This window comes from Ictalurus punctatus, chromosome 6, assembly GCF_001660625.3.
Source record: "Ictalurus punctatus breed USDA103 chromosome 6, Coco_2.0, whole genome shotgun sequence".
In the NCBI taxonomy this organism is placed as follows: Eukaryota; Metazoa; Chordata; class Actinopteri; order Siluriformes; family Ictaluridae; genus Ictalurus; species Ictalurus punctatus.
The window spans coordinates 22,746,252-22,871,386 of NC_030421.2; the positions used below are offsets into that span (position 1 = coordinate 22,746,252).

General features: G+C 38.4%; 4 protein-coding genes across 8 annotated transcripts in view; 1 reads left to right on the forward strand and 3 right to left on the reverse strand.

Annotated features, from left to right (window-relative positions):
- Window positions 1-4,485, reverse strand: part of arl5a (ADP-ribosylation factor-like 5A) — a 15,088-nt gene extending 10,603 nt beyond the window's left edge. Inside the window, exons 1-2 of one of the 4 annotated variants that reach the window (XM_053680584.1) lie at window positions 4,269-4,485; window positions 3,956-4,028 (exon numbers count right to left, since the gene is read on the reverse strand). Coding sequence is in view for 2 of the 4 variants with exons in the window: in XM_053680582.1 (XP_053536557.1) it covers window positions 1,433-1,478 (46 nt within the window). In the remaining 2 variants the exon portion in view is untranslated. 4 annotated transcript variants of the gene reach the window in all.
- A 119-nt stretch (window positions 4,486-4,604) lies between these two features.
- On the forward strand, window positions 4,605-7,646 carry tsn (translin). Its single transcript, XM_017470455.3, has 6 exons — window positions 4,605-4,854; window positions 5,116-5,209; window positions 5,293-5,389; window positions 5,490-5,605; window positions 5,686-5,765; window positions 5,845-7,646. The coding sequence occupies exons 1-6, from the start codon at window positions 4,789-4,791 to the stop codon at window positions 6,073-6,075; spliced, it is 684 nt and encodes a 227-aa protein (XP_017325944.1). The 5' UTR covers window positions 4,605-4,788; the 3' UTR covers window positions 6,076-7,646.
- Window positions 7,647-10,199: 2,553 nt separating this feature from the next.
- On the reverse strand, window positions 10,200-44,020 carry si:dkey-91i10.2 (uncharacterized protein LOC555224 homolog). 2 transcript variants are annotated; one of them, XM_017469162.3, is made up of 7 exons: window positions 43,771-44,020; window positions 21,941-23,517; window positions 19,618-19,795; window positions 18,113-18,314; window positions 15,154-15,731; window positions 14,798-14,943; window positions 10,200-11,292 (listed from the first exon to the last, which is right to left on the reverse strand). In XM_017469162.3, exons 2-7 carry the CDS (start codon window positions 23,485-23,487, stop codon window positions 10,494-10,496), a joined length of 3,450 nt encoding a protein of 1,149 aa, XP_017324651.1. In that variant the 5' UTR covers window positions 23,488-23,517; window positions 43,771-44,020; the 3' UTR covers window positions 10,200-10,493. The 2 variants fall into 2 exon arrangements, with proteins under 2 accessions (XP_017324651.1, XP_017324652.1); XM_017469163.3 differs by lacking the exon at window positions 43,771-44,020 and adding an exon at window positions 33,437-33,723.
- Window positions 44,021-68,290: 24,270 nt separating this feature from the next.
- On the reverse strand, window positions 68,291-112,423 carry kcnj3a (potassium inwardly rectifying channel subfamily J member 3a). Its single transcript, XM_017469219.3, has 4 exons — window positions 111,613-112,423; window positions 110,599-111,279; window positions 106,758-106,974; window positions 68,291-70,974 (listed from the first exon to the last, which is right to left on the reverse strand). Exons 2-4 carry the CDS (start codon window positions 111,271-111,273, stop codon window positions 70,376-70,378), a joined length of 1,491 nt encoding a protein of 496 aa, XP_017324708.1. The 5' UTR covers window positions 111,274-111,279; window positions 111,613-112,423; the 3' UTR covers window positions 68,291-70,375.
- Window positions 112,424-125,135: the final 12,712 nt, after the last annotated feature.

The following is a 125,135-nucleotide window of genomic DNA, read 5'->3' on the forward strand; positions in this document are numbered from 1 at the left end:
ACGATTGTTTTGTGAATAGGTCTGTCCGTTGAACATGCTCCAAGCCGTCGTTTCCCAATTCTGAATATTTCAAACGGATGCACAAATGGTTTAATTTTTTTTTTTCGCAGAACACTTAATGTTATTCAAACACTAAAATATTTGAAGGCTGTGTCATCTGTAATGGAACAGCTTGTCCAGTCACTCAGCTTCATGTGTTTAATAATGTTTGAAAGGGCCATGGTGTGTGTCTCCTTGTTGTGTTGTAAACATAGAAACACTGATGTATTTTCTGGACACATTGGCTTTCTAGTGAAACCTGAGCAATCGGTGCAGCCAGTTAAGCAACACCATGATTTCAGCCAATACTAGGTCACATCATCTATAATGAATGAGAAGCCATGGAAACAGCAGGCCATCACACAGAGGTCCTTCGCTGGCTCAGATCTTGTGTCTGTCATTATGTGGACACTGATGGGTTTCTTTAGTCTGTCACTGCACCACATATTTTACATATGAGCCTGTATAAAATAAATCAAGATAGCAGTAATGAGTGGTGATGCATCTTCATTTGGAGAGCTTGTTTAGTTCTTACTCTGGTTACTTCCAAAGCAGATAACTGTACGACAGTGTAACCTACATTATATTATACGATAACCTACACTATATTATAACCTACATTATATTTTAGCTATTAAATAAATAGCTTCATCATTAAGGTTTCAACTCTATCAAAACAGTGCAACACTTCAGCTTCAGACCAGAAGCTTGACCAAAGCAAAAATATGTATGTACAGTTCTCTAGATAGCACACTGCATTACTCATAAAAATGACGTATTGTAAAAAGAAACATTTATGCTTATATGTCTTTGCAGGACCGTTAATTATAAATGTAATGTAAATGTAATAAATAAACAGAGATGTGTTACGTCGCACTGATGTTGCAGTTATACAGGCCTACGCTAACCATAATAAATGAACAGCTAACGATAGCTAGGACTTGAGTTAAGAGATGGACAGCATTAAGTTACTAATGGAACTAAGGAAAACAAACAGTTTCATGCTTTAAATCTTTGAGAGCCTTTCATATTTCACACAAGCAGTTCCTCTGATGCTGACACAGAAAGCAGCTCCGCCAGGCCCACTGACTTCTAGCACAGTCCGCTGTTAGCTATGAACTGCTAGCATATGACATATAGCGTCGGGAAACACATTAGCAAGTGTCAAACAGGTAGCTAATAAAACACAACCAGTTACAGATCAACGAAGCCGTTTTGCTATAGCTGACAGAGATTTATAAGACACTAGAAAACCTCAGGGAGTTTTTATGTTATACGTTACATCATAACCTTAATACAACGTTATCTAAACTTCACAAGCTAACGTCAACTAGCCGACTAGCTAACTTTGCTAAATATCCATTGTCTTCTTAAATGTAGAGAAATGACTCACCTTGGTGGTTAAAAAGCCTCCATAACTTTGTAAAAATGATTCCCATGTCTACTGGATGAGTTTCTTCGTACCGATAACACAAATAATCTAAAATATAGCTGCTTCGTATAAACGAATCGAAAGCAGAACCAAGCTAGCTGTCGGGTACAACCAGCGATTTAGCTAAATGCAGGGGATGTTTTCAAAGCGAAATTGAGATGAGAAGTAAACATAGCGATTGACAAAGCCACTGCTTTTGAAATGCGGCATAATTTGCCTAATGTCATAGCCTGGTTCAGGGAGGAAAGCGTTAGAAAATCGTCATTCAGTCCGCGCAGCTTGGTGTAAGTGAGGTGCTGCGGCTGCTGACTTCCGCCGCAACAGCTGAATGAACACACGGGCATGGAGCAGCGCAGCTAAGAACCGCCCGAGGATCTCTAGAGCTGTCCAGAGCTGCCTTGCTCTACCCTGCTCTATCCGGCTCTGCTCTACCCTGTCTTGCTCTGCTATGTCCTGTCCTACTCTGCTCTACCCTGTCTTGCTCTGCTATGTCCTGTCCTACTCTGCTCTACCCTGTCCTGCTCAGCTCTGTCCTCGTGTTCAAACTCTGCTATCCCACAGGCTAAAGGTTTTTACCAACGTTTGCAAGCACTCTCTTTTAATTGCTTACTAATGAGCATTTTTAGACTTGCACTGGTAACTATTTTAGAATTGCAAGTTACAAGGTGATTCCATCATTTTTTCAACACTGAGTGACCCCATAATTTTTTCCTCTACTTGATCTGGAATAAAACGGATGCCATTAATTTAAACAAATTATTTTAATTTGTTTGAGGTATGTTTCACGAAGCCAGAATGTTCAGCTTTTAAAAAATATTGTTTTGTGTCGTATCTGTGATTTGTGGGCGCACAGTAGTTTAGTGGTTAGCACGTTCGCCTCACACCACCAGGGTTGGGGTTTCGATTGCTGCCGCTGCCCTGTGTGTGCGGAGTTTGCATGTTCTCCACATGTTGCCGGGGTTTCCTTTGGGTACTCCGGTTTCCTCCCCCAGTCCAAAAGACATGCATGGTCGGCTGATTGGCATATCCAACGTTTCCATAGTGTATGAATGGGTGTGTGAATGTGTATGTGATTGTGCCCTGCAATGGATTGACACACCGTCCAGGGTGTACCCCGCCTTGTGCCCGATGCTCCCTGGACGTACAAGTGGTATAGCAGATGAATGGAAGGATGTGTGATTTGATCATTTGCTACAAAGTAAAAAAGCTGGATGAGCATCCTCTAAGTGTGGTGATTCCATCATTTTTGCCAGGGGTTGTACTACAACTATTACTAGCGTTCAAAACAATGTTATTATGAATGCAAACTTTAATGCACTGAAAAAGACACACTATTAGCCAAAAGACACACTATTAACCAATTATATTGGTTTTACTCTGCCCACATTTAAAATTTTTCCCCTACATGCTTTTGAATGTCCATGGAATAACAAAATATTAGATGCCATGAGTGTACCTTCTACCATCATTTACATATTTGAATGGCCATGTAATACGAAGCAATGTGATAACATGAAATAAAAAATTACTTTATATGACCATGGGGATTGTTTCGACTCAAGACAGCTGTCATTTGCTGCTATTGTGAAGCAATTGTTTGATGCCGAGTTCAGGATTACCTGAGAATCGTGCAACACCGTGCCTCCAGAAGAAACAGAAAAACATTTAGTAGTAGTAGTGTAGAATCAGTAGTATTATTATTAGTAGTTGCACTGGCAATAGTAGTAGTGGTTGTAGTAGTAGTTTTGTTTTTTTAGCTTTCTTCTCAGTTTTTTCATTTTCTGGTTGAAATTATTGCATGACTGTGATGCCTAAATAATGACTGTTGCAGGCATGATTACTAATGTAAATTTCTAAATCCTAACATAAATCTGTTTTTGTTTTTGTTTATTTTATATCAGGCTGGGCATCATGTGGTTGCAGCAGGTAGTGCTGCGGCCTCAGAGCTCCAGAGCTCATAGTTTGATCCTGTATGGAGTTTCTGTGTTCTTCCAGTGTTAGCATGGGTTTCCTCTGGGTTCTCCAGTTTCTTCCCACAATACTGCTCCAACAGTGTTGTCTTATAATTTAGCCACTGTTAAATAAAGTGTTATCATATTGCAGAGGTTAATGAATGTTTTGGTTTTAAAGAGAGGGGTCCAGAAGCTTTGGCAACTTAGGAAAAATAAATGCTATCATGGATCTGAATATGCTGTAATCCTAGAATTGTCATTTTACACATCTTATAGGGTTAGTTACTGGTAAATAAAAATGTATGTTTCATATTTATATTGGAAGTACATTTGCCTCAAACCTCCGGGGCTGAGGGTTCAAATCCCGCCTTTGCCCTGTGTGCCCGGAGTTTGCATGTTCCCCCTCTGCTTCAGAGGTTTCCTCTGATACTCTGGTTTCCTCCCCCAGTCAAAAAACATGCATTGTAGACTGACTGGCATCTTTAAAATGTCCATAGCATGAGAATGGGAGTCTGAATGTGTGTGATTGTACCCTACGATGGGCTGGCCCCCATCCAGGGTGTCTCCCACCTCATGCTCCGATTCCTCCGGAAAAGGCTCTGACCCTGTGAAGGATAAGCGGTACAGAAAATGGATGGATTCATACTGGAAAGTTATCTAATATTGAAGCTATAGTTAAGCTTGGTAATGTTGGTGGTGTATTTATCATTAATATCAGTTAAAAGGAAACTTGAAAATGTATTTACTTACTTAAATTACTAAACAATGTACAACATAATTAGGCTATGTGACTATAACATACAGTGTCATTCCTAAGCTGAGACCTTGTCAAGCTTCAGACTTACCTCACTGAGCTCTGATTTGAAAAATGGGATGTTCTTCACATTCATTTTTGATTAACTTGGACTGTTCACGAATCTCTCTAATTAAATGAACACTTAGTAAAATACATATTATTTACTGTATGTAATTCAAGCTAAGTTTAATAAATGATTTAATTAGAACACGTGCCAGTAAATCCTAGTATTATTTACTCGTCGTTATTTAAACCTTTTATTGAAGTTTCAGAAGGATTTCGAAAATCCGCACAATCGTCTCACGTGGTAGAGGAAGAGGCCGCATTGACGTGACGTCATCACCATGCGACCAGCAGGGGACGGGCCAATCAAGAAGAGCACGTTGATGACTCAGAACGGTGCTGCGCTTGGATTACAGGAGGGAAAGAAAGGCCGGAGAGCAATATTGTAGACTGTGTTGATTTAATTTAGTTTCTTGCCCTGTCTCACGTTTTATTTCCTCCTTGTTTCAGCGAGTTACATTTGAGTTGTTGGTGAAGTCGCGCTGAAGAACTTCTGCGAGGTAGCCATGTCAGTTACGGAGATGTTTAGCTACATCCAGGGCTTTTTAACTGCAGATCAAGATATTCGCGAGGTAAGGTACAGGTACATGTACAGTTCATGTTCATTAACCGATGAATATATAGAGTGATCGTCGAAAAGGTAAATAAGTATGCAATCTTAGCTGAATAAAAAGGTCACGTATAACATTTTATGGAGTCGTGATGGGACTGGAGCAGGTTTAACAAGATTGCCATTAGTTACGTTTCTGCAAAACACTTGTTCCCTTGGGTGGGTTTTTAGCCTTTCTCAATCTTAAACCTTTTAGAAAACGTGCCTCCTTTTTAACTTGTAGGACATAAGAAAAGTTGTCCAAACACTCGAGCAGACCGCCAGGGAGATTCTCACCATCCTTCAAAGTGTCCATCAACCAAGTGGGTTCAAAGATAGTAAGTGGACAATCATTAGAAATCTCTTTGATATTTCACCATAGTACTGTAGGAATATATAATAGCGTATGTTTTATCACCAGTTCCCAGCAAGTGTCTGAAGGCCAGGGAGCTGTTTTGCACGGTTCAAACCCAAATTGGTGAGCTGAAAACAAAGTTCCCCGTGGAACAGTATTACAGGTCAGTGCAGAAACTGTATGGCATATATACTGTAATGTGAAGAGCTTTACCTTAGTTGTATTCATTTATATTTTTTTAAATGTTTCGTTAACTTTCGCAGGTTTCATGAGCACTGGAGGTTTGTTCTGCAGCGCCTTACGTTTCTTGCCGCTTTTGTGGTCTATTTGGAGAGCGAGTCCTTGGTGACACGAGAGGAGGTGGCAAAAATACTCGGAAGTATGCGTGATTTCTTTAAGGTTTTGAACTTGGCTCTTCATTGAACGTATTCATATAAAGTAACGTTTTTGTTTGTACAGTTGAAGTGGACAGAGAAAAAGGATTCCATCTGGACCTTGAAGATTATTTAGCGGGGATTCTTATTATGGCCAGTGAACTGGTAAGATATTAACTGTCAGGCCTTTTTGAAGGATTTCTGTAAAGTGTCATCAAATTAAAATGTATTGTTGACTCCACAGTCAAGGTTGGCAGTCAACAGTGTAACAGCTGGAGACTACGGGCGCCCTCTTCGTATCTCAGATTTCATCAACAAACTTGATTCTGGTTTTCGCCTGCTAAATCTGAAAAACGACCCGCTCCGTAAACGCTACGATGGTCTCAAGTATGACGTGAAGAAGATTGAGGAGGTAGTGTATGATCTGTCAATCCGGGGCCTTGCCAAGGAGCAGGAAGCCGGGGGAGATAAGTAGAGGTAGGAGAGGAACTAAAGAGGCCGTGGGGCAAATACCCTGGCTGGGATTCTCCATGAGTGCAAGAGTGGAGACTTAACCTGCCAGTGGGCAGGCATGTGGAGGAAGAGAAGATCAGATGGAAGTGTTGAAGCCCCTGTAGCCTTTGACAGTGGTGTGGAGTTTGTAGCCAGCTGTCTCCCCTAGTGGATCGCTGTTTGGGCCTGATTTAAAAAAATGGGAGAAGCGGTGTTTCTCACTGCTGTTGAGATGTTTACTCATGTACAGTTCATCTGTATGCTTGGTTGGATGTGCCATTTTGCTGTTCTTTATTGTTCTGTGCTGGTCATCGCACTTGTAAAGCATTGTATAAACATTGGACTTGGTTGACACTAGGATGAGGTGATTTTAAAAATACTTAGTTTTCTTCTCAATATCACAGAGGTCTGTAATATAATTGTACTACAAGTGAATGTGGCCTACAGTTTTTATTTTTCTTTTCTTCTTCTTCTTTTTTGGACAGTTTTTAAATATGTACTAAGGTGTGTGTGGGCTTAAGCCATACTTCAGAATTGACTAGAGGGGAGGAAAATTAAGGATGAACCTAAACTACACAAAACTGCTGCTTTTGAAAAAATAAACCTTGCTTTATATATATATATATATATATATATATATATATATATATATATATATATATATATATATATATATATATATATATATATAATCTATATCGACAGCTTGTTTTTCTTTCAGTACCTACAGACATATTCACAGGAATAGAGGTGCACATCTGTCAGAGCCCCAAATCTTAGACTTTGATATGAAGAATATTTCTCCTAAAATTGTTTTGCAAGTTTATGCTGTATGGTGATTGACAAGAGGATTCTTGGAAGAGCAAAAATATTCTTTAATGAAGGCGACAGTACTGCCTTATTTTTACAATCCCATCAGTGTGCTTCTGCTGTCATGACCTCAATTAGTTAAATTTTTCAAAACTTCTTAATAATGTTAGACTATTGCATGTTCTATATGGTCTGAAGACAGCAGTTTTGCAAAAATCCACTTCTCATAGTCATCAAATGCAAAGTCTTTTATTTATTTTTTTTTAAATCAATTATTGTTTGCCTACGTTTCATTGGTATGTAATGTTGAGCTATACATGTGAGCATGTGATTAGCCTGCTTTATAAATGTATGCCTAAGTACTGTTTGACACAACACACAAAAGTACCTATTTTGACTTCAACATTAGTCCAAAGTTGTCAGTAGTAATAATATGCACCTTTTTCCTCATGGAATGTCTGGTATATTACCACTGAATTGACTTATGAGTATCTCTCTCTCTCTCTCTCTCTCTCTTTCTCTCTCTCTCTCTCTTTCTCTCTCTCTCTCTTTCTCTCTCTCTCTCTCTGATGTTTCAAAACATTGTGTAATAAAGTGCATCACAAACAAACCATTTTGAGTAAACAAGTAGCCAATGAAAAGATCAGTTTGCTTGTTTTTGTTCATTTATATTTAATATAATTCACCAATTTGTACACATGGAAAATATTAAATTAGGTTTTGTAAATAAAGAAAAGAACAGCATGTCTGGTCTCAGTTAAAAGAATGACTTTATGTAGTGAGTTAAAACCCCCTTTCTATTGAGTAATATACTGTAGAAGCTTCAATGTTTGCTGTGCCAATGCTGATTCATTTTTGTATTGAAAAACAAAATTCTACCTCCATAGGCATATATTAACAATTCATGTCTATCAGTGCTAATACTAACCTAAATTACAGAAGAAATTTCTGAAGTTTATTGAAATGCTGATTAGAAAATTATAATTTAAACAATGTTTGCAGCAGCATTGAGTGTGCATAATAAGATTCTCATTTAAATTGCAAAACGTATATTCACATTTGTGTTTCTCTGCACAACAATGTGCAATTCCTGCCAAAATTAAACTAAAGTCTATTAAACATTTCATTTTTAATGTCTAAACTGTTATGACTGTGCGATATGGGAAAAGTAATAGTAATTTGGACATTTGCGATTGCTCTTTCTCATCCACTGCTACACCTGGGACAAAATAAAACACCTTTGCAATCCTGTATTTCATATTCAATGAACAAGACCTGTCAGTCAAGTGCTGTGGGCGGAACTGTGAACAGACATCATGTGTTTTAGAGGAAGGTGTTTGACAGGAGTGGAACCTGAAATGGTCTTCTGTTGTTGTAGCTCATCCACCTCAAGGTTTAATGTGTTGTGCATTCTGAGATGCTTTTCTGCTCACCACGGTTGTAAAGAGTGTTGATTTGATTAACTATAGACTTCCTGTCAACCCAGACCACTCTGTTCATTCTTCGCAGATCTCTCTCATCAACAAGACATTTCAGCTTGCAGACCCTCCACACAAGATACTTTTTTTTTCATCATTCAGTGTAAACTCTAAAGACTTGTGTGTGAAAATCCCAGATTAGCAGTATCTGATATACTCAATATTTGTCCTTAGCAATTGTTACATTTTTATTTATATATATATATATATATATATATATATATATATATATATATATATATATATATATATAAAACAGTCCAAGAGAGTCTGCAACCACCTCCACAAGTTTACACTTCTCTGAAATACATGCCTTTTTAAAAATTCCCTCCCAAAATCCCATTTGTAGCATGGGGATGAGAAAGTGCCATTGGAAATGTAAGAATTGTTGTAACCTTTTAAATATGGCAGAATCTGACAAGTTTAGACACTGAAATTGAAATTACACTGCTTTACACAAAAATGCAAATGTTTTACAATTTAATTTGAATTATGTCACATATTATGCATCCTCATAAGGGAAATGCAACGGCAAATACGTCTTTAAAATATTAATTATATTTAGCATTAGGACAACTTTGGAAAATGCCATACTAGATTGGGTGCAAGGTTAGCACGTTCGCCTCATACCTTGAGGGTTGGGGGTTCAATTCCCGCCGCTGCCCTGTGTGTGTGGAGTTTGCATGTTCTCCCCGTGCTGCGGGGGTTTCCTCTGGGTACTCCGGTTTCCTCCCCCAGTCCAAAAACATGTATGGTAGGCTGATTGGCATGTCCAAAGTGTCCGTAGTGTATGAATGGGTGTGTGAACGTGTATGTGATTGTGCCCTGTGGTGGACTGGCACCACTTCCAAAGTGTACCCCACATTGTGCCCCATGCTCCCTGGGAAAGGCTCCAGGTTCCCTGTGACCCTGTAGGATAAGCAGTATAGAAAATGGATGGATGGATGGATGCCATACTAGATGATTTGGTTGATGGATATTGCTCAAGTCAACCATCAGCTTTCTTGGTTTGAAAATAAAGAGTAAAGCTTTTAATAATTAAAACAAATATTTCCACATCATAGACTAAAGTGCATTAAACAGAAAATAAGACTTTCTCTTAGCTTGATGGAGATTGTGGGAGAAGTTTAGAGAACAACACATTTTCTCATAAGATTTAATGAGAGCGGGGGAAACAGGCTCTGAAGCGTCAGTAGGCAATCAAATGAAAGGCACGCAGTTTTCTTTCCTATCATTTATCAAATGGTTAACGTTTCTTGGTTTTGGAAGATCTCTTTCTTACACTCCAAAATTTAAAGTTACTGCTACTATATCGTGACCAGATGCAGTTTCACCACTAACTTTAGTGTGGCAACAGCAATTAGTGAAATCAACATTACTGATTGATAAAAGACTTGCTACTGTATATGTATATAAAACAAATGTTATAAGTTTATCTTACTGCAGTTTGTCAGTAAGGAGTATGGTGAATTAAAACCAGCATTAGTGTACTGTAGCTACAATGTGCTTGTTAGTTATTGCTGCTTTGTTCCCCCAGCACAGTGATGATGCAGGTATATGAGTCTTTTAGGATTCAGATGGCGTGAGTAGCTCATTATAGCTTCAAATTAAATTACAGTGACACAAACGCAAATTGCCTTGAACGCTTCACTGGTAGTGGGAATGGAACATTTAGTCATTTTGCAGACTAAAGAAAAGAGAGGAAGAGAGCTGTGACATATCTTAATGGAAAAAAAACCCCCACATGAAATCTGGCTCAGTCTTCACACATTACACTATGTCACTTTTGTGTGTCTTTGTTAAAAAGGATTTCTAATGATAATTTTCTTTCTCTGTATAATTTTTAAACAAATATTTTCACTCATGCTGTTACAAATAATTATTGAAAACATTTATGTCAATAGCAAATTGCACAATCTGTGGCCAGTGATGTTCCCAACCACATTCTCATTTGGGTCCACCAACAGCTGATTTTCCCCCATTTTGTTGTGTCAGTGTTTACCTAAAGAAAGTGCACTTTTCTGGCCAAATCATCAAACATTTGTTTTCCCATAACATAATACTGTCAATTAAATATTTTTTAAATGATTTCCACCAGTTGCTTAAATAAGTCTCAAGAGCGGCTCTGGGACGTGTTGATCATTATATTAGGGAGTGCGTTGCGTCTTTTTTTCCACAGGCCCAGATCACACGCGTACCTCTTAATTAGACGAAACCATTGCTGTGTACGTGACTTGTCAGAGGCACGTAAAACAAAGGCTTCGCGTCGGATGTCTAGCACCTCGAACGTGTCATCACAGTCCGGGTCGGTCGAAACCACACAGTTAGCCAGATGGATGGGCTCACGCAGTACAGCAAACTTGCCACTGCTTTTATCTTTAATCAGTACAAGCACACCATCCTGCACGGTCTCAAAGGTCTCTGTCTGGTCTCCACGTAGCCCTCCATCTGCCGTGTGCACCATTAGCAGGCTTTGAACATTCTGGAACTTTAGGGACTTGCTGCCTTTTTTCACCCACTGGCCATCAGCAGGCTGCGAGATCTGCAGCGGACCCTCCATAATAAAGCGCGTGCTCTCACGAGCCCAGCCTACAAGCTTCATGGATGTCTCTCTCATCTCAATGTTTATCACTTCACGGTTCTTGCGGCTCTCGCGCCTGAAGGAGCGCAGAGACCACGTGGCTGTGCCCTCCTGCTTGCTCTTCATGTTGATGTGCTCCAGGTGAGACTCCACACGACTTTTGGCCTCCTTCAGACGCTCGTAATCAGGGTGGTATTCGTTGGTGGCCTTGATGATACGGCTCAACAGCAGCGGATACTTGGTCACACGCTGCAATGGAGCCATGAGGAAGGAGCGCAGATTCATGCGACGCAGGGCCGTATTGTCATTCTGGGATACGTCAAGGAAAATCCTGGAGGACAGCAAGAAAACCAGTCATATATGAATTAATATTGATTTCCAATGTGTCTCAATGCCTGCACAAGCTTAGTGAGACATACTGGTCATGTGACCAGTATTCTAAAGTAAAATATAGAGTTGGGGTGCTCGAACCCGGACTCAGACTCGAGTCCAATCATGAACGAACTTGCACTCAGGTAAATTTGTACTCGAACTTGACACGGACTTGGACATTTTGGACTCAGATTTTTCAGAATACACTAGAGTCTGCGTCATGTGTAACATGAAAAGAAAAATAAAAAATAAATAACAACAAAAATTAAGATAACAAGAAATTAATGAATGTCTCCCTGCCTGACCAGGAGACTTTATGTGCAGCACATCGTGTGAGTACTGAATTCTCTTTAGCGGCTTATTACGCTTGGATGGTCAAATAGTTTCAACTAAAATTTTTGTTGTTGAAACTAGTTTTACCACCGATTGTCAGAGAGAAGCTGTAACTGCGCTTCCTTATTGCTACGAGCTGTATACACGTTGCTAGATTAAAGCTAATTCCGGTATTCATATTCGGTTTCGGTGAGGAGTCGCTCGTTCACGTGACTACTCTTTGTTTTGCTAATTAAAGAGGCATGCTCAGCTGTGAAACACAGCAGTATTTAATAATTAAGAAACGCTGAGGCGGAAGCGTCAGCCCTTGTCGTGTGAAGACCGAGCTCGTGTAAAGACCTGCGAGTCTACCTGCGCGAGTCCACCAAGCAAGGACACAGACAAGACCACACGTGCTGCTAAGTATACTTTTTTTCTCCCTTTATTCCTCTTGTTGTTTACCTGTTTACACAGGTACTAACATGTGTCATCAGTTTATCCCTGCTATTTGCCACAGGCACTGACCGTGGCATACTCCCAGAAAAGTACGCAACTTGGACAACCTATGCTCTCTGAATGTGGCCTATGCATGATTCCCTCTCATTCTCTATAGGACTTTGGAACTGCCAATCTGCTGTCAACAAGGCAGATTTTATTCCTGCCTTTGCAACCCACTCCAACCTCAGTGTGCTGGCTCTGACTGAGACCTGGATCCATGCTGAGAACACTGCCACACCCGCTGCCCTAGCCTCCAACTTCAACTTCTCCCAACTTCTCCCATCCCAGAGTAGATGGAACTCCTCTTCTGGTCCTTGGTTATTTCAACATTCATCTAGACAAGCAACATGCAGCTGACTTTCTTGCTCTCCTTCCCACATTTGACTCAAGCAGTTCACCACACCAGCAACCCACAAAGCCGGCAAACAGCTCAACCTCATCCTCACATGTAATTGCACCACACACAATCTTCTCATTACTCCTTTCCACACCTCTGACCATTTATTTATCCAGTTCTCCATTTCTCTACCCTCACCCCCTTCACTGTCTCCATCCTCTATCTCTTTTTTCTTCGCAATCTTCGCTCTCTTTCCCCCTCACATTTCTCCTCCGTTGTCACAACCTTACTTCCCTCTGATAGCCACCTCTCCTCACTTGACTTAAACACAGCAACTGACATGCTATGTTCCACCCTAACATCTTCTCTTGACAGCATCTGCCCCATAACCTCCAGACCTGCTCGCACATCACCCCCTAGCCCTTGGCTCTCAGAAGCTCTGCATAACAACCAGGCCAAACTAAGAGCATCTGAAAGGAAATGGCATAAATCTAACAACCCAACTGACCTAACCAATTACCAGACACTTCTCTCCTCTTTTTCCAATAGCATCTCTATTGCTAAAGCCACATATTACCAAGAGAAGATTGGTAGTTCTTCCAACACCCGCACTCTCTTCAAAACCTTTTCCTCTCTTCTCTGCCCCCCTCCTCCCCCTTCCCCCCTTCCCCCCTCCTCCCTCCTCCCCCTTCCCCCCTCCTCCCTCCTCCCCCTTCCCCTACCTCTCTCACTGCAGATGACTTTGCCACTTTCTTTTCCAACAAGGTTACATCAATCAGGAACCAGTTCTCAACCCCAGACATGCATAGCCTGGCTCCATCTCCATGTAACTCCCAATTGACTTCCTTCTCTCCCCTCTCAGAGACTGATGTCTCTAAACTCCTCCTCTCTAGCCATCCCACGACCTGTCCTCTTCACCCAATCCCTTCTCACCTTCTTCAGTCCATCTCTCCCACACTATTACCTGCACTCACACACATCTTTAACACCTCCCTCTCCACTGGCACATACCCTACCTCATTTAAGCAGGCCCAGGTTACCCCACTGCTTAAATGGTAACACTGGTTACCTCACTTAACCCTGCTGTAGTTGACCACTACAGACCCGTTTCCCTCCTCCCTTTTCTTTCCAAAACTCTTGAAAGAGCCGTTTTTAATCAACTCTCCAATTTTCTCACACAGAACAACCTCCTGGACACCAAGCAGTCTGACTTCAAGAGCAATCAGTCCACGGAGACTGCTCCGATTTCCGTCACTGAAGCCTTACGACTAGCAAGAGCAACCTATAGATCATCTGTCATCATCCTACTTGACCTCTCTGCTGCTTTCGACACTATGAACCATCAGATCCTCCTGTCAACTCTCTCCAGCCTGGGCATCATTGGAACGGTTCTGCACTGGGTGGAATCCTATCTCTATGACAGATCCTTCAAGGTATCATGGAGGGGAGGTATTTCTGAAACTCAGCAACTCACAACTGGTGCTCCACAGGGGTCAGTTCCCGGTCCACTCCTCTTTTCTATCTACACTACATCTCTAGGGCAGGTGATTGAGTCTCTTGGCTTCTCATATCATTGCTATGCTGACGACACCCAGCTCTATTTGTCCTTCCAGCCTGACGATCCATCCGTCTCAGCACGCATCTCTGCTTGCCTGTCGGACATCTCGGTCTGGATGAGGGAACACCATCTTAAGCTCAACCTGGCAAAATCTGAGCTTCTCGTCATCCCAGCCTGCCCCTCAATCAACCACAACCTTACTGTACAGCTCGGCTCAACCACACTCAAGCCAACCAGGATGGCCAGGAACCTGTGCATTAGGTCATAAAGTGACAGCAGTCTAATAAACCTGCTGCTATCTGTGTCATTAATGTTAAACAACAAAAGACAAAGAGAAAATCACTTATTCAGTCATTGGATTGAATAACTTCAGTAAATTTAATAAGAATCACTGTATATGTCATATAGTGAAGTCTATTTTATTTTACATTTAATTGCTTTATTCAATTTCCGTTGTATTTCTTACTTGAAAACTACTGACGGACCTACCTGAGAAAACGTATCATTATCGTGATATAAGATTGCAGTCATATCGCCCACCCCTAAACATTAGCATTTGGTGATTCCAGTCTTGAATTTCAAGTAAAATGTGAAATGTACTTCTTAATGTAGTAAATAGCATAAACCCTGCTGATAGGGATCTTTTTCCATTTTAGGAATTAAAATGAAACAAAAAAGTTACAAGAACTAAATTAGAAAATTTAGGAAAATGGTCTAAGCAGTTTCTTGTACTGGAAGGTTTTTTTTTTTTTTTTTTACCTAAGCAACTCTTTTTCCTTCTCCAGTGTGTTAAGCATGTTGACAGATGTTGATTGCTGCAAGCAGTAGGTTTGAAAGGCTGGTAGCATGTTGACAAACTCCAAGAAGATTTCTCCAATGCATACTGTGAGCAGATCTTCATCTCCCTGCATGTTGAAAACAAAGAACACTCAATTTATCAAGTCACTCTTGGCCTTCATAATGGTGGTTAGGCACAAATGTTTCTAGAGCAACAACAAAATGTTATTCTATAAAGTATATTATGGTTTAAACAAAACTTTATAACAGGTGTTTGTGGCAGATCATCTGTTCAACATGGAAACAGATCCTGTCTGTAGTAATTGCTGTGTCCTTACCTGATCGAGTGCTTGGTCAATGTTGTCCTGCAGATGCTCGGTGAACCTGTCATTCACATCAATAAGCTCTTGCACATTGCTGAAGACCACAGTTAACTGTTCGGCTGTGAGCAGCCCTGCACTCTGCATGGGGAAGTAGAACTCTTCCTTGATGATGCGCAGATCCTCACCATAACTTGACTCTGTGTTGAGGAACTCCAGAATGGCCTCCTTGCGCTCGGTTCGTAACTTTGAGCATCGCTCACACATGCCCTCCTCTCGAGTGGTGTCTCGGTGGCCACAGTCTGGACATGGCCGCTGAGCCTCCCATGTTTTAAATGATTCTGAGGGTCTTTTCCAGATCGGTGCTAGTCCAGACCCGATACCACTGTCCACTCGCTCCACGTCAGACCCGGCACTGCAGCGATTCTGGCGTGGCTCCTCCTCATCCTCACGCTCATCGCTCAGCCCTACCACGCCACTGTCTGCACTCACACTACTTACTGTGCTCCAGCGGTGCTGACACACACGATTCACACCCAGGCGTCCATTCCGACCTTCTCCTCGAGGCTCAGAGTGGCCCCTAACTGTGCGCATACCTGACATGGAAAACACACAGGGAATGTTATGCTGTCTTTGAACATATGATTTGTGGAGTCTGTGCCCCAGTTTCAACATCTACAGGACACAGGGAACTGCTTGGACTTTTAGGAGAAGACACAAACAAAAGAAAAATGCCCCCAGAATGGATGTGGTTTATGGAATGGAAAGTGGTTTATCCTAAAGGCACTGACTGTAGAGGCAGCAGCACTATGGTGTTAAAATCAAAGGTAACAGTTGCTAAAGGCAAGTCTTTGCTGTAAAGGAGTGGCTATACTGAGAATGGCTAAAGTGATAGCCTTAAGTTGTGGGAAAGACTCACTCATGTTAAAATTACAGTGGTGCTTGAAAGTTTGTGCGAATTTTCTATATATCTGTATAAATACAACCTAAAACATCATCACATTTTCATACAAGTCCTAAAAGTAGACAAAGAGAACCCAGTTAAACAAATGAGACAAAATATTATTCTTGGTCATAATTAAAAATTAGAGTTAGGTATTTTCAATTAATGGATTGACAATCAGGTGAGAGTGACTACCCTGTTTTATTTAAAGAACAGGGATCTATCAAAGTCTAATCTTCACTACACATGTTTGTGGAAGTGTATCATGGCATGAACAAAGGAGATTTATAAGGACCTCAGAAAAAAAGAGTTCTTGATGCTCATCAAGCTGGAAAAGGTTACAAAACCATGTCTAAAGAGTTTGAACTCCAACAATCCACAGTCAGACAGACTGTGTACAAATGGAGGGAATTCAAGATCGCTGTTACACTCCCAGGAGTGGTCAAGTGACAAAGATCACTTCATCATACTTGACCAACAAAGATCAAAGACCATACTTGTAAGCATGGTCACAAAGGAACCCAGGGTAAATTCTAAGCAACTAAAGGACTGTCTCACTTTGGCTAATGTTAATGTTCATGAGTCCACCATCAGGAGAACACAGAACAACAAAAGGTGTGCATGGCAGGGTTGCAATGAGAAAGCCACTGCTCTCCAAAAAGAAAACTGCTGCCCATCTGCAGTTTGCTAAAGATCATGTGGACAAGCAAGAAGGCTAATAGAAAAATGTTTTGTGGACGGACGAGACCGAAATAAAACTTTTGGTTTAAATGTGAAGCATTATATTTGCAGAATGGAAAACACTGCATTCCAGCATAAGAACCTTATCCCATCTGTGAAACATGGTGGTGTTGGTAGTATCATGGTTTGGGCCCGTTTTTCTGCATCTGGTCCAGGACGGCTTGCCATCACTGAAAGAACACTGAATTATGAATTATACCAACGAATTCTAAAGGAAAATGTCAGGACATCTGTACATGAAGTGAATCTCAAGAGAAAGTGGGTCATGCACCAAGACAACGACCCTAAGCACACACAAGTCGTTCTATCAAAGAATGGTTAAAGAAGAATAAAGTTAATGTTTTGGAAAGGCCAAGTCAAAGTCCTGACCTTAATCCAATAGTAATGTTGTGGAAGGACCTGAAGCAAGCAGTTCATGTGAGGAAACTCACCAACATCAAAGTGTTAAAGCTGTTCTGTACTGCGGAACGGGCTAAAATTCCTGCAAGCCGATGTGCAGGACTGGTCAACAGTTACCAGAAACATTTAGTTACAGTTATTGCTGCATAAGGGAGTCACACCAGATAGTGAATGCAAAGGTTTACATACTTTTGCCACTTACAGATATGTAATATTGGATTATTTTCCTCAGTAAATAGATGACCAAGTATAATATTCTTTGTCTCATTTGTTTCAATGGGTTCCCTTTATTTTGTTTTAGGACTTGTGTGAAAATCTGATGATGTTTTAGGTCTGCAGAAAGGTAGAAAATTAAAGGTAGAAAAAAGCTTTCAAACACCACTGTAAATGATTTGTGATACAATTCAGCAGTTTCAGTAAAATAAATAATACAATTATTTAAAAAAAATAGATTCATGCAGCAATGGCATTCATGATGCTACCTCATTAAAGAAAATATGAGTTAATCTATGCATGTGAAAACATGCACTTATATCTCGATTGGTTCTAATGAGTCTTTATTGATCACATATACATATGCACAGTGAAATTCTTTTCTTCGCATACCGTAGCATGTCAGGAAGCTGGGGTCAGAGCACAGGGTAAGCCATGATACAGCACCCCTGGAGCAGAGAGGGTTAAGGGCCTTGCTCAGGGCTCCAACAGTGGCAGCTTGGCAGTGCTGGGGCTTGAACCACTGACCTTCCGACCAGTAACCCAGAGCCTTAACCGCCAAGCCACCACTGTCCCCCCGATATGAAATACTGTATATGAGAAATTGCAGTCCATTTAAAGCGCTAATTGAATTGAAGGGCTAAAGTGAGTAACTGGAAGAGGAACTGCTATGGGTCTCACCACTATCTCGGTCCCTGCGTTGACTGTGGAGGCGTGCAGCTGCAGCAATCTTCATCTCCAGCTGCTTGCGCTTGGCAGCGTCAGTGGGCATTGGGTCACTGTAGTGAGGGCGCAGGCGACACTCCCGCTGCGCCCTCACCGATCCAGCCGGCTCATAAGTTGCGTCTGAGCTGGAGCGCCTGCATCCCAACTCAAAGAGCTTCTGATTGGACAAAGAGCCATCAGTCAGCTAGCCATTCATCACACCGTGCAGTGAATTAGTTAGTACTGATTGGTTAAAGGATGAACATAAAGACAGTTACAGGTGGAGTGCTTGAAGTATTAATCAGAGAAAATCCCTGAACCTGAAGTTGTGTCCCATCACTGAGGTTAGTAATATGTATTTACAGCTTTTGTATGAACAATACTTTAACATTCCTTTTAAAGTGGTGTCTATATAGGATAAAAGTTTGTACTTCTGTATGTTTAAAAAAAAAAAATTATTCTACAGTTTATCTACAAAAATAGAATTCCTTAATATAAAGATAAAATAAAATTGCTTGAAAATATGTTTTGACCCTCTCTGTCTCCAGATTTAATAGTAATAAATAAATAAATAAGTCAAGATTTATAAAACTTGTAATCTGTGGATAGACTTGGTTTAAATTATTGATAACTTCTCAGAAATACTACATGGTAATTCCTTAACACTGACCTCCAGAAGACCTGGCTCAATACTTGACATGGTACACCAACAATACATCTAGTAGACCAGCTACTGAATAAGCTAGAATGACAGAGATACGTTTCAACGGCTATCAGGGCCTGAGTAACAAGACACCTTAGGTGCAGGTATCGCCCAGAATAAATAACAACGTTGCTGCTATCGTAATTAATAACAAAACAGCAATACACATGAGACTTGAGGTGTGGGTACTGGAGCTGGGATATACATGATGCCAGTTGAATACAGTGAATCTCAATTGCACCAGCCTAATACAAAATACATGAACTAATACAGCCATAGGAGACGATCAATATTACCATCAACCTTACAGCCAACAGTTACCAGAGACCGAATACATGTGGCGCAATGAAGAACCAGCTGGCATTTAAATAGGAAGATCAAACACAAACGCACATCCACACAGATGGAGTTATGCATGCATACACTCTCAGTCTTGCATGCAAATGGAAGGAAACCAGTTACCAGATTGAAAACTGCCTCTAATCCTGTAAGAGAGTCATTTTGAGCTGCACGTTTGTGTGCACCGCTACATGTCTGCAGTTGTCTGTGCTGTGCAGCTGCATGTGTAGCATAATCTAGTCCCTGTGCATGTGTGACACAGCACTCCACAATCCGTGGCTACAGCCGGAGAAAGAGAGGGTCATGATGAAGAGAAATAAAGAGCTCTCTTTGTGGGTGCGTGTGTGTGTGTGTATATATATATATATATATATATATATATAATGTATGTGTGTGTGTGTGTGTGTGTGTGTGTGTGCAGGAAGGGGAATTGCCTTACGCATTCTCTTGGCTCTTCTCGTCCAGTAGCTTCACTGCAAGCCTCCTGTCTGCAGGCTGGCATTGTCATGGCAACGCAGGAAGATTGACACCTGGGCTGTGGAGTGGTGATGTCAGTACCGTCGTGCTGGTCATGTGACAGCCTGACGGGGGCTTTGGCGCTGATTTCTGCACTGCAGCTTAGGGAGGAGGACAAGGTGTAGAAAGCGCGGGGGGGGGGGGGGGGGGGGGGGGGGTGATGAAGGATGAGAGAAGGGGGGAGAGGGATCTATTAAAATGAATTTATGATTCCTGCTTCCTCCTCTCTTTCTCTTCATGAGGCATGTGGCTGAGCATCCCCCATTTTCTCCAGGGATAGTGGGCACTGTGCTTCAGAGGGGCTGAAGAGCAATTAGATGCTTCAGTTCATATTAGCACCTGAACTCGCAGCTCTTTGACTGATCTCTCAGATTTCTTTATGTGTGTGTGTGTGTGTGTGTGTGTGTGTGTGTGTGTGTGTGTGTGTGTATAGGGTATATGTGATGTCCATGTGCCCATTTCATCAGTAGCTATTTTTTCAGTTTTATATTTACTACACCCTCTCTTACCATTGACATTTGTGTTATCTCACCCCACTGATCCCTGTTTTAAGAGATATGACCCTTGACAAATAGATTTCCCTTTCTTCTTGTCTGCCACAACAGGATCTGCATTGCTAATGCAGAACACATCACAAAGGCCTGTGCACATAGATATGATCCTGCAATACTGCTGAAAGCACAAGCGTAAGCACGGCTGAATCATAATTCAGCGTGCATACACATATGCATGCTCCACACATATGAACATGAACAAAGAAAAATATATGTATAAAAATATATGCTCGGATTACATAAGGACACTTTAGCCTACATGTAATTTGTGTCATTGTTCTGGTGGGAGTGCATTAAATGTAAAACACAAAACCAGCCCCAGCACTGAAAAGAGCTCTTTGTCTTTACAACTTGGTCTTTAATCACTTCCTTCCATAATTAAAGAAGGAAAGATGCCAGGCTATATTGCTAAAATATACATGTAAGCCCAGTTTTAATTGCATAATGTTTCAGCAGCAAGTCAAATAAAAAAAATTTTATTACAATTTTTTTTTTTTTTTTTAACAAATCACCTTATGTACTTGGCGTATAATTCACACACTCACTCACATTTAGCAGGAGGTAAATTCTCCACAAGGGAAGATGTAACTCAAGTAGTTTTCATATGCAGCATTATCACAAGTGGAAAATAACTGGTATGAACCCATACCAGCAGGATAAACACAAACACATGCTCATTGCATTGCACTTGGAAGACAGCTCCCTAGAAATGTAGTATCTTTGACTACCATTTTTCACTCTTGATGTAAGTTCTCTAGCATTTGGAACACAGCTGCCGTTTGAGCTCCCTTATTTTGTCTGAAGACACTATAGCATGTTAGACCAAACTGTCTATCTGAACATTTATAAACGTGAGCCTCGTAACTAACAATCTTATCTTTGTTCATGCTTTGTCAATAATATTACTTGCACTCGAAAAAAAAGTTCCATCTATCACCCTAAAGGATTCTCAAGTTTGTTCCGCTGGAGAAACCTTTAAAGGTTCCTTGAAGAACTTTTCATATAGATTCCCTTTGGAAACATAAAATCGTTAACTATCCATATAACCTCTGCAGAACCCTTTTTTTCTAAAACAGTCCTACCATTTTTGCTAGCTTTTGCTTTAGTTACCAAGCTAGCTATTTATTCAGTGAACAGTAATCTAGTTGTGTTCAGTACCAAAAAAGGCTACTGCTAATTTGGGGATCCATCCTCAGGTAAGCTGATAAACTATCAAGCAATAGTGGATAAACATTATATATCCAGCATGCTAAAACTGATGCCATTTGATGATACTGAAAGGTGTCCTGAATGTAATGTTTGCCAAAGTTATTTTTGATTAAAATGCTGCTCAACAAAACAGCTGACTCTGAAGGCTGCTCTGTAATGTAGCATTATAGACAGAGCTGAAAAACAGTCTTTTGTCCTATTAATGCTTAAATTTTAATTACCCAATGAGTTTGACTGCTAGCCAGTAACTGCTACTTGTTAAAAAAAAATTGTAAAAAATAAAAAAAAAGCCATCACACTGTGCCATGTAATCAGCTCATGTAAATTCATGATACAAGTACAGTAGGAGGCGCTCCTCATATTCGCACATGCTAAATTTCTGCACATTTCGTGACTATAGCCAAGCACATGACAATGTCCCATGACCCCTATCAAAGTATATTTCAGATCTGTGGGAAACAGAGATTAATTTCACTCTCTTACCTCTTCTTTATGAGGTCCAGCGCTGATCCAAGGAGGTCTGCCTTCATCTTGTAGATCTTGGCTCCATAATTAGAGAGATCTTTCCCATCCAGTAGTATGGCAGGACAGCAGGTTGATGCCCCCTCAGCACTCTCCCTGTTGGGAGGGAAAGGGACCAGAGCTGGATCCATACTTCCAGAGTCTCCTGCTTTCTCAGTGTGATCTTCTCCTGCAGTGGTACTCTGGGGTTGCAGAGGAGAGCGAGGTACGGGTCCTGTGCAGATTGGGGCATGTGAATCTTCTTCAGTGGACCTGCCGTTACTTGACTCTTCTCCACTGGAACCACATGGATGGGCTGAATCAGTTGTGCTGCAGTTTTGCCAGACTTCTGTGACCATTTTAGCCTCAGTATGTAATCTGTCTTTAAGTTTCTCTTCACAGTTTCCCTCTCTGCATTTTCTATCCTGTCTGGCTACTCCACAAGGTGGCTTTGTTGAAGAACACAGGCAATCAGTACCCTCTTTTTGCCTCATCCTCTTGAACTCTTCAAATGTCGGGATGTGCAAGCGACTCATGGGAGGTCTTTTCCTCTCAGGTGCAGATTGGGCAGTACTGTTGAGATGTTCAGAGGTGTGTGACTTACTGAAGTTGGTTTCCTGGCTGGAGCTGAGTGCCAGGTTAGGAGTGCTTCTCTGCCTGTGAAGCTGTAGCCGCCGCATCACCTCCTGCTTGATTTCCTCTTGGCTGGTGATACGGCGAGCATACAGCTCTTTCTTGCCATTCACCTGTCCTGGGGATGAGAGATGACCAAAATGTGATGCTATTTCATGATTGCTAAAAGGATGCAGGGTGTTACTTAGCAAAGGCTGAGGGCGAAGGGGCTTGTTAGGCTCAGCCACACGAGTGCTCTGAAGACGAAGTTTGTCTCTCAGGCCTTTCCGGGCATTTCCATTCAAGGCCCAGTCCTCCACAGCAGGAAAAAGCCACTGTGGAAAGAGAGGCAAGTCCTTCCTCATTAGTCCCTGACGAGGACAGAAAGCCATGTTCTCAGGGGAGTGCATCATAGCGTAGACCTGTGATCCCTGAGAAGATCCATCATACCACTGACTGCTGGAGGTACAGTGGAGAACAAACTCACTCTCCATGCTTCTGTAAGTATACATACTAGGGTCTGCATTCCAGTGCAGATTTTCCAGGCTACGGTATAGTCGATTATTGCCCAAGTTGATACAGCTCTGTGAGAGTTGCCCTGCCTGGTTGCTGGACTGAGACTCTGGTTGTTTCAGTGGATGCACATTGCTGGTGGAACAGTACTTAAGCCCCATGTTGCTAAGGAGGTTGTTGTTGGGTCCTGCTGGATAACGATTCACTGGTGCATCTAGGTTGATGTATGAGGGGTTTCTGTGTTGAGGGAAACTGGATAGTGGGGGGCCAAGTACCGAAAGAGGATCTGGCAACTCGCTGAAGCAAGGATCCAGGTCCATGCTGCAGCCAGCAGAGGAGGCTGCTGGGGAATACTCACATGGCAAAGGTTCTACATCTGGCATGACCACAGCAAGAGCTGCCATCCATTACAGAGAGGTGCTGGGACCACAGCCCTTCAGAGATCAAAACACAAAAGCAGAATATTGGCACAGTAACTACACATTAAGGACACTGTGCTCACATACTGACATCCATGGCTGACATAAAGATCAATTAGCCACGTCTATTAAACCTCAAGAAGTGACATAATGACGTACCCAAAGAAAATCTTAAGAGCCAATGAAAAAATTATGTATCAAGTATTAGCTTCCTTTGTTAAATATTCTTTACCTTTGAATCATGACAATTTATAATAAAGCCTGATGTCATGAATGAGTCAAGGACTTACAATGTTAAAGAACAGCTGCAGTGGATGCAATAATCCTTTTACCTGGTTCAATGTAATATCACGTTTTTTACTTTAAAAATGGCTTGCTCTGCTCTGCAAGAGCAAATGAATTATCGCCGCACATCTGTTATAAGATAAGTCAGGACACTGTTGGGTTTCTGTGTGTAGAGTATCGTAACTCCTTGTTTAGTGCTGGTGAGAAAGGTGATTGGAAAGCGGACGGGTGTGAGCCCTCTGCAGGGCAATCAATTCATAGCACAACTAAAGTTTTTTTGATAGTAAAACACTGTATATGGCTGCCACAATCAAAAAATAAATACTTAAGAAAAACTGCGAATTCTTAAAGCCGTGTCTACTTTCATATGAGCCATTAACCACTACTGTGGAGTCTGATATCACAAATAAATTCAATGCTGAACACGGGCACCTCCAACAGGCGGAAATCAAATTTTTTTGGCCTCTGGTAAAAAGTTAAATATTTAACTCTCATTTTTCAAGATTCAAGATTTAAGCACTGCACACCAATACTACTACACTACTCAATAAAAGAACAGACACGTACCAAAATAGATCATGGTACAAACATGTCACACTACAATATAACCCTTGTTTCTATCCATCAGCTGCCTTTTATTACTGCCTTATTGGGACACAATCGTTTGTTGGTAAAAGTATTTGGCTTGTGATGTCCCAAATACTTGGCCATGTTAGTACATCGGGAGGTCCAGTAGCTTGTAAACAAGTCCCGACGTGACATTAACGTCGGTTCAGTTACTGAGTGCTCCAAAACAAATTGACAGAGAAAGCACAAATTTCATATGCAGACAGACAATTTATTACTTTGAAAGATGACATGCTGCTTTTGTTGATATTGACATTATTTTATTTATGCAATATTTTATTTGCACAATAGTTAGACTGCACATGCCAGCATTTACACCACTATTTTCTCTGTTCTGATTGAAAAATGAGGGAATGAAAAGCTGACTTGCATGAAGAGAAACACTTTTCAGTCGCCCTTAGCAATCATTTCACTAATGGACGCAAAGGCATGGATTAGCTAGAAGAGCACTGCTTACTAATTATTTCTGAAATTAGTACAATTTGCTTAGGTCCAAGCCAGGATAGTATTCACTGATAACATTAAGTACATGTCAGGCATTTCAAAGCATGAAACACAACGGTACAATGGAGCATACAGAAACCGGATAAAATTTACTTATAAATTTACCAATAATATAACTTGTAAGGCTTGTCAAAGACAAACATTAATGCAGAGTAGAAAAAAAAAGCATTAAAGGCATGAAGACATTTCTAACTGATGAAGGCAGGGAAGCCAAACATGTTCAGATGTTCAGTTAAAATCTGGAGCCAGATTAATTAAATCACTTAAGGTTTTTTGGCTTATCAAGGCTCTTTTAGTTTATACAGAATGATCAGAAGTGGAAACTTACATTTATATTTTAATATCTTTTAAAGATGATATCTTTTAATAAGAAAACTACATTCACATTAGTGTAAGTGTAGGTTCATATAGCCTCAGTGCAATACATCATCTCTTATGGTACATATCATATGTTGTTTCTGGCTCTGTTCAAAATCTGCTGATGTGTGAATGAGCATGCTTGATTAGCATAAGGATATTGGTTGGTGAACATGGAGAGCACAGCTCACTTCGCACAGAAGACACCCTGCTGTCTCTGCTTATGGCAGGCAGATGCTCATTTTCCATTTTTAGCTAAATTGCTGTAGACACACAGTAGTACCTAGAAGAAGCCACTCACGGTGCTATAATGGGCTTTTACGAAAAGTTCTGAATGATTTTTACTGAAATCTATCGTTCCCCTTCAGGCTCACGTCAACTATATTGCCTCTGTGAGCACCATCTCCGCTTATTGTTCACACGAGAACACATCACATCTTTACAAGGTATTCTAGCTCACAAGCTAGTCCTTTAGACATTTTCTAATTTGTTCTAAGCGCTGAACTGGTTAGAATGACAACATCCTCACTTTGGTGAATCAGCCTTCTGCGGAGCACAGTTTTAGAAACTTTTTGGTATCCCCCCCGTACCCCATTGTAAGCAAGTTTCTGTGTGCAGTTTGCTCCAGGCTCAGCTCTGGATCCACCTCTCTTAATGCTGCCTCCTCTGCAGGCTTGTTCTTTATGATAAATACATCTTACCCAATTCAAGACAGCTGAGCAGAAATCTCTAAAAAAAAAAAAAGCCAAAGCCCATCAATACAGGCCTCTACAAAATTATCCAACAATTGTACGTTGTAACAGCAATTCAATTAATCTGAACAAAATGTACCTAAATACAGTCTACCAAACAAACCATTGCAACTCATAATGATCACTCAAATACAAACTACTGTAAGTAAAGGTTGAAGTATTACAAGCTGGTAGCAGTACAAACATTGGTAAAACAAGACACCACACTTCACTAGGGGAATAAAAATTGTACACAGCAACAAGAATTCAAAAAGACTGTCATTCAAAGTGCCAGTATGCATTCCATGTCTTATCTCACATTTTCCATTTAGCATTTGTATTTGAAAGATGCACAAATTATGTAGAGATCAGTTTCTAAAAATGTGACATTGAATACATGGTAGGAATTTTCTCATTCCTGTAGGATGGCAGTTGCTGATCTCAGTCATAGAACAACAGGGGCTTTCAACTTCTTACATTATTTTCCATTTTCTCATTACAGACATATTAATTAGTAATATGTTATAGCCTTGTGATTTTTCTTGTGTCTTCTTGCAATAAATGGTCATGTCTCTTGGTGAGACAGGTTTGGGTGACAGGACTCTTAAAGACCTTCACTACTAGCTATTATAGACCACTGCTTCTTAACATCCTGGTGTACACGACACAAGATCAGGCAACACATTATATTTCTTTTAGAAGCTTTCCACATGTGTATACTGAGAGTCTACTGATGTTATTGGATCATTTACTATTAGGCTGCTAATATCACGTACAAGGCTGTAAATCATGAATGTAAATTTAATGTCCCTAAACTCCTTATGTACAATATGTCTGCTGTCAAAAGAAAGGCTAACTGTTAGAATATATATGTAAATGTAGATTTGGTCATTAACAGCCTTTGTGTGCTCATGCCTTGTTGTAGTAAGGACAGGTAGTAAGACAGAAACTGGGAAAGATGGGTAATAAAATCACACATACTGAGCACTTCCCACATTAGGCAATAATGATGTGATAATGATATGGCATTGCATAACACCTCTATCAGTTTCTTTAAGAAAATCCCATGTGTGATCATTATAAAAGCATTCTTTTGACTTTTCCAGGAAACCACACAGCATGCAATCAAATTTTCCAGAACACCTGCGAGACAAGAATAGTTGAGATTGATGCTTCGTCAATTCTCTTGAATAAGTTCAGCACATTTTCTCAGTACAAATTATTTGTTGAAATATGGTTCTGTATATGTATGTACATTCTACATTCACTGATTACTTTATTAAGAACCCCTATACACCTGCTCATTCATGCAATTTTCCCATCAGACAATCATGCTGATCAAGAACTTCTGGTATTTATGCCACATGTGAGACAACGTAAACAGGCTCTAAACAGATTCCACAGTTTTTCCATATGTATGAAAATTATTTACTATAATATCATTGGGCAATTTTGCTTTGTCACCTTTGCTTATCAGCTAGAGAAACAATTTGCTTTGGCAAGCAAGGTGTTGCTTCTTGAAGCAAAACAAGTCCTTGAGAGTTTTGTCCATCAACTGAGCACCTGAAAGCTGCCCAGCAAGATTTTGTTTGGTGGCAACAAAAGATCTGTAAGTTTGGTGTACGCTCTATATTTTGACAGTGCATATGATCGAGAGAACGCTTAGTGTGTTCAGGCGGTCCCTATATTGCAGTAACCTACAGCTGGATCTATCTGAAAAGCCCCTGTCTACTGCCAGAATATCCTCTATTAATCTGCATGAGAAGTACTGTTGTTTTCATCAACCCAGTAAAATCATTTTGTCCTGCAGCCACATGTCAGAAGAGTATGCCACATACAAAAAACATCCACTTAGTTTCCTGTTAGTGTAGCAGAGGAGCCTACCGACAATTCTGACCCTGCAGTAAAAGCTTGCAGAGACCCTCAATATTTACAAATAGGAAATTCACAGAAGGAGCAAAATCCATTTTCTTTGGCCCAAACCTGGGTTCATCAACATTTATCTTGGCACATAATACACAGTACAAATGCAGACTGCATTATTCAGGTGGTTTATGGCAAGTACATAAAAGCAACCGAGACATCAACCTGGCAAAAGTACTGACAGCTTAGATCTTACAGTGCTGTGGGTACCTCAGAGTTGGCTGTTCATTAAGTCTTCATAACAGTTCGTGTAACTAGTAAATGAACAAAAAAAAGAAAGAAAAAAAAGATAAAGCCTTTATTTGTCACATATACATTACAGCACACTGAAATCCTTTTCTTTGCAATTTGTAATTTTGGGTCAGCTGTGATACAGGGCCCTTGGAGCAGGCAGGGTTAAGGGCCTTGCTCAAGTATCCATCAGTGGCAGCTTGGTGGTTCTGGGACTGGAACCCCTGACCTTCTGATCAGTAACCCAGAGCCTTAACAATTGAGCAAACACTAATACAAATATTTTTACAACTCGAATGTGTATGGTCAATGTTTCATTTCACGTTGGTTTTACTACTAATTACAGTTACATAGAAGCATGAGGTGAGAAAACATTAATTATCTTACAGGGGTTTCAATAGAAATTATGCACGGTGAGTAAAGCATGTGCATTCAATCCTATTAAAAGTTTATATAAAGTGTGTATATAGTGTATTTTGGCATAATAACTCTATAGAAACACAATGTAGTATAGCAGGCAATGTAAAGAGGGAAACATTTGTAAATATGGCAGTGGGTTATATTGGGCCCTTAATTAATGACTGTACTGCCAAAATCTGACACTTATCACATTACTTCATCAAGAAAAGTGTAGTGTGAGATAAACAGACAAATGGTTAGGCTCCAGCTTTAACTGTGAAATGAACCTGAGCCCCATGACCATCTCAGCTTCATCTACTGACTGCAATGGGAGTTATAGATCTGTCTCTTTTAGACACAAGATATTGAACGTGGGAATGAAAATAGCATGCAATCCAGCATACGAGCAAATCTTTTATAAAAATGTGACGGAACATTATTTAACTCAACACACCATTTTAATGAATGAATAGCATCAGAGCCATTTTTGAGATGTATGCATTTAGTGAGCTGGTTTCTGCACTGAGATACAGAAGGAAATGAACTGGCAAGATAATTGACTTTTAGGCTAATGAGTCACTGGACTGCTGCTATCAAGAAGGCTTTTCCTGCTGAACTCGATACTCATACTGTGAAAGATAAGGAGGGTCAATGCAAACAAGATACACTCTCAGTGCTGATCAGTGTTCTACAGATGGGTGACAAATTAAAGACAAAAAAAATCTTAGTAAAGTGTTGGGACACAGCAAACAGCTTCTAAATGACTGTATCACTGTACTGGAGGGCAAAGCACAGTCATAACTTCATTTCCATCACTATCAAACTATTCCATGAGCCCCCATGTTCTACGGATGGGAGTATTGATATCCTGTAATAGATCACTCCCATCAGGAGAGAAATATTTCATTATAGGATAAAAACGATCAGCCAGAAGATTGTTCTATTGATTTGCAGTGACGCTTCCCTCTAAGGGGACAAGTACCAAAATGTCCCCACAGCATAACAGAGCCACCAGTTTGTTTTTTTTCCCTTTAATATCTCACCCGTCTGCATCCATATCAGAAAGCAAAAGAGAGAGAAACGGAAGGTGAAATAGTGTGTATTATAGAAATGAGCAAAGGACTAAGAAAGACAGTACAATAGGGATGGGCGATATCTTATCGTTTGCGTTATACAGGTAGAAATTCTTCCCACAATAAGAATTAGTCTTCCAGTGATAACGATAAAGCCTAGTTGATGACGTATTTCTGTGCGACGGTCTGCGACCCATTCACAGCTCACGTGCAGAGAGAAAACAAGTATGGCAGAAGGTGGACGTGAAGCTGAGTAGGAGTTTCTCGCTAAACCAGGAGCTACTGTACCTCTACAATCTGGAACTGGTTTGGTTACAGAAAATCTGTTTTACTTCAATGTTTGTGTTTCTGAGGCTCTCAAGATCATAGCTATCACTTGTAGCCAAAAACAGTGGTGCATGGTACTATATTTATATCATCATTGATATCCTTATCGCAATAAATACCAGAAAATATCATAATATAGTTTTAAGTCCATATCGCCCATCCCTACAGTGCAGGAAGGAGGAAAATGAATGACAGGTGAGAGAAAGTGGGGAATGATTAAGAGTGGGAGTGGACTGAGGCGGTACAAAGAGGAGCAAAAATATGAGCGCAATAGACGGAGTAAAAAAAAAAAAAAAAGGAAATGAGAATAGGTAATCTCAGAAGAGGAGCTCTGTTGATAAACAAAGGGCTGGTAATAAGGCTGGATTACACTAAGGAGCAGATGGCTAGATGACTCATTCATCACTGGTAAATGAGACTTGCATGAGAGGGCAAGAGAAAGGGAGCGAGAGAGAACCAACGTGACTATACAGTACACTACCCTTACCTTGATGTAAGATTCATAAATATAGCCTCATAAAATACAGTATTCACCCTGATACAAATTCTGATCAATTCACACCCTAAGAGCACTTCTGAACTGCTCAATTCCACTTATCAACATCTGTCAATTACAATCCTGACAACAAGAATAGCTGTTACTCTACACACCAGTCAAAATATATACATCATCAGCCACATGCAGAAATTCAAACAGCTTCAGGAACAAGGACACTTTGAAATCTCTGAATTTGAGATATGCAGTTTCATCCTGTGTACTTGAAATTCTTCAGCAGATAGTTGTGAATTCCTTTCTCTCTCATCCTTGCTTGAGCAAGATTTTAGGATGCTCAAGGTCATTCCTACAGCAGGCACATTTGAACTGTGCCATGTCAACGCTAATAAATGTCTGTAGAGAGACAGTCACAAGTCAGCCCTATCCTGCCCTATAGCCTTGTGTACCACTCACCATCCATCCATCCAAACACACACACACACACACACACACACACACACACACACACACACACACACACACACACACAGAGCCCACTAGTCCTTTGTTGTTATTAGTGACTGGAGATGGGATCACGTGAATCTGCCCTCATCTTTCTGGGATCCAGCTGCCCGGTAATGGGCTTTCATATGAAGGTGTGGAGGGGACAGCAGGAGATGAGAGAGGGAGGGAAAGGAATGAACAGAGGGAGGGATGGCAACTGATCAGTTGTCATCTCAATGTATTTCAGACTACTGTTCTTTTCACCAAAGGAAACAAAGCCTAACTGGGACAGAATCATCTGTCAAAGTTCTTTATTCCAGTGTTACAACATTTGCATACACTGCAATTATTGTCCTAACCTGACTTCACACAGTACAAATATGTACACAACTGCAATTACAACTGATTAGGAAATTGTTACAAGTATTTAGTTTATCTAGGTTAATCAGTAGTTTTGTTTTTTAAAGTAGATTCCTGGCTGTATTTAAAATTCGCTTGAGCCATAAATGCTCATTATGATTGCAATAGCGATAGTGGTGGCTCAGTGGTTAAGGCTCTGGGCTGATCAGGAGGTTGGTGGTTCAAGAGGCAGGTTCACTGCTCAAGTTTCTATTTTTTTCTTTTCTTTTTTTTTCAAACATTTGACCCTTTGTAAGCACTTGTAGGGCAATTTCTAGACACCGCAGGCAGTTTTTATATCAACTGCTTAAATAATCTGTTAAAACTAATTAAAATAAAACCACAACCCCAAATCCCAGCCTATGCATGCTTGAGTCATATGAATGTTTTTATCCGCTGTGTCAGGGGCACTTCCTGGACGCATGTTCCTGCCTTTGTTGCCAAGTTGCCAAGTGACCGATATTCACACAAATATGGCTGCCAAAGAGTATGAATGGGAGGAAGCTTCTTATATGGGATCCTGTAAACATGGTGGTGTTGTGCCATATCACTGATTAGTGCTCTCAATTGAACATTTCCACAGCCTACAACAAAGCAACTGACATTGCTATTACTGGGTGAGATAACCAACTGCTATAACCAGAACAATTAAAAGTATAATAATAACAATGTTTTCCACTGAAGTAATTTACTTGTTTGAAAAGAATCCAAAACCGGACCACTCCAGCACTCCAAAACTACAAACCACAAAGAAGAGAATAGACTGAATCATGACAGGTATATGCCGACCATGGCAAAGAAAAGCAAGTCTCTGTTGTTGTTTTTGTTTGTTTGTTTTATGAAATTGTATCTTCATAAATTCATCTGATTATAATATATTATGCCAAACAATCATTATTGGAGAAAAAAAATGAAAACAGTTTAAAAAACGGCATGCATCTGAGGTGACTAGAAATTGCAGAATAAATATTTAGAACTGCTCAAATGTGAAAAAAGGTAAACTCCCCCTTGAAAAGGGATTAAAAGTTAAAACACTCAAAAGGCAGCAGAAAACCACTTCTAATCAATGCTGTAAATGAGCAGCATCCCACATGATGTGACAAATGATTAATGGAAATTCCTTATTACGAGCTGCCTCTATACCTGTGAAATACTCCTCAGCATGCTAAATTTCTTATGCTAAATGCCATCCTGACACTATGCAGTGTGACAATATGCAGTGTGCTTGTTTCATTTTTCAATATCCTCTACGTAGACAAATGATCTATTTCCAGCCCTTTTGCTCGCTTTCTTTGCCTCACAGCATTAAATACTCAGATCTTTCCAGGTCTTTCGTTTCTTTTTTGCCAATGTTTGCCTAACACTCCCCTGACTGCACTGGATGAGAGCAGTCCAGCTATCATCTAGAGTTCCATGACTGGATTATCAAGTCATCACACATATAAATCAATGACATGTTTCATTAAAGCAAATGGATGCTGCCCATTCACACATTATACTCTATCCGGTGGAACGTGTGAATGGGCTGCAGTAGAGCTTTTTAGCTTGTTAACTAGAGCACTAGTCTAAATGTGGTGACTACACTGACCCCTCACCACCCATCGTCAGGACAACAGAGTGGCGGGTCAGTGAAGAACGACTGCACAACTTCTCATAGCAGTGGCATCCTGTGACAAGGCTGAATGAACACACTCATATCAGCTCCATACTGCCTCACTTTGTGTTTCTTTTCCACTCCTAGCTACCTCTTGGTCCAGCTGTATAATATTCCTCTCTTCTGAGGGTAAAAAAAATAAAAATAAAAATCACCACATCTTTCTTTTTTGAAACATGCCATCCTAGTCTACTTAACAAAAGGCAAATCATTTACAGATCAGGTGATCATGGAACTCATTACATGAACATTACACAATAAACAAAAACACTACAAGCAATATTTGTACCAATAACAATATTATTAGTAGTAATAATAATAATAATAATAATAATAATAATAATAATGATAATGATAATTAAATTAGCCAATATCTTTATTCCTCAAGACTATCAACAATCACAAGATCTAAACAAAATAAAAATGTGAATAAAGATCCAAATACCTGTTACTGAAGTTCATATAATTCATCAAATAATATCCAGAATTGCTATCCTCACCCCATGTTCTATGCAGCATGCAGAGAAAAGGCTATTAGGACACTAAAAACGAAACTATGAAGGAAGAAAGCCCCCTACATGCACTGTTTGGGAGAGTGAGAGCACAGTGAGGTGTGTTCCACTCTGATGTGAGATCAGCATGTGAACGCTCTCAGGTCCCTCTGCTATTGTTACAGCGGAGAGCTCTTCACTGAGCATGCTCCAATACAGCACGTTGGCATGGGAACAACAGAAACACAAGGCTGTCCAAAAGGACCTCTGAGCAACATCTACCCTCTTTATCTCCCCCACCTGCTATCCCAAGAGGGCATTCCATGTTTTTGTCTCTGTATTTTTTTTTTCCTTTTTTCTTCCGTGAGTCAAACCTTTGAAAGTATGCACATGAGAACAGGTCCATCACATACTGCATATACAGTCATATAATAAGCTAATGTGAAAATCCTGGCTTGTGCTTTATACTGGTGGAAGCTTGTCAGTCTGCATGTCTATACTAGTGACCAGTTATGCTAATCTTTTTTTTCTTTCAGAAGAGCTGTCGTTTTTGGCAATATTTCAGTCTTTTTAATATTTAATGTCTTTTCATTTCACCACATTTAATCCAACAGATTGATGATGATGATGATGATGATGATGTGCTCTGAAATTAATGAATAAATTATGTTAATCTGAAACATCCTATTGACTCCCATATTGCATAATGGAGCAGACAAGAAGGTCTGAAAGGGAAACCTCTGTGCAACAAAGAGAGACGTTTTTTTATTTTTATTTTATGGAATGCACCAAAAACAAACACGTTCACTATAGGAACTTACTGCAGGATGCTGCATCATTCCTCTGGACTCCTATGGGACAGCTTTCAAAGTGTATTGGCTGTGCAGTGTAACTGCAGTATTCTGAGCCATATGGGGGTGGTTAATCCTCTCTGCTACCACATACGTTACCAGCAAACAAAAAACAAATAGCCTGAGCGTGTGAACTAGATATCAAACTGAGCCTGTCAATGTGCCATAATATCAGGTTCCGTATGTCGGAACTGAAAGCTAGCTGAGGGATTTCCTCATTATTTGTACAAGTGGCCAGTAATCCACTATTGTAACAAATAAGCAGGGCATTCAGCAGCTCCATTGCACCTCCCCAGGGAGACTATATATATTTACTATGTGTTGTTTCAAGGCTGCTGACTGTTCTAGTCAGCATTAATGTACAGCAGCTTAATGTCTTTGTTTTCACTAAAACAACTGCTATAAGAGACAATTAGTGGCAATACAGGGGAAATAATCTGATCTTAAAGGGTAAACAAATAATATAGAAATGTGTTCTTTTTAAGAGTTTTAACAATGGAAAGAAATAATGTTGGGAAGTGGGAGGAAACCAGAGAACCTGAACGAAACCCAAACAAACATGGGGAGAACATATGAAACTCTATACAAAAAATAACCTGAGCTCAAGCTCAAACCAGGGATCCTGGAGCTATGAGGTGGTGCGCCACCGTGCCACCCACTTGTAATATTTAATGTACTGTATTTTAGGTCTGGGCAAAAAATATCGATTCTCCGATTTTAATCGATCTTCAATTTGAAGAATGATAGCCTATCGATTTGGGAAATCCCCGAATCGTTTCTTAATGCGTGCTTTACTTGAGAGGTTGTGAATATTATCTGTAGTTCGCCTCTCGTCCTGAAGATGTCGCCATCTTTCATATTTTGAATTTTGAAAACTGTTTTATTTCTTAAACGTTTCAAATTGTTAATGAATTAATTTTACTGTTGCACATTTACAATGTTTTTTTTTTAACAGTAATGAGCAGTGTGCAGTTTGTGCTTACTTTGTGTGCATTGTATGCACATATTTATGATTTCTTGTTACAATGTTACTCAAAGTAAAAGTAAAAAGTAAGTCAACATAATTGTGCGGGCCCTATTGTTAATGTATATGTGTATTTCAATAATATCGTTAAGTAGAACGGTTTCATTTACCAGAATTTATATTAAAATATGGATTCCATGTCTGCAAAACTAACATTTTAAATTCAATTCTGACTAATACATAACTAATCAATTTTGGATTGAATCGAAATCTAGATGAATCGAAACGATATAAATAAGAATCGAATCGCCAATTTGGTCACAATACCTAGCCCTACTGTTTCTTTAAAAATTGTACACTTTGAAATCTCTTTGTTAATCATTATCACAATACTGGTCTCTGAAGCCTGAAATATTCAAATGAGCACTCTAACAAACCCCATTTACTTATTTTTCCATGAGCATTCAACAATATCAGACACAAGATATTTTCTGCAGATGAGTTGATAATTAATTGATATATTTAAAAATTCAACAACAAATAAATTTTTTATTATTATTATTTTGGTCAAATGAACATACTGCAAGGTATACTGTTATTGTAATATGTTTTTGTATTTATCATGCAGCCATAATTGCAAAATAGTTTATATGCTGACACTGTACAACTTTGTGCCTCTGGACATGGTTAAATGATTCTAAATGTATGTTATGTTTTATAGCTCCCTCAGTTCTTTACAGAGCTTCCAGCTAAACACAATTGAGTAACCATTCACAAGCCAATAAATGCATCAGCCATCAGTGTAATTGCACAAAGGGGTCCTATTAATTTTCTACAAGGTCAGTTTTATGAAGGCTGCAGAAGTACAAAATATAAAGTATATTTTGATTTGACAATCCCCACTGAATTCAAATGAATTAAGGAGAAGCTCTTACACTAGTGGTGGTCCTAGTACATACACAGACAAATCATCCATTGCGATGTAAATCAAGTCACAAGTCAAATAATGAACATTCAGCACATCCGGGAAGTCACTCACTGATTCTTTATACTGCGGTCTATCATATTAGGGTCCTGAGGCTAGGTGATAAAACATGATTGGTTGATGGCCTTGGGGCTGAGTCGACCCATTACAGAGCACTGGCACATGTGGCCATGACGCCGAGGAAGGACCACAGCCATATAGTCACTGCCAGCACAACACCAAAAGAACATTCCTAATTTATGAAGGCTCTACCACAATGTTAATAATTTATACACAGCTCCACACAGCGGCCATACAGACACTGCGTCTACGAGTCTAAAAGGACAAGAAAATTCTTTCAGTGAAAGGCTGAACTACTGGGTTTTTTTTTTTTTAAATCTATATTTAAAATTGCATATGATCAGCATATAAAGAGGAGATGCAAAAGGCAACTGTGATATTAATTCAAATAATATTCTGAAAAATAATGAAAACTCTCATAACACTTGGATGAATTCTATTTCAAATAATAATGAAAGCATACAAGCAGTATCTAAGCAAAAACCCCTCTATGCCATACACACAAAATGAGCTGGACCTGGTGTGTTCATCAAACACTGTCCATCTCAGCCACACTATAGCTATATTAAACAATACATTGCCTCCAAAAGCTTTGCCCCAGAAAAAACAATACATTGTTCTTTACCAGATTGAAAAAGTCAAAAGAAACAATATTTTTGGCTGATACAAGATATTACAGGACCTATCTGAACCACATTTCTGGTCATAATATCCAGCCAGAAATGATACACAATGCCACACTTCGATGTAATGCCGTGGGCACAATGTGGAAAAAAATACACACTGGCACAATTATAGGAAAGGCAAAAATAAACAAGGGGGTTCTGGGTATTATTCAATATTAATCACAACTTTGGTGAGGAAGTGTTTGGTTGCCTGCAGTTTGTGAATTTTGCTCTTTGTTCGCTGTGTTGTTTTTATGGTGGATTAACTGCAGGTCTGAAAGCTATTCAACCAGCAGTATACATTTCACATGCAGTGTTTCAATGCTGCAAAAAAAAAAGAGAGAGAAATCTTTCCCCAGTGCCTGTACAACTGAGCTTCTTTCCACATCTCATATGGTGTTTGAACTTTCAAAGGTAAGTGTTGAATGCAAACAGTGTTGAATGCAAGATCAATCAAACTTTAATTATAGCTGATATGGTTAAACTCCAAAGCAGGATTGCACTTTCTCTACATGAAAATTATGGTTTAGTTTTTGTACTGATTTTGTTTTCCCTCACAGAAAAGTCACGTAATCACTTGTGAGATTTAAACATGTTTTTACACAGGGGTACCAACAGGGGAGGGTGAAGTCTAACACACAATCTCTAACCCAATATATGATAATGTTTTAAATACTTTTTTTTTTTTTTTTTTTTACCTTAAATGGGTTTTTAAATCTTTACTTATATACTTTTTGTTACTTTAATAATATCTTGATTAAAGTAAAATATACTTTATAGATAAACACTAAACAATTGCTAACATAGAGTAATCAATCCATTGCAGATGCATGTAATCATAATATAACATGCCTCTTCAGTAATCATTTATACATGTCCTGCTTGTTCACAATGTGAGGCAGGACAAGACGGTATAAAAATATATAGTTATGTAGTGTACAATGTTGAGCTTGGTAAACGGTATGGTAAATGGTATCATACCATTTACCAAGCTCAGCATTGTATGGTATGTTAAATGGTACCACAAATTCAACGGAACATTGTTTCACACCGCAAAAACACAATCTGATTACACAAAATTGCTCTGAGCAAACATTCCTATTGTACACCAGTGTTACCAAATGAACATAATGACCCAATTATGTGCTTCCCCAGCAGCATGGAAAGTTTGATTAGTTTATTGATGAAAGAACCAGATGCAAGTCGATATTTCTATAATGGTAACAGCCCACATCCCCCACATGGTGATGTCTCTCACTGGCTTTGTGTAGTTGTATAGGGCCTGGCAAAATACAGGTCACAAAATTATCATTCTATACTTTTAAGTAGATCATTCATTGTATAGATAATTAGCTACACAATTATCCTTAACAATTAATGAGCTACACAAGTGTCTTGATAGTACTATGAATTTGTCATCCCCCCCACATCTACATCCTACAATACGTTAAAACTTCACCTAAACACACAGTTCTCGATTTCTCCATACCAAAATTGCAATTACACAACAGTGTATATGTGCTTGAGGGTACATAAATGGTTTCTAAAAGACAAGGTTCCAGTGATGGAATATGCACATAAAACATCACACAAAAATATGGTCAGAAGAAATATCCTATCCCAGCAAGATATCACCCCAATTTATTCACTGGAAAAGTTTTTTTTTTTTTTTTTGGGGGGGGGGGTAGAGATTGAGGCTTCAAACTATTAAAACTCTATAATAAAAGACTATAATAGTCTTTATTAACATTTTCACCACATCTAAGATAAACACACAATAATTTTCTCTACACCCACTCAACAGAACAATCCTTATTGGCAGTGTTTCACAACTTTCAACATACAGAAAAAAATCTTTAGGTTAAATAAGAGGAAGAGAGAGCTGCTTCTGATGCACCAGCATTTACACAACAAAAGAGAGGTTTAACATGGCCTTTCAGAGCAAAATAATGCAGAATATAAAGTGCATTAGGGCACCATGGGATGTGAAGATGAACCAAGAAGATAGACAGGGATGACTTTATTACTGGCACCGTGGAAATTTCATTTTCCTTTTTGTAGAATACATACATAATACTGCATTTTTATGGAAACACACTAAAGCCCCGAAGGAACAGTTGACACTAGACTGCACACAGTCATCAAAATCATATACAGAAAATCTAATTTTTCCATAAGTCAATGTGCACAAAAGAGCATATACTATAAGATAGTGGATAAAAATCTGTGAGGAGTATTGAGAAACTTTAATATCCATGTATTTTAGCTTTGTCAAATAAAACAAAGCACCAAAGCGTAGAGCCCCTGCTGTGAATAAATGAGAATATTCAGTTATTCAGTCAGGCTCCCTGGCCACTGTATTTGATAAAATGCTCAGCAGGGAAGGTAAGATGCTCTGTATGGCTATTTCCTCTTTTGAAGAATCTACACCAGGCAGTGAGAGAGCTGAGACAGAGACCTGGATTCAGGCAGCTCATTTAATAAGTACCAAGCAGTTTCATAAAACTGTAATATAATTACATACACTACATACCAGGACCAGGTTAAAATGCAGCACGTTTGACTTAAATGATAACATACAAGCATCTGGATTTAGCTAGAGGTGTTATTAGAGACTTGTTTTTCATCTAATAATAACTCATCTCCTATTGGCCATAGTGTTTTACCTTGTCAAGCAGAATTTGATTAATGCTGTCAGATAAGTAAGGAATAAAGCACGACTGGGCATGATGATAGGAAAGTATCAGTGACAGGGTGGTGTTGAGTGTCTGTGCCACTTTGAAGTTGACTTTCTTTTTCTTTCTTTTTAAAAAAAATCTCAAAAAGAGTATTGAAGTGTTTTATACCTCTTGATTCAACAATTTTCCAACTATTGCACTTTTTAATTTATTAATCAGAGACACGTTATACTATTGACGTCATACTGTTTCTAGTTAAATTTAATGTTGTGGAACAGCCACAAGACAAGATAGTTCCTGATATCAATTCTCTAACAGCTATAAACAGTTATTCCCTTACCAGACGTTGTCATCTCAGTCAGATCAAAACTCAATTTCCCAAGATGCAACACTCACTTCTCATGCACGCATGCGCTCACCATCCCCGGCGTTCTGATCAGACACACCTGGCACTAATCACACAGACTCTCACCGCTAGTACTTAGGGATGTCATTCACCTAGAGTCAATGCGAAGTATATGTTCAGTCAACTCGTTTCTCTGCGTTACCAAGCCGATCTAGTTAGTTAGTCTTCTAGTTATCCTCGACCCCTGTTTCCGGTTTCGACCACGCTCTCTGCCTGACCCCGTTTGTGTTGTTCGTCCGATCGCTTGACCATTGCCTGTCTTACGACTACGTTTCTTGAACTTCTCGATACCACGCTCTACACCTGCCGCCTGCTTCTGCTTCCATGCCGATTCGAGGCTCGTGACAGACGTGCTTATTTTTGTCTCACTCTCTTGAAGTTAATTAGAAAGACGGAAAACTTAATCGGATCAAAAAACATAAATAATAATAATAATACGTTGTAAATCTGTTTATTATTAGCTTAGATTATGTGGAGCATTCCCCATACAAGTCCCTGTGAAATTAGTTGTCACTGAAGAAATTATATTAGAACAAGAGCATTAATATAAACCTATGATCTGAATTATACCCCATATTACTTCCAGGGAAAATTAATCAACATCTTCTGACCAGTCAGAATTGAGAATTCAGCAGTGCTGTAGTATAACTGTGAGCAATTAATATGGTTTCTTTTATACAAAAATCTTAGTTTGCCATTTTAATGACTTTCTTACAAAAGCTCAGATAATGTGCTTTATAAGCAAGTGGCTTTATTTGGTGAGACAGTTCCTGAACCACGAGTCAACCTCATGACAGTTGGCAACCTTGCACAGAGTCCATAGGAGCTATAAGGAGATTTCAGGCATGTCATGTCTAATAAAACTAATTGCTGGTATAAAATGTTGTGTGCAGAAATTGAATAAATAAGCATGGCAGGTTTCAATAGTTCTAAATACTAAAACCCAATTATGGTCCCATTAAACAGGTTTCATCCATTTTGTACTTCCAGGCCAAAAACATTCAGCCATGAGAGTTACCCTTGTTGAAATAAAGGACATAAGCTAATTATGCCAGGCAGCCGCTGGGAGTTCATGGTCAGTGGTCTCTGTGAAATGAGATAGCTGACTGATATAGCTCTGCCTGCAGGGCCTCGTACTCCAACAGACACTCTGTAGAAGAAAAAAAACAACCACTATTTCTACCATTCTCTCTCGCAGTCATAGTTCAGAATTCCCACAAAAGATAACAGGGAAAGACAGTGGCTGCTTCACTGCTGATCTCACATTCAGCAAATCTTTATATCTTCACTCACTGTAAGCACAACACAACTTCCTCCTGTGGCCTTATAGGATAGAAACAGCTGCACTATACACAATGAAAAACAGCTGTACTAATGAAATCACACAGTTACTGCTTTTATTTTTCATGCATCCTAAAGAAGCATTGTTTAAAACAAGCTCTGTAACTCATGTCTTCATTAAGAAAGCTTTGGTTGAATTTCATTAGCATAGGGTCCAATCTCCATACTGACGGCATGACAGCCAAGTCCAGAGAAACAAATAGTGGATAATGCTTACTAGGCAAACACAGTAACTCCTCGTATGCTGCAGCACCATGTCTTCTTCCCAGATGTTAGGAAAACCCCCAACTGAAACCCCCCAATACACATAAATGTTATGTAAATATCTTCCAGCCATATATGCACAATATATCAATCAGTATATTTGGTGTATGGCCATGAAACAGAGCAGAACCTGACCCTAAAACTGTAGACCCATCTACAGTAAAGCATCAGAGAAGAGAATAACAGCAATCACTTAATTATTCCTCCAATGACAACTGCTTATACAATGGAAACTCAACAGACTAAAGTTCACATTCTGTCCAATCATTTATGGATAACTACTACAGTCTGTCTGGCTTTAAATGAAAAAAGTCCATTAAGATGGCCATAAGTCTACATCAGCTGAGCACTGCGTAAGGAGTCTAAACATTCACTTCTTCAATGCTGCAGACTTTTAAATTAAGTATAGTGCTATTGACTCAATTTAGTGGCAATTTGTAACAGAAAATCACAAAGTCATTAAATGACCTTACTTCAGAAGACAGATATAAATCTTGTTTAATGTCGTATGCTCTCTATTTTTTTTTTTTTAGATTTCTCCACTTCAATTATCTACAGTAATAGTTTGCTTTGAGATAAGCAAACTTACTTTAATTTAAAAACAACTGACTCCTCCATGACTCTCTGACAATAGATTTCTAATGAGAGTGTTTTTTTTATTACCTTTACAACCTTTGTTTATTTCTGATTTAAACAAATATAGAATTAACAACTAAATGGCTAAACTATTTGTATTAAATTAGAATTAGTTTATGATTTAATTTTCTTACACATCCTCAAAAAGTAATATAGTTGACATTTTTACAGCATTTGGAAGACACCCTTATCCAGAGCAACTTACATTTATCTCATTTATACACCTAAGCAGTTGATGTTTAAGGGCTTTGCTCAAGAGCCCAGCAGTGGCAGCTTGGCAATGCTGGGATATGAACTCACAACCTTCCGATCAGTTGCTCAACATCTTAACCACTGAGTTCCCGCTGCCCTAAATCTGGGCATTTAAAAGCAGAAACTGCTGCGTAGGAAGACAGTGACTACATGCTTTGTCATCTACAACTTGTCATACATCTACACACTTACAAAAATGTTGACTTTAGAACCCTTGAGAGTTCTTTGGTTTGTTCCTCTATGGACCCTTAAAGGTTCTGTGTAGAACCCTGCAAAAGCAGAAGTTATGAAGCAGAAGTTCCAAGCACTTCCAGGTTAGGAAGTTAAAATCCCTTAACTACCATATGCCAAAAACCCTTTAAGCAACCTGTGACTTTAAGGAAGTCAAAGAAATATTAATGCCATAGAATACTGCAGCAAAGTTGACAACAGGTGCGTATGTAAGGATCGTCTTATCTGCACCACAAAACATATGTTAAAAAACAATCAAACAAAAAAAAAGCCTCGTCTATAAATGTAAAAATTAAGAATTTTTACATGAGGCATGCTTTAGCAGATACGTTATAAAATACAGGCAGATTAAAGCATGTAGTATTGGTGAAGCAGCCTGTTTACTGATGGTTTCGAAGAGTTGTCAGTGAATAACAGACTGAACATTCAGAAAAAAAAAGACATTAGTATGACTATACCTGAGGAATTTGACATTCGCATTGGATTCCTTCTCCTTACAAGCAAAAGTCAGGTACCCATGAGAAATTAAATTATGAACACAAGAAAAACACTCTACCTCTGAAGTCTTTATGTCTGTATTTACATTTCTGCACAGTCCTTTTTAGCCAGTTGGACAGACATTAACTTCACACTGCAGTATTTATACCCTGAAAAGGGACTGTTTAAGACATATCCACAACGTAATGTATATTTTAAAAGATTTGGAAACATGTGAATACTCTGTAAACATCAGGTCAGGCCATCTTCAGTGTTTCTGCAAAGATATTTAATTTGTTGATGTCACTGATAAACTGACACACTGTATCTGTAATGTATATAATCAAATATATTGAATCATTCAACACTGTGCTAAGTTTGTGCTGACAATGAGATAAATTTCTAAAAGCAACTTCCTGCATTCAGCTGTCCACATCCGTAATGCCGGAAATGCCCTTGTTTACGTTTATGAACTCACATGGACTCAGTCCCGCGCTGTCTCCCACAAGCCGGCACTGCTTATATCCACCTTAAGACACTTGCCCACGATCACGTCCTCCAGCTACATACTTATTGTTTTTCTAAACTACATTTTGTACCGAACTAGAGCGCGAGTAGACTCGGCTAAGCAACCCAGAGTGAAAGCAGAGGATCCGCCTTAAGCAGTTACGTTACCCTGGAAACGGATACAGACATTTCTTATTGGTCAGTGTGTGTGTGTGTGTGTGTGTGTGTGTGTGTGTGTGTGTGTGTGTGTGTGTGTGTGAATGTGAGCGAGAGAGATAGAGAGAGTCGAAAAAGTAGTTTAGCCTTTAAAGCGCACGTATTATGGTTTTGAAACGTACCTAATTTTGTTTTAAAGGTCTCATACAGTAGATTTACATGCATCCAAGATCAAAAAACAGTTTAACGTGCTAATAATTTAAACTGCAGCATTACCTATCCCCCCCGTCAAAAACAACTCGTTCAATGATCCGTTCTAAAAGATTCATTCTAAACTCCTCCTTTCAGAGAGCATACTCTACTCTGATTGGTCAGATGTCCCAATCTGTTGTGATTGGTCTACCCCTGTCAGCGAGCAGCCAGTGAAGACTAGAGGCGGGGCTTTTTGTTACAAACCTTCATAAGTTTGTACAGGAAGAAAGTCTGGAATTACTAATGACTCCTTTCAGCTGTTCAGAATTGGTTCCTTCTTTTGGGAGTCAATAACTCAGTTTGTCGAGCGCTTTGATTTTTGAAACTTTGCAGACGTTTTTACATTCACAAACAGCTCTATAATATACTACATGAAAGGTAATATTTGAAAAAACATAATAGTTGTGCTTTAACATAGCTAGAAATAAGGAAACTATTTTCATTATTCTTTTATTACTTCCACAGAGTCATGCTATTGCAGTAGCCTATCACTTAAACAAAGCTGTTTACTCTTCCTATAAAAAATTCATACTCTTAAATGATATTTTATAACACTTTCCCAAAAAGTATTATTGTAAAGTATTTTTTATTATTTCTTATTTATTATTATTACTGACATTAGTTTTAAAAATACAACTTGTCAATCCCGTATTTTTTTCTATTGCTCTCCTTTTCTTAAACCAATATTGTTGTCAGTTTCAACTCAAAAGAGAGACAGATCTAGCAGAAGCTAGTGACCATTGATTTTCCTGTAACAGGATGACATTAACAACAGCATAAGTGGAGAGGCTATCACACTTGACTTATGCTATAGGCCAGTGGTTCTCAAAGTGGGGGCCGCCAGGCGGCACCCGGGGGGCCTCAACAATTTGGTGTGAAAAATAAATTCTCACTCTCAGACAACCACACACACACAATCAATTCCTAATGTAATGTAATGTAAAGACGTAAGATGTAATTATTAATTTAAAAAGGGGGGAGGGGGGAATATATTCAGATATCTGTATTTTTAATGTTTTTTTAAAGGCATCTTGCAAAAGGGGGGCCTCGGTCATATGTTAATGCCATTTGGGGGGCCTTGCCCTGGAAAAGTTTGGGAACCCCTGCTGTAGGCTACTTTGTTGTTGACCTGCACACATCTGGTAGCTGATAGTTAAAAAATACTTAAGCAAAATCAGGAATACAATACAAGGTTTTAAAAGCCTGGATGATGAAAAGAGGATATATTAGAAAATTTCATTTTAGAAGAATTCATTAGTCTACTGATTGCACCCTCTGGAGCTGAGCTGTTTTTGCCTTATATATAAGAGTTATTTTGACTCCTCAGTTAAGCTTTTTTCTTTATCTGCAAAAGACACTGAAGCTATTTAAATACATTGTAAAAAATGTATGATAAAACTGATAGTTTTGGTTGGAAAGTCTAATTGGCTAAACCGTTTGAAGCCCTAAAATCCCCTATATCAAATTAATTCTGCATTAATGTTACAGGTTTTAAGCAAGTAAAACATAATTAAGCCAATTAAACAATTAAGCCAATATTCTGTCCATGGAAAGTGCTAATCTTTACCCTTTATTTTGCTTAGCAACCAAAATTTATTGTTAATACCCTATATGTCCAAAAGTATGTACACACCTGACCATCACACCCATATGTGCCCATTAAAAAAACAATTCAATTCAATTCAATTCAATTTTATTTGTATAGTGCTTTTTACAATATTCATTGTCTCAAAGCAGCCTTATAGAAATATATAAACATGGGATACAGATTTTAAATGTGTGAATTTACCCCAACTGAGCAAGCCGGTGGTGACAGTGGCAAGAAAAAACTCCCTAGGATGTTAAGATGAAGAAACCTTGAGAGGAACCAGACTCAGAAGGGAACCCATCCTCATCTGGGAAACAATGGATAGTATAAAAGTAAAGGAAAGTATATTATGGTATTATATGAAGTCTAAAATTAATATGTGAATTAACATGGAGTTGGTCTCCCCTTTGCTGTTATAACAGCCTCCCCTTTCTGGGAAGGCTGATTTTGGACTGGGAAGACTGGGAAGACTGGATCTGGGAAGACTAGATTTTGGAGCATGGCTCTGGGGATTTGTGTTCATCCAACCACAAGCGCTTTAGTGAGATCAGGCACTGATGTCAGGTGATGAGGCCTGGGCACAGCTTGCATTCTCATTTATCCTAAAGTTAATCAGTGGGGTTGAGGTTAGGGCTCGGGTCACCTGACTTCGTCCACATCAACCATGGCAAACCATGTCTTCATGGAGCTCCCTTTGTGCACAGGGGCATTGTTATGCTGGAACAGGTTTGGGCCTCTTAGTTCCAGTAAAGGGAAATCTTAATGCCAACTGTGTGCTTCCATGTTTGTGGCATCTGTTCGGGGAAGAACCACACATGGGTGTGATGGTCAGGTGTGCACATACAGTGTGGCTTACACTGTATAGGAGAAGAACTGTTTATAGCAAATAAAGCAATAAGTCACTCGAGTGTGTTTGTTACAGGGATTTTTAGCTTAAATCTCACTACAGATGGTAATGGATTCACTCTGCATCTAGCATTTTAAGCACACTTCAGACGTCTAACAGTAGTGTGTGTGTGTCTGTGTGTGTGTGTGTGTGTGTGTGTGTGTGAGTGTGTGTGTGTGTGTGTGTGTGTGTGTGTATGTGTGTGTGTGTGTGTGTGTGGACATGATGGTTTCACAGGCAGCTAAAATTAGATCCTATGCAGGGGGACATATGTCCCCATATGTGTAGATACACTGCTCTCCACTAATATTGGCACTCTTGGTAAATATGAGCAAAGAAGACTGTGAAAATGTGTCTTTATTATTTAACCTTTTGATCTTTTGTTCAAATAATTCATAAAAATACTCTGTTCTCATGGATATCAAACAATTGCAAACCAAACACAGGTTTATCAAAAAAATATATCTTTGTTAAATATAGGTGTGTGACAATTTTTGGCACCCTTTTACTCAGTACTTTGTGCTACCGCCTTTTGCCAAGATTACAGCTCTGAGTCTTCTCCTATAATGCCTGATGAGGTTGGAGAATACATGGCAAGGGATCTGAGATCATTCCTCCATACAGAATATCTCCAGATCCTTCAAATTTCAAGGTCCAAGCTGGTGCACTCTCCTCTTCAGTTCACCCCATAGGTTTTCTATGGGTTTCAAATCAGGGGACTGGGGTGGCCATGACAGGACCTTAATTTTGTGGTCAGTAAACCATTTTTGTGTCGATTTTGATGTATGTTTTGGATCATTTTCCTGCTGGAAGATCCAACCACGGCCCATTTTAATCTTTCTGGCAGAAGCAGTCAGGTTTTCATTTAATATCTGTTGACATTTGATAGTCCATGATGCCATATACAGTATCCTAACCACCATATTTAACCGTGGGCATGAGGTACTTTTCCATATGGCTACCTCTTTGTGTGTGCTAAAACGATCTCTGGTGTTTATCGCCAAAAAGTTCTATTTTGGTTTCATCTGACCATAGAACCCGATCCCATTTGAAGTTCCAGTAGTGTCTGGCAAACTGAAGATGCTTGAGATTGTTTTTGGATGAGAGTAGAGGCTTTCTTCTTGAAACCCTTCCAAACAAATTGTGTTGATGTAGGTGACTTTGGATTGTAGTTTTGTAGACTTTCTGACCCCAAGACACAACTAACTTCTGCAATTTTGTGAAGCTCAACAACCTTTTGCCGCACATCACAGCTATATTTCTTGGTCTTAAACATTGTTATGAATGACTAAAGGAAATTTGGCATATGTGTTACCTCATATTTATACCCCTGTGAAACAGGAAGTCATGGTTGAACAATTTCTTGTTCCTAGTCACCCAGGTGTACTAAAAAAAAGTAAATATTAATGGGAATATACTTCAAACATATATATCTCATATGAATTCATAGGGGTGCCAATAATTGTTGCACACCTATATTTGACAAATATATATTTTTTGATAAACCTGTGTTGTGTTTGCAATTGATTGATTTTTTTAACAAAAGATCAAAAGGTTAAACAAAAAGACAATTTTTCCACAGCCTTCTTTGCTCATATTTACCAAGGGTGCCAATATTAGTGGAGGGTACTGTATGTGACCCATTGACAAAATGAACCAAACCATCTATCCATCCATCCATTTTCCATACTGCTTATCCTACTGGGTCACATGGAACCTGGAGCCTATCCCAGGGAGCATCGGGCAAAAGGTAGGGTACCCTCTGGACAGGTGCCAATCCATCGTAGGGCACAATCACATACACATTCACACACTCATTCATACACTACGGACACTTTGGACATGCCAATCAGCCTACCATGTCTTTGGATTGGTGGAGAAAACCAGAGTACCCTAAGGAAACCCTGCAGCACGGGGAGAACATGCAAATTCCGCACACACAGGGCTGTGGCGGGAATCGAACCCCCAACCCTGGAGGTGGGAGGTGAACTTACAACCCCAATTCCAAAAAAATTGGGATGGTGTGTAAAATGTAAATAAAAACAGAATGCAATGATTTGCAAATCTCATAAACCCATATGTTATTCACAGTAGAACATAGAAAAAATATCAAATGTTTAAACTGAGGAAATGTATGATTTCTAGGGGAAAAAATTAGGTAATTTTGAATTTGATGGCCGCAACACATCAAAAAAAGTTGGGACATTGGTAATAAAAGGCTGGAAAAGTAAGTGTTAATAGAAATAAACATCTGGAGGTTAATTGGCAACAGGTCAGTAACATTATTGGGTATAAAGAGTATCTTAAAGAGGCAGAGTCTTTCAGCGGTTAAGATGGGCAGAGGTTTACCAATCTGCAAAAAACTGCGTCTACAATTTGTGGAACAATTTCAGAATATTGTTCCTCAACATGTCTGGAGAAATCTGGAGAAATCTCTGTGCGCAAGGGACAAGAGTGAAACTCAATATTGCATGCCTGTGATCTTCGGGCCCTCAGGCAGCACTGCATTGAAAACAGACATGATTCTGTAATGGAAATCACTGCATGGGCTCAGAAACATCTCCAGAACTCATTGTCTGTGAACACAGTTTGCCATGCTATCCACAAATGGTGGTTAAAGCTCTATCATGCTCTATCAAGAAGAAGCCATATGTGAACATGATCCAGAAATGCCACCATCTCTCTGGGACAAAGCTCATTTAAAATGGACTGAGGCAAAGTGGAAAACTGTTCTGTGGTCAGACGGATCTAAATTTTAAATTCTTTTAGGAAAGTATGGACGCCACATCCTCTAAACTAAAGGGGACTAAAGAGGAGAGGGACCATCAGGCTTTTTATCAGCGCTCAGTTCAAAAGCCTGCATCTCTGATGGTATAGGGGTGCATTAGTGCCTATGGAAGGGCAGCTTGCACATCTGGAAAGGCACCATCAATGCTGAAAGGTATATACAATGTTTTAGAGCAACATTTGCTTCCATCCAGATTCCATCCCATCTTTACTTCTGAGAGACTCTGCCTCTCTAAGATACTATTTTTTATACCAATCATGTTACTTACCTGTTACCAATTAACCTAATTAGTTGCAAAATGTTCCTCCAGCGGTTTCTGTTTGGTAACACTTTCTTTTCCAGCCTTTTGTTGCCCCGTCCCAATTATTTTTGAGACATCGAATTCAAAATCACTTTATTTTTTCCATAAATGGATCATTAACATTTGAAATGTTTTCTATGTTCTACTGTGAATAACATATGGGTTTATGAGATTCGCAAACCGTTGCATTCTGGTTTTATTTACATTTTACACACTGTCACAACATTTTTGGAATTGTATTTGCTTGATTTTAAAAGTAAAGAAAACAGTTGGTGTTCTAATGCATATGTGAAGCATGTATCTAAAAACAGGTGCATGTTGTGAAGTTCTTTTTAATATAATAAGAATTGTTATGAGCTCATTTATATACAAAATTAGCTATACTTATGTGAATAAAACTGCATTTTATACAAAAATAAGTTTCCATCCAAACTGTATTATGCACAGTCACACCTTGTTATGTTGTGGATTTAATTCCTATATATTACAGAAAAATAAAATAAAGTAGTTAATGAAATTTAATGGGAAAAACAAACAGGCAAACAAAACAAAACAAACAAACAAACAAAAAAAAACGACAACAAAAAAACCCCACCAGAGTGTTTTCTGAGAGCATTGCCTCCACCTTGTGGAATACATTGAAATTTCTCCTAAAATGTGATTTTGTCCTGAATAATAATGCAGGCTTTTGTTGTTACTTTTATCACACATTTATATTATATATGACCCTATATGTTTACTAACTTGCCTTCAGTTTCTGATTAAGCATCATCTAAAATAACTTAAGTGTTTAATCATATTTGCTGTAATTGAAATGAAAATCTAACAACTTCAATAGAAAGATCTGTAGAGGGCTTGTGTGAAGATGGGAGAATAATTTAGATGCATTGTTCTCAAAGTGGGGTCCAGGGGGTTCATGGTTGTCAAATTTTGTTACGACAATCAACCATCATTAAAGTTATTATAATTATTTTTATGCTTTTATAGTTATTAACGTAATTGATCTATTCAGATCAGTTGAATTGACAGTGTTCAATCCAATTTCACTAACTCAAGTAATTAGGCCAATAAATAATGTCAGCTATGACGTAATGTCAATAAATAAACTATAAATAAACTATTCCATCAGAGGAAAGTTCAGAAATGAAAACTCTATGGCTCCAATAAATTCCCAAAATATTACTGGTGACATTTAAATAATGTACCTAATATTTGAATAGTTGGATTATGCCTGTAAAATAAAACAAATCTGTACTGATGGGGTCCATACAGTTAAAGATACAGATACAGATACAGTTAAAGGTGTCCCTGTCTGTAAAATGTTTGAGAACCCCTGTCTTTTTTTTTTTTTTAAGGACAGCCATCTCTGCAGCACTCCACCAATCAAGCCATAGAGGTGGAGTGCTGCAGAGAATGCACTTAAAAGACTCTCAAGCCATGAGAAGCTAGATGCTACACTGTGATTAGCATAAACACCAAGCATTAAATCTAAGAAAAACAGGAATTACTAATCACATGGCTAATTCCAACTCTTCGGTGGCAGCACCATGGTGTGTGGATGATTTCCAGCGGCAGCAGAATCTGGAAGATTTGTCAGGATTGAGTGAAAGATGAATGAATCAAAGAAACAAAACATTCTTGAGGAAAATCTGCTCGAGTGCTCACTTCGGATAAGTCTATTGAACTGAATGTGATTGAACATTACTAGCATGACCTGAAAGTAGTAGTGTGAAGCTTTTTCGAGAGCTCTGACTTCTCCAAGTTGTGATTCAGTGATGTCGCTTCAACATGGCAGCACTCATAGTGAAAAATAATAACAAGAAATAACAGCGTGATTTAAAGTTTTTAAACAGTCTTTTGAGTTTCAGTTTATATTTGACATCACAAAATACTGGGTGATACTTTGATTACTAAAATGCTAATTTGCTTTCTGTAAGATTTCATTTTTTTAAATCAAAGTGCTCTTTCATGTAATTTTCGGCACTATTAGAATTGTCACATCCACTTTAAAAACAACTTAATCACTAAACAAACAACTCTAATAGCAGTTTTTGTAGAGCGCGACAGAAGAATTTAAATGAGGAGAGGCCACAGTTCCCTTAAGTGCTAATAATTAATTAATGCACCTCAATTTTTTATATCGCTTATCCTTCTGGGTCACAGAGAACCTGGAGCCTATCACAGAGAACATGGGGCACAAGGCAGGGTACAACTCAATTGCAGGGCACACTCACATTCTACGGACACTTTGGACATGCTAGTCAGCCTAGCATGCATGTCTTTGGACTGGGGGGAGGAAATCAGAGCAGGGGTGACCATGCAAGCTACACACACACAGGGTTGCGCTGGGAATTGAACCCCCAACCCTGGTGGTGTGAGGCGAATGTGCTAACCACTAAGCCACCATGCATCCTAATGAATGAACTTCCGATTAGTTCCCAATTGTCATGAACGCAGCATTAATCAATCCCAATCACCCAATCAGCAGATAGTCAAATGGCATTATGGGCACAAGCAGCTAACCCTATAACGAATTAAAGAGCTAGATTTGGATTTTCACACCAAACCGTATTCCTGTTGTCTGAACCTCTGTTCCATGTAAGTGACAGATGAATATACCTCCCCTCTCCCGCTCTTCTTTCAGGAATCCTGATGTGCTTTCGGCTGAATATTTAGTAGTTAGTAGTATGTAGATCTATCTAGATTGATTATTCAGAAAAATCTAGAATGTATCTATATACCAAAATACAGAATAGATTGAGTTGTGATTCAACACGCTAGTTCGCTCATTTTAGCTCTGACCTAGCTTTGACTGGGTTTCTTTTCTGACCTGTAGATGGCACTGTCTCCATTACTAGTGTGTGACCTATATTTCTACCAATTACTCTCCTGGATGTTAGTAAACTGGTCTACTGAAAGACAATATTCAGTACCTGTTTCCTAAAATGATTGATTTAGACATAATATAGCATCCGCTTTCATCTTCTATGGCACCAAACTGATCATCTACTTTTAAATGAAAAAGGTATGATGAAGCAGTGAGTGGTATTGTCAGTACTGTTATTCCTGACAATTGTTACTTTTGGAGAGCAAACCAACATTGTGGTGTTATACAACTTTAGCTAATGTAGTATTAGTTAACACTGTAAAACATTATCCTCAGAATAAATCTCATTGTTCAGTCAATGCTGATTCAGGGTTTCAGTCTATTGTTGTTGCCGCAGCACATTGAGACCCAAAATTAGACCTGATGTCCAAACAAGAGAAAGGAGAAATAAATCTGTTTCTCAAACAATGACTCACTGACTGTTGAAGCTTTATATAGGACTTGAGATTTATTGGAAACCTTTTCCATTTCTTTTTAATGCGTGTGTCACAATACTGTTGTTTGAATGACATATTTACATTGACAATTACAGCACTTGGCAGATGTGCTTATCCAGAGTGACTCAGGGCAAACTGACCAGATTCTGAGAATACCGTACTATCAAGTTAAAACCTTGTGAGAGAGGAGTTAGTACCATAAGAAAAGCACACAACACAAGGGTTTTAGTGTACATATCATATACATTTAGATAGTATACCAATATTAGACTATTGATTTGAGGAATGTTTATTGTATACAGGACAGTTTTACTGTCTGAGAAGTCGTCTGGTAAAGCAGTAAACCAATGCAGACCAAAGTGCCTGATAAAACCAACTCCAAAAGTGACCTACATTCTAATCCCTCTCTCTTGACAGCAAATAAGGTGCTTTGTTGATCTCAGCTCTTCTTTTGAATGGCAGCATGTACAGTTATATGATATTATTCACTATAATTGCAGTGAGTGTAAAGACTGAAATCGTGTGTTTGTAAGCAAGTGTGAGAGTCAGTGGAACTCTCACTGACTCCGCTGGCAGCAGCGTCTCCTAGCAACACATCTAGAATGTACAGTATCTCTGGATCTCATGGGCTCTGGGAATATTCGGCTCCTGTATGTTCCACAAGGCCTTTGGTAAAAAGATTCATTAGACATAAATATGTACTTTAATGCCATTTTCTTTTTCGTTTTACACTTAAAATATGACAACCTTTTCCTTTTTATGTTTCTTATCTTTAAATTGCATTGTCATTATAAGTAGTCATTTGGCATGGCAGATTAAATCAAACGAGACATTATTGGGATGGGTTATATTCACCTTAATGTTATTGAGACACAGAGACAATGATAAATAACAAAGGTGAAAAACCCACTACAGTGAAGTGATACAAAACACAATTGTCCCTTGGAAGCTTTGCTGTTCCCATGTGTCCAAAATTACAATGGAAAAAAATAGGATGGTCTCTAACATTCTTCCTTTTTTTTTCCTAATTGGTTCTCAGTCGAAACGTAAATGCTGAATCCCGCTCTGACAAAAAGTGAAGTCGACAGCAGGAGGATTAGATGGGCCTGTTGAAAGGTTAACAGAAAGGAGAGATAGAGTGACATAGAATGAGAAAGGAACAGAGAGAGAGAGAAAGAGAGAGAGAGAGAGAGAGAGAGAGAGAGAGAGAGCGCACAAGAGAGAGATAGAGAGAGAGAGAGAGAGAGAGAGAGAGAGAGAGAGGTGGAGAGATAGATGGGGGGATGAGTGACATATTGTTGCCTCTCTAGTAGGAGATGGAAATTTAGGACAGATAAAGACAAACCTAATCATCAGACTGACAGAAAGTGTTGTTGCTCTGACAGCTTTATGACTTCCTGTGTCCAGCAGCATTGCCACTGGGAACTGTGTTTCCTTCACAGAGAAGAAATGCACTCACCGTCCACTTTATTAGGAACATCTGTACACCTGCACATTCATGCAGTTATCTAATCAGCCATTCATGTGGCAGCAGCACAATGCAAAAAATCAGGCAGATACAGGTGAAGATTGTCAGTTAATGTTCACATCAAACACCAGAATGGTGGAAAAAAGTGTGATCTCGGTGACTTTGACTGTTGCATGGATGTTGATACCAAATGGACTGGTTTGATTATTTCTGAAACTGCTGATGTCCTGGGATTTTCACACACAACAGTCTCTAGAGTTAACACAGAATAATGCGAAAAACAAAAAACATTGAGTGAGTGAAAGTACTGTGGGTGGAAATGCCTTGTTGATGAGAGAGGTCAGAGGAAAATGGCCAGATTTGCTTGAGCTGCCAGGAAAGATATAGTAACTCAGAGAATCACTCTTTACAACTGTGGTGAACAGAGAAGCATCTCAGCATGCAAAAAAACATCTAACATTGAGGTAGAAGGGCTACAACAGCAGAAAAACAGGTTGGGTTCCACTACTGCCAGCCAAGAACAAGAATCTGAGACTATTATCGGCACAGGCAGTGGAACTGTACATTTGGAGATTAGAAAAAATTCACCCTACTAAAGATATTGATTCTGTGTGATTTATTGAGTGTGTGTGACTGAGAGAAAGTGATGAAGATTCCATTCTGATGTCAGAAATATATCAATATAGTGTAATATATCAACTAAGTGTTCCTGTCTCTATGACACTAATTAAAAACCAGTTTCTTATCTTAAATGTCTATTTGTACTTTATACTGTTTGTCGTAAACATATGGTCAATCACATTTCCAGGCTCTACCAAATTACACTGTAACATCCAGGTCTGAATTCAATTAGTCAGAGAAAACAAGCTCACTCATCTAAGTGGTGATGGCAGTAGGTCATCATAAGCCTTTCTTGTTCCTGGGTTATCATTTTGTCTTGTTGTTCTCCTTTGGGCTGTAGCTATAGGTCTACAGTGACTCCCAACTTCTCCATGAACTTCTCCATCTTCTGAGGTGAACTGGGTCTGATGTCCTCTATCTGAGACAATATTGTATTTGCAAAATGCTGCAATGGCACAATACTTAATTAAAGCTGTAGTCCATATGACTTTTTTAGGATTAAAATGTCATTTAAATTATTGACCCAGGAGACAAAAATACTATATAATAACATGTACATAAAACTGCATACTATCATATTAAATAATATACAGTATCAAAACCAGGGCTGTAGGACCTGAGTCCAGTCTTGAGACATTTTTTGTACTAACTTGACACTTGTTATTGGACTTGTCTCTGTCTTGAACATTGGTCTCACTAAATATGTTATTGGTCTTGACTGAGAGTTTGCACATTCACAAATTTAGACAAGAAGTAATTAATTTAATAAAAATATACAAGAATTGCTCTAGTTGTTTACCAGTGATATTGATCTAACAATTATGAGTTAGTGCTCATCAATTAGTGCACTGTAAATATCCTCACCAGTTTCCCAGATGATGGATGCAGCAATATATGCTTGATAGTGATTTGAGGAAAAAGTGTTCCAGATCCTCTGCAGTGAAACTCCATGCTGCTTCCAAATCTAGGCAGGTGAAAAAAATTAATAGACTTGTCACAGCAACAAGCTGTTACTGACAGAAGAAATTGTTTAGTAGCCAAGGATGTTGTAAGAGTAGCACTTACCCTGAATGATTGAGTTGAAGACTGCTGGGTTGTACTTGAATCCTATTAACATCCCTGGTCCCCATAATAATAGTAATGTCCAAGTTTTGTAGAATGCTTTGCAGATGGGAGAGTGATGGTTTACAGTAAATAACACAGAGGGTAGAATAACAAGAGTGTGTAACTTGATGGGCAGAATCTGTGGCAGTCTGTTGTCTTGACAAATGCTAAATACCCTCTCACCACTTTCACAAAAGAGCATCAGAATGCACTCGCATGATGCAGCTCCTCACCAAGCTGTTCCCAGATTGTAGATGCCCATTCTAATCAACTTTCTTGTGTGCCAAATTAGGATGGCTATTCTGGACAAATCTGTGCTCAAAGAACTGGCATGATGGAGAAATGAACAAATTCATCAAATTTGGACCTGTTAGACCTGTTAGTTACATTGAGGTGAAATTGTAATCCTCCTGCAGCATACAATGGCATCCTATACACTTCTGTGCTTCCTTCTTTGTGGCAACATTTTGGGTGGAAAAGGTTCAGATTTTCTACCTTGGCCTTTCACAGAAATGGCTTTCTTCTGGTCACTTTCTGATGGAGGCTCTATCTGTGAAGAGCTGATGGTATTAATGATGTATCCACAATTTCTCCTATTACAAACAGTTAGCTCTGTAACTCCTTCAGTGGACTCTGACAATTACCCTTCTTGCCAGAGCACGCAGTTTGGCCTGGTCCTGGGAGACTCTGGGTTGTGCCATATATTTTTTTCCCCAGTTTGTTATAGTCTTTCACAATGCTCCTGAGAAGATTTACAGCTTTGCTGATGTTTTAATAACCTTCTCCATCTTTTTTCCTCTTAACAATTTCATCTCAAAGTGATCATCTTGGGAATCAGTGGCAGTTCCTTGGTCTTCATGACAACAGGACTGATCCGATCTGCCATTTTAGATGTGAGACCTCCCAAAGTCAGAGATATTTATTGTACAAACATACAATTGGAAACAAGTGGATTAAAAATGAACACAGGTGTAACCTGTTTGAGCGCTTGAAAATTAAATAATAGTCCTAGCTGGCTTAGATTGCTAGAGGAACGGGAGGTGAATACTTATGCAGTTTTTAGACTTAAAAAAAATTATGAAAGCATTTAAATACTTTATTACATTTTATTTTTGTAGAGAGTCACATCAAAATAAGCACGAAATGGAAGGGGTTTGAATACTTTCTGGAGGCTCTGTACATGAACATTCATAAATGCATTTTTATGTATCCTATGTGACATTCTATGTAATTCATTCTCTCTCTCTCTCTCTATCTCTCTCTCTCTCTCTCTCTCTGGAGTGTAATATTGAAATAGCATATTAATATTGTAATTACACTACAGAGAGTGAATGAATTACATTGCTTCATTCCATGGCCAGTTCTATTCCTTACGGAGACTAGAGTTGAAGTAGGAGCTGCAATGCTTTACTGTAATCATCATGGCCAGTGGGAAGATGGATGAGTCAGATCTCACTGCCCTACTTCAATATGGCAGCTCTCAATCACACACAGCAGCACATGATCCAGACATGCTGCACAAGTTCTCAGTCAAAATACAGAGGCCAGATGTGTCTCTGACTAGCACAATTAACACACTTTATGAATACAGACATTGAATGAAAAACAATTAAATAATTCTATTTTTTACACCAGGCAGTGTGTCAATGTGGTTGGCCTTTTTTCGCGATTTTTTTTTTCCTGTTTTGATTAAACTGAGAACTTTCAATGACAATCATATTTTAATTTCTTAAAAAGATTGCATTTTACTCTACAAATATAATCTGAAAAGATCTAACATCGTATGTACCTGACCAGACCTGGTGCATTTTTCACTGTGACCCATTGTTATGCTGCTTGATATGGTGATAATCACCACAGTTAACACAAGATTGAGAAGATTGAGGAGAAAAGATGAGTAAAATACTGAGCCAAGTAGCTCTGAGTTCATGGCTAAAATTATATAGCCAAATAAGTCATTCCTGTCCTGCCAACTAACTATATTATTATTATTATTATTATTATTATTATTATTATTATTATATAATTGGCTTGAGAGTACAACTTAAGTATTAATTATAATACGGACACCCATAACTAATGGTGCAGTAATTGACAAAAGAAAGAAAGAATGGCATCCTTTCCACCCTATCCTCCCTTAGCCCATGTGTCACAGATGGCTGCAGCATCATCAGGATTCAAACTTGACAGATTGAGTATTTATTTGCTAAGGAATTTGAATTAAATTCCTTCACACATCCCATTTAAAAAATACTAAAATAGAAGCTAATAAAGATCAATGCACAAATATGGTATCTTGGCCAACAGTGAGTATTGGAAACACCATTTTATTCTTTTTGATGCACTCACAGCTCCAAGTTTAATTCCAAGCTCAGGTTACTGTCTGTAAAGAGGTTTGCATGGTCTCCCTGTGTCTGCATTGGTTTCCTTCCAAAAATGCTGGGTGTATTCCCACCTCATGTGCAGTGTTCCTGGAATAGGCTCTGGATTCACAATGACCTTGAACAGGATAAAGCCTTAACTGAAGATGAACAAATTGATTTCAGTCATAACAGGAATAAAATTTGGCTTGGCAATTTAAGGGTGCTTAATCAGAATAGCCGCTAAAGTTATTTAAGATAAAATAAGATGTAATTTAATAAACTAAAAAACAAAATGAGTTATTACTCTGTTAATCACACACACATATACTATAAGACACTCTGTATTCACGAACTTGAAAATGACTTTTCACACACACCATACTCTGCGACAGAGCCACACCTACACTTATTGCTCCTCGTGTTCTCTCTCACACACAGGCATAATTGCACTTGCATGCTCTAATTTAACTATCTCCAGTCGTGAGGGCTGCAGGTGCAAGACAAGGCATTGACAAAAACCCAGAGATCAATTAGCTCCTTTCCTCCAGCTGATATGAATGATTACCTGTGGGAAGCAACCTGCGGGTGCTTTAATTTGCTACCGCACAGCACTGCCTGAGTAAGATTATCACTTGTGTTGTACCTGTCTAATGAAACACCATTAAAACTCAGCTCATTTTCCTGCAACCTGAAGTGAACCACATACAGTACTCAGGAACAGAGGAACCTGGATTTAGAGCATAGCAAAGGGTGGTGATGGGATGGAAAATACCCATGAAACTGAGGTAATCTGTTAGCACCACATTCTGTAAGTATCAAATTTCTGAGTTTATGAAATAGAAGAGTGCATAAAAATGATAAATATAGAATTTGTTATTTTGGCTGGCGCACACTGTTCTCCAATAACTGATTTGAATGGGTTTGTGCATATTTGCAGTTTTGATGATATCAGGCAATATATACAGAATGAAAGAAACACTACATTTAAGAACATCTTAGAATATCTCGTAAAATTAAAGCCTAGACCCCTTAATTAAGAAAAAAAAAAAGCATAACCCTAGCAATTATTAATTTGACCAATGCTAGGTATTTAAAGCCTACCATGATTTAATCAAAACTAAATACATTTTTTGATATAGGTTAATATCAGGGTGAATAATCAGTTCCAATTTCATAATATAAAAATGAATCTGACTGCTCTGCTAGCCTGCCCAGCAATTCTCCCAGTTAAATTGACAATGTCCTGCTATTGCAACAGTCTAGTAGTAGTAAACATATCCCTCTAAATATAAAAACAGGACAGACTGAAATATGGGATGCCTCATAGCTGTCACACTTACAGGGCCACGCTATTTCAGATAGCCATGTCCAAAACAAATGAGACCTGAACTCACAGTTGTTAAAAATGAGTAGTGTTTTAATTGGAAGTTCAGAAACAGAAAGGACTGCAGGCTCATCCTGAGCTGTTTCCTCATGGTGGTGTGATTTAAGGGTCAGTTTCCTTAACCTCATTATACAGACAGATCTGCATTATTTATACCCAGGGGCTCTACAACTTACTTAGAGTAAGTACACAAATAATTAGCACTAAGGAAAACTGTTATATAAAACTAATAAAACATTCAGCTTTTAGATAAGTTTGCTGAAGGATTTCACTGACTAAACAGATGCTCATCATCTAGTAAATGGCCAAATAATTAATCCTGAAAAAAAAAATTGGGGGAAAAAAATTAAACAAAACATCTCTAAGGACAGATGACTGCAAAATATCATTTTGCACACAGTGGTGCAACTGGTAACGTTTCTGCCTCAAAGCTCAGGGGTCCCTGGTTCAGTCCTCGGCTTTGGTTACTGTGAGGAGTTTCACATGTTGTCTGCAAGGGTTTCCTCTGGGTTCTCCCACCTCACAAAAACATGCAGGTAGGTGGACTGGTTATGGTGCATTGCCCCTAGTTGTGAATGTATGTGAGCATGGTGCTATGCAGTAGACTGATGTATCATCCAGGGTGTATTCCTCCCTTGCACCCATCTCAACCCTACTGACTACAGATATATATATATATATATATATATATATATATATATATATATATATATATATATATATATATATATATATATATATATATATATATATATATATAAGCTGTAACTTGAGGTGACTAATGAATTGTTGAGGCTGACTAACCAGCTACTGGATATTTAGCTTGCAGTTACAAGTGATTTTAGGAAGTGCTGTCAGACCCATACTCAGTCACACTGTACCTGAAGGCTTGTTTCACATACAGTCTTTGTGCTGAGGCAACAGACAAGCAAGAAGGGAAATGATTGTTTTTCTTTCTTTCAGTAGCCTTTTGCAGTGTGCAGCAGAGTCATGCTCTACATTCTACTCTGATTATAAAAGAGGGACTCATTACATAATGGTCCACACAACTACATGTGTGTGCAAAGTCCTAAGGAGGACAATTCATTTCTGCTCATGTCTCAGGAGGTAACATAGCTGAACAGCAACATTTACAGTACTATTGTATATTCAGTATATCAAAAAGCCATGTCATGTTAATTGTATATATCACGAATATCACAGTGATCGGTTTCAAAATTTATGATGAATTATGAATTAAAAATGACTGACAATAAATGATATACAACCTGTAGCATTAAATTATCTGGCTATGGAAACCATTAGAATATGTTTCAGTGCACTACTTAAGATGATTAATATTAGTAGTTTATCAAACCAATATTTAAATGCTATTTGCTCTGGGGTTTTTATTTATTTATATATTTTTACCTGTAACATTTATTTCAAAGTACCCTACTTGTAGCAAGCTGTATATAGAAATAATTTTGTAAAGTTTAATGTTAACAGTCTAATTATTTATGACCGCTTTATCATGGTATACCATCATATCAGTGTATCATTTCCCTCACAGACTGTTATCCTAAATGAAGCTTATGTATATCATGTAGTATATGCATACTGGGTGGGGGTGAGAAGCCTTTTTCACCAAAGGCTGAGGAGCATCCGGACCAAGCCCACCAGATTCATGAACAGTTACTTCGTACAGTCCGTTAGAGTTCTAAATAGATCTACCTGATGGCCACTTCACCTCATTTCATTACTATCACTTCACTCTGCTTCCCTATCTACTACACCCACTGCACTCAGTCACTTTTACGAAAGAGAGAGTCCTATGCACAAGTCACTTTACATGAGAAACAGTACATGAATAATCATGCACTAATACTTGAATTAATACTTATTTAAATATGAAGTAATGATGAGTTAAGGCATGCACTAATCACAAACTAATGAAGAGCTTACTTTAACTATGACATGAGTCGTGAATAATGACCACCTTAAGTACATTAGTACATGTTTGTTAGTTAACATGTTAATTAACACGTAGGGGTAAACTAAATCAAACATGCTCTATAAGAAAAAAATTTGGCACAGTGCTGGATTACTTTCATAGCATGTGTAAATCTTAATAGATAATATATTCTGCTAAATGAATAAATGTTACTGTATTAATTTCACCCTTGTCAGCAAAGGAGCAGTGGGCCTTATCCACCCAGAGCACATACTAATACTACAATTGGATTTGAAATTAAATAGATGGAGAATGACACAAAACAGGTTACTGCTCTTTATTATTAGTGCATCTTTCTACGTTCAAGGATCAATGTAAATTATGAATGTAATCCAGAGCATTCCAATTATGTTTTTGTACATAGCTGCAAATGGCAAATCATATAAACAATTTGAAATTATGCACGTTTAATATTCATATTCTTTCTTATACAGCATGTTTAGTTTATGCCTACATGTTAATGAATACATTAACTAACAAACATGTGCTAACGTATTTAAGGTGTTCATTATTCATGCATGAATTTATAAGACTCATGTTGTAGTTAAAATGAGCTCTTCATTAGTTTATGATTAGTACATTATCATCATTAGTTCATATTTAAGTAAGTATTCATTCAGATATCAGGGCATGATTATTCATGTGTTGTTATTGCAAGTATTATCTTTTACATGTTATATTATGAAGAATACTACTCTGTAATTACTGTGCAGTTTTTGGTTTCTGTAATGTTTAGTGTTTACTGCTTGTAGTTCGTTACTGTATTGTTTATTTTATAGCTTATATTTTATTGTATAGTCTTTTGTCTACATTCATTGTTTATATATATATATATATATATATATATATATATATATATATATATATATATATATATATATATATATATATATAATAAATTAATTATTATTATTTTCCATTGTCTGTCTCTGGTACTTTGTCTGACATTGCTCATGTTGTGTAGTGCTGGTTTTATTCTGTGGGTCTATATTTGATTCCTAAAATTACATCTGTGTGTGATGTGAGGAATGACAATAAAGCCTACTTGAACCTGAAGTTGAAGATAAAAGAAGCTGGAGGGAAGAATGAAAAAGTCATATATCCACAGGGACATACCATAATGTAAAAATGACAGTGTGTGTGTGTGTGTGTGTGTGTGTGTGTGTGTATAATCAAATCCAAACTGGGGTCTAAAACTCTGGAGCATTATAGTAGAGTGACAGCTTGCAGTTGCTAGGTAACTACTGCAGAAACCCCTGCTCTTGAAGTATTTAGAGCAGATCATTAAGCACCAATTTCCACTCCCAAAAAAAAAAAAACCACACACACACACACACACACACACACACACACACACACACACACACACACACACACACACACACACACAGGAGGTTCATGCAGAGCACCAGCACTAAAGAGCTGAGCTGAAACATGTAGGATATTTGTTGGTAGTTGGAAAAGTGGTATTATAATGTCTGTGGTATGTACATGAAGAAGTCACTGGGAAAAGAGACATGCAGTATATTCAGACATGCTGTTTCCACACTATGTGTGTATATACACTTAGAATGCAGCATTTCATGTGTATACTTCTTCAATGATTTTCAGACTTTAACTGAATGAAAAAGATTCTGTTAGTGACAAACTATAAACTAATTCAGTGCAGCCAATTTTAACCCTATCTCTCCCGAAGAAATTAAACACACTGACAATAGGATTATTCAATGTCATTCATAAATATAGTCCATTTATTGTGTGATGAAATATTTATATTTACATGTGTCTTTGAGTGGTATTGAGGGTTTGATAAAGAGTGTCTTAAGAAGATGTAATATTAGAAAGTGCGAATTACTTGTGGAGAAAAGTTTTGTTCTTTTCCATCTCAGTTGCTGGTCTTAAAACAATGCTGTTAGTGTTTTCTCTTGTTCATGCTCTCTCGCTCTCGCTTTCTTTCATTCTCTCTCTCTCTCTCTCACACATACACACACACTCTTCTCCTGAGACTGCCCTCTAAACACAGACAACAGATGGGGGAGCAAGTGTGATGTCATGTTTTTTGGGCTGGAACGTAAAAATATTCCTCATGGCTGAGTTTATGATAAATCCATCCTCATGCTGCAGAAAATAAGAAGAGAGCATAATCTGATATATATATATATATATATATATATATATATATATATATATATATATATATATATATATATTAGCTTCTTCAATGATATTCTTCTGTGGAAAAAGTAAGTACACCCTTGGCCTAAGAAGCTAGTTTTGCCCCCTGTAGCAAAAATAACTTTTGTAGGCGTTTTGCATCATTGTCCACCAGGCTTGCTGGAATTTTTGACCACTCTTCCATGCAATATTCTTTCAGTTGCAAGATGTTTGAGGGTTTTCTTGCATGTATTGCCCGGTTCAAATCCCCCCACAACATTTCAATGGGAAATCCAGGATTTGACTAGGCCGTTCTGTAAACTTTCATTTCTTCTTTTTGAGCCATTCCTTGGTGGATTTGCTTGTGTGCTTAGGATCATTATCCTGTTGAAGGGTCCAACTTCAGTCAGTTCAACTTCAAATTTTGGACAGATGGCCTCACATTATCTTCAAGCACTCTTTGATATGATGCAGAATTAATAGTTGAATCAATGAATGCTAGCTGTCCAGTCCCTGTGGGAGCAAAGCAACCTCAAACATAACATTTCCACCACCATGCTTCTCAGTTGGTATGAGGTGCTTCTCCTGAAAAGCTGTCTTTGGTTTGCGCCAAGCATGTCTGCAGTTACTGCTGTTACAGAGGACATTATTCCAAAAGATCTGGTCTTTTGGAATAGAGCTGGCCTATAAGCTCATTGACAAACTGTAGCTTGAAACATGTCACTTTCTGTGTAATGAATCAAGAATATCTGAAAGTTCCACTTTGTTAATTAAATTACGGGGAAAAAAATACTTTTCTAAGATATTCTAATTCTATGAGATGCACCTTTGTGTGTGTGTGTGTGTGTGTGTGTGTGTGTGTGTGTGTGTGTGTGTGTATATATATATATGTGTATGTATGTATGTGGCCAGGTCTGTGAAAAAATTTAGTATTCTTCATTTTAGGGAGACATGTTAAATCATCATATATTCACGTTCTCTGCTTATCTGCCACACACATACACACACACACACTACTGAGTTAGTGTTTTTGTATTTGGTAGTCATGGATATGACTGTCACTCTTTGACTGGTTTCTAATTATGTCTTTTTCCATCTCAGTCTTCTGCAGGATTATGTTCTAGTGTTTTTACCTCTTTTTTTCATATCCACTTCTAGAGAAGGGACATAACATTAATTTTGCTCGGTAAGAGAGCAAGGTGTTGTTTTGATATTTAAGTAAATCCAGAAGCATCACATGACCTTCCTCAATGGTGTTTATATGGTATGCATTCTGAATAAGGTAAGACTCAAACAAAATACAAATAATAACATTAGAAGAAAGACAATAAGGAGCACTTCCTGTTTGTATACTAATGCAGGAAATCTATATTTTATTGTTATGAAGTAGAAACAAAGCTTTTAGATATTACTGACTGAGTATAACCAATAAACGTCACAGAATAGACTATAGATAGGCTGGACATAAGAAATGTAAACTGTCAATTCACACACATGACTAATGAGTTTAATGCTCTAAGTATATTTTTTACCTCGTCACAAAAAACCTCCTCGGATTATTCAGAATCTGAAATATTACAGTTGTGTTGTGAGTGTGTGTGTGTGTGTGTGTGTGTGTATGTGTGTTATGGGGCCGCAGGTGCACCCCCATCTGCACTCTCCTCAGAAGAAGAGGCAGCTGTTGTGGATGAGATATTCCCCCATGTGTCTGGCATAGAGAGCAAACCTCCACTAATACCATCAACATCACTGCACTGATGATTAGGTGCTCTCTCACTCTGCAAGGATGAGAGAGATAGAGGCACAGAGTAAACACAGCCCAGATGGGTTTACAGGAATAACATAAGTGATACAAACTTAGAAGTGAAAAGCCAAGAGAAAAGGGTGAGATGATTTTTTCCCCCATTTTATTCTATTTTAGCTTGCCAACATTCAGATTTCCAAGTAAATCAAAATCAATACAAAGTCCTCCAGCCTTATTCAGCTTACTATTTAGAGACAGTATTTGAGTATAGTTTTATTGAGGTCCCTGCACTATAAAACACCATCTACCAATTTCGCATTTATTTGTACAGCTATTGGCCAATTATGACAGTTTTGTGTATGCTGTAATGTAATTCTCACTGTGGTGCTCACTATACCCCAAAATACTAACACTATTTATTTTATATTATACTATGTACTACTACTAATATTATGCTAATCAAAGCAATATAGTCCCACGTTTCAGGGATTATTTTAAGACAACAACTCATGTACTGAGATTAAAAGCTCCACAATTGCTGACAAGGACACCAGCAGAGCAAACACTCTGACATCTGCATCCTCTTCATCAGCACACAGCCAGCCAACATCCACTACACATTTGGTTATTGAACTCCTCGACCACTATATAAGTTTTGATTATAGTCAAGATAAACTTTCGTGTATAATAAGGGAAATGTTTCCCTAGATACGCTATATATGGCCAAAAGTATGTGGACACCCACCATCACACATATATGAGGTTCTTCCCCAAACTGTTGACATAACGTTGAAAGCACACAATTGTCTAGGATGACTTTGTATGCAGTAGCTTTAACATTTCCCTTCACTGGAACTAGGGGCCTAACCTAATCCACCATGACAATGCCCATGTGAGCAAAGTGAGCTCTATGAAGACATGGTTTGCCATGTTTGGAGTGGAAGAAGTGATTTGCACAGAGCCCTGACCTCAATCCCACTTGGGATGAACACCTTTGGGATGAACTGGAACGCTGACCATGCACCAAGCCGTTTTTTCTGACATCAGTGCCCAACCTCATTAATGTTCTTGTGACTGAATGGGGATAAATTCCCACAGCCACGCTCCAAAATCCAGTGGAAAGCCTTCCCAGAAGAGTGGAAGTTATTATAACAGCAAAAGGAGACTAAATCTGGAATGGGATATTCAAAAGCACATATGGATGTTATGGTCAGGTGTCCACAAACCTTTGCCAGATGTGGTGTATAATTAATCTTGAAATGTTGTGTGTGTGTGTGTGTGTGTGTGTGTGTGTGTGTGTGTGTGTGTGTGTGTATATATATATATATATATATATATATATATATATATATATATATATATATATATTTCCATGAAATAGTACAGTATAGGACGTTAGAACACAGCTGAACTCTCGATTTTCCAACTTCAACACTTGAACAAGTAAAAGTGGTTATTTGGAGTATTTGTTGTTTATCTGGAGTGGCATGGTTTCAGAATTTATGCCAGGTCTGTTTAGCCATCAGTCAGCAGCAGAGCGAGTGGGCAAATCCTGCAGCTCCGCAGAGCCGACACTCTAATTATAGTGTCCAGCTTTCGTTTTTTGTCATTTTGTGATATGAAAAACAAAGCGTTGGTTACTACAAAGTGCTGCTGAGTGCATTTTTCATATATTTCAGCAAAACAACAGTGAGCCTGTTTAAGAGACTATTTAAACATTATAAGGAGATGCTGATTGGTGGCAACACAGGAGCTATTTGAACTGTGTCTCAGGTGATTTAACCACATTATATGGTGGCTCAAATCTGAATTTATTGGGTAATCAGGGGATAATGAAGGCAATTTCCTATCAGAGTGAAGCAGTCATTCAGTATGAAAAATGGCTGAGCTCACTCTTATTGCAATGCTGCTTCAAAAGCAGAATGAATCAATTATGCAGACAATAAAAACAATGCAAGAAACAAAAATGACTGGGAAAAAAGTTGAAATCATAAAATGACAAGTTCATAAGGTATTTTTTGGTTTCCTTAAGTTTAGCTGTATTTTGACAATCATACTCTTCAGTTCCTCTACTGGGGAACACTTTAATGGTTTTATGTAGAACACTTTTAAAAAGCTTAAACCTTAATTGTCCAAAGAACACCCTTGGAGGGTCCTTTTTAAAACAAACAAACAAACAAAGAAACAAACCTAAAACATGTATATTAATTCATCTTAACTTGTATGCTCACAAGCAGGCCTAAATGTTTCAATAGTAACATCTGTATACTACCATGGAAGAAAATTCCAATTGTCACACACACAGAGGATAAACTGTTTTATTTATGATATCATTACAGTTAAGAATGTTCTTTTGTTTTTCTGATAGCAGATAACCTTAAGTGTATAATATTTCAGCATTAATTGTGACTTGTGTGCTGTCATTAACCTATTTTACAGTATACAACAGGAAAGATCCTAAGGTCAACTACGTCATATGCTTGCAAGTCCTAAGGGTTTATGCTTACCTCTGTATATTTAGGATGTAAAGAACACATGAAACCTTACTTTACTAACAAAATATGTAGAAAGGTTTATTGGGTATTATACAGTATATTTAAGACTTGACATAAATAAACTAAGACTTAAGACTTAAGATGTATATTCTAATAATTGAGGTAATGTAGAAAACGGTAACAATGACTTCCTCAATAAATAACAGGCATTTTCCACACTTATGTTCTTGATAATTAGATCATTTTAAAGTCAGATGAAAGACCCAAACTGCAGTAATGGCATTCGGATACAGCAGTGATTAATTCTATTGTCTAAGTTGCATTTTTAATTGATCTGTCTGGTTAACAGGCAAAAAGGCATGAAAATAATTGTGTATTATCTCTATTATTATTTATTATTGTGACTTATCAAACAAAAAAAGAGTGAGACAGAAATCATATGAAATTACAAAGCAAGACCTTGGTGCTTTTTTTAAGGGTGCAGCCTAGTTAGTGGTGCAGTGGGATTTTCCACCATCTATACAGGTACCACCTTCCTACCGGTCTACAGGTTGTGCATGGTGATGTTGCCACTGTTCTGTTGGATGCAGAGTAAAAGCTTCTATTCTATAACACAAGGCCATCTCCGCTATCATTTCCACACCGTGAGGCTGATAGTGGGACAGCAAATGGCAGTAGGTGCCGAGATCTCCATGGTGATAACGACAGAGGCTCAGGGGAGAGAGCGCTGCTCAGTCAGGGTGCATTAACAAGATTTAGACACCACTTCAGCGGATTAGGCACTTGCATGCATGAATCTACCTTGCCATTCAATCAAGCAGCGAGGGAGAGAATTAACTTTGCGATTAGGTAGTAAATGTGAGTTGATGCTTATTTCAAAGGTTAAACATTGAACCATATCTTCCTTTTTCATGGTATTTATTGAGTTATATATAATTATACAACAGTCTCAGTATAATAGACTATACTATGTGTAAACTATCAAAATGAATTTAAAGCTAGTAAAGATTTATAGTTCTTGTTAAACAGTCTACCACAAAAGGCATGTACTGGAATGTACAGGAGTTCAATTTTTCCATATTCTTGTGTCTCAGAGGTCAATGCAACAGACATATTAGTCAAGGTAGCTACACAGAGGTCAGTGTTTGTACAGCATTTAGTTATTGCTTAATTTAGAAAGAGGGGATAATGCATTCATATTAGTGCAATGATTTTCATCCAGACTCTAAACGAGCTCAAGGATTTATAATGATCTAGCAGATTTCTGTTTTTTTTTTTCCTTTAATGCAGGACTGATAGTTCTAAAAACCATTAAGATCCACTTAGCTTACGTAACTTTCCTTTTATAAAATTGTTTTGATGAACGGCCCTTGAACCCATTTTGTAGACGAATGGCGCTTACCCTGTCTCTTAAAATCTTCAAAACAAGTGTGGACTGCTGAGAAAAGTGAAAGAAGGTAATATATTCAAGGTTAACATTAGAGTACATTACCTCTCCAAGTAAACATGCATTTTAACATAATCTAAGAAATACGTTTACACTACACAACAAAAGAACAAATAAAATTAATAAACATCAGGCATGTATGAGGAATTGTCCAATCATATGGCTTGATGTTCAGATGACCAGCTTATCTTGACAAATTTTATTCAATCTTCATATTCATAAACGTGCCCAAATAAAACATGCCTGACAGCAAAAAACTGCATTAACATGCACTTAGTGTTTCATACATGCCAGATTGTGCTTAACAATCACAACCTGAAAGAATTTGCTTGCTGCATATCTACCCACAAATCTCCACAAATGTGCTTTATTAAAGTTGTCCTCATTTATAGGTACGCTAGGCGTATCTATAAAAAAGTTGTCCTCATTTATAGGTACGCAGATTCTGTCTGTACTAGCAAGCCTAAGGGAGAAGTATAGTACGTGTGTGTGTGGTTGCTTATGTCATCTATGTGAAGCGATCCGAGTTCATCTTTCTTAATTTGGGTGGCAAATGTCCGTCCATGCGTCCTCCACCCCCTCCCCCTGCCAATCGCTGTAGCTTGGGAGGCAAATCTGCCACTGATTTGCTGATAGGCTCAGCATTCATTTTGGAACTCTTGGATACATTCTTTTCTTCAGAGACACCTGGCACGGAGCTGATGCGCTGCAGTTTTGTGGACAGGTCTCCCAGGCTGTAGGTCATCTCTGACGTAGTGGAACTCATTCGGAGCAGCTTCCTTGGCAGCCCTTCACGTCCCGTCATCTTCTGCAGCTTAGCTGGCAGCTTGGTGGTTGTCTCCGCATCCTCCAAAAGCTCCAGGCAGTCCAGAGAGTTGTTCTTCTCACCACTGTTACACAACGACGGAGCTGTGAGCGGCGAGGACATGAGCAGGGCCTCGTCCTGCTCTTTTACACTGTAGGGTGGTGTAGGGATCTCAAACGTAGCATGGAATTGAGAGTAGTCCACCTTGAAGAATCCCTCCTCCAGAGAGATGACAGGGAAGAACCGATGGCCCCACAACACCTCATCTTCCGTGTATGAGGTCCTCGCTTGGCAAGTCATGCCTGCGGGACAAGATATGGAGGGATAATGAAATTTACACATCACAGAGATTAATCAAGCAGAAATAAGACCGATGCCTCATCAAAGCACAGCAGAATATTACTATTCAAAAGCCTAGTGGAAGCCACCACCCCATAACCAATAACTAACCCAATTCATGGCAGACATGGAAAACATTCTCAGTGATTAATGAAAAACATTCCCAGTGAAACAGCAGTGCATTTGTGAAGCCAGTGAATATACATGCATAACATGCGCATGGGCTCACTCATCCAAATAATCAATTACTGCAACACGATGAAAAAAAAAAGATATGTACTGCACACAAATTCATAGCACTTCAAAGCTACACACCTATCATGTGACATGAAACGCAATGCTAGAAAAAAAAGCATTTAGAATATGCAATAATGTGATTGTTAAAGAATTACTCAGATCAGTCAAAAGAGACATCCAATTACTCATTTGGCAAACTGCCATAGGACTCATGCCATCAAAGCCACAGGAATGATACAAATTTACCTCAAATCAGTCAAAAAAGTGCCGTCAAGGATGTGCAGCCACAAATGTATTGTGGTAATTACACAAAGGTGTATAGCACCAATAGCATAAATTATTAAGCTTATACCATGGTCTGTCTGAATAATCGATTTTGATTGGCTGGAAGGTGTACGTTCAAATGGTTGTATGCACAGGTATTTCCAGTCAGTTTAATCACCATTCAAAATTGATGCACTGTCTATAAACAACTGTAACCATAGTAACATACAGTTACAGCTGCATACAGTAATTAAATTCACAGCTTCATTATTAGTAGAGACGCAGCACAGACGCAGTTAATTCACACATGCACAATAATTATATTTCAGTCAAATAAATGTAATCTTATCGCACTACTTTATCTCTGCGTATGATTTAGCCCGCATGAAATTCTAGATCTAACGACCCGTATATAAAATAGCTAATGAAAATTAACTGTTGTTTTTATACTTTCAGTCAAATTTTGCACCGCAAATATCAGTGACAGTTTTAACTTGTCAATGCTGGCAAGTGACCATGGTATAAGCGGGATAATCCAAGGCTAGGAGTGCATTACACGATTTTAATGCACTCCGCTTCATGTCGGATGGTTCTTTGCCTCCACGTTGTGCATTAAAATCATGTAACGTACACCTAGGAGTGGATTATTCCTTACATATAAAATAGAATTTAAAAAAAGCACTCATCACTATCAGGAGCAAGGAGGAGGGATTCAGTACCATTTGAATCTATAGTATACCATAGTTTCTTTTTCCTATATTTGACATAATCCAAATTCTCATTATTTAAAGTCTCCCCTGAGCCTCTGTCATTATCTTCTTAAAGTCAAAGTAAATTATATTTCCATTTCAACACAGTAAAATTAGTGCAGTGCAACTCACGGAACAACACACGAGGGTGTGAATTATGCTCACATAACTGTATTCACAGTGCCTCTGAGTTGTAGGAGTCTAAGCCTTCCATTTTTTGCAATGCAGTAACGTAAAGAAATAAATCACAGAGATTAACAGACAGAGCAACAGCATCCTACTGGGCGCTGGCCATAGAACAGCTCGTTCTTGACTTTGCGTCCCAGCTGCTGTGGTATAAAACCATTTTATTTCTTTATAAGGCATATCTTAAAAAGTGATCTAATAATATAACATCTAGCCCATTCAGGCTTCACGCTGAAAGTGTCATTTGTAACACACTCTTAATTCCCCAAAACAGTCAATTAATACTATTCCTCTTGAAATCCATGCACCATTCATGGGGGAAAGTATAATGTCTTAAGGTTTGTAATATGAAAGCTGGTTTATATAGCAGAAAATGAGTAAGAATTTGTAGGAGCCCTTGTTTACAGTGCTTTCTGCTTTACTGACATTTATGATCACTAAAGTGATACTTTTTTAAAAGAAAATCTGTTTTTTCTTTCATTTTGAAGCAAAACTGCACTCCACTAACTATCTCTGCAAACATTCTCTCACCAAAGAACAAATTCAATTACCTGAACCTCTCACTCATAATTGCTCAGGTCACAACAACCAATGAATGCAAAAGGAGCCAGGGGCAGCACTGGCTTAATTTTAATCTTTGTCTCTTAATCGTCCTCTTTAAGAACCATCCAAGCTCCACTGTGGCATTGCCAGGTAAAAACAAATGGAAGGTTAAGATAATCAAATTACTTAAGCCGATTTAAGCCAACAAACCTGAAGAGAGGCCAGGGCTTGGGGAACTGGCCTCATGAGATTAGGTCAATCAAAACACCAAACCATCAGTCATATTCTAGAGATAGCCTGAATGCACGACTGACACAGTGAAAATCTTTCAGACGCAAACATTCAGTAACACATTAATTAGACACAATCTTTGCAAGATAAATGTTTGGGTTTTTTTTTTACATTCACAAACCTATATCCAGGTTGGCTTGCCTCCAACTTCAACATAAAAACACATGACTAGAAAAGTAAAGGAAAAGGCTATAAATAGAGAAAGTAATATTAAAGGATCACATAAATCATTTCCTCACACGATGACTTGCAAAGGCCATGTGCTATCAGCACAGTACAGGTTTCTTTATTCCTAGAGACTTTTTACGGGTATGGTGTTATAACACTGCCACTTTCATAAAGTACAAAATTACTTTCCGAGAGGGCAGACCTATCCTCATCAAAAATCCATTTTGCTATCATGGCTCATCCCTCTCCTCTATTCCTCTATGTACTGTAATATTTCAGAACGAGAGAGAGAGAGAGCAAGAGAGAGTGAGAGTGTGTGTGTGTGAGAGAGAGAGAGAGAGAGAGAGAGAGAGAGAGAGAGAGAGAGAGAGCCCAGACAAGACGCTTTGTGCAGACCATTCATTTGTTCATTTAAACAAATTGGACAATCAGCCATTACATGATGATAATAGAAGTGCTCACAAACACAGCATTTTATTCACCGTGCTACTTCTCACAGCCATCATATTTACTGTCTTTTATTGAGTGTATAGCCTCTCATATTCTGAAGCCATTCATATAGCTGTAGGCTTTATTCTATTCTACAACATTGTAGTGAATTCTGCATGAATGCAAATACCAAATATTGTTGTAAAAGCTCCAGCAGCTGTAAGTGTCCTTGGAATAAGTGAAAGGTAACAATGTCTTTCATAAAATATTAAGCACCACAGAGCACCTATAAAATGATAGCTGTATTTTTAAGGTTGAGCGTATGGCTAACACTGTTTACACAAACCCACAGATGTGTAAGGGTGAACACACAGCTCCGTTTGGGTGTGTACATTGTTTCTGCCTCATTTCTCCAGAGTTGATAGCAAGGCACACAGAAATATTCCAGAATCACTAAGACAGCAGGTTGATTGGAGCTGCAGGCAAAAATGCCAACTAAGGCTAAACACTGGGATGTAGAACCCCATTAGATTTGTGCTGTTTGGTTGCCTGTTATCAGAGAAGGCAAGGATTATTAGGGATTACTTTCTTGCAGTGCCTGCGAATATGACACATCAGAGGCAATTTGTCTTTTGCGTCTGATATGCAACACCTGTCATCTAGGAAAAAAAACGGCATTACTCAGCTCAGCAGGAAAGGACGAGATGAAAACAACAAAGAACAAAAACAAGGAAAAGGTAAATGAAAGGACGCAGCCAATATAAAGAGGACAAATTAGGAGGACTGCTATATCACTTTAATATCCTACTGCATACATAACTGAATACATGTTCAACCACAACACTGAGAACAGCTTGATTATTATCTGTGATGCATCATGAACTTGAACAAAACGAAACCAGAGCTCCAATAGCAAATTAGAACAAATAAAACACAAACAGTCTTTCTCCCTGTGTCACCCTTCAAGCTTATAATTAAGACGTAATACGCAAACACTCAAATTCATTTTGCTTCATACAATTGATCAATCCAATGTCTGTAACAGGCCTGTGGTTAAAAGGTAGTGGAAGTGAGTTAAAACCCCATCAATTTATTTCACACAAGGGAAAAGAACTTATGTAATCAGGGCTACAACTGTGTGTTTCTATGGAAACCTAATCCTACCAACATGCACATGTAAAGCTGCTACGATCAGTGATGTTTGGTGCTCATGTCTGAAGGTGGCTTTCTTCAAAAACACACACAGAGGGTACTTTTATGTCCTCACGAGAATATGATCATTATGACTGTTTACAACATAAAACAAAATACACTGAATACATGATTTTAGGGGTGGGCGGGGGCGCGGGGGGGGTTATATATAGGTCATTTTGCAATTTGTTGCAAGAAGATTGATGATACATCAGTAGTATATATGTATAACGGAAGATATACAGTATATTCCTTGAAAGTCTAAATATTTGATCAAAACATATATTTAGTGTATCACATTTCAAAATCTGTGGATCTCTGAGATGAAACACTGCCTGCATATGAGCTGCCAATGTGCCATCATTCAAATATAAAACTGGCAACACTCAATATAAACTCAGAAAACTTACATGACAGAATGCATTAGATGAAACCTCTACTTCGCTGTCTTTAAACATGCACGCTGACCTGATTTGAATTTATGTTGATAAGAAGAAGCAGCTGCTACAGCATCATTTTATTAGAGTCAGCTCTCAAGGCTAAAATAGCCAGCTTCCAGTGAAAGTAACAAAAACTGAATGATAAATGAAGTTTATGTAACAAAACTAATTGCTTAAATGATTTAAAGGTCACAGAGATAACAAAAATGACTGACATTAAAATAACAAATAATGATGAAATTTATGGTTGTCCGTAGAACATACATGTGGCTGATTGTTTCTGTAGGTGTGTAGCAGCATAAGCATTTCAGCATAACTAACATAACTTTAAAAAAAAATAAAATGATTAACTTGTTATGAAGTGTTGAACTTTCTCGACTCATTGAAATTCAGGGCAGGATTTTTAGCTCTTCATTCAGCCATGCAACGATCAAGTTGGATAATGGACATTGCTCAACAATGCTTTAGAGACGCACGACGTATCGGGCAATAATCAGTATCGGCCGATAGAGGCAATTTTTCACGCTATCGGCCGATAGTTTACAAACATCCGATTATCAGGGTTGATCAAAATAGGGTGGGAAAATCAATCAAAAGAGGGCGGGAAAACACATAGAATTTGTGCTGTGTGTAAAGATGATGTCTCTTGTGTGGAATGATGACAAAACTACAGTTTGTAATCTCTACACTGCAAACATTTTACACCGCACGCTGCAGCACGTCTTTTTTCTGCCGTGCATGTTAATGAATGAATGCTTTTACACCGGACACTGCAGCAGTGAAGTGGGAGTTTCGGCGTCAAGGCTAAATTTTTTTTTGCCACGCTGCTCAAGTTGCTCGAGCTAAATTAAAGCACCAGTACACTGTTGAAAGATTTAAAAGAAGATGAGTTGAAAAAAGGTATATATTGCACAGAAAATATATTTGTAGAGTAGTATATTTCATAACTAGTTAATGTTAATATATAAAAAAGTTTATATTATATATTACCAGTTTGATGTTCAATGATGAAGAAGAAATGCTTTTGTTTGTGGTGAGTGAATGTGAGACTAACAGGAGGTTTTTTAGAATGCAGTCAATGTTAATATGAATTAATAGCATTCAATAAGTTAAGAAATCTTACTTTAATCTTCAGAATTTAGTTCATGTGTTAATGTTAATGTGAGTAATGTGTTTTCTGTTTCTGAGACCAGTCACTGTGAAACTACTTGTTGAAATGGAGAGAGAGTAAAGTTTTTATTTGCATTTCTTTCAGAATTGTGGAATTTATTATTATTAATTGAAAAGAAGGCATAAAAATCAGAACTATGGGTATGGGCATCGGCCGAGATCACTCTGAATAATCGATTATCGGTATCGGCTGAGAAATTTTGTATTTCTACAATGCTTGGTCGAAAACTGTTTCGACCAAGAGCATCTGTGACAAGCACTTAAATAACCTTACCCTATCTGCAGCATAATGCTGTTAGCGAGGCCTGAACCTCGCAGCCTATGTGAATACTGCTAATTATTCAGTAGCCTTCAACTGATGCAGTAGATAAGAAGATAAGGCTACACAGCCCTCTAAGTAGAAAAAGGTAAGCTCCTTTGTGGCATTGTCGCAACAGAAGCAGAATGGATAAAAGGCTTGGATGCTCAGCCCCTGAGCAATCCACCAGAGCATTCTGATGGTCACAGCTAATGCACGAGTGTGGCTTAGCAGCAGCAGCAATTGGGCTGCAGCGTGATATTAAGGCTGCAATTGAAGCTAGATCTTCCAAATGACACCGCTGATCAAAGGCCTAACCCATTTCGTGTGACTGGAATATTTCTCAATGCATCAATTTTATTAAAGAGCTTTTGTGCAGATTTACAACCTCATTAGAACTGCAACCTGATAAAGTCCACACATACTGGTTGCAATGACAGATACAGTAGCCCTAAGGTTGACATCAATACTCCCAGAACAGACACTGTTGCCCTCACTAGTAGTACAGGCTGATGATGACTAAAGTTAATCCATGACATGCAGCAGGAATGAAAAGAAAACAAGCATGAAAAGAGCCAGGATGCTGATTCACAAAGTGTATGATGCTATGGTAGATGTAGGTTGTATACCCAACACAGGGCAGAAATGGTGCCAGTGTACTAATAACATTTTGAAAAGGAAACGTAGTACTACAGGGTTTCCCAAAAGTCCATACATATGGGAAATTAACACTTTTTAGCTAAATATAACTTATTTACAAAACATCCTCTACATGACTGTCTTTTCACACAGAGTCGTCTCTCACGCTCATGTAGAACTTGTGTTAACACATCTGGTGTTATGCGTGTAATTGCACGTCCAGCACAACTTTGCGACAGCTTCCTGATCAAGCCATGAGAATGATTTTACTACTGTATGTTCATCTTTTGTCAAAGGCATTCTTAAAGTCTATCTGAAAAGGCTATCAGTCCTTCCTGTGAGATGTTTCTCCACTCTTCCACCAAGACATTTGCAAGTTCTCGATCACGTCTGGGGGGGACACATGGTTACATGTAATTTTCCACTGCAATTACGATCAGCTTTCCTTCCTGTCTCCCTGTAGCACTGTCTTAGGCGTCTTACATTACAGCAATTGCAGTTAATTCCTCTGGCCACATCTGCAGTCCTCATGCCTCCCTGCAGCAGGCCTAAAGCAAGCTCAAAACCTACCTCACCGAACAGGCTACACAACTGTTAGTCCAGGCTCTTGTTATCCCATAACTGGGCTACTGCAACTCACTACTCTCCGGATTCCCAGTCAGCTCCATCAAACCCCTTCAGATGATTCAGAATGCAGCAGCACACCTCGTCTTCAACCAGCAGAAGAGAACCCATGTCACACCCCTCTTCCTCTCCCTCCACTGGCTTCCTGTAGTCGCCAGCATCAAATTCAAGGCCTTGGTGCTCACCTACAAGACCTTGTTTGGAACAACACCCCACTACCTCAACACTCTTACGTTCCCTCATGCAATCTGCGATCAATCAACGACCGACGCTTAGTAGTGCCTAGTCAGCGTGGCTCAAGGTCCCTTTCAAGAACCTTCACACTAACTGTCCCTCAGTGGTGGAATGAACTTCCAACCTCAATCCGGACTGCAGAATCTGTCACTATCTTCAAAAAACAGCTAAAGACTCACCTCTTCCGTGAGCACCTAACTAACTCCTAAAAAAAACATAAAACAAACAAACAAACAAACAAAAAAAACTTTGGCACATACACCTCTACTCTGCACACTTTGCTTCTTCTGGAACTCAATTAATGGATCTTGTATGGTAGCACTACTTGTATTGTTCTCTGCTTGATATCGCTTTGCTTGTATTTTATCATTTGTATGAAGCTTTGGATAAAAGCGTCTGCTAAATGAATAAATGTAAATGTAAATGTTTAGGTAGGTGAGCAGGAACCCTAGCATATTTCTTCTGGTGTTTTTCAGAGTCAGTAGAAAGGTCATTTTAGTGTCCTAAGTTATTGTAACTGTGGCTTTAATTGCCTAGCACCTGTAAACTGTTAGTGTGTTATGGACTGTTCCACAGGTGCATGTGCAGTAATTGTTTATGGTTCATTGAACAAGCATGAAAAACATTGTTTAATCCCTTTACAATGAACATCTGTAAAGCTTATTTGGATTTTACAAAATTATCTTTAAAATACAGTCTCCTGAAAAAGGCACTTTTCTATTTTCTCTGCTATATTTTCAGATCATTGTCTCAAACTCCTGGGGTTAAAGTAGCTGAAAGAGAGCTTGAGCTGACAGCAGAGAGAAAATTAATCACGTTAGATTCTCCCTGGAGCTGCAGCTTCACCCTGTACATTTATTATTACAATTACAGAGCATCTGGTTTTATTTCCACATCAGTGAAGCAGACGGACAGGATAGAAGTCCTAGGCATTATACAACCGGACAGACAGCACTGCGAATGTGAAATTCAGCACTAAGTGGTCTTCTTTTGTGAACAAACCCCCAGCATATTAAATATGTAGAAAACAATGAGTGCTATCTGATAACAGAATTTAATTAGAATGTTCACTGCAAATTAGTACATCCTGTTGTATAAGAATGAATTGTGAAATAACAGAAAGTGTTACGGATCAGAAAGCATAGTAGGTAAATTGATTATAGCATTGCTTTGTGTCTATTCTTTTTGATACATCATCATCAAGGATAAACATCTCAGCCAGTCTACAGTTATTTTTCAGAAAAACCTGCATGAACGCTAATCTACACAGTTGCCCTGCCCCAGGTTACGGCTATATATCTCACACGATTGAGGCAATCACTGGGCACAAACGCATTATTAAATGTACCGTGAAAAATAAAGAAAATGGCTCATTACAAAGGGGAGTACTTCAACTGAATGTGACATATATAAATGCAACCATTCACACACTTTCAATCTGCCCTCTTAAAACTAATGGTTTTTGCAGCCATTTCAATTCTGAAAACCATTTTGTGACCTGAACATTTTTAAGTCTTCTCCGTAGTCTGTAAAACTGCATTCATTTTGTACCACATTTAAAACATTATGTATGTCCTTCCCTGCGTTGACACCAGAAGGGTTTGAGATAATAAGTGTAAGATAATCAGCAGACTCTTCACACCCAGGCAGAGGGAAACTGGACACCTATGTGGCTGAAAGGAAGGAGTGCTGGGATTGAAATGACACACATACTCAGGACTACCTTGGCAACCTTACACTGCCATCATAGCCCCCCACCCCCACCCCCAAAAAAGCACACAAGCACACGGAATTGAGGCTCACATTCTAATCAGCAGCCAGACTGAGTTCTACATTTTGCCCAACACTTTAGCCATAATGCAATTATAGCCACAGCCTACTTTATTTCTGTAGAGCAAATTGGTTGTTGTTTTATAAACCTACATAATGTAATTACTTTAAAACATATACTATCATTGGCACAGTAAATTATCTTTAAGTGGTAGCAAAAAATTTATTTCATACTGTCCCTGGTCCCTCTAAGGTCACCTGTGGAAAAGGACTGTAGTCTAGTAAAAGCACTTACATTCTGTATCTTAGAGGAAGATTAATTGAGTGAATAAACATAGCACACGTGGAGTGGAACGGGAAAAGGGTAAGAAGGACATCTGGGAATAAATGAAAAGTCTGGAGAAATGGCATTCTATAGGACAATGGGTTGAGAAGAAGAGAGAGAGTGAGCGAGAGAGAGAGGGAGAGAAAGAGAGAGAAAGGGCATAACAAGTGGAGAGATAAGAAGGCAAGGTTATCAACACTGTAAAACCCCAGAACAAAGCATTATGCAGAAAATGCACAATGCCAGAATAGGTCAATTATGTTAGTTGTCAGCTACTACAGTGTAATTAAAAAAATTCTCAGAGTGCAAATAGTGACAATTATTTTAATAACTCAAACTCATTTCAACATCTTTGTTGTTTTGTATTGTTTTAATCAGGGGAGGAAAAAAAGACTGAGTTTGACATACAGTATTTTAATAACTTTTTTAAATGCACACGGATACCTATAGCTCAAACTACATTGTATTGTCATCCATCCATCCATCCATCTTCTATACCGCTTATCCTTTTTCAGGGTTACAGGGAACCTGGAGCCTATCCCAGGGAGCATCGTGCACAAGGCGGGTTACACCCTGGACAGGGTGCCAATCCATCGCAGGACACAATCACATACACATTCACACACTATGGACACTTTGGACATGCCAATCAGCCTACCATGCATGTCTTTGTTTGTATAAAAGACACCTGTCCACAGAAGTAATCAATCAATCAGATTCCAAACTCTCCACCATGGCCAAGACCAAAGAGCTCTCCAAGGATGTCAGGGACAAGATTGTAGACCTACACAAGTCTGGAATGGGCTACAAGACCACTGCCAAGCAGCTTGGTGAGAAGGTGACAACAGTTGGTGCGATTATTCGCAAATGGAAGAAACACAAAAGAACTGTCGATCTCCCTCGGCCTGGGGCTCCATGCAAGATCTCACCTCGTGGAGTTGCATTGATCATGAGAACAGTGAGGAATCAGCCCAGAACTACACGGGAGGATCTTGTCAATGATCTCAAGGCAGCTGGGACCATAGTCACCAAGAAAACAATTGGTAACACACTACGCCGTAAAGGACTGAAATCCTGCAGCGCCCGCAAGGTCCCCCTGCTCAAGAAAGCACATATACATGCCCATCTGAAGTTTGCCAATGAACATCTGAATGATTCAGAGGGCAACTGGGTGAAAGTGTTGTGGTCAGATGAGTCCAAAATGGAGCTCTTTCACATCGACTCAACTCGCCGTGTTTGGAGGAGGAGGAATGCTGTCTATGACCCCAAGAACACCAAACATGGAGGTGGAAAGATTATGCTTTGGGGGTGTTTTTCTGCTAAGGGGACAGGACAACTTCACCGCATCAAAGGGACGATGAACGGTTCCCTGTACCATCAAATCTTGGGTGAGAACCTCCTTTCCTCAGCCAGGGCATTGAAAATGGGTCGTGGATGGGTATTCCAGCATGACAATGACCCAAAACACATGGCCAAGGCAACAAAGGAGTGGCTCAAGAAGAAGCACATTAAGGTCCTGGAGTGGTCTAGCCAGTCTCCAGACCTTAATCCCATAGAAAATCTGTGGAGGGAGCTGAAGGTTCGAGTTGCCAAACGTCAGCCTCGAAACCTTAATGACTTGGAGAAGAGCTGCAAAGAGGAGTGGGACAAAATCCCTCCTGAGATGTGTGCAAACCTGGTGGCCAACTACAAGAAACCTCTGACCTCTGTGATTGCCAACAAGGGTTTTGCCACCAAGTACCAAGTCATGCTTTGCAGAGGGGTCAAATACATATTTCACTCATTAAAATGCAAATAAAATTTATAACATTTTTTACATGCGTTTTTCTGGATTTTTTTTGTTGTTATTCTGTCTCTCACTGTTCAAATAAATCTACCATTAAAATTATAGAATGATCATTTCTTTGTCAGTGGGCAAACGTACAAAATCAGCAGGGGATCAAATACTTTTTTCCCTCACTGTACATTCTTTGGCTATATGAGAGAAGAAAATACCTTTGTGATTTGTAATGCGTACTTTGAAAGTCTAAATAAATGGAAAAGTGATTAAGTAAGAGTTCAAGTATTTGGTTTCAATAAGACTCCAGAATAAATACACCAAAATAATAAAGTCTAGTAACTAAGTACAGTTACAAACATTTACCATCCCTGCTTTTAATACACTGTATGCCATTTTACATTGATAATTTGCAGAAGACATGAAAGTTTGACGAAACTAAACTGGACTATGCAATATTTGATAATTATAAAAATTCAGATCAACACAGAATGGAAAAAAGAAGGAAAGAACAAAAGAAATATAGGTTTTACAAACCTTAAACAGGTGTAGAATTAAAAATGGGCCAAAAATAGCAGCTCATCTTAAAAAGGAAAGCCTCACAATGTAGCCCCACTTCAGCAAACACAAAATCCATGTGTTTATACAAATAGATTAATGTGGTCTACAGAGACACTTAGGCACGACTGATCAATAGTGCCAGTAATCCTAATTTAAAAGGAGGAGCAGTGGCACCTCATTACTTCCTGAGCTTGTAACCAGAAGGTTGTGAGTTCAAATCCCTGACAGCCTTGTGCAAGACCCTTGCATATAATCCTCACCTGCTTAGGCTACACAAATAACATTAAAACCACTGACAGATGACGTGAATAACATTGATTATCTCATTGCAATGGCACCTGTCGAAGGGCGGGATATATTAGGCAGCAAGTGAACAGTCAGTTCTCGAAGTTGATGTGATGGAAGCAGGAAAAATGGGCAAGCGTAAGGGTCTGAGAAACGACCAAATTAGGATGGCTAGACGATAGGGTCAGAGCATCTCCAAAATGGCAGGTCTTGTGGAGTGTTCCCAGTATGCAGTGGTTAGTACCTCCTAAAAGTAGTCCAAGGAAGTACAACTGGTTAACTGGCGACAGGGTCATGGGTGCTCAGGGCTTGTTGATGCACATAGGGAGCAAAGGCTAGCCCGTCTGCTCCGATCTCACAGATCCCCTGTGCATGTGCGTTGCTTACCTGGGGAAGAGATGGCACCAGGACGCACTATGGGAAGAAGGGAAGCAAGCCGAGGCAGTGTGATGCTCTGGGCAATGTTCTGCTGGGAAACATTGGGTTCTGGCATTCATGTGGATGTTACTTTGACACGTACCACCAACCAAAACCTTGTTGTAGACCAAGTACACCCCTTCATGGGAACAGTATTCCCTAATGGCAGTGGCCTCTTTCAGCAGGATAATGCACCCTGCCACACTGCAAAAATTGTTTAGGAATGGTGTGAGGAACATGAGAAACAGTTCAAGCTGTTGAGTTGGCCTCCAAATTCCCCAGATTTCGATCTGATCTAGCATCTATAGGTTGTGCTGGACAAACATATCTGATCCATGGAGGCCCCACCTCACAACTGGTGTTTTGTAAGTTAAAGGATCTACTGCTGACATCTTGGTGCCAGATACCACAGCACGTTCAGTGGTCTTGTAGAATCCATGCCTCGATGAGTCTGAGCTGTTTTGACAGCACAATTGGGGCACAATATTAGGCAGGTGGTTTTAATGTTATGGCTGAGCGCTGCATAGATTGTATATTCTACATTACCTAAATGACACTTCGGATGAAAGTGTCTAACAAATAAATAAGTGTAAATATATGAATAATTAAGCTTCTGGAATGTCTTTGTCTTGATGACACTAACTTGGGAATTGCCAGCCGTCTAATATACAATCTTATAATAAGCCGTACAATAAGGTACAGTAAGGGTCATTAATTAATGTAAACCACTAATATGAACTAAATATGCAATATATATATATATATATATATATATATATATATATATATATATATATATATATATATATCATGTAGTTTATGTAACATTTGCATTAGATGTAAGTTAGCAAATAATGTTGTTAGAGCAGGCTAATTCACAACATTCATAGCCGTTGTGATCAGCTGCACTGCTGTGCCAAGTTTTCATTTCATTTTTAGTCTCTCTCTCTCCCTCTTCTTCTCTCTCTCTCTCTCTCTCTCTCTGAGGATTGTGGGTAGCTTGCAAGAGTACAGGTGTTTTTAGTTCTATTCTTTAGTGCTATTGATTTGTAGTAAAAAGTTTAATGAGGTTAACAGTGTGTGAGCCGACTACTGTCGCAAAACTCACTCGAAAATGGAGCTAAATGGAGATTTCTCCCGCCTAACCCTGAGACATGGGTGTAAATGCATGCTGGATGACTCCATACCAATCGAGGAAGTCCTAACTGCATTCTAGGGATGAAACGGTTACTGGTTTCATGATAAACCATGATAAAATTCCCAGACGGTTAGTATTACCGTGTCACATTTAATTATCATTAAAATGCACGATTACCGTGCTTTGTCAAACACATGGTAAATGCTGTCCACAAACACAGGTGCAGCATGACACAGGTGCAGCATGCAACATTGTTGTTTTTTGAAATCATGGTGGAAGACAATGACAGCGCTTGGGAAATTTTCCAACTTTCCAAGAGGACCAACTCCAAAGTGTGGGATTTTATAAAAACGCTGAGAGAAACTTAATAGAAGATGGTAATCCTGTCTGCAGAGATTGTAAGAAGAAAGTTGCCCCCAAAAGAGGGCAACAGTTCCAATCTGCTGAGTCATCTTCGTAACAACTATCCATCATGTTATAGTGAATGCAAGGAAAGTTAACTTTTAGCTCAATGCATGAGCTAGGGAAAAGTATGAGGAAAAGTAAATAGTTGGACACAAAATATTGATTTGGGTTGAAATAATTTCTGATCTAACTTGTAATAAACGCAAGCTTCCACAAAGAAAAAGTTCCTAGCATGTGCATGGCTTTGAGCCAAGACAAACGAACAAGTTCAAATAGGGCCATAACAAATAGCAAATAAGTGCAACATTAAAGGGATAATGTACATTCATATCACTAATACACGGCTTTTCAAATAATCACGGGGACATGAACTAGTGATTTGAGATGAAAATTTTACCTGTTCTTTATTATTTTATAATCCATTGCTGTCTACAAAACAATCGTCCAATACAAGTACTGAAGTCCTCCGATTTCATTTTCAATACAAAAAATCGATAACTATAACAGAGATGCAATTTTAATGTTAACGTTGTTTTGTTTATGCTGCTCATTTTATTTGTTGTTTGTTGATTCTCAATTATAAAACCTATTTAAATGATTTCAGTGTGTGTATCAGGACTTTTTGTACATTTTTAGCACCTTTTAACAATACCTTAATAATACTGATAATAGTGACAGTTTTGGTCACGATAATCATGATATGAAATTTTCATACCGTTACATCTCTACTGCATTCAGTGATCAGATTGGTGGATTAAACATTACATCAGCTTCTCGGATGAACAAAGCAGTGGTGATTGTTCTTTCCGAGGTTGAATTACATTTGGTCGATACGCTAATTGCACATGGGCTAGTGATAAACAACATGTAGGCCTATGTACCTGTGTTTCCACTTTCTGATGTTTCTAAGAAAATCGTGCCGTTAAATGCTAAAGGGTCTGCACTTATATAGCGTTTTTATCCAAAGCACTTTACACTGTGTCTCATTCACCCATTCACTCACACTCTAATGGTAGCAGAGCTGCCATGCAAGGTGCTAACTTGCCATCGGGAGCAACTTGGGGTTCAGTGTCTTGCCCAAGGACACTTCGGCATGTGGAGACATGTAGGCCGGAAATCGAACCGCCAACCCTACAATTAGTGGACAACCCGCTCTACCACCTGAGCCGTCCCCGTCATTAAGTGCCTCCCTTCATTAATAGCCTCACACATTGCGTCTCTTCATTAAAAATGAAACTTTGAAAAGTGTGCGCCATGGAGCGCCACGGAAAGTTAGTGCAGATTAAAATTATTCCTTTGAGTTTAAAAACCCGGACATTAAACATGTAATGTCTTTCTGCTGTTTCACCTACATGAGCTTAAACACACAGCACGAGCGGCTCAGTCTCTCTGTCAAACTATAGGTTGAGCGTAAAGATTACACCATCTTTATTAGTGCAGAACAGATGAGATGTTTTGTGTGTGGTGAACACGGCCATATCAGACAGGCATGTCCGAGTAGGCAGGAGAGTAGCCGGGCTGAGACACAGAGAAAAACCCAGCACGTACTGAGCAGCCGAGCGAGTCTACAGCTCGCGCTGTGACGGTAACAGGTCCCACTGAGCAAGTACCATAGTTGCCAACTCTCACGAGACAAATAAGCAACTGCAGTTTCAAAAACAAGCCCCAAACAATCCCAATATTATCAAATTATTTATTATCATCAATATTATTTATTATTCATTATTTATTACCAATAAATGAGCCTGCGACATATTAAACTGAAACCACTCTTTTATTTGAAGTCATTTTACAAAAATCAGCAAACTGCAACAAGGCGGGAGGGCACGCAATATCCACTCGTCTCCGATCACCTGTGAGCAGAATAGGATTGGAGAGATGGAAAAGGAGAAAAAGACAAGAGCATTAAGGGAGAGCTGTAACACAGCCACATATTTATAGCCTAATAAAATAAATTCGAGCCAAATGTATCTCTTGTTAGTATTAGTACAGGCTTACTTGTTTTTATTATAGCCTGTGATAATTAATACATTACAAAAACATTGTAGCAATAAAAAAAATTACCTTATAAAAGATGGTCATCCTGCTCCTCCCTGCACTGTCCATCATCTCTACATTTCTGTACATCCCAACACTAAAGCGCTGCAACATCTCCTGGCTTGAGACAAAGTCCTTGCAGCAAATCCGCCCCAGTCTTCTTAGGTCATAGCGAACGCACAATATGCTACTGAGAGTCTTCTCGCCCATTCTGTTTAGATTTTATATGATTCATTTGTGAAAAAACTCTTCCAAAGCTGTCACTGCTCAAAGGCTTTGCAGAGAGGGACAGCACAAACAGGGCCAGATCTTTAAAACACTGCTCCCCACTGCTGTCCTGGTAGTTCAGAACTTTGTCTTCCACTTCTGGAAGTTGATTGCCTGATACTGTGTGTCCAGGGCCCTGAGATCACCAGTGTACATTTTCAGCATGTATACTGTGGCTATATGTGGTTTGTTCTGTGATAGAATCACTGATGGGCTGAGCAATGCCATGGATTTCCAGGTATTGATATTTGCTGGGAGCCTATTCTGCACCTACTTTGCTGCTTCCAGAAGGAAATTCCGGTATCTGTCCTTCATATTTGTTTCGACAGTGCTGTCAAGCTTTGCTTTTCCCAGAGCAACAGTAAACTGCACGCCGAAATTAACCGCACATATGGCCAGATGATTCACTGTGTAATTCAAATTGGCATCAAGGCATTTGGAATCAGAAGGAGGAATGGCATTGGGGGTAATTACTCTTGAGATTGGTGTATGAAAATTTTTTGAATGCATTCCCATTTTTGAGTTGGAACAATTTGTTGATTCTAGAAAACTCATGTAAGATGGGCCTAAGAAACTCCAGGTACAGTTTGTTCAAGGGATCACAGTACATCTGCTAGAGAAATTCTGCATCATAGCATAATTTTGCATCTTTACACAGCTGGAAATGTAACTTCAGCTCGTTCCATTGCTTTAGTACATGAACAAAGCAGTCATATATGGAGAGCCATCTAGTGCCGGAAAGCTGCACTAGCATCAGTGGCGATTCACCGGGGTTGATTAATTGGTCAATTTTAATTGGTTTGGTCAAAACCAGTTGTGCGAATGTGAAATTAAAAATTTGAGATTGCGAGGCAGTGTTTCCACAGCTTTGCTGGCACAAAGTTGAATTGGATGACACATGCACTTAAGCAGCTTTAGTTTCTCATTCTTTTTGAGAAGGTGAGTATAAACTGAGTTCTTCCGTCCAACCATGACACTACAGCCATCAATTCCAATGCCTACACACTTCTTGAAAACAAGACCGATACTGTCAAGAAACTGCGTCAGTGGTGTTGTGATTACTTCTGCTTTCCCTCTGTACATATCCACTAAGCCCAAAAATGTTGAAACAATTTTGTTCAATGAGACACTGAAGTAACGCACTACCACACACAGCTGCTTTACCATAGCAACATCTGTGCTCTCATCGATTACCATTGCATTTCAGTGAATCGCTCCGATATCTTTTAGCAAGTCTTTGAATATGCAGGGGGCAATGACATTGCTGATAAGTGCTGTACATTTTGTACGATGGATGCTCAAGTCCTTTTCAAAGGCCCAAGTGATCAACTGAACTAACTGCTGTGTGGCAAGCAATATAGCTTGCTAGCTGAAGCTCAGCCTTTTGAATTATATTCGAAGGTTTTGACATGACATGTCACAACATGTCTGTAAGATGTGTTGAAGAAAATGGCTTGGCATTCCTCTTGTGTTTGTCTGTGCTTGCATGTTGTAGGAGGTCTCCATGGTGAGCACGAATCTCCGTTTTACAGTACCTGAACATCGCTTTACTTTGATCACCGACCACTTGACCTATCCGATCTTTAAGTTGTGTATCCTTTTCCCAGACTTTGTTGTACTTTTTCCCCTACTTGGACCACTTTGTTTGTGGCATTGTTTGTGGAAATTGACATATATCTATTTACATCTACTAACTATCATTGCTTTGATTACAGTGTCACACGCCTGCACGTCGAACGTGATTTTTCTCCAATGAGAGGGAGGAGGGGGCGGAATGTTTGATGTATTACGCTACAGCACTTAAATTATTGCACTGATTGGCTATTAGCTGTGAGAAGACAGTGTCAATCAATGCATTGGAGAAAACTGCGACCATAAATGTAAAGAAACGAAGATGATTGTCAGATTTTTCTAACAAGCAACCATATTTTTTAAAATAAGCCCAAAGAACTGCAACTTAACGCAACTTAACAAAAAAAGAGGCCCAAAGTCGCGTATTATAAGCGGACATTTTTATCTGTCATGTTACATAGCAATGTAGCATGCCACTCTTGAAGAACCAAATGCCAAAAGTGAAAAACATGATCCAATGCAAGCCTAAAAAGAAGAGACAATGTTAATAAAAAACATTTTTAAAACATATAACGTGGCCCTAATAACCACTGGCTCACTTTACCTAAATGGATGTCGTAGTGCAGAGAAGCGATTTAGTCTTTAAAATTTTTTGTCCCTAAAAAAACATAACATAATCTTCCTACAAGAAACACATATAGACACTAATAACCAGACACAGTGGCTAAGTGAGTGGAAAGGTCATGTTTTGCACAGCCATGGTTCAAATATGAGCACTGGAGTCGCTATACTGCTTTCCTCAGACATTCAAGAACAACCAACAAACAAAGCAGAAATCATACCTGGAAGGATGCAGAGAGTAGATATCGATCTACTCAAACTCTCACTTTCTCTGATTGACATCTATGCTCCCAACATTGGCACAGAATGTCTTCAGATTTTTGATCTTTTGAATAAAGCCATCTCAGACATTGCCCAAGAAAGAATATTTATTTTAGCTGGAGATTTTAACTGCACTCTGAATCACAGTGTAGACCGGAACCACAGTGTGCCTCATCCTCGTTCAACAGAAGCACTCAGTACTGTAGTACAAAACCACAGCTTAGTACATATGTGGAGGGAAACTCTATACAGACAGACAGTATATACTTGGTTAAAATCCACTACTGAAAACGTCCTCACAGCAAGACTTGATAGGTTTTATACTCAAAAGTTCAACAGAGGCAGATTCTATGACAGTTATATTTGTCACACTCCACGCTCTGACCTTCATTACATCTCTGTCACTGTCACTACCACACTGAGCACTTTCCATCAGCATCACTGGCACTTTAACAATAGGCTATTACAGGATCACCACTTTATTTATGTTTTTACACTTTATTGAGAGTCTTGGAGAGAGAAAAAGTCACAGTACACATCACTAAGCCAGTGGTGGGACATTGGTAAAGTTCAGATTCAGGTCTTCTGCCAACAGTGCATGAGAAAAAGCACTAGAAAAATCAAGAAGATCAACTTTCTTGAAAAAGAAATACTAATAGTAAATACTAAATAGTAGGAACTGTACATCAGCCAGCCATGTGATCCTGAAGCCACCGAGGACCTTCTGAATGGGCTACCGCAGCTGAGCGAGTGTGAGAGAAATGAACTTGAGGAATCACTCTCATTTAAAGAACTCAATACAGCCACTCAACAACTGTCAAACGGAAAGTCATCAGGGCTGGATGGACTGACCTCCGTATTTTATAAAACATTCTGGTCTTTGATTGGCCCAGATCTGTAATTTGTCATACTCAAATGTACAGAATCCAAAGTCTTACTCCACAGCTTAAGAAGAGCTGTAATCACTCTACTACCCAAAAAAAGGAGACCGTGGCAACTTAAAGAACTGGCATCCTGTGTCTCTCCTTGGGACAGATTATAAAAACTTTCAAAGGCATTAACAAACCTCCTTAAAAGATTTCTAACTACAATAATCCACAAGGACCAATCAAATTGCATCCCAGAAGGCTCTGTCTTCAATAACCTTTTTCTAGTGCAAGATAAAGCTACAAGATAAAGGTTGGACTAGAGTCACTAGATCAAGAGAAGGCATTTGACAGAGTGGAACATGGCTCCCTTTTTAAGACACTAACAGCTTTTGGCATTGGTGGACGTTTCATCTCGTGGATCAGGCTACTGTTTCCTTTGTGCAGAGACCAGAGAGAAAGGAGGCAGGTCAGAGAGGATTGTGGGAAATGCAGTAGGCATAAACAACTACATAACTGTAGACCCTGAGCAAATGTCCTTTCCAGAGTTGTACTTGTCTCCAGATGATGACGGCACATGTCACCTTCCCTCACACAAAGGACTTAAAAGCGTCCCCTTCTGAACCGCAACAAAGGACCAACTGTAGCCTAACCCTAACCCTATCCATAACCCTAACTCCTGCATAAAAAAACAAACTTTCAAGAGAGCTCAAAGGCCAGGCACACAAAGTGGAGAACACATCTACCCATTTTTTCGCCTCAGTCCCCTACATGGAGGGTGCTGTATAAGAGTCCCCTACCAAAGCAATCTGGAGACCTACAGTGGTGAGTTCTTCTCTTTGTGATGCAATTCCTGTTCAAGTGCAACCTCACTGACTCTCCCCTCTGCAGGTTCTGTGGACTGCCAGACACTGTGTTCCACTGCTTCTGTGATTGCCATAGACTAGATTCCCCGGTTCACCTATTTCCAAAACAATGTTTATTTTAGGCTGTAAATATTCCCACTCATGCGGGGAGCGCAGTACACTAAACAATCTTCTTGTTGGACAGGCAAAAGTAGCCATTTGGAAGTCTCATAGACTAAGAACAGCAGGAAGAGACATCAACATCGTGAACTTATTTAAAGCACTAACAGAGGGCTAGAAACTAGAACATATTCCCTACAGAGTTCAAACAGAGTTCAATATAATGAATGGCAATGTGGAAATATTTGAAAAGAAATGGTGTGCAAGAAATGAAAACATTTTGTTAATAAAGCGCACATAAAAGTCAAAATAAAAGTCTCTCTTTCTCTCTCCCCAGTTCACCACTGTCCATGTTAACTAGCATAACATTATTTGCTAACTTACATCTAATGCAAATGTTTACATAAACTTAAACTATATGAGATATATTCCATATTTAGTTCACATTAGTGGTTTACAATAATTATTGACCCTTACTGTACTTTATTGTAAGGCTTATTATAAGATCGTTTATTAAACAGCTAGCAATCTCCAAGTTTTAGTGTCATCAAGACAAGGATATCCCAAAAGCTTAATTGTTCATATATTTACACTTATTTATTTGGTAGACACTTTCATCTGCCATTTAGGCAATGTGGAATATACAATCTATGCAACAATCAGTTATTAACATTAAAACCAGCTGCCTAATATTGTGACCCAACAGGTCTGACCCATCGAGGCATGGATTCCACAAGACCTCTGAAGGTGTGCTGTGGTATCTGACACCAATGCGTAAGGTCCAATATTTTCTTTACAAAGCAAGATTTTATTTTGTTTTGTTTTTATTGTGGGACAAGCAAAGTATGTTATTTACATTACCAGGAGGAATAAGAGAGAAGAGAAATCAGGACAAGATGTTGTATCAGAATATGGTTAAGTCAAGAAAATGTATTGATTTTAATTTTCATTAACTAATGAGTGCAATTAATGCTTTTGAAATTCAGTGGTGTTGTGACAGTGCTCTGTGTTCTGTTGTTGACAATGAATTTGTCTTGTAAGAGAGCTAATCTAGAGTTCTTCTTTCATATAACGTTTTTCACTTTAATTACCCTCTACTTATCGTCATTTTAAAATGATGTAAATGTTTGAAGAAGCACTGTTCCAATAAAGTAACTGAAAACAAAAAAAATCTCTCTCTCTCTCTCTCTCACTCTCAATTTCTTTGTTAATATACATCTGAAGAAACAGTTCCTTACCAGAGAATAAAAAAGGGGACTGGGGCATGGTGTGCAGGAAATGTGTAAGGTTTCTCTCTCTCTCACCAGATTGTCAATTGCTGTGTTAAGACAGTTTCCAGAAATGATAAACCTTCCTCACTAAGCAGGGATCATGTGAGGTCCTATGTCTCGCTTGTACCTGCTGATTTATCACCACTCACCACTTCTCTGACAAATCCCTGAAGATACAATTAGCCACTTCTCTCTGTTCAGGCACATATCTTACACACCTCTTGCCACCGTGCCCAAGTCTCATCTGTTTTTTTCCCAAGAAGCTCGTTCCTCAGATGCATAATAACAATGTAAATAAAGTTTGAGAGAGAGAGAGAGACTTGACACAGCAGTGCAGCTAATCTCTAATACTATAATTAATTAGCCTGCTCTAATGCTACTCCACAGCTTTGCATCAGCATAGCTGTGCTGTATATACAGTTGCAATCAAAATTATTCAACCCCCATTGCAAATCAGGCTTATTGGCAAAATTTACAGACTTTGAGCTGTTTGCAATGAACAAATCAAACAAAATCAATTGAAATAGTTCAACACAACAAAGTGGTTTCCCAAAATTCAACTGAAAATGCAACTAATGATGTCTCCAGTTTAAAAATTATTCAACACCTTCATGGCAAGCATCTTTAGTACCGAGCAGAGCACCCTTTTACTGTTATGACCTGCTGCAAACAAGATGCATAGCTTCTGGCAGCGTTCCTGAGGAATCTTATCTAATTCCTCATGAGCAATAGCCTCCAGTTCAGTAATATTCTTGGGTTTGTGTGCTGCAACCACCTTCTTCAAATCCCACCAGAGATTGAGATGTGATGTGTTGGCCCTCTAAAATCTTCCAGGACTTCTTCTGCAACCAAGCCTTGGTAGAATTTGAGGTATGCTTGGGATCATTGTCCTTTTGGAAGGTCCAGTGATGCCCTAGTTTCAGCTTCCTCACAGACAGCATGACGTTTTCTCCTAGGATATTTCACTTCACTGATCAGTATAAAGTCTCAAAGCTGTTGTGTTCCTTATGAAAACCTTTATCTAGCTGATTGGATAGCAGCAGAGTAGAGCTATGCTTAAAATCCATCTTTACCAGACTGATCTCAGTGCAGCACCAAATTTTAACTTTGCCTTTGTCAGGAACTTTATCTGTCCCTGTAATGGGATTTAGCAGTGAACAGCATCCTTGGAAAAATTCACTTTCATGAATATATGAATTCTAAAAGTACAGGCAAATGTCAGTAATGAAACCTTTACCTACATATACAGTACTGTGCAAAAGTCTTAGACACCCTATATTATTTAGTACAATATAGATTTTTTATTTTATGACTTCTACATTATCGAGTCAGTACAAAAACATTTTAGCTTTCCAAAATTAGTTTTCCAGCACAAAATTAAATGTTACAGAAAAATGTTTGCATGTCAGTAAAGAAAGCAGCATATTATGTAAGAGATCATTTTTCAGACAAAAAACATAATGAAGGCTGCTGGGTTTTGCTGTAAAAATAAGAAGCGAGTGTAACAGTCAAAGTCTCCAGAAGAACCATGGCTGGTTCTGCAAGATGCTCAATAAAACTTACAGCTCATTTCCTTATAAACCTGCACTAATTCTACCTGAGACTAATTTTTTTTTTTTTTTTTTTTTTAAAGCAACACTAAATATTGCCTTTGTTTCATTTATTACTGTTCACTGCTCTTTATAGTATTTTTTAAATGGAGAAACATTTCATTTAATAGGCATTTTATAGCTTACAGCATTTCTTTGCATGTATCTAAGACTTTTGCACAGTAGTGTAAACATGGAATGGAAATGATATTCATACATATAGTCTTATTCAGAATTATTGTCACCGTGGTATGTTGGTTATACGCTGTGTAAAAAAGGTTATGAAAAATGTCTTTGTGTTTAATAAGCTTAATCTCACACTGAAAATATGGGAGGAAATCTAACCATTAATTGAAGCAAAATTATTCTAACTAAGTAAAAAAAAAAAAAAACTTTGTTCAACCTTCCTTTTCTAATTGTGATACTTGAAGAAATTGCTGCCATTACAACCATGGTCCTCACTGTGTATGGAGGCAAAATGCACATGCGTCCTCTTCCAAGTAGGTTCATTACAGCCAATTAACCTTTTTTAAAAATCAATCACCTAGGGTTCTAATAATACTGTAGCTGCGATAAGGTCAAGAAAAGAGAATCTGAGCAAATAATTTATTGAGAAACAACTATTATGATTAGGCACAGTCATTCAAAGCAGTGAATGATATTCTAGTAGTCTATGATTATTCTTGGAAATCATGCCACATTTTGCATTTCTAAGCATATTACAGGTATTGCCAGTAGTAATATAACACTCTTTCAATAACAAGGAGTGAACCAAATGAAACAGTTGCACATCATTAAAATTAAATTGCACAGCAACAAGGAGATCACTGGATTCCAATATATTATGAAGCCAGCTTATTTTACTCAGGGTTTATGAATTGTTAATTGTTCATTATTCCATGGTTAATAGTTTATTTGTAACATTTGGAAACAGATTTCTAAAAGCTGTAAGATTTATTATTTTTTTTAAAATAACGCCATTATAGCTGCTGGTGTTGCCTGTTCCAACTTGTTACCAAATCTTAGAAAAAAACAACAACAAATATGATCATTGTTTTAGCTCATCATTACATTTTATTCTTGTCATATTACCAAAAAATGTGAAATACATGGCCCAGTAATTGTAATCTGGTGCATATGAAGACTGACTGAGCGCCCCTATGGCATGGGTATCTTGGCTGAGGGTTACAGCAGGTTTTGCAGATCTCTGACCCACAGCGCATCAGACTTAATTGGCATTCCTGCTGTCACCTGTTCAGTAGAATTTCCTCACAGCAGGGAGCTCATTTACACCTGTGGATTATAAACCGATGTGGCATGCAGCATGCACAGAAAGCAATCTAATTGCTCTCAAAAACTAAATGTCAAAATACGTCCTAGTCTTTGAAGCCAGACTTCTAGCTATCACCTGAAAGTCTCATAGCAGCTTAGTGGTCATTTACTGTTAATATCAATTAATCCAACTTTCAATATTTCTATATCACTAAGCTACAATTACATCGCAAAATTAATATCCACATTGCCATGGGCAGTCCAGGTGAAAATGCTAAGTTGGATTTTATGGCCAGCTAGCTTCCATTTATTATTAGTCACCATAGTATTTCATTACCATTTAAAAAACTACCAACAAGACTCACTAGAATTTATCTATGGTTTTCAGGTTCTTGATGTTTATTGTGTGTTTTCAGACAGCCAAAAAGAAAATGTATGTAACCTCACAAAAAGACTATAAAGGACATCTGTGTCTAAATTATGCTATTTCTGAGACTTAGGCAATAACATTATGCTTAAAAGAAAGTCTTGTTATATAAATATATTTATCTATCAATCTTTCTAGCTAACCTATTTAGATGTCAAAGAAGCCACCTCTGATAAGAAAACATTATCATCATCAAATGTTTGTCCATACACACAGCTATGATAATATCTATATTATATGATACATCATTAATTTGTAGATTGCCTAAGAAACACAGTAGACAAATATTAAAAACCATGCATCCAAATACATTATATGGCAAAATGTATGTGGACACTTAAACATGAACCCCATATATGGCCCTTCCCCAAACTTTTGCCACAAAGATGTAGTCAAATGATTGTCTAGAATGTCTTTGAGTGCCGTACCATTACAATTTCCCTTTGCTGGAACTAAGGGGCCAGATCTGTTCCAGCATGACAATGCCCCTGTGCACAAAGTGCACTATAACTATAGCTCCAACTATATGACCAACTATAGCTCTAGTGGTGGAATAAGTACAAATCCCCAAGCAGCCTTCCCACAAGACCGGAGGCTGTTATAACGGCAAAATGTGAAATAACTCGATATTAATGCCATGTCATTGGAATAGGATGCTCAACAAGCACATATGGGTGTCATGGTCGGGTGTCCACATACTTTTGGCCTTATAGTGTACTTCCCAAGTTCCTCTTCTTTTAACAGAAAAAAAATGTAACTTCCGTGGCAATGGGTATGATGTGTCTGCAGCCAGACCCCTCTCATCAGACACTTCATGGCCTGTGGGCATACTGTCTGGGACTGAGACTACCCTTTCACCCACTTTTTCTCATTTTACTTTCACTATTTCTCATACATCCATATTCATTTGACTCATTTTAAAACACCTGCTGGACTGGTATATAAAAAGCTGCTCACCAGTGCTGTTCGGCAAGGAAAATACAGTCAAATACAGACCACAGAGTGCTCTGCTTGTTCCAAAACTCCCAAATCTTCCAGCATATATCAAGCAGTAACCATTGAACAAAGCTGACAATTCATATGATTTACTGCATCAAAACACCACTATGAACAGTCATCAAATTAAATGCAACATGTTCAGAACAAATGCACTCTTACAGATTTACATTCATTGGCAGATAATTTCATCCAAAGATATTTACAAGCAGTTGAGCAATGGTCCATCAATAGTTTGCAGTCTATCTGTGGATTTCAACTCACAATCTTCTGTTCACCGGAGCAGAACCTTAACTGCTGAGCATCCATTGTTACAATTAAGGGGTATCAGAAAAGGTGCTAAACATACAAATGGTACAAGAGTAAACGTCTTTGGAGTCAGCAACAAACAGACCGAACAAAATGTTCATTCAAACTGGAAACTCTACCAAGGCTGAAACTATGACCTGGGTTAAATATGTGATCACTGTTCTAACTGGAATGATGAAATATTTCTTCTGTTCCGCATAATGACCACTAGTAGCCCTAAACATATCTGAGTGCTGAGAAAGAAAGCTTGTTATGCTCTCCATCCTAAATGCTTGTCCCTGAAGTTGCTCCCTCTGCTGTTGTTTCACTTAAGTATGCGCCTACCTGAAACCCTAATTAAACCCACACTCATGTGAGTGCTGCTCAGACACATGCCCCAACCTACTTATGCACACCAATTTGAAATTCATATTCTCTCGCTCTCTCTTTCTCTCTCTCTTTCTCTCTTAGTTTATGAGTGTGTACGCTAAGATGGACCAATTTTATGTGCTTGTTCAATATTCTCACACAAATGAACATCTGAAATATGAGAGCAAAATATGAATTCTAATATGAGAGCAAAATATGAATATGTATGATACCACAGTGCTGTTAAATTCTCAGATCTTATTGTCAGAAGGTTTAGATTAATTTTCTATAATGCCGCAGATGAAGGCAAATCACAGGTTTGCATAAATGTGCTCATTCTAATACATTATCATTTTTATAGTAATAACTTACACAGGGACTTGTATGGTGGATGCCCATCATAAATAGATTTGAAAAACTGAGTGATTGTTTAAGCTTTCTTTAAGGACATGTATTTGGAAGGAGTCTCCTATGCTTTTAGGCAACCTATTTTTTAGTACAAATTTTGTTATAGATTTTTTTATTTTATGTCTTCTACATTAGGGGGCACGGTGGCTTAGTGGTTAGCATGTTTGCCTCACACCTACAGGGTTGAGGTATCGATTTCTGCTGTGGCCATGTATGTGCAGTGTTTGCATGTTCTCCCCATGCTCTGGGGGTTTCCTTCAGGTACTCCAGTTTCCTCCAGCAGTCCAAAGATTGTAGGCTGATTGGCTATATCTTTCACAACTACGGATGCACAGATATGGATACTGATATCGTTTATCAATCCGATACCATGCTCGTTTACCCATACTTTTACTGGTAATATTTCATTCTAATTCACATATTTCACATTCTGTGCTCTGTATAAAAAAATAAAATAATACATTTTTAAAAATTTAAAAATCAACTAAGAATATAAATGGCATTACAAAATCTTCCTACAAAATAAGTAACTTGATAAAGCATTATGAAATTAAACATAAACCTCAGCAAAAGAAGTTCATTGCTAGTAGCAAACAGCAACTAAAGCTGCAGCAAATGCTAGCTACTCCAACAGGACAAAAAGATGCAATGGAAGAGCACATGCTGCATGCTGCAGATCTCATCCTCAACAGAAAGCTTCCCAACAGCCTCGGTGTTCATCAGTAGAATCTAATCAAGTATGCAGTGGCAATTTTGGTGCCCTCTGAAGAGTTAACACCACAAGTGAGCCATTAGGCTTAGTTATGATACCTGCTACAGAGAAAGGGATAAAAAAAATTAAACATACTTTACCTACAACTGTATACTCTATCTCCCTACTCAAGCCAAGCTAACTAACGCAGTTCGCTAATGCACTTCATTTAAAACCAACTAGCTAAAATAATTAAGAACAAGCATAGCAGCCTTTAATAACAGTTACCAGTAATTACAGTTTAATAACTGTTTAATAACAGTTGTGTGACATAAAATGTTAAATAATTCATTAATTTGCTAATTTCTATTCTAATCTGTTTAGGTGTATTTAAATTACTTTTTTATTCTCTCCAGTAGCCTATAATCTTTTAAATATTGCCAATGAGTGGACATTAACCATAGCATGAACATCATTAGCAAAGAAAGTCTGTCGTAGATATTTGGCTCTTCACAAGCACCAACTCTCCTGAGAATGCCAAGCAGATGGTGATGCAGGAGGTTACACATTTATTATCAGTATCTGTATAGGCAAGTACCAAAAAAAACATGTATCATACTCAGCCTGAAAACATACTGTAGTATCGAGGCATCACTATTCAAAACCTCCCAATTAAGGCAAATGGTTCAACACACACACACACACACACACACACACACACACACACACACACACACACACACACACACACACACACAGACAGATCTCTTATAGCATCAGCGGGCCATATATATCTTTCCACCACCCACACACCTCTCAGCAGGCAAACACAGAGACATGCTGCACACAACAGGGCAAGAGGATTTCTATATTTCTTCGAGACGCCGAGTGAATCAGGAGAAAGAAGTCAGAGAGAGGAAACAAATAAAGGAACAAGGGATAAAGTGAGAGAGGAAAGTGAGCAAGACAGCTCTGAGCTCAGTATTAAGAAGAGATGAAGGCTATGTGAAAATCCTGCCCCCAGCCTTTTATGACATTTTACACACCAATATACACCACAGTCTTTTCAGACAGTCTGTAAACGCTTGCTTGGCTGTGCCTTTCCCATTCCCTTGTTCCTGCAGTCAGCAAAGACTGACTAGATAAGTTTTACTTTAATATTACTGACCTGCTTTGGGAGTAAGCTTTTATTTACATGAAACTAATTAAGTTCCATCACATAATTGCGCTGCTAGGTATTCATTGAGCAAGGAATAAGACACAAGCAGCCATGCTGTAATAGGAAAATAATCAATGATTGGGGTGGTGTGATATGGCTTGATGTGAAACAGAGTTACTCTTGCCACCTTGAACTTGATTATTTCCCTATAACAACCAGTTCTGATGTGTTTTATTCCTCTTAGGTAGTTAGTTAGTTAGTTAGTTCTTGTTGTTATGAACAGCTATAAAGACTCATTTTCTCATCGGCCTCTCTTTTATTCCTCTCTTTCAAAGCTAATAATACAAAATAGCGCTATGCAAAGTCCTGAAGTCTTGTATCAGAAAATGGAACAGCTTTGCCTGTTTAAAAGCAGACACTAGAGATTCCATAAACGCTAAACAAACACACCTTCACCACAGGAACAATTATACTTTTTTTTAAATAACATGATTTTAAACCAGTTTATTATTAGCTTTAGATTATGTGAAGCATCTGCCATACAAGTCCCAGTGTATACTATAGAAACAATAACATATTAAAACAAGGTCATTCATGTAAATCTGTGATCAAACCCTCAAGGATTTAGCAATTTTGCGATCACAGAAATTAATGCAAAATCAAGTAAATTTTCAAAAATACCCCAGATTTTCTGCAGATTTGGGCCAAGATGCGTCATGTGACATCATCACAACGTGCATTCAGCCAAAGCCCTCTTCAATTCATGTGCGTGGAATAATAAAATGCATTGCAAATTTTGAAAATAGCCGCAGCAAAATCAAGCTTTTTGCCAGAACAATCGCCAAAAAAAAAAAAACTCTGTGAAATCCTGTACGGATTGTGTGATTAGCTGGCACGACTGTCAGAGCCTTGCTGTTATAGAATATTAATCAACACGTTCTGACCAATCAGACTTTATAATTCAACAGTGCTGTGGAATAAGTACAAGGTAAGTGCATCGAGTCTTGATGTACATGGACATGGGTGGGAGCTGGGGTCAATTAGTAAACAAACCATTCTGATTTTTTTGTAGTTCACCATGTAAACACTGGAGCTAAAATCCTAGCCAATGCCCATTTCAAAAGACTACAGCATGCATTAAACTTGTACATTTGCACCATTTTGAAAGTCATCACTCTTTATACTGAGCTACACAAAAACATCTAAAGGTTCACAGTGCACACTCACTATCTCAGAAACAGCTATCACACCAAGTCACAGGATGTGGCACCAAATGCAAGTCTGTGAATTAGCTAAGTTTATGCAGTGTGACTGTGGAAGAAAAAAAATGTTTGTGTGGTTTTATATTAATATCTCAGACAGTGCTGCGAGTACACTGCATTCATCACAAACTTTTAACTCGCCATGTCTTAACCCTCCTGCATTTCTGCTGATGCTGTCATAGCTCTTCAACCACAATATTTTTGCTGTGAAAGCAATGCATATTCAGAGGAAATGTACCAAAAGTGAGGAGTCAGAAATATCTGCAGCCGCTGAAAAAAAAAAAACGTTTACAAGTTTCCAAAATATCTGAAACATACAATCCAAGCTGTCTGTGTTATTGCCATCGAAAAACATGTGGTTCACTTCTGATCACTGTTGAATTTCTATATATCGGCTACATTATACCTGGTCATTTATTTATTGAGGAAAATTATCGATATTACATATCTGTGAGTGACAAAAGTATGTGAACCTTTGCTTTCAGTATCTGGTGTGACTCCTTAAACTAAACATTTCCGGTAACTGTTGGTCAGTCCTGCACATCGGCTTGGAGGAATTTTAGTCCATTCCTCAGTACAGAACAGCTTCAACTCTGGGATGTTGGTGTGTTTCCTCACATGAACTGCTTGCTTCAGATCCTTTCACAACATTACTATTGGATTAAGGTCAGGACTTTGACTTGGTCATTCCAAAACATTCAATGTGTACTTCTTTAACCATTCTTTGGTAGAATGACTTGTGTGCTTAGGGTCGTTGTCTTGCTGCATGCCCCACTTTCTCTTGAGATTTAGATCACGGACATATGTCCTGACATTTTCCTTTAGAATTTGCTGGTATAGTTCAGAATTCATTGTTTCATTATTGATGGCAAGTCGTCCAGGACCAGATGCCGCAAAACAGACAAACCATGATACTATCACCACCATGTTTCGTAGATGGGATAAGGTTGTTATGCTGGAATGCAGTGTTTTTCATTCTGCAAACATAATGATTCTAATTTAAACCAAAATGTTCTATTTTGGTCTCATCCTTCCACAAAATCTTTTCTGAATAGCCTTCTGGCTTGTCCACATGATCTTTAGCAAACTGCAGATGGGCACCAATGTTCTTTGTGGAGAGCAGTGGCTTTCTCCTTGCAACCCTGCCATGTACACCACTGTTCAGTGTTCTCCTGATGGTGGACTCATGATTAATATTAGCGAATGTGAGAGAGGCCTTTAGTTGCTTAGAAGTTACCCTGGGTTCCATTGTGATCTCGCAAACTTTTACACGTCTTGCTCTTGGAGTGATCTTTGTTGGTTGACCACTCCTGGGGAGGGTAACAATGGCCTTAAATTTCCTCCATTTGTCTGACTGTAGATTGGTGGAGTACAATCTCTTTAGAGATGGTTTTGTCACCTTTTCCAGCCTGAGGAGCATCAACCCTTTTGTTCATTCCATGACACACTTCCACAAACATGTGTTGTGAAGATCAGACTCTGATAGATCCTTGTTCTTTAAATAAAACAGGGTGCTCATTCACACCTGATTGTCATCCCATTAATTGAAAACCTAACTCTAATTTCACCTTCAAATTAACTGCTAATCCTAGAATTCACATACTTTTGCCACTCACAAATATGTAATATTGGATCATTTTCCTCAATAAATAAATGACCAAGTATGATATTTTGGTCTCATTTGTTTAATTGGGTTCTCTTTATCTACTTTTCGGACTTGTGTGAAAATCTGATGATGTTTTAGGACATATTTATGCAGATGTATAGAAAATTCTAAAAGGTTCACAAACTCTCAAGCGCCAGTGTACATGATGCATCGACATCATTACTGCTGAGGCAGAAGCTCATCACTACCACTGCAGCAAAGGTCCGTTACAGCGTGGGCAAAATGACATCAACCAAATGAGAAATGATTACAGTCTCATTAGAGTGACTCACAAATTTTGCATTACATGTTTTCACAGCTGACAGTGTTTCATCAACTGAATGATCACAGTTTACTGATTTGGTTTCCGCCCCTGCACCACTTAGGCATCAAGATATGCCTCCATACGCTGCACATAAGCTGCCAACAGACGCGCATGTGTCTTCATTAAATATTTCTGCACAAAGAAATATTCATTTCTATAGCTTACTCTTTTTTCTACAGTGCGTATTTGATGTACTTATACATAATTCATTAGAGGGGGTGGGGAAAAACACTACATCGTGCTGTAGCAGACGTCCACCACATGAGTAAATCACTTCACCCAGAGGCAGTACAGATAATGCTTGAATGAGACTTTAGGGTCTCTTGGTACAGCTGTGGTTCCAAACCTGACCCTGATGTCTACAGGCATTAAACGTTACAACCATATGCTGCAAACTTGGTGGTAAATTACTGTCTTTTGGGGGAAACATTACTGGCACAAATTTACTGATCAAGTTGATGTACTGTATAGAGTCAAAAGCGAAAAATGACTGAAATTATCAAATGAAAATTACGGTAAATAACAATGCCATTTTGATAATTGTGCCACACATAGCACAATGCTTCAAACGCCACAATTAACCAGAAGGATACCTGAAGAATTAGCAGCTCATGTACATATATATTTTTTTTTAATCAAACACATATTCTCATTCTGAATTACAGTGTGTGTCCACTCTAAACCCATGAAAAAGTGCTTCGCACACACTTTTAGGGTTAGGAAATAATCCAAAGTTCACTGGCTGTGCAAAACCCTCATGAATGCACAGCGGGATTGGGGGAGCAGGTTGCCATGGAAACAGAGTCAAGATTTTTCGATTTCTTAATTAACAAATTAACAGTGTAACAGACACATTACAGAAAATGGTGACTAACATGGAACAATACACTACAATTTGTACATTTATAGTGTAATTATAAATGAAAGACTTTTTAAAACCAATCTTCATATTGTATAAGTCATTTCCAAAAAGAACATGTGACCAAAAAGACGTGTTTGCATGTGGATAGGTTATAATGTATCTGCTGCTTAATAATAACTAAGCATGACCAGCAAATATTTAAACATTGCAACTGCACACCCAACAAAAGTTCTTTCCATATGGATCATCACAGTAAATCTGTACCGTGATGATTAAAATGTGGTTTGCATAAGTTACCATCTTGAATTCATCTTGACAAACTGACAATGAGTTTTTTTCAGATGTTTTCAGTTGCATCTGCCTTATGCTTCACATGATTTCTGACATGAAAATTATTTTTAAGTAAAGCAGAATGATGCTTAAATCTAACTACAGATTCATGACCACTTGTTCCATGCAAAGTAAAATAAAATACAGAAACTTGGAAGAAAAAACCCCTGACCGATTAGTCCACTGATTAGTCAACTGATTAGTCAACTTGTCGTCTGGGACTGCTATAGTTCTCATGTCAGATTTCCTTCAATGTGCCAAACTGGTTCTCTTTCAAATGAAAAACATTCTCTCACAGTCTTAGACTTTTTCATCAGCAATGGCGAAATCTATCTGCAAGAGCACACTAATTATTCCATATAATCCATTGAAAGAATCAGGCTCTTACAGATGTGTGAGCACTTCACACACAAACAATAACGTTTATTCTTCCCTTGAGGCTTGTAACACACTGCTAGTGCATGGAAATGTGAAAAGAGATTACTCATATGTCGCAATGCATGAAGCCCTTGTTTGCATGCACTAATGAGAAGAATAATGAGGCATCCTGTTCTATATAAAATCATGCGTGCTTCTTTTTCTTTTACATCATTACTTTCACGCCAGTTAGCACAAATAATATAATTAAGTAACAGACAGCATATTACATATTACAGAGGTTGCTAAAGGTTGGACTGTAAACCAGATATGGCTATAGGTCCAAGCCTTTACATTAAAAAACAAAACAAAACAAAACAAAACACAGAGCTGTTTTATCAATGGCTGTGAACAAGAATATTATCCCTGAATCAATCCAGCACAATCCATTAGGTCCAGTTAAAGTACCCACAAAGCATTTCTACACCTTATATATAAATATGCATGTACAAGCAAATCAGAAAATACACCATGTCTTTCCATCCCAAACCCACCCCTCTACTACGGTATTTATTCTATGCTGATACCTATATCACACTATTACAAAATAGAAAGAGGCTAATCTTGGGAAATATGATCCTATATTAAAGTGAATAAGTGAATTGTAAGCAAACCTGTCAGTATACCATAACTGTTAATCACTAACATGAACTATGTGAGCTTATTCACAAGCTTAACATGAATCTTCCAACTCTAAAAGTTTATAGCTACGGCTTTGGAATAATTACTTTTTAACTGCCATATTTTTGCATCAGGGATGTAACTGAATGCAAATAAATCATTCAGATTGCACAGATAATGTGTTCTAAACAGATACAAATAGGAGGAACAATATTCATTTTTTACAAAGCTTGCCAGAAAAATTCAAATGGCACTTGGCTGAGACTAAACATGTGAATCAGGTGGAGCTGCATAAAGGTTGCACAAACGAGAGGTTTTCATAACAAATGCATTTACAGCATTCATTCATCCATTCATAGCATATTAGACCATTTGGCATATTTGCTGAAATCACAAACTGAGTTTCACCATAATGCTCCTCAAACATTCGTGCACAGAAATACTGAGAATGGCTCTGCTTTAAATCGAAAATGTATAACTATATAATCTTAATATCCAAGACAACCCATTCAAAATTACATTTAAAATGAATCAGTCACGGGACTGGTAAGTGTGGCTGTACTTAGAAAATACCTTTCTGCACTTTTTTAAAGTTAAATAAAAAGAAAAAAGCTATCATCATATACCTTACAGGTCTATTAATCAAAAACAGTAAAGTACATATACTATCATAACTCAGCTCTATTTAATCCAATAATTCCTGCAGTGATGAGGTTTGTCAACTAAGGGAAGACGGTGGATGTGGATACACTATGCCTTAAATAAAGCATCGACTTCTGACAGAGCTGACACAGCTGACTTCTCATTTTTGTTGAGATGTTGAGATGTGGTGTGTATATATAGGGTAATAAAATCAACTGGTAAGTTTTGCAGTGAGATGAATTTTGATAAATCATTACATTTGGAACGTTTTAGAGGAGACCAAATATTAATGCTTTTGTATCACTGAAACGTTATGCCCACACTTACTCTTCTACATAACAGAATATTTAGTCACTGTAAATCAGCATCCACTTGAAACTGGATTCAACAAAACTCTTGAAGAAAAGAAAAGGTGCTAGATCAGAGAACTGAACCTGCTTACCTGTGGTTTCAACAATTCCTTCCAGGATCACCACAATTTCAAACTGCTCGGTCTGCATGGAGCGCTGAGAGAGCTCATAAAAGGGGCTTTTACTGTCAATCACATGGCAGATGGTGAGGGGAGACACCAAGAAGAGCTGATCTGCCCCGGTGCTGAAACCCACATCAAGCTCCAACTGATCTAGGGGGAGGAACTCACCTTCAGGGGTCTGCCGAGACTGAGAGAGAGAGAGAGAGAGAGAGAGAGAGAGAGAGAGAGAGAGAGAGAGAGATGTGGGGAGACAAAGTACAACTTTAAAATATGTTGGATTTGTCAGATGTGGTTACAGCTCTTGTACACTTCATGGAACAGTCAAAGCTTCACTCTAAAAAATGCTGGGTTATATTTTCTACCCAAATGCTGGGTTGAGCCGTTTGGGTCATTTAATTGGGTTATGTTCTCAGTTGTTTTTGGGTAGTTTTTGGGTAGTTTTATGTAAATCAACTGCTGGGATAGCTGCTGGGTCATTTTCACTGACAGTTGAATCAATGCACCCCTCCCCCACCCTGACACATCAGCCCAGCTCCTTGGGTCAAATCAACTCGGTGCAGACTGTTTGAATTCGCCTCTGGTGGAGGTAGCGGTTTTTACAAGGACAGACTAGATTTATTTGGAAAGGATTTAGTTAGATTTATTTGGAAAGGATGTGTTAACATCCTACACACTTTTTGTGTTATTACTATTTCAACGCACGTTGTGTTACGTTATCCAATAAATGTGTTAAAAAAACAAAAAATATTTCACACGAGTGACCAACACGTATTAAATTATCATCCAAATCTTAACTCTCCTCAAAGTGAATGTTCGTCCTGAGGCAAGGAAACCAAATAACCACAGGTAAGTTAGCATGCATCACTATTTAGCGTTAATACTGTTGAAAATGCCTGGCCGAGTTTGTGATATTTACACTGGGAGCTCTCGAAAATGTATTCATTGGAAAACAGTAACTCACCGAGTGATAATTATCTTTACCTATCTCGACAGCATCAAAAGTGAATATCATGCACTGCTTCCTCAGTGTTGGTGTTACAATTCAAGTGTCATGTGTTTATGTTGGCTGTGAAATATGAACTGAGGTTATTCTATAATTCTCTGGGTCTGCATCTTATCTGAGGCTCTGAGTTAGGGTGAGCTAGCTGGATACTGTCACCAGTAGGGATGAGTGATGCTAACCTAGACGCTCACCAGAGTTCATAACACTACTTTAGCATACAGCTCGCTGTAATGTTAGACATTCTCATTACCATTTTGAGATTTAACGATAGCATAGCATTACAGCCACAGTATTCACCATGGTGTAATACAGACAGTGGGATAACATTGACTACATTTAGCAAGTGTTTTGCGCAATGCTAGCTGCAGTAATTTGCATTAGGAGGATGGGTTAGGGCTGTGTTTCTTCATGTATTTAGTGAATGTTAATGCTGGTTAACAAGTGCTTAAATAGCTTAGAATGTCGAGGCCAAAAGTTCCTTAATGTGGTTAACGTGACAAAAAGAGAGGCTGGGGTTACAGTAGGTTGTAATGCTTTCCACTATCTCTGTAATGTTGGTCGGCTTAAATAGGTTGAGCAAAAAAATTTACGGTGAGGTGCCGAAAGCTGGAAAATAAATATTCGCAAGTCAGCTAGATTTTCCTGGTTAGTCTACAGCACCATTTTGTTCATTAGGAGAGTGGAGGACACATTTCCAAAATTACACAATTTGGGATTCTATAATGCAATTTCACAGTTAAAACCCAAAGGTGTTTGTCCGTATTTTGCAGCTAACAACTAACCAACAGTCTTTTTGCTCTTTTACAGCTTTTCAAATGGAAGGGAGTGGGACTCCTGTCTTCCCAGATAGCAGGGAGAGCTGTAAGAAGATGCATCAACTCCAATTCTTACATCTGTCAAAAGTTTAAATGATTTTAATGAATGTCACCTGAATTTCCTGCAATTGTTTGTTTATTTTGTGAGCAATTCAGTAGAATTTTAGCATATAAACAAATTGCATTTTAGGACAATTGTAGGGGGAAAAATATAAACGACACATCTGTGTTATCTGTGTGTTATTTTTTAACACATCTTTATGTGGAAATGTTTAACACACAGCATGTGTTAAATGTACTAACGCACTAATTGTGGGAAAAGCAACACAAAATGTGTTGTCCTTAACTAGACACATGGGTGTGTTAAAAATGAACACATGATTGAGAGAAGGTACGTATCAATATGTTTATCCATAAAACCCTTACTGTACTCTAGGAAAATCAAAAATGTCCAATAACAGTCCAATGTACATGGCATTAAATGCACTACTATCTTCGTTTGCTTTGGCTTATGTTTTAAACGTCTCCTTTGATCAAAATCTGACGTTTTTGTCTTAAATATATGACTTATTTGAGTCATTTACTTCCAAGTTTATATATAAACACCACTTTAGCAGCTCTAGCACTACATTTCTGGTGTATAAATAAAGGAGATACTATGTTGACTTATTTGTTTATAATGTGGTATATTTGACAATTCCAAAGGGTAAAAACAACATAGAAAATATTAACCCATTTATGAAATAAGGTTAACCCAGTATTTTTATAAAAATGAAACTATCCTTTGGGTTGATTAACAACCCATTTGCTGTGTTAAAATGAACAACCCAACTTGATGGGTTAGTTCAGCCTGTCCTATATTTACCCAGCTGTTGAGCTAAATATAACCCAATTTGGGTCGTTTTTAACCCAGTGTTTTTTAGAGTGTATCAATCAGATAATATTAATAAAGAAGAAAGATATTGTTCGGGGTGGCAAGGTAGTAGGGCGCATAGCATTACTAGGGCATGTAGCGTTACTGTCTCACAGCTCCAGGGTCCCTGCATGGTGTTTCTGTACATGCTCTCCCTGCATTCATGTGAGTTTCCTCTACATTTTCCAGTTTCCTCCCACCACCCATAACACTTGCTGGTAGTGGACTGACAACACTAAATTGCCCCTATGTATGAATGTGTGTGTGTGCACAGTGCCCTGCAATGAACTAACTCACGTCCAGTTTTCCTGTGATAGGCTCTGGACCCACCACAACCCCAATCAGGATAATGCTGTTACTAAAGATGAATGAATGAAGAAATCATCTGTGCAGCAAACATGTGAACAATAAACAGTTTTTTCCTAACATTTTCGTAGTGACTAGTTTACACCACGTTTAGGGCAGTGGTGGTTCGGTGATTAAGGCTCTAGGTTACTGATCAGAAGGTCTGCCAAACTGCCACTCTTGGGCACTTAACCCTCTCTGCTCCATGGGCGCTGTATCATGGGGGACCCTGTGCTCTGACCCGAACTGGGATATACAGAAATGTTTAGAGATGTGACAAATAAAGGTCTCTTATTCTAGTAATGACTAAATATGCCTTTAAATACTTTAACCTGATTGGTTTATTGTGATTACATTAAGAGAAATAAAAGGAGAAATTAGATTCGAGAAATATTAAGGGAATTTCAGGGAGGGATTTTAGGAGCCATTTATGTTTCAAGAACATTTGTCATATGATTCCTGGAAGTGCTTTTAAGACAATGCGAATAACCTCTAGACCAGCGTTCACCAACCGTGTTCCTGGAGATCTACCTTCCTGAAGACTTTAGCTCCAACCATTATCGTGCCCACCTTGATGGTCTAATCATTGGCAGGTGTGTTAGATTAGATTTTGGTAGGAGATGAAACCTGCAGGAAGGTAGATCTCAAGGAAGAGGGTTACTGACGACTGCTTTAAACAGAAGGAACTTTTTTGTTTTTATTCTGTAGTAGTTCACTTTTGTAGCTTGCACTTACTTTAAGCAGTTTGCAGCGGATCTGCGCGGAGACCATGTGGCTGTTGCGCAGGTTTCCGACCCTGAACATGAGCGTGAGTTTTCCGTCCCGCATGGAGATGACTGCGTGCTCGCTGAACATCAGCGTCTCGGCCCGTTTCTTGGGCTGGGACATCTTAATGAACATGCAGCCTATTAAAAACGCGTCCACGATGGAGCCGAGAATGGACTGAAAGAGGAACAGAATGATGCCCTCGGGACACTTGTCCGTTATGTACCTGTAGCCGTAGCCGATAGTGGCCTCGGTCTCTATGAAGAAGAGGAAGGCTGAAGGGAAGTTGTACACGTTGGCTACGCACGGTGTGTACTTGTCGTGCGCTCGGTTCAGGTCTCCGCGCACGTACGCGATCAGCCACCACATAAAGGCCATGAACAGCCACGCCACCGTGTAGGTCAGGATGAATATGAACAGATTCCAGCGCCATTTCAAGTCCACTAGAGTGGTGAACAAGTCGGACAGGTAGCGACTGGTTTCTCCGCCCAGGTTACCGTGCTGGACGTTACAGCGGCCGTTCTTATCCACGAAGCGCTGCCGTTTCCGCTTGCGCTCCGGAGCGGCCTGGCCGAAACCCGAGCCGCTGGATGAAGTGGTCACTATCTGGTAGTCGTCTCCAAATTTTTTCCTCAGTGCGGACATGCTAGCCTGCGAAAGAGAGATTTAACTCAGGGTTGCACTTCTACACAGGCACTAGGCTTCATTAACCTACTGAACTTACAACACCGTTTAAAAGAAGACTCTTCCAGTCCATTCAGCATTATACTGTAGGTACACTATCAAAGGAAATGAATAAGGAAAATATATATATATATATATATATATATATATATATATATATATATATATATATATATATATGTGTGTGTGTGTGTGTGTGATTACTTTACACACAGCGATTTCTTAATTCCATCTTAATGAAATGTTCTGTAAAGAAAGGGATTGTTGGAGGTTGTTGAGGAAAGAAAGAGAAAGCCTTACGTATATTTAACCATACGGATCCTGTCCCTCCGCAGGTGTCAGTGTTAATGCATGTCACAGTCAGTACAGGGAACTAAACATGAACTCAAACCTGCGTGAACACGACGCATGTCTCGTTAGTAAAAAACCAAAACAAAAAAAAAAACGGACGGATTAAAAAGAAAGAAGACTAAAAGACATGCCCAGCTGTCCCCGGGCGCTGCACGCGGTTTCGCCCTTGATCTCATTTGCTCTGTCAGATCAGATCACACAGGAGCTTTAATCCGGTCCTGGATGCTGAAAGTTGGAGATCAGAGTTGCGGTCCCTCAACAGATGCGCCTTCGGTAGGCTTTCTACTAAAAAGGTGAATTACGTATGAACCCTGCGGATTTAATGCGTCGCCACTTGGGGACTCGGATATCGGCTTTGTCTTGACTGCCTCTTCATGCGCATTTTGGTCATAGCGAGTGAGGAGGGAAGCGCGGTGTCCTTTCCACGAGCTGCCTGGCTCCTCAATAATAATAAGTTTCTGAAGCTCCCATTCTTGCCTTGCTCCCAAGTCACAACGTTTAGTTTCGCGGTCTTAGTGCCGCCTATTTCTCGCTCGCGCTCTTACCCCCGCAGTTTGTGCGTTTCCCAGTGCGGGAAAACATACAGGGTTGCCAGATTGACTATGGCAGGTGTACCACAATATTAGTGGTTTTAATGCGTGTGCTTGTGTAAAAGTCCTAGGCACATGCAAAGAAATGCTGCAGAGCAAAGATGCCTTCAAATACATAGAAAAAAATTGTTTCTATACTTAGAAATACTATGAAGACCAGTAAACAGTAATCAATGCAACAAACTCACTATTTAGTTTGATGACCCTGCACTTAAAAAAAAAAAAAAAAAAAAAAAAAAAAAGGGTGGTCTCAGGTACACTTTCTACAGTTTTATAAGGAAATGAGCTGTAAGTTTTATTGAGCATCTTGCAGAACCAGCCACGGTTCTTCTGGAGGTTTTGACTGTCGCACTTGTTTCTTATTTTTGCAGCAAAACCCAGCAGCCTTCATTGTGTTTTTTGTCTGAAAAGTGGTCTCTTATGTAATATGCTGCTTTCATGACTAACAAACATTTTTCTGTAACATTTAATTTTGTGCTGGAAAACTAATGTCTGGGAATCTAAAATGTTTTTGTACTGACTCAATAATGTAGAAGTCATAAAATAAAAAATCTATAACAAATTTAGTACTAAAAAAAGGGTGTCTAAGACTTTTGCACAGTTCTGTATGTGTATGTATGTATGTATGTCTGTATGTGTGTATAGATAGATAGATAGATAGATAGATAGATAGATAGATAGACTGAAAAAATAACTCATTGGATGAACATAATTTAATTGAGGGCAAGATTTCCATCCAATAAATATGTATAGCCCCAACTCATAAACAACTGATTCATGCAATGAGATGTAATTGAGTTGGCCCAACTTAATTTGATCAAATACAGTTTAAATGAAATGCGTACATTTATAAAGGGCATTTTTTACTCTTGTCGAACTCAAACTAAAACATTTAATTGGAAAATATATTATTAGGTAGAAATCCTTCTAATTTTATTCCCCCTATATAGAGACAAGAGAGACCGAACTTGGTTCAGATGTTTTTATTTAAAACACATCAAACAAGTATAAAACAGGTATACAGTTGTCAATACAGTTATTTACTGTCAAACAACCATAATATTGGAAAAAGGAGAAAAAAAAGTCAATATGGTAAATGAACATTTGCTGTTTGTTGGTGACTTGTTGAATTTAAAGTTTGAAAAATTATTTAACCAAACATGCTAGTACTTGTGACAGTGAAAGCACACGTTTATAAACCTTTTTTTTTTAATCTGGAAATTTGCATTTCTCCGCATGAATGACACATAAACAGTCAGTGGAAAGCCAAAGTTAAAATAAACTTGACTATAAATAATAATAATGCAAAGACAAGATAAACTTGGCCATCGAGAATAAAAGTAACAAATACAGTAGTGTTTAAAAGTAGAGTTTTCTATATTTCTGCATAAACATGACCTAAAACATAATCAGATTTCCACACAAGTCCTAAAAGTAGACAAAGACAATCCAATTAAACAAATGAGACAAAAACATTATACTTGGTCATTTATTTATTGAGGAAAATGATCCAATATTACATATCTGTGAGTGGCAAAAGTGTTGTTGCACAACAGGGTCACACCAGATACTAAAAACAAATGTTCACATATTTTGCCACTCACAGATATGTAATATTGGATCATTTTCCTCAACAAGTAAATGACCAAGTATAAAATGTTTGTCTCGTTTGTTTAATTGGGTTCTCTTTATCTATTTTTAGGACCTGTGTGAAAATCTGATGATGTGTAGGGTCATATTTATGCAGAAATCTAGAAAATTCTTAATGGTCCAGTTTCAAGCACCACAGTACATGTATGGCCTAATGATTTTTCTAACTCAAAATAGACTATCTATCACTTATTGCCTAATATAGCCCATTCCTTGACAGGTGCCACTGTAATGAGATAATCAATGTTATGCACGTCAACTGTCAGTGGTTTTAATGTTATGGCTGATCGTTGTATAATTTTTCAAGGCTAATTTCCAGCACTAAACTATAAAAATATATGTAAAGCACCTCAACTGAGCGGAATGTAGCTTATCTGGCAACCCTGTAATTTATGGACTTTTGCCTAGAGAGGTCTATTTGGCTGCTGGAGGGAGCAAGTTTTAGGGGATGGATGAGCATTTTGTTCACTCTATTATTTAAAAGAGCATTGGTCACTGGTGTTTTGAACATATAGATAGTTTACATGAGTAAATTTTCTACTGTAAATTTTAAAGTACATTTTTTATAGTGCATAATTATAATTATATATAATTATAGAACATAATTTTTACGTATGTGTCATGACACCCTGTCAGGGAGTTTGCTATCATACACGGTCTATTCATAGCTCGGCTGGAAATGTCAAATGTAATTTTCTCATCAAAGGAAAAGAATGACCAGCCACCTGCCTTACCTGCCTAATTTGATTTGTGTTGACAGTCTGATTTACCAAAGGCCTTGAGAGGAGAAGTGCGCTTTGAAGAATCTCTTTCTGTAAACGGATAAGCCCACTGGCTCTTATCTCAGCCAAACAGATAGGCAATAAAATATACTGATGGACTTTATAAGGGGATTATTTATGTCTGTGACTGACTTTCAAATGCAGAAACGCAACTATGTCTATTGCAGCCACTTACAAAGTAGTTGCACCTTCTATTCAACAAATAATGTTTGATGCAGGTACATATGTCCTCCAAGCCATACTGTCTTGTAAGAGACAATCTTATTATCTTGAAAATGGAAATCAGCTTCTATATACATGTTAAAGGAAACTAGTAGTGTAGCCCTATCTTGAAATCCACTAAAAAACAAAAAGTCACAAAAAGAACTGGAGCATGGAGATGACACACAGGGGCCTCTTCATGTAGACTTTAACAGCTAATCAGTGAAATGTCTTTGTGTCTAAGGACTCAGAAAGACAGAGTGATTTCTGCTCTTTTTGTGTCTCCCCTGGTTACTCTGTCTTAGAGGGAGACTGCTTTTTACCTCCATTGTTATAAAGAAGAGCTCTTCTAGTTTGCATAGTAACAGGTTTTATCTAGGTAATAAGTCTATTCTAGAGACACAAATGAGCATGCATACTTACTTACATGACTCCATAGCCTTAAAGTACATCTACAGTAATCTGTACAGTAAGTGCATTAAAATATTAGATTGCACTGCAAATGACATTTAATCATTTGTGAAGATATTGGATTCCCTGGTATGAGTATCTTATTTGCTCAAGCACTATGCCATATACATTTACAATTACAGCATTTGCAGGCAGTCTTATCAAGAATGACATGCAGAAGTGCTTTGTAGTTTCAACTGAAAAACCTCAGCATATCTTCATGCTAATATAAAAAAAAGGTCAGGATTTTAGAATACCAGTCAGCTAAATACTCATTAAACAAATTATGGTCCTTGATTTTTAAATCACTCATAATGGGTCATTATGTGTTGGTCAAGGTTTCACTGATTATTTAATAAACCAAATTTAACATGTCAGCATAATTAATGACGATAGCTGATGTTTACGCTGTAGTAGGTAAAAAAAAAATAATAATAAAAAAAAACACAGAGGCATTCTCAGCAGGAGTATTTAATATTCTGTATGTAAAACCTGCACACAAATCATAATTCTCAGAAGAAAATATGTCTTGGTGGAGATATTTTCCATCCAATTTGGCAAATGTTTACTCAGCCTGGCCTTGGGCAGATCAATAAGAGGCAGCAGGCAGCTTTACATCACTCTCCATTTCAGCTGCTGCTGTGAGCACAGCCCACCTGAGGTCCTTTTCAGTCATTATGGTGCTACATCTCCTTTCCACAGACCTGCTTTCCAGTGCGCAGTGAAATCAGAACAGAGGTACAAAGTATAATACCATGGCAAGAAGACAGCGCCAGTGCAACAGAATACAGCACCTACTATAAATTTGTAGTCAAAAGATGTTGACTATACAGCCTGGCCTTCAGACATGTAACAGAAGCATGCAACACACTCATGTTTTGTATGAACATTAGCACACAAATTGTCATTTTAAGCATAATTGATTTGTGTTGTGACTGCTTCACAACAGTTCTGCTTCTTTCTCTCATAAGTGAGCATTTGTCTCTAATTGTTTACAGTCTTATACAACCTTGCTCTTCTTATGTTTAGAGCTGTCTTACATGTGATGTAAATTCAGACAACCAGCTATAATGCTGTCTACTTCTTCCAGAATCATGACACTGGGGCATGCTGTAAATGACTGCCTTTGCAGAAGCATCCAATTAAGAGCTTTACAGATTCAACAATCTTTGTCGTTCTTGTTTAAAGTCGTATTATTTTCCCGGTAGGCTGGCCAGGTCTTGAGAAACCCTCATTGTTGGATTAATGAGTGTCGGGTGAGACAGGGTCAGTTTTACTGGTGCTCTCATGCTCATTAACAAAGACACAAAGCTCTGATGCGTGCTTCAGAGTCTCGGCTAATGGCCGGCACTAAAGAACACATTCTCCTTGCTGCAGTCTCAGCCGAATGACTTTAGATAAACCTAGGTTCATAACGAGACAGTGAAATATCTTAAGGCAGTGGTTCTCAAAGTGGGGTCCAGCAACCCCCAGGGTTCTTTAAGTATAGCGAAAGTGGTTTGTGGTTTTTTAAAATTCACATATAATGGGGAAAATCTTCATGGTCCCACCCTTATCAAAGTTATAACATGTATTATTTAGTTCTTCTAGTTAGTAGCCCATTTGGCTGGTCACCTGAATTGGGTCCAAACTCAAGAACTCAAAAATTGGTTGGTGTGTAAATAATGTCAACTTATGGACCTAATGTGTTCTGTCAGTGCAAAGTTCAGGAACAGAAAACTCCATGGCTTTAATAAATAGACAAAAATATTATAGTACATATTTTGTTCTTTAAAATAAAATCTGTGCAGAGAGGGTCCATGGAATTTATGTTACAGTTTACAAAGGGGCACGTGGCTACTAAAACATTTGAGAAACCCTGATTAATGGAACAGTTTTTACATGCAGATTGGAGCTCTTTGACACCATTTCTCACTGGATTGTCACTGTGTGTTTTCAGAGAAAAGCAATGTATAGTACTGGATACATTCCCTGTTTGGTAATATGTTCTTTCCAAAGGCATGATTGTGGGTAATTGTGAAGTGATGTGTACAAGTGACCTGAGCTTATGGTCATGAACTCTCATCTTACTGTATTGGTCCTTGGTAGCACCTGAGAACATATACATGTAAAAAAGAGTGTGTTTCTGAGTAGTGGTATAACAAGAGTTACAGCACAAGTAAATATGTATGATCAGCCTCCAGCAAGAGCCATGATAACTGACCTTTCAGCCAGAGTCCCGACAGAGTGCTGATCATAATTGCGAACCGTTTCCTGTCTGAAAACCACTGAATTAATTAATGAATATAGAATCAAACTTGAGAGTCTCTGTCAGAATGCTTGGGGGAAGGTTAAGAGTGGGAACGAATCTGCTTAACACGTCAATAATAATGGATGTAAAAAATTGAGATCCTGCTAAGAGTCTGTAAGTAATGTCTGTAAGATTGTGTTGTACTGGAGGGATTCATCTGAAAGGATTGATTTTTCTGAGCAAATGATTGGTAAATATTTGGTATTCTCAGAGATGAGCTTACTTTTTCCATTTGTCAAACAACAATTTTACAGCATTTCCAATACCTCTGCTCTCTGTATGATGTACTGTTTAAGCATTGCTAACAAAGACATTGATGTCAGCATGTAACCTATTTGAGAGAAATAGTGTATGTAATTTGATTGGGGGACTTGATTTGATTTATTAATTTAATCAGTGAGACAAGGAAGCAAGGTTACGCAATCATTTAGCTGCAATTCTATAGAAATGTCATAAAGGGTCAGCAAGCCCATCACTTGTGAGTATTATCTCTTCTTTCCCATTGAATCCTCAATCCTTAATCACTCTCATTAGAGTTATTGCATTAGAGTTTGAGCGCCTTCATAATAAGGTTCAAAAAGGTCTATTACAGTCCTTTTGACTGACTCTCTAAAGCCGATTTCTTTATTTAACACACCGGCTGTTGGAGAGGTGTTAGAATCTACTGTCTTGCATCAGGAGTATTGATTACCATTAACGGCTTGTAGGAGATACTGATGATTTCCATCTTCAGAGGTGAAATGCAAAACAAAACCTTAATTCTGTCAATTTTGCTCAAATGTGTTTTGTGTTTCTGCAGTGAGTGATTTTCCCTTGTGAGTAAGGCAGAGGAGAAAACCCATCTGTTCAGTAACATAACAGAGTGAGAGCTGTATAATGATCAGTCTTTGACAAGTGAATCCGTCATATATCACCCCATGGCCAGCTGGACAGGCAGAATATGTTCGGACGATATCAACAATGATTTCATTTTGATGATTTCTGCTTGCAGTTCCCTTGTTTTTCTCGCCTTTGTGGTGAGTGAGCATAATAACATCACGGCATATGGAGCTAGTCAGGCTTGGTAATTGATAGTGTCTATGCTTTTCGTCTGTTGGGCATATCTACTGTGTATACTTCTTTGTACTGAAAAAAAGAATGGAAGAGAGCATTTCATTTAAGTCTCTGAAATGAAATTGTCTTTAAGGTACCAATTTAGAACAGTAGTTTGGACAGTCAGCATAATCAGTTGATTTGACTAGGCATAATCATGAACCAGAGATCTTAAATAAAACTGCCAGGTTCTGTTTTCCCTTAAATATTGAATCAATGCACAAGCAACATGGTCACTGAATGTGCGCTTTCAGCCGTAATTTCCAACACTAGATACTGATGTAACAGCCAGTTGAGCCTGGTTTTTGAGTGAAGCTCCTGCACCTGAGCCCCAATAATGAACCTGATTTCAAAATCAATAAGATCTTTTCCTCTTTCTATCTAGATCCAAATTCGACGTCAGCTAGGACTGCCTGCCATTTTATACATGCTGTAAAGCATTAAAAGATGTTAATTGTTTAATTTTATCATGCAGTACACTGGTCTCGACACTTCTACACTTGTTATGCTTCTCCAATCATTTATACATATACACTTCTTTACAAATAAAGAGTTGCATTTCAATAAAAGGCACAGTTAGTTATAGTTATAATAATTGAGTTTTATTGAAAACTTGACCCATTTCTTCAATAAAAGGTGAGTTTGGCTACTACATACTGTATCCATTCAGAGATGAAGAAAAAAAATTGTGAAGAGTATATATAAACTGTGTACTCTTTACAGTGATCTAGTGTAGAGTACAAACATCTCTATACATACTGCATCAATAATCATAACACATTACACTTCATTTAACACAAGACTCTTTTTTTGAAACTGCAAAATCAACAGTATGTACTAGACACCAGATTGCTAATTCTGGTGTATGTTGCTAAAATTAGCATGAAATTAAACTATACGGCAATTTCCGAGCTATTTTAATGTGTAAATGTTGTTTATTTAGAGTAGTTATGGAGCTGGAGATTTGTTGTATCATAACTTTAATAATAACTTTCAGTGCCTCTCGCTCTCTCTCTCTCTCGGTCTCTCTCTCTCTGAACAACCACATAAAAACAGAAATGGCACTATTTTGGTCCAGTCCTATTTCAGCCTGAACACGGTATAAATTTAGATCAAGATTTGAAGAATGCAATTTCCCGTCGGAAGCCCACTTCACAGAATGCACCAGTCAGGTGGCCGGAGGGAGAGTCACACTGGTAATTGTCACTAATTAAAGCTGCTTTTCATTTCAGCAACTATCAAACCTCCCTCTACAATTACCAACAGCACTTCCTCCAAGAGTGGAGTAGAGATGGAGGGGAGGGGAATGGAGATGAGGGGAAAAACGAAGGAAAGGCAGTTTGAGAACACGGGAAGCCTAATTATCTCTTCCTCTATTTCCATTATTGCATTCCTTCCAACTCAGTGAATGCAAGAAGAGGAGGCAAAGAAGTCCCTTCTATATGATGTGGCCTAATAATAACACAATAGGGAACCTGTACAAGTGAAACTGTTTAACACCAAATCACCACCCTCAACACCACCCTCAAGCTGCTCTGAAGGAATTTAGATATCACATCTAGTTTAATTATTCAGAAATGTTATAAAACAAATAAATAAATAAGATCCCCATGAATCAATGATGAATCTGAATACTTTGTTGTTAGAAACTAATTTTACTATATTTTAAATATATTGTGTCATTACTGTATACTGTGAATTCACATATTTAAAATTCATATGTAGGAAATGTAGGTTAAACCTAGTAGGTAATGGAGGCTCAAAGGATTCAAGCAGTGGAAAATGTGTCACCTTATATTTACATGATTATGACAGTGAAAGTTGTGTAAATTCAGCAAAAAATACCCAGAGTACCAAAAGTGAGCTTTTGCCTTTTAACCATCAAGAATTCCGGTTCAGTATTATTAATGTCATTTAAATCCAGTGGTGTAATAACAGCGTATACCACTTGAAATAATTATGAAGTGGCACAACGCAGGACACAAGTGCAGTTGTTCAAAGGGTATTGAAAACGTACCAAAAAAAGCAAAGACATTATCCAATAGCAAGGTCAATATTCAGGCATGGGCCAGGTGATGAACAAACAACATTAACTACACTAGAGGAGAGCAAAAAAAGAAAACCAGAAACTAGATCAAAAACCAAAAAGACAGTGAATCAAAGGTTTGGTACAAACTGGTACAAAAGATACAAAGCATATACTACACAGTGAGTGTCCGAGTCCATTTATACTCCGAGTACAGCTGTGATGGTAATTGAGTCCAGGTGTGTGTGCTCAGTAATCAGATGAATGAGAGGCTGTGGTAGCTGGGGGTATGTCTCAACCAGCTCCCTAGTTCAGTAGTCAGGGCACTGATCAGGGAGACAGCCATTTTAAGGGCTTAATCTCAATCGCAAAATCCTTCAAGTGCACCGGAACTTTCGCTCCCTAAAAAAAATCCCACAATGCACTGCAAAAACCAGGGAGCATCGATGCTCACTATGTTCCCTTAATGGAAATGACAGCATATTTTCTGAAGCCTCTCAGCTCGAAAAAATAGGGGCCGAACTCTCAGCCAACTTCCGGGTACAAATGTAAGTACCTTTTTATTGTTGTTGTAGCTCTCAATTGATTACTAACTTTATTTGACTTTCAAAATACAGATTGTTTGAGTCTAATGACTTTTAATGATTTATTTATTTTTAACCCACTTTATGACAGGATCATAGGCATATTATGACAGAAATACGTGTGATTAAGCTAACAAATTTCTATGACATATAAAACGTAATTATTTTTCAGTTTTTCATTTTTGGTGATGTTTTAAAATGCGAGTATGTAGTCATGTCACCGGAAAATGAGTTATCAGTGTACCAGTGTGTAGTGAGCTAAGGCAGCGGTTTTCAAAGTGGGGGCCGCCAGGGGGCGCCCGGGGGGCCTCAGCAATTTGGTGTGAAAATAAATTCTCACTCAGGTAACCACACACACACACACAATCAATTCGTAATGTAATGTATTGTAAAGATGTAACATGTAATTATTATTATTAATAAAAAGGGGGGGGGGGATATATTCAGAAGTCTGTATCTTTAATGTGTTTTAAAGACATCTTGCAAAAGGGGGGCCTCGGTCAAATGTTAATGCCATTTGGGGAGCCTTGCCCTGGAAAAGTTTGGGAACCCCTGAGCTAAGGTCCTTACCAGGGCTCGAAACAGTGTTTACAATATAATGATTCACTTCCTACTGAACTAGGGAGCTGGTTGAGACACACCCTGGTGTTTTAGAAGTTGGTTTGTAGGCCATGTATTCTGGGAATTGTAGTTGGACACCGATTCCGGCATAGACATGCCATGAAGCTCAGTCTACCAGTGTGTATAATGATGTTACAAAAAAAAAGAGGTCATGTCCTGACAGATTATACCAAACCTACATTATAAAGAATAAACATATCTGCCATAATTCAGAAAAAAACGAAAAAGCAAGATTTATTTTGAAAACATTTCACCGTTAGGGTCAGTCAATTGAAAAAGTGACTAATATTAAAAAAAAAAAAAATCCAGAACCCTTTTTTAACATTTTAATTTTGATCACATAAAATACATAATTAGTTGTGCAATCATTCTTAAACACACACAATAGACACAAATACACAAAAAGAAGAGAATGACAGAGGAGTGTGTCACCCCTCCCACTCTGTATTTATTTTTATTTATCATTCTCACATTCTCTTGTCTCTGGAGGAATAAAATGATTAGTGCAGTTATTTAGAGCTGATATTCAAATAAACACAGATCAAGTCCAAACATGAAGGGCACGATATTAATTGCCTCAAACAACTGGAGTGCTATTATCTACATTCAACCTCCTTTTGCTTTATTTTAATCACAGCCCTATTCAGATCTCTCTCTCTCTCTCATATATATATATATATATATATATATATATATATATATATATATATATATATATATATATATATATATATATATGTATGTATGTATATATATATATATGTTTATATATGTATATATGTGTGTGTGTGTGTGTGTGTGTGTGTGTATGTATATATGTGTGTGTATATATCTATATCTATCTATCTATCTATCTATCTATATATATGTGTGTATGTATATGTGTGTGTGTGTGTGTGTATATGTCTACATGTATACACATTTTATGAGTGCTGGAGGATGGAGGACACACCAATTCTCACTAAAATGATCTCAAATGATTTTACAGTTTAGAAATTTGAGAATCTAGAGAGAAAATATGTTATGGACAGCTCTGAATGCTGTATTGCCTGAGGGACAGCTTTCAGGATACAGGTTTTATATGCTGTAGATCCCACCAGATCTCTATGGTGAAAACCCAGAACAGACCGTGTGTACAGCATCAGATAAGCATACCATTAGGGTGTTATACTACACCATCATCTCTTCAGTGACCTTTAGACATAAGGTGTATTGTTTTAGTGAAAAAAAGTGAACGGAGGTGGATACACTGGGGTGTGGGTGAGTATATGTTGTATGCGTGTGCTTGTGTGACTAGGAAACGTTACTATAAAAGCTATAAGCAATGCATGTGTGCAGTTGATCACAAATGCAGCTTTTCCAATGACATAAGATGTAGAACCTAGTGGTGTAACTGTGGCATAGTAAATATGCTATGGGGACATAAGACACAAAGCTGACAAATCATTCATAAAAACTAAACATTGAAAGTCTCACACTGGAAATAGACATAGTGATAGTTACACACAGTGGGCTCACTAACTACAAGCCAGAAGACACCATGGCTACAGACATGATTAAAATACTATTAAGGCTAGAAAGATGTTTAAGAAATAATTGTTGGGAATGTCCACAAAATAGAGAATAGTGCATTCACTGCCCATTCAAGTAAGCACCTGCCATTAAATACAAGTATTTAATATGACTTTCTAAGAGCGTTCCAGACTTATGCCATTAGTAGAAAGTGCAGGAAGACTTTCATACATGATACGTGGTCACAAGAGAGAGTTATGGTTGGCATAAGTCATCAAAGTCTTATCTTGACAGGTGTATATCCTAAAAGTGTCATCTTCAATCAACCTTATCTTGCCAGGTGTAGGTCAAAAGGTCATCATCAATCATTCTTATCTTGACAGGTGTAGGCTAATGATTATTAATGGTAGGTGTGTTCCTTCACATAGATCAATCCAATCAAACTTATCTTGACAGACGAAGGTTAAAGATGAATAATGTAAGGTTTGTTTTTACATATAAATAAGTTCAATCTGTTGTGTTCCCACACACCTGTAGAGATAATTCTGATTAAATAATAAGTTCATAGGTAAATGATTAATTAATGATTTTCCATACGCATACAATTTTTCTGCCCAAACACACTCGCACAAACAGGAGATACTCCCTGACCAATCAGAATAAAGAAATCTAAAATGCTCCATCCCAGTAGGTGGCAGTATATACGCCATAAGTTTTTAGAAGACAAAGAAGACCACACCCACCCTCTCATTTTTCTCTTTAAATACTCTGTATGTGGAATAAAGTGTATGAGCATTCAACTATGGCTGTTTGTCCTAATGCACCGAAAAAAGTTTACTTTACTTTGGGAAGATTAGAAAAAAAAATTAGACCATGAAAAGTTTCAGTATTGGGTAATGTCAAACGGTTGTACAGCCGGATTTTTTTTATGCATTCCTAGGTACCGGGTCACATCCACTGGAGCCGTGATAATGAGACCTTAACTTTTGATGAGTGTGACTGGAAAGAATTTTGACTACATTGTTAGAATGGATTTCTTTTTACCAGAGGCCTACAGACATAAATGGATCAGTAAATCTCTGCAACGCAAATATCACATCAGAGTAAATAATTTTCTCTAAGAACCAGCTTTCACTGCACTGTCTTGCAGTTATAACTGGTGACTACGCATCTAATAAGAAAGAGAACTGTGAAGTGAGGTATGAACGAACCAGATGGAAAAATCTACAATGCTATTTCAAACAAATCAATGAATTATTCCAAAAATTTGGAACAAACAAAGAAACAGCAGAAATAAATCTAAGGCTAGAAGCTCTCTTCTGAGATCATCAATATACCACTCTTTCAAGGTTGAGCAGAAACCCGACCTTCCCCAAGACTTCCCACATGATGTATAAATGAGTCTGACTACATATAGAGTGAAAGCCTTCTGAGCATCAGCAAGCATTATGGCTCGTGATCTCAGACCATTTTTTACAAATGATGCTACCCTGGATGATGATGATGTGACCATGTCAGATTTTGAAGATGGCAAAAACATCGGCGAAAACCTAGGGGGAAAAATCTGCCCTATCTGTCAACAAATGATGAAACTGATGAGTGTATAGCCAACACCGTGCTAGCCATATGTGCGGTTATGGGAGAACTGTTGGACGGAATTATTGATCAAGATCT

What these genes read in the sequence shown, in the direction of transcription:
- tsn (XM_017470455.3), top strand. Translation starts at nt 4,789, where the DNA reads ATGTCAGTTACGGAGATGTTTAGCTACATCCAGGGCTTTTTAACTGCA. An exon ending in CAGATCAAGATATTCGCGAG is followed by an intron (nt 4,855 to 5,115) that starts GTAAGGTACAGG and finishes TTTAACTTGTAG; the next exon opens with GACATAAGAAAAGTTGTCCA. An exon ending in CCCGTGGAACAGTATTACAG is followed by an intron (nt 5,390 to 5,489) that starts GTCAGTGCAGAA and finishes TAACTTTCGCAG; the next exon opens with GTTTCATGAGCACTGGAGGT.
- si:dkey-91i10.2 (XM_017469162.3), bottom strand. Translation starts at nt 23,487, where the DNA reads ATGGCAGCTCTTGCTGTGGTCATGCCAGATGTAGAACCTTTGCCATGT. An exon ending in CTGGACCTCATAAAGAAGAG is followed by an intron (nt 19,796 to 21,940) that starts GTAAGAGAGTGA and finishes CTCCTCCCTAAG; the next exon opens with CTGCAGTGCAGAAATCAGCG. An exon ending in TTGACCAAGCACTCGATCAG is followed by an intron (nt 14,944 to 15,153) that starts GTAAGGACACAG and finishes TTCAACATGCAG; the next exon opens with GGAGATGAAGATCTGCTCAC.
- kcnj3a (XM_017469219.3), bottom strand. Translation starts at nt 111,273, where the DNA reads ATGTCCGCACTGAGGAAAAAATTTGGAGACGACTACCAGATAGTGACC. An exon ending in TCCGCTGCAAACTGCTTAAA is followed by an intron (nt 106,975 to 110,598) that starts GTAAGTGCAAGC and finishes TCTCTCTCTCAG; the next exon opens with TCTCGGCAGACCCCTGAAGG. An exon ending in AGGAATTGTTGAAACCACAG is followed by an intron (nt 70,975 to 106,757) that starts GTAAGCAGGTTC and finishes CTTGTCCCGCAG; the next exon opens with GCATGACTTGCCAAGCGAGG.